Source organism: Salmo salar, chromosome 12 (genome assembly GCF_965601325.2).
Source record: "Salmo salar chromosome 12, fSalSal1, whole genome shotgun sequence".
NCBI lineage: Eukaryota > Metazoa > Chordata > Actinopteri > Salmoniformes > Salmonidae > Salmo > Salmo salar.
In genome coordinates, this window is record NC_138302.1 from 77,793,578 (window position 1) to 77,924,145 (window position 130,568).

The 130,568-nt window shown below is 43.1% G+C and overlaps 3 protein-coding genes across 14 annotated transcripts; 2 read left to right on the forward strand and 1 right to left on the reverse strand.

Moving 5' to 3' along the window:
* The first annotated feature begins 5,280 nt into the window (after nt 1-5,280).
* Nucleotides 5,281-55,124, forward strand: LOC106565865 (polyhomeotic-like protein 2). 7 transcript variants are annotated; one of them, XM_082959309.1, is made up of 15 exons: nt 5,281-5,443; nt 34,955-35,195; nt 36,214-36,372; nt 36,585-36,671; nt 36,773-36,940; nt 40,236-40,322; nt 40,599-40,881; nt 46,019-46,371; nt 46,552-46,744; nt 50,008-50,213; nt 50,710-50,842; nt 50,974-51,094; nt 51,242-51,362; nt 51,465-51,771; nt 53,675-55,124. In XM_082959309.1, exons 2-15 carry the CDS (start codon nt 35,013-35,015, stop codon nt 53,827-53,829), a joined length of 2,556 nt encoding a protein of 851 aa, XP_082815435.1. In that variant the 5' UTR covers nt 5,281-5,443; nt 34,955-35,012; the 3' UTR covers nt 53,830-55,124. The 7 variants fall into 7 exon arrangements, with proteins under 7 accessions (XP_082815435.1, XP_082815436.1, XP_082815434.1 ...); XM_082959310.1 differs by having other exon boundaries at nt 34,955-35,183; XM_014133478.3 differs by lacking the exon at nt 5,281-5,443 and adding an exon at nt 31,291-31,513.
* A 6,054-nt stretch (nt 55,125-61,178) lies between these two features.
* On the forward strand, nt 61,179-69,563 carry LOC106565864 (T-complex protein 11-like protein 2). The gene is made up of 10 exons (XM_014133473.3): nt 61,179-61,341; nt 61,504-61,590; nt 61,752-61,884; nt 62,004-62,124; nt 62,240-62,460; nt 62,724-62,860; nt 63,202-63,386; nt 65,607-65,788; nt 66,099-66,271; nt 66,525-69,563. The coding sequence occupies exons 2-10, from the start codon at nt 61,506-61,508 to the stop codon at nt 66,755-66,757; spliced, it is 1,470 nt and encodes a 489-aa protein (XP_013988948.2). The 5' UTR covers nt 61,179-61,341; nt 61,504-61,505; the 3' UTR covers nt 66,758-69,563.
* Nucleotides 69,564-70,646: 1,083 nt separating this feature from the next.
* Nucleotides 70,647-120,169, reverse strand: anks1ab (ankyrin repeat and sterile alpha motif domain containing 1Ab). Of its 6 annotated transcripts, none has more exons than XM_014133472.3 (14): nt 119,726-120,159; nt 118,537-118,988; nt 112,591-112,657; nt 99,847-99,962; nt 91,356-91,454; nt 90,910-91,056; nt 90,369-90,485; nt 88,575-88,748; nt 88,120-88,257; nt 87,923-87,994; nt 87,738-87,824; nt 87,407-87,544; nt 86,421-86,603; nt 70,647-74,670 (listed from the first exon to the last, which is right to left on the reverse strand). In XM_014133472.3, the coding sequence occupies exons 2-14, from the start codon at nt 118,825-118,827 to the stop codon at nt 74,632-74,634; spliced, it is 1,668 nt and encodes a 555-aa protein (XP_013988947.2). In that variant the 5' UTR covers nt 118,828-118,988; nt 119,726-120,159; the 3' UTR covers nt 70,647-74,631. The 6 variants fall into 6 exon arrangements, with proteins under 6 accessions (XP_013988947.2, XP_045547717.2, XP_082815439.1 ...); XM_045691761.2 differs by having other exon boundaries at nt 70,647-78,510; nt 119,726-120,157; XM_082959311.1 differs by lacking the exon at nt 70,647-74,670 and adding an exon at nt 83,759-84,348 and having other exon boundaries at nt 119,726-120,169.
* Between the last annotated feature and the right edge of the window lie 10,399 nt (nt 120,170-130,568).

Genomic DNA, 130,568 nt, shown 5'->3' on the forward strand with positions numbered 1-130,568 from the left:
TATGATTTTTTGTGTGCAAATGAACTCAAGCTTATGGGCAATGTCAAATGTGATACAGCGAAGCACCTGAGTGAGTAGGGTGCGCAATTACACAAGTACTTTCCCGAAACGGATGACACAGACAACTGGATTCGTAATCCCTTTCATGCCCTGCCTCCAGTCCACTTACCGATATCTGAACAAGAGCCTCATCGAAATTGCAACAAGCGGTTCTGTGAAAATTGAATTTAATCAGAAGCCACTGACAGATTTCTGGATTGGGCTGCGCTCAGAGTATCCTGTCTTGGTAAATCGCGCTGTTAAGACACTGTTGCCCTTTGCAACCACGTACCTATGTGAGAGTGGATTCTCGGCCCTCACTAGCATAAAAACTAAATACAAGCACAGACTGTGTGTGGAAAATGATTTAAGACTGAGACTCTCCAATACAACCCAACATTGCAGAGTTATGTGCATCCTTTCAAGCATGCCCTTCTCATTCATCTGTGGTGAGTTATTCACAATTTTCAATGAACAAATAAGGTTTTATATTTAAGATGGTTAAATAAAGAGCAAAATGACACTGGTGTAGTGTAATAGTCTAGTGTAGTAGTATTTTTTTCCTCTCAGACTGTTACCCAAGCACTGCTGCTGGCATTTCACACACTTTGCCAAGCATCTCACAGACAGTACTGCCAGACGACCTCACACCCAGCTTTCACCAGCTTCCAGTCATTGTGCAGATGCTCGCAGATACAGTCATTGTGCAGATGTAGCAGATACCCATAGACTTCCAGTCATTGTGCAGATACCCATAGACTTCCAGTCATTGTCCTAACGCTAGTAAGCACTGGCTCGCAAATCTACCTCTACCTTTCATACTGGACACAGAGACATACAAATGTATTCCTTTAAGATTAATAAACTTACTCTAAGTCACTCTGGATAAGCACATCTGCTAAATTACAAAAATGTCAAATGTAGATGTTTTACATCTAGATCTGATATTAAATATTTTTTTAACAAATATTAAATTCACATTTTTTACATTTGACTGTTTAAAATGTAGTTATTTGTTACATTTGACTGTGTAAAACCTAGCAGTACTACTTATTTCTCTGAGAGACATTTTGCAAGAAAACATGATTATTTGTCACTCTGAAATTAAACCAAGTAAGAGAGAGATTTTAAACAAATATGTCCGGGGTGGCAGCGTAGCCTAGTGGTTAGAGTGTTGAACTAGTAACTGAAAGGTTGCAAGATCAAATCCCCGAGCTGACAAGGTAAAAATCTGTCGTTCTGCCCCTGAACAAGGCAGTTAACCCACTGTTCCTAGGCCATCATTGAAAATAACAATTTGTTCTTAACTGACTTGCCTAGTTATATAAAAATATATTTTTTAAAACAATATGATTATATAGTGAAAAAACACACTTTCTTCAAACAATAAAAGCTCATTTACCAACATTTCTGAAAATGGATATAGTGTTTTGGAATATATGTAATAGTAATTTAGTGATTGTGTTTTATAGCATAGTCATGGAGTTCAGCAGTTTTGATATATGAATGAAATAAGATATTAAGTTGATAGGTCTATTTCTATGAAGGTCAACTTACAAACTCTGTATATTTACAGGCTCTGTGACCTGACAATGCAGCTGGTCATTCAGTAGCAGCCTTCAATCTCCATGCCAGACAAGATTACTGTCTGCAACATATTGGCAGGAGAGAGCAGGAGTTTACTCTGGGGCAACCAGCAGAGACAAAACAAATCTGCTCTGAGGAAGATTCTGCCCTCTATGATATGAGACCCCCTTTAGTTTTATGGATGATGCACAGTGACCAGCAGATACAGTTCAAACTGACTGGTACGTCAGAGTGGAATTGTGACTGGCAGAGCTCTTACGCATGAGTCACAGTAAGTTTAGGCCAAATGTTTCCACGCCCATATCAGCTTTTGTTACAGTTGTATCCTATACTAACCAGTCAAATATGTCCGGTATGTACACTACATTCATTATTTCAGCTTTAATACCAAACAATTATCTTATTACACAGGAATGCAAGCCTTGTCCCTCATCATTGACTCTCTTCTATCAACACAGTGTAGGTGTTGTTTTCCGGATCCTGACAGTACCACAGAAATATTGTGTAATGAATTTCTTCAGCTTACCCTTTGTCACATTGATTTATTTGACACTCATTCAATAAAGCATACATTACTTATGCACCCTTTAGCTACTGCACTATAATGGAAGGGATTGCAAGATCTAAGTTGAAAGATATTCACTGTAAAGTAACCAGGTCCAATAATCGAACACGTTCATCAAAGTATATCCAGCCCACATTGTAATATGAGTACCCTACATTGACAAAAGTATAAATATAAATGGTAATGGCCTACCATTGCACAATGAAATCAACAGGTGCTTACCTCTGTATCGTAAGGTACCTTCACCAAGGCTGTTTTCTCTGTGGAGATGATCTGCACCTTTTTAACCCCATTGATAACAGTCATCCTCAAGTCTCTGTTATCACAACAATGGAGTTAATAGAAAGACCATCTGTTATAGGAGTGTACAGCGTCAGTCTTCTGAATCTATGATCCTGGAGAGAAAAAAGAGGTGAAGAGAGTAAAAATAAAGTTAGCGGATGTCAGTCAGTCCCAGCCTCCCACTGATGATTCACTTGTCTCTTTCTCCTCTCCTTTCATCACCTGATGCACTAATGCTATGAAACCATTAGCTTTTCAGGGAGACCATCAGCCCATCATGGGGTTTCAGACTGGTTTTTTTTCTCACTTTATACAAGGACATTCAGTGAACTTGTGGCAGTATCTCAGATTTCTTAATTGAATTCACAACTAGGCCACCTCTCAAAATAGTGTACCTCAGAGAGATGGTATCTTACAACTTCATAGCGCTGAGCAAATTGTAGGCCTTTTTTTGTATTATGTAGATTGTTATGTTCTCCTTTTGTTTGGTTATGGGTTTCATGTGGATTTAATTTAATCATTGTAAAGATAGGGTAGCACATCCTGAGTAATGCAGATTATTTTTCCACCAGCAGGTGGCTGTGTTATTTTGTGATCCTTGCTGCAGCTCATTTCAGGAGGTTGATAAGCTACACACGTTTCAATATTGTCCACTTGGTGACTGTGAATGTGCTCCGTGCTGAACTAACTGGGTGATTCATATGCAATGAGCCCATTCTCTAATAACTCCTCACATCTGGTCTACAACAGCACCACAACAGAGAATCTGGTCTTATTACTTTACATTTTTTACAAGAAAGCCAAACTGCACTGGATTTTAAAACAATTATTCTAACTCTTCTACTCACAACAGTTTAATGTAGACACATCCATGTCGGTTTCTGTTTAGTTTCAGATCTAGGACTATATGATACTAGGACTATATATTCTGTTTATATATTGATTTGTGAGTTTGCATGCTCAACTAATGATGATGCTGTTGAAAGCATTAGTGCATATGAGAAAAAGGGATTGGCTCATAGACGACAGGCTAATGTTTTTTGTCAACCAGGGGATCAACTAAGCTGAGGTAGCCATCAATATTTCATTATGATTCTCATGAATAATACACACATTTGCTTCATGATATGGCAGAATGGTGTATGGAACACACCTCGTCATAGTTGATTTGAGGTATTGCATACCATTGCATTATCCTGCTGTCTGCCTTTTCAGCTCATAATAACGGGTCTTTTGGGAATAACCAAGTTACTGAAACCTCCCCTCTATGAAGGTTCTGTGAGGTAGGTATCAAGGGGGCTGTGAAAGAGCAGATAATTAACTCATGGTCCAACCAAATATGTAGTATTCTGATAAATTATTCAGCATTTGCACTCCATTTTCATTTCCTGCTCATGTTACAGGAAACACACCCTGAAACAGTAGCAATTAATCTATTCTATCTTCATATTATTACCATTGGTCAAAATTCGAGCCTCAGCCTCATGATTCAAAGTTGATGTGTAAGGCTTTGAAGCATTACAAAAAAATGTAGAAAGTACATCACCTTTCAGAACATTTTTGATTTTTGAGAAAGAGCCTGTCCATCCCTTGTCATCATTTCAAACTACAGCGCTTGCTTTTCTGAATCTGCCTCTGTTCAGTCATACATGTTACTTTTAACAGTAGCTTACATGCGGTGTGAACAGAAAATGACATTTTTCTCTCATTGGTTTAATGAGAGAAAAATTATGGAAAACTCACTGAGGCTTCAAAGGGGTGACTGGCTGATGGTGCACAACCCCCTGAGGTCAAGGATAAGGTTCCGTGCCCCACACATGCCTCATAATGAGGTTTCCCAAATGACATGGAATTGTATGGCCACCAGAGGAGGCTGGTGTGATGAGCTATAGGAGGATGGGCTCATTGTAATGGCTGGAATGGAATAAATGGAATGGAGTCAAATGTGGTTTCCAAATATTTGCTGTGTTTGATACCGTTCCATAAATTCCATTCCAGCCATTACAATGAGCCCATCCTCCTATAGCTCATCCCACCAGCCTCCTCTGATGGCATAATATGCCCTATTACATCTTTGACCAATCAGCATTGCCACAGAGCCTATTGTGTTTTCATGCACTGCATTTGTGAAAGCACTTACACTCTGACATTTGAATACATTTGCCTGCATTGTAACCCCTACCCTCTGACATAATAAAACGGGTGTATCCCTTCCCCCAGCCCTGAATTGTACTCTGGACAATATTACCATAATTTAGTGGAAGATGATAGCAGCTGACATAGAATTGTAGTTCTATATGATCATTTTGAAAATGCCAATTTTTACAATTTTCTTATCCAGAATTGATGCTGACCTCATTATCGAATAAGATATTTCACAATGCAACATTCACTCTTTTCTATTTCGCTCGCTCTCTCTTTTTGCTCATACATTATTTTCAAACACTGCGCTGTCTACGTAACAATTTAAGGGCATGAGCCAATAAAATCCCGGCAAGGGTTAAATCCCTCTGTGTTGCTATGGAGACCATGACAGTTCCTGTAGTACGGTTACCACTAGATAGCACAGCCACAAAGTAAAAATTCGTACAAATTTGCTTTTCTGTATTAATTTAAGGTTAGGGAGAAGGTTATGCGTGTCGTTAAGGTTAGGGTTAATGATAGGGTTAAGTTTACAATCAGATTTTAAGAAGATAAATTGTAGAAATAGGCGGGGTTTATTACTTTGTGACTGTGGTAACTAGTGACGACCATGTAGTCTGAACGTTCTGCCCATTGGGTGAATACATGTCACATGTTATATTCTGGAACGCTAATTCATAGATTTTTTTCCTCCCACCCCTGCTCCTACACTTGTGCTGGTTTATTCCGACTGTATCAGAAAAAAACAAGATTCAGAAATGGTGTAGAATAACAGGAAAGGAACACGAGAGTATTTCCAAGCAGGGAAATACAAGGCATTTGGGGAAGGTATGGCAACAACATTTTATTTTGTTATGAAAGTTCGTTATCGGCCTCGGTCCTCTAGTTGTACTTCTGCGGTTAATGACCGTGTTTGTCTGAGCGTGTACATGCTAGCCGGGAGGGACCTTTATTGAGCAGACAACCTTCCGTGTCTGACTGGCAGAGCCCTGACAGAGCTGGCTGGCTGACGTTAGCAGTTAGCTAGCTAAACTATATGAACTTCATTGCATTTGTGCATTACACAGGAACACATTAATGAGCAGGCATAAACGGAACTATTTTGTGTATTTAAAAACAGAAGTGCTCGTATCAGCTAGTTGGTGTTCGCTGTCTGCATGTGCCTTTGCATGGGTTGTACATTCTCGAACACCCAGCACTACCTTCCCTGGACATTTTTGGAGGGGGTAGGTTGGTGCCTTTTGAGACTGTGTCCCTTGGGTAACGACCCCTAGGGCGTGGGGGAGGAGGGGGTTACTTATTTTGACAAGTGCAGTAACGTTAACGTTATGGCTGAACGCTCATTGTAGTAACGGGCTAGTTGTGGTGCCCTTGGCTCTCTGTGACCCAAATTACACAAATATATAAATATAGGCTACATTAGTACCCCACACCTCTGTTCAATTTGTGTCTGGTTATAGTATATGCATATTACATACCTACCAATCGTCACTATGTAAGCTGTCAAACTGGATAATTAAAAAATAGATATATTTGGTTATGATTATTACAGTGAAGCTCCTGTAATTTCCTCAAGGCTTTTGAGGTTAATTGTACTGGGACTCCCATTTAGTGCTCAGTATGACAGGAAAGTATTATGGGATAGACATATCTTCCCTTGGACGCCAGGTCACAGTGCTCTGGGAGTAGTGTGTAGGTTACTATTTGAACATGCAGAATTTACAGTCATCTCGTGTGTGTGTGTGTGTGTGTGTGTAAGTTCTTAACTCACTCATTTGACCCAAGCTAATCGGATATTTAGATTTCTGAATATATGACAACAACTTGCTGCTGGCCAAGGCACTCATTCCATTGTATTCAATACTTCTGAAGACTCAAGAAATATGCAAATCTCTGCTATTGGGATAAAGTGGCATTATTTTTATGGTTGATAGCCTACTCTGTAAATAAGCAAGATGGGGGAACTGCCCTTACTGCTAGTCTTGCCCCTGCCCCACCCATGATGCATCAAAGTTTTTATTCATTTACTTCCTCATGGAGAGCTAATCCTTTACCTCTGCAGAGATCATCCCCCACAGGGAGACCTCCTGGTCACAGGGGGATTGGTGTCTGCAGACTTCAGCTGCATGAGCCCACCAGCCCAGGCCTCTTCTCTTCTACCAGGGGGATATCAGTTAAGTCTGGGCCTCCACTGCATCCCAGGGAAAGAGGGCTAATTGAAGACCGTGTCACCCTTGTGGTAGTCTGGGCTTCTCTGAGGATGATTGGAGTGGATGGACGCTTGGCTTTAGTTTGCTCTAGGAGTGTCTGCTGGCTTGTAACTGCAAAGTCATATTTTCTCATCCACGACTAAACAGCATGAGTTCGCTGTTTTCATTTTATTGACTGAAACTAGACATAGTTCAGAGTAAGCAGTGAGACAGCTCATGTCTAAGGGTAGGCTAGCTTTATTCAAGCAATAATGCCAGAGTAGGTGTGGTGTATTTAATTGACATCTGTGCCATCATTTAATTGACATCTGTAAAAATCGGCCAAATCGGGGTCCAACAATACCGATTTCCGATTGTTATGAAAACTTGAAATCGGCCCTAATTAATCGGCCATTCCGATTAATCGGTCGACCTCTAGCCCATTCACTAAGGATGTGTGGCAGTAAGGCTGCACAATTAATCGAATTTAGGTAGAAAATTCAATATCCATATTGCAAGAGTCTGAATCTGCAATATTTTGAAACGCCACTCTGCCGCATGTAATGTCCATTTTAATAGTTTACTCCATCTGCTACTTGAGTCAACTCTCTCCCGCTTCCAACACACCCCAGGCCCCGCCCCTGTCAATCAAGGAGTGCAGTTGCTCGAAGACCACCACTTGCCGTACCAAGTTCACTGTGCATGGTCAATGCAACAGATGCAACAATCCATATGAGTTCTATATTTACACTATTTGTTTGTGTATCTTACTCTCTGCAAATAGCTAGTTAGTTTGTATTTTCTTACAAAGTTGTGGCATAAAACAATTTTGTGCTACCTGCTAATGTTAATAGCTAGTTCGCTACAGCCTGATACTAGTGCTGATGTAAGCTTAGATCCATAGGCCTTGATCTACAGGCCTAGATCAGCATGTTGTTTGTGCTACGGTATGTTCTAAATAAAAGAAGAATAGGTAAAGCATGAATATGTTACATGAATCAAGAGAAAAATGTAACATCTTAGGGTCCCCTGGAAAACACTGGCCAACACAGGTTCCTACAATGTCACAATAATTCCTCCCTGGCTTTTTCATTCGTTAACATGTCAAACGTATTCAAAGTGCCCATTGTAATTCCAATTATAGAACTAGAATAATAATTTTATTTCCAATTCCAACAGTTCACCCAAGTGTTTTGATCTAAATCACAAGTCAAATCGCAATCTTTTTAAAATGTATTTTTTAGTGATGCACCGATATGACATTTTTGGCCGATACCCAATATTTTCCTTGCAAAAAAACCAGATACCGATATTTACAATTTTAGTGCCCTTTTAAGCATTCTAGTATAGTTAAATAGTTAACACACACACACATGGACGCAGCGGTCTAAGGCACTGCATCTTCCTGGTTCGAATCCAGGCTGTCATTGTAAATAAGAATTTGTTCTTAACTCTTACATCTAGACGTTCCGCTAGCGGAACACCGCTCCAATATCCAATGATAGGGCGTGGCGCGAAATACAAACTCCTCGATAATCCGAAAACTTCAATTTTTCAAACATATGACTATTTTACACCATTTTAAAGACAAGACTCTCCTTTATCTAACCACACTGTCCGATTTTAAAAAGGCTTTACAACGAAAGCAAAACATTAGATTATGTCAGGAGAGTACCCAGCCAGAAATAATCAGACACCCATTTTTCAAGCTAGCATATAATGTCACAAAAAACAAAACCACAGCTAAATGCAGCACTAACCTTTGATGATCTTCATCAGATGACACTCCTAGGACATTATGTTATACAATAAATGTGTGTTTTGTTCAATCAAGTTCATATTTAAATCAAAAACCAGCTTTTTACATTAGCATGTGACGTTCAGAACTAGCATTCCTACCGAACACTTCCGGTGAATTTACTAAATTACTCACGATAAACGTTCACAAAAAACATAACAATTATTTTAAGAATTATAGATACAGAACTCCTTTATGCAATCGCGGTGTCCGATTTTAAAATAGCTTTTCGGTGAAAGCACATTTTGCAATATTCTGAGTAGATAGCCCGGCCATCACAGGCTAGCTATTTTGACACCCACCAAGTTTGGTACTCACCAAACTCAGATTTACTATAAGAAAAATTGGATTACCTTTGCTGTTCTTCGTGAGAATGCACTCCCAGGACTTCTACTTCAACAACAAATGTTGGTTTGGTTCCAAATAATCCATAGTTGTATCCAAATAGCGGCGTTTTGTTCGTGCGTTCAAGACACTATCCGAAGGGTGACGCGCCGGCGCGTTTCGTGACAAAATTTAAAATATTCCATTACCGTACTTCGAAGCATGTCAAACGCTGTTTAAAATCTATTTTTATGCAAAAAAAATTCTCGTAAAATAGCGATAATATTCCGACCGGGAGTCGTTGTTTTCGTTCAGACTGAAAATGTAAAATGGACTCTTCACGTGCACCCGTCTCATTGTTCTGAGATCGACCACTATCCAAATGCGCTACTGTTTTTCAGCCATGGACTGCAAAGTCATCATTCAACGTTCTGGCGCCTTCTGAGAGCCTATGGGAGCCTTAGAAAGTGTCACGTTACAGCAGAGATCCTCTGTTTTGGATAGAGATGACAAAGAAGGCCAAGAAATGGTCAGACAGGGTACTTCCTGTACAGAATCTTCTCAGGTTTTGGCCTGCCATTTGAGTTCTGTTATACTCACAGACACCATTCAAACAGTTTTAGAAACTTTGGAGTGTTTTCTATCCAACTTCCATCTACTAATTATATGCTTATTCTAGTTTCTGGGCAGGAGTAATAACCAGATTAAATCGGGTACGTTTTTTTATCCGGCCGTGAAAATACTGCCCCCTATCCATAACAAGTTAACTGACTTGCCTAGTTAAATAAAAGGTTACACACACACCAAAAAGTTATTTTGTTAGCATTTACGTATGCCCCCATTACCAGTAAAACCTAATCAAAACCTATTTCTTTCACTTACTTGCTGTGCTGTTTCTTGTTCATTTGTTCAGTCGTTTCATTCTCAACCCAGATTTCTATGGAACGCCGTTTATGTCTACGCGTGTCTAAAAAGATACACGTCAAATACTGTAAACACATAGTTCGTGGCAAGTGTTTACTTGTTTCCAGACTTTTTTGTACAGCTTTGACAGTGCTACTGTATCTTTTTTGACATGCAACGACCCAAACGGCGTTCTATATGTTGTGAAGCTAATAGCAGTAACGCTATTACTGTGTAACTCCGGTTGAGCAACATCTGGAAAATAGCGCACTTTATAGTGTGTACCGGTGCTCGACCAGTCGGCGAAAGCCAACATCACCCATGACAGAGAACGGCTAATTGTTAATTAAGGGCAATGAATACCATTATCTTGCCGTTAATATATTTTGCGTTTGAGTTGTCTCGCTGAAATGTTCTTATTCTTTCAAATGACTGCTCGACTTGTTGACTGCTCGATCCACACAGCAGACATTGTGGGCTAGGTTAGGAATGCTGTGTTGCGCAAAATGTTACGTAGCGTGATTACGCTCTGTAGATATGCACGGTAGCGTTGACATCGGTTTATAACATCGGCATTAAACTAGACATACCGATGTTGGCATTTTTAGCTAATATTGTCAGATTCTGATATGTTCATCTATCTATCTATCTATCTATCTATCTATCTATCTATCTATCTATCTATCTATCTATCTATCTATCTATCTATCTATCTATCTATCTATCTATCTATCTATCTATCTATCTATCTATCTATCTATCTATCTATCTATCTATCTATCTATCTATCTATCTATCTATCGTGCATCCCTAGTAATTTTATCGCTATTCGATTTTTGGGCCCATACTGTTCAGCCTTATGTGGCAGCATGCTACAAAAAAAATCACCCACACCAGATGTAGCCCAGAGGACCTGCCTGCTCTTTCTCTACATCTTCAATTAGAACGATAGCACACCCAGCTGTTAGGTGCTAAAACCCCACTGACTCCCCAGTAAACCTCAATAACAAAACCACATAACTAATCTCATACTGAACATTCCTCGCTTACTACAGTCTATAAATACCTCTATCAAACAGCACCCCCGAAGCCACAGATTATCAGCATGGTTCAAACCAGACACTATTCTATGACTCAATCTCAAAGGAATCGTTCCCCTACGTGGGACTAAACAACAAAGGGAAAAATAGGTCAGGCATGAGCAATGGTAGTGACTAGTGAGCACAGAGGATTGAAAGCACTGGGCTCATCAGAAGACATTTAGCAAGTCTCTGCCAGCTGTGGGCCAGCCTGTCCCTGGTTGGACATAACTGAGAGCATGACAAGGCTGACCAGACCACCCTGGGGATGGTGCTTGACTTGCTTTCTTAGCAGTCAACTACTGTACCTTCGCTGCAGCTGGGTGACTGGCCTGCTATGCCCTTGTTTTTTGTCATGATAGTCAGGGTCTCCCAAGGTCTCCCAAAACCCTTGGCTGGATGTTCTGCTCCCTCTGATATCATTATCAATGTTTTCTTGAGAAATGCTTCCTTTGGAACACAATGTGCTGTGTGATACCTCAGTGTCATAATGGGTAGTTTGGGTCCTGGATGCCAATTGGCAATCGCTGCGCCATTTCCTGGTTGCTAAAAATCTAAATAGTTAGCCTAATTTAAGTTTGTGACAAAACAAGCAATGCATAGTGTATAGAATCATTGTACCATCTAAACTGCTGTGAAATATACTGCTAAAAAAAATAAAGGGAACACTAAAATAACACATCCTAGATCTGAATGAATGAAATAATCTTATTAAATACTTTTTTCTTTACATAGTTGAATGTGCTGACAACAAAATCACACAAAAATAATCAATGGAAATCCAATTTATCAACCCATGGAGGTCTGGATTTGGAGTCACACTGAAAATTAAAGTGGAAAACCACACTACAGGCTGATCCAACTTTGATGTAATGTCCTTAAAACAAGTCAAAATGAGGCTCAGTAGTGTGTGTGGCCTCCACGTGCCTGTATGACCTCCCTACAATGCCTGGGCATGCTCCTGATGAGGTGGCGGATGGTCTCCTGAGGGATCTCCTCCCAGACCTGGACTAAAGCATCCGCCAACTCCTGGACAGTCTGTGGTGCAACGTGGCGTTGGTGGATGGAGCGAGACATGATGTCCCAGATGTGCTCAATTGGATTCAGGTCTGGGGAACGGGCGGGCCAGTCCATAGCATCAATGCCTTCCTCTTGCAGGAACTGCTGACACACTCCAGCCACATGAGGTCTAGCATTGTCTTGCATTAGGAGGAACCCAGGGCCAACTGCACCAGCATATGGTCTCACAAGGGGTCTGAGGATCTCATCTCGGTACCTAATGGCAGTCAGGCTACCTCTGGCGAGCACATGGAGGGCTGTGCGGCCCCCCAAAGAAATGCCACCCCACACCATGACTGACCCACCGCCAAACCGGTTATGCTGGAGGATGTTGCAGGCAGCAGAACGTTCTCCACGGCGTCTCCAGACTCTGTCACGTGCTCAGTGTGAACCTGCTTTCATCTGTGAAGAGCACAGGGCGCCAGTGGCGAATTTGCCAATCTTGGTGTTCTCTGGCAAATGCCAAACGTCCTGCACGGTGTTGGGCTGTAAGCACAACTCCCACCTGTGGACGTCGGGCCCTCATACCACCCTCATGGAGTGTGTTTCTGACCGTTTGAGCAGACACATGCACATTTGTGGCCTGCTGGAGGTCATTTTGCAGGGCTCTGGCAGTACTCCTCCTGCACCTTGCACAAAGACGGAGGTAGCGGTCCTGCTGCTAGGTTGTTACCCTCCTACGGCCTCCTCCACGTCTCCTGATGTACAGGCCTGTCTCCTGGTAGCACCTCCGGTGCTCTGGATACTACGCTGACAGACACAGCAAACCTTCTTGCCACAGCTCGCATTGATGTGCCATCCTGGATGAGCTGCACTACCTGAGCCACTTGTGTGGGTTGTAGTCTCCGTCTCATGCTACCACTAGAGTGAAAGCACCGCCAGCATTCAAAAGTGACCAAAACATCAGCCAGGAAGCATAGGAACTGAGAAGTGGTCTGTGGTCCCCACCTGCAGAACCACTCCTTTATTGGGGGTGTCTTGCTAATTGCCTATCATTTCCACCTGTTGTCTATTCCATTTGCACAACAGCATGTGAAATTTATTGTCAATCAGTGTTGCTTCCTAAGTGGACAGTTTGATTTCACAGAAGTGTGATTGACTTGGAGTTACATTGTGTTGTTTTAAGTGTTCCCTTTATTTTTTTGAGCAGTGTATATTTTCAATAACCCCAAATATTGTGTTTCCAGGTGGTGTACAAAACTGAAGGTTAAAAGACAAAAATAATGTCAGAACGGGAAGCATAGAAAGTATATACAGAATATATCTACCGTTTCTTAGACTAGCTGTCAATGAGAATTACAGATCTATAACTAACATTTCTATGTGAATTTGGTTGGGTTGCCCCAAAAAGTTACATATTGCAGCTTTAAAGCATTTTTAGATTTGTAATGAAAAGCGCCATAGAAAAGTATAAATTATTATTAAATATACCACACCCATGAGGTTTGATTTGAGGTTTTTGTTTTAATGTTACTTCCCAACTTTTGAAGGCAATTCAGAGGGCATTTAAAATTAAGTCACAGTACACACTAGTGTCATTTTAAAGGTAGAGGGATAGTCTGTACTTGTACTGGGCATTTTTTGTGTCACTTCTCTTGCAACAGAGTCAGGGTATATGAAGCAGTTTGGGCCGCCTGGCTCATTGCGAACTGTGAAGACTATTTCTTCCTAACAAAGACAGCCGACTTCGCCAAACGGGGGATGATTTAGACATCCAGCGAAAAATCATATCGCCATTAGCATAACAAAATTTAATCAAATTTTTTTTTTCAATTTTTTTTTTCAAATTATATCGTTTTATAGATACACCTCTCCTGAATCGAACCACGTTGTCCGATTTTCAAAAAGGCTTTACAGCAAAAGCAAAACATTAGATTATGTTAGAGGAGTATATCGTAAAAGTAGCCACATAGCCATTTTCCGACCAACCACATGCATCACAAATAACCAAAAAACAGCTAAATGCAGCACTAACCTTTGACAATCTTCATCAGATGACACACCTAGGACATCATGTTACACAATACATGCATTCTTTTGTTCGATAAAGTTCATATTTATATATAAAAACAGCATTTTACATCGGTGCGTAACGTTGACTAACTATTTTCCCTCAAATGCATCCGATGAAACAGAGCTACAATTTACTAAATTACTATTCGAAAACATTTTTAAAATGTAATATTGTCATTCTAAGATTTATAGATGAATATCTCTTGAAAGCACCTGTAATGCCAGATTTAAAATTAACTTTACTGGGTAATCATACTTTGCGATGAAAGGGGATGCGATACTCTGAAAAATAGGCTAACGTAACAGGTCAGCGCCATCTTGGAACAATCGCATATCACATCTAGTCTTGTATACTATTGTCAATAATCCCTTACCTTTGGTTGTCTTCATCAGAAAACACTTCCAGGAATCCCAGGTCCACAACAAATGTATTTTCGTTCGAAAAAATTACTCCTTTATGTTCCAAGAGCTTGTTCTTGTTAGCGCGTCTGAAGGCTGCTCCAAAACTTCCGTCAGCCACGGGACAGCCATTTTGAGAAAATGCATTTTTTTTCCCATTTCGGTTCGTTCAAACATGTCAAACGTTGTATAACACAAATCTTCAGGGCGTTTTTCAACAAGAGAGCCAATAAGATTCGAGGGGGACGATTGCATTGTGTTTCAAAACGTTTCGAAAGGGGAGGGTAACCAGGGGCGTCGGCGTCATAATGGTGATGGCCCTCTCCGTGTGACCACGTTCCACAGCGTCTCATTCATTCAGTTTTAACAGTAGGAGACTCAAACCACTTTGTAAAGACTGGGGACATCTAGTGGAAGCAATAGGAAGTGCTCAATGAACCATAGCTCACGGTGTGGTTAATAGGCAATGTGATGAAGTTGAGTTCGCAATTCAGAATTCCACTTCCTGTTTCGATCTGTCTCGGGGTTTTGACTGCCATATGAGTTCTGTTAAACTCAGACACCATTCAAACAGTTTTAGAAACGTTAGGGTGTTTTCTATCCACAAGTATTAATTATATGCATATCCTAGCTTCTGAGTTTGAGTAGTAGGCCATTTAAAATGGGCACAAATTTTTTTTTAAATGCGCTGTGGCGCCCCCTATCCTAGGCGACCGTCAAGAGGTTAACAAAAGCGCATTTGCGAAAAAAGCACTATCGTTGCACGACTGTACCTAACCATGAACATCAATGCCTTTCTTAAAGTCAATACATAGAAGTATATATTTTTAAACCTGCATATTTAGCTAAAAGAAATCCAGGTTAGCAGGCAATATTAACCAGGTGAAATTGTGTCACTTCTCTTGCGTTCATTGCACGCAGAGTCAGGGTATATGCAACAGTTTGGGCTGCCTGGCTCGTTGCGAACTAATTTGCCAGAATTTTACGTAATTATGACATAACATTAAAGGTTGTGCAATGTAACAGGAATATTTAGACTTAGGGATGCCACCCGTTAGATAAAATACGGAACGGTTCCGTATTTCACTGAAAGGAAAAACGTTTTGTTTTCGAGATGATAGTTTCCGGATGCGACCATATTAATGACCTAAGGCTCGTATTTGTGTGTTTATTATATTATAATTAAGTCTATGATTTGATAGAGCAGTCTGACTGAGCGGTGGTAGGCAGCAGCAGGCTCGTAAGCATTCATTCAAACAGCACTTTCGTGCGTTTTGCCAGCAGCTCTTCGCTGTGCTTCAAGCATTGCGCTAGTTATGACTTCAAGCCTATCAACTCTCAAGATTAGGCTGGTGTAACCGATGTGAAATGGCTAGCTAGTTAGCCAGGTGCGCGCTAATAGCATTTCAAACGTCACTCGCTCTGAGACTTGGAGTAGTTGTTCCCCTTGCTCTACATCGGTAACGCTGCTTCGAGGGTGGCAGTTGTCGATGTGTTCCTGGTTCGAGCCCAGGTAGGAGCGAGGAGAGGGACGGAAGCTATACTGTTACACTGGCAATACTAAAGTGCCTATAAGAACATCCAATAGTCAAAGGTATATGAAATACAAATCGTATGGAGAGAAATAGTCCTATAATTCCTATAATAACTACAACCTAAAACTTCTTACCTGGAAATATTGAAGACTCATGTTAAAAGGAACCACCAGCTTTCATATGTTCTCATGTTCTGAGCAAGGAACTTAAACGTTAGCTTTCTTACATGGCACATATTGCACTTTTACTTTCTTCTCCAACACTTTGTTTTTGCATTATTTAAACCAAATTGAACATGTTTCATTATTTATTTGAGGCTAAAATCGGCCGATTAATCGATATCGGCTTTTTTGGGCCTCCAATAATCGGTATCGGCGTTGAAAAAGCACAATCGGTCGACCTCTATTTGAGATATCAGCTGATGTAAGAAGGGCTATATAAATACATTTGATTTGATTTGGCATCTAGCCACTTAGCTAGCATGTTAGCAAACCAAATGCATTGCTGGAGCCCTGAGCTGGATATAATTTATTTGACACATCTTAGATTTCTACTATATAAGCAGTGGCGAGAAAAATAGCATAAAAATTGATTTTAACCTCTCTAGGCTAGGCGGGACGAATTCGTCCCACCTACGTAACAGCCACTTGCAGCCTGTGGCACGATTTTCAAAATCTTAAAAATCCTATTACTTCAATTTCTCAAACATATGACTATTTTACAGCCATTTAAAGATAAGACTCTCGTTAATCTAACCACACTGTCCGATTTCAAAAAGGCTTTACAACGAAAGCAAAACATTAGATTATGTCAGCAGAGTACCAAGCCATAAATAATCAGACACCCATTTTTCAAGCCAGCATATAATGTCACCAAAACCCAGAAGACAGCTAAATGCAGCACTCACCTTTGATGATCTTCATCAGATGACAACCCTAGGACATTATGTTATACAATACATGCATGTTTTGTTCAATCAAGTTCATATTTATATCAAAAACCAGCTTTTTACATTAGCATGTGACGTTCAGAACTAGCATACCCCCCGCAAACTTCCGGGGAATTCGCTAACATTTTACTAAATTACTCACGATAAACGTTCACAAAAAGCATAACAATTATTTTAAGAATTATAGATACAGACCTCCTCTATGCACTCGATATGTCCGATTTTAAAATAGCTTTTTGGTGAAAGCACATTTTGCAATATTCTAAGTACATAGCCCAGGCATCACGGGCTCGCTATTTAGACACCCGGCAAGTTTAGCACTCACCATAATCATATTTACTATTATAAAAATGTCATTACCTTTTGTTGTCTTCGTCAGAATGCACACCCAGGACAGCTACTTCAATAACAAATGTTGGTTTGGTCCAAAATAATCCATCGTTATATCCGAATAGCGGCGTTTTGTTCGTGCGTTCCAGACACTATCCGAAATAGTAAAGAAGTGTCACGCGCTTGGCGCAATTCCTGACAATAAAATTCAAAGTATTCCATTGCCGTACGTCGAAGCATGTCAACCGCTGTTTAAAATCAATTTTTACATCATTTTTCTCGTAGAAAAGCGATAATATTCCGACAGGGAATCTCCTTTTCGGCAAACAGAGGAAAAAATCCCAAAGGCGGGGGCGGTCGGGGTCACGCGCATAAGCTAGTGTCTCTTGATGGGCCACTTGAGAAAGGCGATAATGTGTTTCAGCCTGGGGCTGGAATGACGACATTCTGTTTTTTCCCGGGCTCTGAGAGCCTATGGAAGACGTGGGAAGTGTCACGTTAGAGCAGAGATCCTTAGTAAATGATAGAGATGGCAAAGAAGTTCCAGAAATGGTCAGACAGGCCACTTCCTGTAAAGGAATCTCTCAGGTTTTGACCTGCCATTTGAGTTCTGTTATACTCACAGACACCATTCAAACAGTTTTAGAAAATTTAGGGTGTTTTCTATCCATATGTAATAAGTATATGCATATTCTAGTTACTGAGTAGGAGTGGTAACCAGATTAAATCGGGTATGTTTTTTATCCAGCCGTGTCAATGCTGCCCCCTAGCCCTAACAGGTTAAACAGCATTTGACATGCTTCTAAGTAGGGTAATGGAATATTTTGAATTTGTCACGAAATGCGCTCGCACGTTACCCTTCGGATAGTGACCTGAACGCACAAACAAAACGGAGCTATTTGGACATAACTATGGATTATTTGGAACCAAAACAACATTTGTTGTTGAAGTCGAAGTCCTGGGAGTGCATTCTGACGAAGAACAGCAAAGGTAATCCAATTTTTCTAAGAATGTGTTCTTAACTAACTTGCCTAGTTAAATAAAGGTGTAAAAAAATTCATTTAAAAAAAAAATCGGCCAAATCGGCGTCCAAAATAGCGATTTCTGATTGTTATGAAAACTTGAAATCGGCCCTAATTAATCGGCCATTTCGATTAATCGGTCGACCTCTAATCTCAAAGTGCTGTACAGAAACCCAGCGTAAAACCCCAAACAGCAAGCAATGCAGGTGTAGAAGTCGGTGGCTAGGAAAAATTCCCTAGAAAGGCAAAAACCTAGGAAGAAACCTAGAGGAACCAGGCTATGAGGGGTGGCCAGTCCTCTTCTGAGTAAATGTCAGTTGGCTTTTCATAGCCGATCATTGAGAGTATCTCTACCGCTCCTGCTGTCTCTAGAGAGTTGAAAACAGCAGGTCTGGGACAGGTAGCACGTCCGGTGAACAGGTCAGGGTTCCATAGCCGCAGGCAGAACAGTTGAAACTGGAGCAGCAGCACGGCCAGGTGGACTGGGGACAGCAAGGAGTCATCATGCCAGGTAGTCCTGAGGGGGGGGAGGGAGGGGGAGAGGGAGAGAGACTTAAATTCACACAGGACACTGGAGAAATACTCCAGATATAAGACTGACCCTAGCCCCCCTACACACAAACTACTGCAGCATAAATACTGGAGGCTTAGTCAGGAGACACTGTGGCCCCATCCGTAGATACCCCCGGACAGAGCCAAACAGGCAGGATATAACCCCACCCACTTTGCCAAAGCACAGCCCCCACACCACTAGAGGGATATCTTCATATGTGGAGAGGGGGGAACCGGCTAGGCAGAGACAGCAAGGGCGGTTCGTTGCTCCAGTGCCTTTCCGTTCACCTTCACACTCCTGGGCCAGACTACACTCAATCATAGGACCTACTGAAGAGATGAGTCTTCAATAAAGACTTAAAGGTTGAGACCGAGTCTGCGTCTCTCACATGGGTAGGCAGACCATTCCATAAAAATGGAGCTCTATAGGAGAAAGCCCTGCCTCGAGCTGTTTGCTTAGAAATTCTAGGGACAATTAGGAGGTCTTGTAACCGTAGCGTATGTACGGCAGGACCAAATCAGAAAGATAGGTAGGAGCAAGCCCATGTAATGCTTTGTAGGTTAGCAGTAAAACCTTGAAATCAGCCCTTGCCTTAACAGGAAGCCAGTGTAGGGAGGCTAGCACTGGAGTAATATGATCACATTTTTTGGTTCTAGTCAGGATTCTAGCAGCCGTATTTAGCACTAACTGAAGTTTATTTAGTGCTTTATCCGGGTAGCCGGAAAGTAGAGCATTGCAGTAGTCTAACCTAGAGGTAACAAAAGCATGGATACATTTTTCTGTATCAATTTTGGACAGAGAATTTCTGATCTTTGCAATGTTACGCAGATGGAAAAAAGCTGTCCTTGAAACAATCTTGATATGTTTGTCAAAAGAGAGATCAGGGTCCAGAGTAATGCCGAGGTCCTTCACAGTTTTATTTGAGATGACTGTACAACCATCAAGATTGTCAGATTCAACAGAAGATCTCTTTGTTTCTTGGGACCTAGAACAAGCATCTCTGTTTTGTCCGAGTTTAAAAGTAGAACGTTTGCAGCCATCCACTTCCTTATGTCTGAAACACAGGCTTCCAGCGAGGGCAATTTTGGGGCTTCACCATGTTTCATTGAAATGTACAGCTGTGTGTCATCCACATAACAGTGAACGTTAACATTGTTTTCGAATGACATCCCCAAGAGGTAAAATATATAGTGAAAACAATAGTGGTCCTAAAACGGAACCTTGAGGAACACCGAAACTTACAGTTGATTTGTCAGAGGACAAACCATTCACAGAGACAAACTGATATCTTCCCGACAGATAAGATCTAAACCAGGCCAGAACTTGTCCGTGTAGACCAATTTGGGTTTCCAATCTCTCCAAAAGAATGTCGTGATCGATGGTATCAAAAGCAGCACTAAGGTCTAGGAGCACGAGCCTCGGTCTGACGCCATTAAAAGGTAATTTACCACCTTCACAAGTGCAGTCTCAGTGCTATGATGGGGTCTAAAACCAGACTTAAGCATTTCGTATACAATGTTTTTCTTCAGGAAGGCAGTGAGTTGCTGTGCAACAGCTTTTTCAAAAATGTTTGAGATCAATGGGAGATTCGATATAGGCCGATAGTTTTTTATATTTTCTGGGTCAAGGTTTGGCTTTTTCAAGAGAGGCTTTATTACTGCCACTTTTAGTGAGTTTGGTACACATCCGGTGGATAGAGAGCCGTTTATTGTGTTCAACATAGGAGGGCCAAGCACAGGAAGCAGCTCTTTCGGTAGTTTAGTTGGAATAGGATCCAGTATGCAGCTTGAGGGTTTAGAGGCCATGATTATTTTCATCATTGTGTCAATAGATATAGTACTAAAAAACTTTAGTGTCTCCCTTGATCCTAGGTCCTGGCAGAGTTGTGCAGACTGAGGACAATTGAGCTTTGGAGGAATACGCAGATTTAAATAGGAGTCCGTAATTTGCTTTCTAATGATCATGATCTTTTCCTCAAAGAAGTTAATGAATTTATTACTGCTGAAGTGAAAGCCATCCTCTCTTGGTGAATGCTGCTTTTTAGATAGCTTTGCGACAGTATCAAAAATACATTTTCTGGAAGCTTGTTTCAGAGCTCGGGTGTTTTCTGTATACCAGGGAGCTAGTTAATTATGACAAATGTTTTACATTTTTAGGGGTGCAACTGCATCGAGGGTATTGCGCAAGGTTAAATTGAGTTCCTCAGTTAGGTGGTTAACTGATTTTTGTCCTCTGATGTCCTTGGGTAGGCAGAGGGAGTCTGGAAGGGCATCAAGGAATCTTTGGGTTGTCTGAGAATTTATAGCATGACTTTTGATGCTCCTTGGTTGGGATCTGAGCAGATTATTTGTTGCGATTGCAAACGTAATAAAATGGTGGTCCAATAGTCTAGGATTATGAGGAAAAATATTAAGATCCACAACATTTATTCCATGGGACAAAACTCGGTCCAGAGTATGACTGTGGCAGTGAGTAGGTCCGGAGACATGTTGGACAAAACCCAATGAGTCGATGATGGCCTTTTGGAGTGGGTCTGTGGACCTTTCCATGTGAATATTAAAGTCACCAAAAATTTGAATATTATCTGCTATGACTACAAGGTCCGATAGGATTTCAGGGAACACGGTGAGGAACGCTGTATATGGAACACGGTGAGGAACGCTGTAAAACAGTCACTATAAAAAGTGATTGAGTAGGCTGCATAGATTTCATGACTAGAAGCTCAAAAGACGAAAACGTCAGGGTTTTTTGTAAATTGAAATTTGCTATCGTAAATGTTAGCAACGCCTTTGCGGGATGCGCGATATGTCAAGCTCAAGCTTCAATACATCGTTTGACATGTTTCTATGAACTGTAATATAACTTTTTTGACTTATCGTCTGAATTTACTGCGCGAGCACAGTGGATTTGGATTACTCGACTGAACGCGCAAACAAAAGGGAGGTATTTGGACATAAAGGATGGACTTTATCGAAACAAATGAACATTTATTGTGGAACTGGGAGTGCATTCCGATGAAGATCATCAAAGGTAGTGGGGGAAAAAAGTATTTGATCCCCTGCTGATTTTGTACGTTTGCCCACTTACAAAGAAATGATCAGTCTATAATTTTAATGGTAGGTTTATTTGAACAGTGCGAGACAGAATAACAAAACAAAAAAATCCAGAAAAACGCATGTCAAAAATGTTATAAAATGATTTGCATTTTCATGAGGGAAATAAGTATTTGACCCCTCTGCAAAACATGACTTAGTACTTGGTGGCAAAACCCTTGTTGGCAATCACAGAGGTCAGACGTTTCTTGTAGTTGGCCACCAGGTTTGCACACATCTCAGGAGGGATTTTGTCCCACTCCTCTTTGCAGATCTTCTCCAAGTCGCTAAGGTTTCGAGGCTGACGTTTGACATCTCGAACCTTCAGCTCCCTCCACAGATTTTCTATGGGATTAAGGTCTGGAGACTGGCTAGGCCACTCCAGGACCTTAATGTGCTTCTTCTTGAGCCACTCCTTTGTTGCCTTGGCCGTGTGTTTTGGGTCATTGTCATGCTGGAATACTCATCCACGACCCATTTTCAATGCCCTGGCTGAGGGAAGGAGGTTCTCACCCAAGATTTGACAGTACATGGCCCCGTCAAATGATGCGGTGAAGTTGTCCTGTCCCATTAGCAGAAAAACACCCCCAAAGCATAATGTTTCCACCTCCATGTTTGACGGTGGAGATGGTGTTCTTGGGGTCATAGGCAGCATTCCTCCTCCTCCAAACACGGCGAGTTGAGTTGATGCCAAAGAGCTCTCATCTCATCTGACCACAACACTTTCACCAGTTGTCCTCTGAATCATTCAGATGTTCATTGGCAAACTTCAGACGGGCATGTATATGTATTCTTGAGCAGGGGGACCTTGCAGGCACTGCAGGATTTCAGTCCTTCACGGCGTAGTGTGTTACCAATTGTTTTCTTGGTGACAATGGTCCCAGCTGCCTTGAGATCATTGACAAGATCGTCCTGTGTAGTTCTGGGCTGATTCCTCACCGTTCTCATGATCATTGCAACCCCACGAGGTGAGGTCTTGCATGGAGCCCCAGGCCGAGGGATATTGACAGTTCTTTTGTGTTTCTTCCATTTGCGAATAATCGCACCGAATGTTGGCACCTTCTCACCAAGCTGCTTGGCGACTGAGCGCCGTACTCAGATTATTGCAAAGTGTGCTTTCGCAGTAAAACTTTTTTGAAATCTGACACAGCGGTTGCATTAAGGAGAAGTGTATCTATAATTCTTTGAATAACAGTTGAATATTTTATCTACGTTTATGATGAGTATTTCTGTAAATTGATGTGCTCATTCACCGGAAGTTTTGGGAGGCAAAACATTTCTGAACATTACATGCCAACGTAAAATGGGGTTTTTGGATATAAATATGAACTTTATCGAGCAAAACATGCATGTATTGTGTAACATGAAGTCCTATGAGTGCCATCTGATGAAGATCAAAGGTTAGTGATTAATGGTACCTGTATTTCTGGTTTTTGTAACACCTCTCCTTGCTTGGAAAATGGCTGTGTGGGTTATCTTGTCTAGGCGCTGTCCTAACATAATCTAATGTTGTGCTTTCGCCAAAAAGCCTTTTTGAAATCGGACAATGTGGTTGGATTAACGAGAAGTGTATCTTTAAAATGGGATATAATAGTTGTATGTTTGAGAAATTTGAATTATGAGATTTTTGTTGTTTTGAATTTGGCGCCCTGCTATTTCACTGGCGGTTGAATAGTGTGTCCCGCGGGTGGGACGCTAGCGTAGTGATGTACCGATATGACATTTTTGGCCAATACCGATATCTGATATTTTCCTTGCTGAAAAAACCCAATACCGATGATTTAAAATAAAATGTGAACCTCTCTTGGAAATGTGGGATGCTAACGCCACCCCGTCAACAGCCAGTGAAATAGCAGAGCGCCAAATTCAAAACAACAAAAATCTCACAATTCAAATTTCTCACACATACAAGTATTATACACCATTTTAAAGATAGACTTCTCGTTAACCCAACCACAGTGTCCGATTTCAAAAAGACTTTACGGCGAAAGCATAGCATTAGACTATGTTAATTAGAGACAAAGTCAAAAAGTTCCATTACCGTTCATAGAAACATGTCAAACGATGTTTACAATCAATCCTTAGGGTCTTTTTATCATAAATATTCGATAATATTCCAACCCAGACAATAGCGTATTCATTCCAGAGGGAAAAAAAGGAACGGCGTACATGGGTGACCGCGCAGTAAACAACTCATTGGCCTCAGGCAGCCAACTTGTTGAGTCAGCTCTTATTCTCTCCCCAGTCACAGTGGAAGCATGAAACAACTTTCTAAAGACTGTTGACATCTAGTGGAAGCCTTAGGAAGTGCAAAATGAACCCTAAGTCACTGTATACTGTATAGGCAATCACTTGAAAAACTACAAACCTCAGATTTCCACACTTCCTGGTTGGATTTGTTTCAGGTTTTTGCCTTCCATATGAGTTCTGTTATACTCACAGACATCATTCAAACAGTTTTAGGAACTTGAGTGTTTTCTATCCAAATCTACTAATATATGCATATCCTAACTTCTGAGCCTGAGTAGCAGGCAGTTTACTACGGGCACGCCTTTCATCCGTACGTCAAAATACTGCCCCCTACCCTAGAGAAGTTAAGCATTCTAGTACAGTTAAATAGTTAAAACACACACAGACGCAGCGGTCTAAGGCACTGCATCTCAGTGCAAGAGGCGTCACTATGGTCCCTGGTAAGAATCCAGGCTGTATCACATCTGGCCGTGATTGTGAGTTCCATAGGGCGGGGCACAATTGGCCCAGCGTCGTCCCTGTGGGGCCGGGGTAGGCCATCATTGTAAATAAGAATTTGTTCTTAACTGACTTCCCTAGTTAACCTGTTAGGGCTAGGGGGCAGTATTTACACGGCCGGATAAAAAAACGTACCCGATTTAATCTGGTTATTACTACTGCCCAGAAACTAGAATATGCATATAATTATTGGCTTTGGATAGAAAACACCCTAAAGTTTCTAAAACTGTTTGAATGGTGTCTGTGAGTATAACATAACTCATATGGTAGGCAAAAACCTGAGAAGATTCCTTACAGGAAGTGGCCTGTCTGACAAGTTCTTGTTCTTCTTGACTCTCTTTATTGAAAACTGAGGATCTTTGCTGTAATGTGACACTTCCTACGGCTCCCATAGGCTCTCAGAACCCGGGAAAAAGCTGAATCATGTAATTCCAGCCCCTGGCTGAAAAACATTAGCGCCTTTGGTAAGTGGTCTATCAGAGGACAATGAGACTGAGGCGCGTGCACGTGTCTATTTTCTCTCTCTTTGTACTAAAACACAGATTCCCGGTCGGAATATTATCGCTTTTTTACGAGAAAAATGGCATAAAAATTGATTTTAAACAGCGGTTGACATGCTTCGAAGTACGGTAATGGAATATTTACTATTTTTTTTGTCACGAAACGCGTCGGGCGCGTCACCCTTCTTTACCCTTTCGGATAGTGTCTTGAACGCACGAACAAAACGCCGCTATTTGGATATAACTATGGATTATTTTGAACCAAACCAACATTTGTTATTGAAGTAGAAGTCCTGGGAGTGCATTCTGACGAAGAACAGCAAAGGTAATAACATTTTTATTATAGTAAATCTGACTTTGGTGAGGGCTAAACTTGGTGGGTGTCTAAATAGCTAGCCCTGTGATGCCGGGCTAGCCCTGTGATGCCGGGCTATCTACTTAGAATATTGCAAAATGTGCTTTCACCGAAAAGCTATTTTAAAATCGGACATAGCGAGTGCATAGAGAAGTTCTGTATCTATAATTCTTAAAATAATTGTTGTTTTTTGTGAACGTTTATCGTGAGTAATTTAGTAAATTCACCGGAAGTTTGCGGGGGGTATGCTAGTTCTGAACGTCACATGCTAATGTAAAAAGCTGGTTTTTGATATAAATATGAACTTGATTGAACAAAACATGCATGTATTGTATAACATAATTTCCTAGGGGTGTCATCTGATGAAGATCATCAAAGGTTAGTGCTGCATTTAGCTGTGGTTTGGGTTTATGTGACATTATATGCTAGCTTGAAAAATGGGTGTCTGATTATTTCTGGCTGGGTACTCTGCTGACATAATCTAATGTTTTGCTTTCGTTGTAAAGCCTTTTTGAAATCGGACACTGTGGTTAGATTAACGAGAGTCTTTAAAATGGTGTAAAATAGTCATATGTTTGAGAAATTGAAGTAATAGCATTTCTAAGGTATTTGAATAACGCGCCACGGGATTCCACTGGCTGTTACGTAGGTGGGACGAAATCGTCCCACTGGCCCTAGAGAAGTTAAATCAAGGTTACACACACACACACACACACACACACACTGACCAAAAAGTAATTTTGTTGGCATTTACATATCTCCCCATTACCAGTAAAACATAATCAAAACCTATTTATTTCACTTACTTGCTGTGCTGTTTTGTTGTTTATTTGTTCAGTTGTTTCATTCTCAACCAGGATTTCATCATACATGTCAAGCAGTGAAGTTTCAGCTCTGTCTGTCCGTGGCCTCTCTTCCTCGGTGTGCACTGTCACTGTGTCCGTTTCCATCTTGTCCAGCTGTGTATGTAACATTTCACGTAAACCCTGTTTTTTGTCTGCATCGAAGTAGCGGTCCTTGTACATAGCATTGAGCATGGTGACGACACAGTACAGAGAGAATGCCACCGAATCGCATGTTCACAGCCTGTGTCTGCAGTTTTGTTGAGCAGGCGTTTCAATGCCGTGACGGAGGGTATCACGTCTGCTGCAGGCGCAGTTGATGAGCTTATTTCTCGAGTCAGTTGTTCGAATGGAGCTAGCTAGTGTGTTCATGTTTCCAAGTTTCAAACATGTTCTCAAATGCCATTAAAATGGCAGCAGCGGTATGACAACCAGCATATTTTTGAGCATGCAATACAACTTTCTTCAGTACGAAATCTTCAACGACCCACTGTGCTGTTAGACTCAGCATGCTCATGGGGCTGATATCGCTGGTCCAAATGTCAGTCGTGAAGCTAATAGCAGTGACGCCATTACTGTGTAACTCTGGTAGGGCAACATCTGAAAAATTGCGCGCTTGGTAGTGTGTACCGGTGCTCAACCAGTCGGTGAAAGCTAATATCACCCACGACAGAGAACAGTTGATTGTCAAGGGCAATGAATTCCATTATCTTGGCGTTAATGTATTTCGCCTTGGAGTTGTCTCGCAGAAATTTTCTTACTATTTCAAATGACTGCTCAACTTGTTGCAGACATTGTGGGCTAGGTTAGGAATGCTTTGTTGCACGTGTAGCGCTAAATGTTATGCGGCGTCATTACTAGGGTTGCACATTTTGGGGAATATTCAGAGGTGGAAACTTTCTGTGGGAATTAATGAGAATATATGGGAATTAACGGGAATGTATGCAAATTAATATTAATACCATTTAAATGTAATGTTTTTTTGCATTGGATATATTTTTACATATTATATGGAGACAAACAAACATTTTACCTTATCATAAGTAGACATAATTACAAATGATAAATCCTTCCAATAGAGAAAAAAAATGATTTAGTTACGAATTTTACTTTAATTAAATGAGTTGACTCGTCACATGGGATGATTTCACTGAACATCAAAAGAAAGGGAATATTGAATGATATCCCAATGATCCATCGCATCTCCCAAAAACGGTTTCAATATACAGTTGAAATCGGAAGTTTACATACACTTAGGTTGGAGTCATTAAAACTTGTTTTTCAACCACACCACAAATTTCTTGTTAACAAACTATAGTTTTGTCAAGTCGGTTAGGACAACTACTTTGTGCATTACACAAGTAATTTTTCCAACAATTGTTTACAGACAGATTATTTCACTCATAATTCACTGTATCACAATTCCAGTGGTTCAGACGTTTACACACACTAAGCTGACTGTGCCTTTAAACAGCTTGGAAAATTCCAGAAAATTATGTCATGGCTTTAGAAGCTTCTGATAGGCTAATTGACATCATTTGAGTCAATTGGAGGTGTACCTGTGGATGTATTTCAAGGCCTACCTTCAAACTCAGTGCCTCTTTGCTTGACATCAGGTGAAAATCAAAAGAAATCAAACAAAATTGTAGACCTCCACAAGTCTGGTTCATCCTTGGAAGCAATTTCCAAACCCCTGAAGGTACCATGTTCATCTGTACAAACAATAGTACACAAGTATTAACACCATGGGACCACGCAGCCGTCATACCACTCAGGAAGGAGACGCGTTCTGTCTCCTAGAGATGAACGTACTTTGGTGTGAAAAGTGCAAGTCAATCCCAGAACGACAGCAAAGGACCTTGTGAAGATGCTGGAGGAAACGGGTACAAAAGTATCTATATCCACAGTAAAACGAGTCCTATATCGACATAACCTGAAAGACCGCTCAGCAAGGAGGAAACCACTGTTCCAAGACCGCCATAAAAAAGCCAGACTACGGTTTGCAGCTGCACATGGGGACAAAGATCGTGCTTTTTGGAGAAATGTCCTCTGGTCAAAAATATAGAACTGTTTGGCCAAAATGACCATTGTTATGTTTGGAGGAAAAAGGGGGAGGCTTGCAAGCCGAAGAACACCATCCCAACCGTAAAGCACGGGGGTGGCGGCATGTTTTGGGGGTGCTTTGCTGCAGGAGGGACTGGTGCACTTCACAAAATAGATGCCATCATGAGGATGGAAAATGATGTGGATACATTGAAGCAACATCTCAAGACATCAGTCAGGAAGTTAAAGCTTGGTCGCAAATGGGTCTTCCAAATGGACAATGACCCCAAGAATACTTCCAAAGTTGTGGCAAAATGGCTTAAGGACAACTAAGTCAAGGTATTGGAGTGGCCATCACAAAGCCCTGACCTCAATCCTACAGAAAATGTGTGGGCAGAACTGAAAAGGCGTTTGCGAGCAAGGAGGCCTTGCAAACCTGAGGAATGGGCCAAAATTCACCCAACTTATTGTGGGAAGCTTGTGGAAGACTACCCAATACGTTTGACCCAAGTTAATCAATTTAAAGGCAATACTACCAAATACTAATTGAGTGTATGTAAACTTCTGACCCACTGGGAATGTGATGAAAGAAAATCTGAAATAAATCATTCTCTCTATTATTATTCTGACATTTCACATTCTTAAAATAAAGTGGTGATCCTAACTGACCTAAGACAGGGAATTTTTACTTGGATCAGGAATTGTCAGGAATTGTGAAAAACAGTTTAAATGTATTTGGCTAAGGTGTATGTAAACTTCCGACATCAACTGTACCCTTTACGCAGCACTTTGTTGAAGCTTCTTTGGCAGCGATTACAGCCTCGAGACTTCTTGGGTATGACGCTACAAGCTTGGCACACCTGTATTTGGGGAGTTTCTCCCAATTCCTCTCAGCAGATCCTCGCAAGCTCTGTCAGGTTGGATTGGGAGCGTTGCTGCACAGCTAGTTTCAGGTCTCTCCAGAGATGTTCGATCCAGTCTCTGGCTAGGCCACTCAAGGACATTCAGAGACTTGTCCTGAAGCCACTCCTGCGTTGTCTTAGCTGTGTGCTTAGGGTCGTTGTACTGTGTGAAGGTGAACCTTCACCCCAGTCTGAGGTCCTGAGCACTCTGGAGCAGGTTTTCATCAAGGATCTCTCTGTGCTTTGCTCTGTTCATCTTTGCCTGACTAGTCTCTCAGTCCCTGCCTCTGGAAAAACATCCACACATCATGATGCTGCCACCACGCTTCACCATAGGGATGGTACCAGGTTTCCTCCAGACGTGACACTTGGCATTCAGGCCAAATAGTTCAATCTTGGTTTCATTAGACCAGAGAATCTTGTTTCTCATGGTCTGAGTCTTTAGGTGCCTTTTGGCAAACTCCAAGCAGCCTTTTTTTGAGGAGTGGCTTCCATCTGGGCACTCTACCATAAAGGCCTGATTTGGTGGAGTGCTGCAGAGATGGTTGTCCTTCTGAAAGATTCTCCTCCACAGAGGAACTCTAGAGCTCTGTCAGTGACCATCGGGTTCTTGGTCACCTCCCTGACCAAGGCCCTTTTCCCCGATTGCTCAGTTTGACCGGGCAGCCAGTTCTAGGAAGAGTCTTGGTGGTTCCAAACTTCAATTTAATAATAATAATTTTACCAGGTAAGTTGACTGAGAACACGATCTCATTTACAGCAACAACCTGGGGAATAGTTACATGGAAGAGGAGGGCGATGAATGAGCCAATTGTAAACTGGGGATTATTAGGTAACCATGATGGTTTGAGGGCCAGATTGGGAATTTAGCCAGGACACCGGGGTTAACACCCCTACTCTTACAATAAGTGCCATGGGATCTTTAATGACCTCAGAGAGTCAGGACACCCGTTTAATGTCCCATCCGAGAGACAGCACCCTACACAGGGCAGTGTAGGGCAATCACTGCTCTGGGGCATTGGGATATTTTATAGACCAGAGAAAAGAGTGCCTCCTACTGGCCCTCCAACACCACTTCCAGCAGCATCTGGTCTCCCATCCAGGGACTGACCAGGACCAACCCTGCTTAGTTTCAGAAGCAAGCCAGCAGTGGTATGTAGGGTGGTAATGCAGCTAGCTTAAATGCTGCTGGCTTAAGAATGATGGAGGCCACTGTGTTCTTGGGACCTGCAGAAATGTTTTTGGTACCCTTCCCCAGATCTGTGCCTCGACACAATCCTGTCTCAGCGCTCTACGGACAATTCCTTAGACCTCATGGCTTGGTTTTTGCTCTGACATGCACTGTCAACTGTGACCTTATATAGACAGGTGTGTACCTTTCCAAATCCAGTCCAATCAATTGAATTTACCACAGGTGGCGTCCAATCAAGTTGTAGAAACATCTCAAGGATGATCAATGGAAACAGGATGCACCTGAGCTCAATTTCGAGTCTCATAGCAAAGGGTCTGAATACTTATGTAAAGGTATTTATGTTTTAAAACCTGTTTTCGCTTTGTCATTATGGGGTGTTATGTGTAAATTATGAAGAAAAAATATATTTAATCAATTTTATAATAAGGCTGAAACGTAACAAAATATGGAAAAAGTCAAGTAGTCTGAATACTTTCCGAAGGCATTGTATATGACCCTATCCTGAATGTTCATGTGTAGACTACAATGTATGCTTATAGACTGATAGGCTATAACATAACTAATGTCCTAATGAAATAACAGATTGAATAACATTTTCTGTAAAATAAATAGATAACTCATTTACAGATTTGAGTTTTGTGCTTATCCAATATGATTTTTGTGATGGGTTGGCTATTATATGGCCGAGGCTTCATGCTACCATATTCAGTATTCTGGCAGGGGGAGGGTAGAGGGTGAAATCATTATCATCGTCTTCATTAGAGAGGGTCCTTTTGACCAATCAGCATGCTGCACTGCACTGGGATTCCATAGGCACCCAGTTGGCTGTCGCTAGGATACCTCATAATCAGGAGGAAGGCAGAGGCCTGGTTGGCAGGCTGTCTGTGTTGATGTTGGGATGGGGAGCAGAGTATTAGTAGGGGATAGAGAGAGAGAGAGAGAGAGAGAGAGGCTAATGTTTGAATCCACCACACAGACATAGTCAGACAAAGAGGAGCAGCATCCTACAGGACCAGGGTCCCGGGGGATGGGGCATCACACTCCCGCAGCACGCTGGGGGGCCCAGAGGAGGTAGGAGCATTGGGGGCGTTGTCTTTGCAGCACCCCTTGTTCTATTATACCCATAAAGCCTTTCTAAAAGCCATTGATGTACATTAGCTGTGCTCTTTTACTATATTGATCCTGATAATTTGACAAATGCATTTTGTGGTATGTATAATATATATGTATGTGTGTCAACACAAACCGTCTGCTCCTCGTTAAGTGACGGGGGCTACTGCCCTTACTGCACACTTAGCTCTGTAGAGACAAATGCAAATTGACACCAGACTGTCTCTTATTTTGGTCTGGAATGACAAGAGCAAGCTCATGAATCCAATAGCATATTTGTTACATCTCTGTGTCTAGAGACTTGGTTACAGCCCACTCCTAGTGTAGCCCTGTGCTCTCACCAACAGCGACCCAGTACAGGATTCCTGCTGCCTGCCAGTTGTGGGGGAGTAGGGTTCCATGACTGATGGATGAGTGATTCCTCTTGGAGAGACAGGGGCAACAGGATTGCCAGAAAAGGCAATAAGACCGAGGCTGTTCCCTACACCATGATGAAGAGAACAATGCTTTGTTCGATCCAAAATCCCTGAGTAACCAGACTAGATGTCAGGCATAACTCTCTCTCTGGAGCAGGCTTAATTATAGGGGGTACATCCAGATGTGAAATAATGCTCTCAATGATTGGAATTTTTGGCAGCATAATGCTTTTGTATTGTATAGCCATGGATAACCAGTAACTAACTGTATGATGGGGTGTGTTGGAGTTAGTCTGGTTGTTCATGAGGTTGTAATACACAGTACCAGACTATGGTGGAACAAGGTGAGGTTTGTCATCACTCAATGTTTCTTAACCAACAGTGCACTGTATGCTATGGCTATGCCTGAATCCACTGAAAGTAGAATTAAAAGGAGGGGAGAGAAAATAGCTTAGGAATTGCAGCATAGCTGTTAAAGATCTAATTTAATTATTTCCATCACAACCCTCCCCCAACCACTCACGCAGTCAAAATCCACAATGCATTCCAAAAACTCAATCTCAGCCCTAGGTTCTCTTTCCCAGTCCACCTTCCTCCCAGCTTTCTTAACCCCGTCAGCTGTTCTGCTCTCTCAGCCCATCCATCTCATCTGCCCAGTCTACTGAACCTCACTTCCTCTGCTAATGGGGCAGCAGACCACTAGGGTGACAGTCAGTCACTGGGATGCTCTAGAGTCAACTACTAATCTGTTCATTCTCACATGTTGAAGACAGAAAGGGTTCAGCAGCCAAAAGACTGATTGGAGTAGATACAGTATCGGTATAGGTGTACTTTAACTGTCATTTAAGTCCTTATGTTGTCAGTCCAGTTGTGATTAGATACACTCTTCTTTCACTTAAATATGTCACTGGAATTCATTATCTTTCAGAACATGCATTTTTCTGCCCCTACCAAATTGGATTTAATGCTTACCATTAGACGTGTTGAATTAAGTGGGTTATTGTTGTGGTAATCTGAGAATGGCGTGGGGTTAGTTTTAAAATAAAGGCCCCTGAAACTCAGTTCCTCTTCTCTGTTATGAATTTCAATACGAAAACAAAACGGCCTTCATTCACCAGAGCTCACGCATGGTGTGATAGTTACGGACATTTGTATTGATGAAAACCTTCACGTCCCCTGTCTGTCACGAATGTTGGAATAAAATTAAGTTGCCTATTGTCCATGGGGTTGGTTCTTATATAGGTCGGAATTTGAGATAAAATATCCAAAGGAACATAATAATAAACTTTCCAAACGTGGGTCTGCTGCACTCTCTTCCTCTGTCAAAATAAAAGTCCCCCACAAGTTATCGCTTGCTTGCGCACATAAGGAGCACGTGCATTACTTTTATTTTGACATGTGCTGAAGCAGAGAGGAGGTGGTATGCCATGAACCTGCTGCAAACCCATGTTTATTTATGTTCCTTTGGATATTTTGTCAAATTCCACCCTATATAAGAACCAACCGCATGGACAATCGGTGGAGTAAGTTTAAATGGAATTGTATTCAACATTCGTGACACAGTGGACGTGAAGCTAGCTTTCCTGTTTTGACAATGGCTTTTTGCGTGCTGATGATGTCCAAGAGACGGCATCGGTGCATCACGCCTGGTTGTGATGGGGCCTGTGACGTTGTGGACTGCAGCCAGCTAGTTATCTAGTTTCCTAACTCACCCATTCTCCTCTATTCCCCATTCATGGCCCAAAACATAAGTGCCTGAATATGACCTGCTCATTTTTTATTTAGCTAGCTAGTGTTCTTGATACTGTGTAACATTGTTATGTTAATATGTAAAATCGCTATGAAGGCCAAGTATGCATATCATCACACTTGCTAGATGCTTTTAGCAACGCTGGTATATTGACACTAGCGTTGTTGGGAATTGGATTGCAAAAAAAACCTTAACAGACGGCAGGAAGCCAGAAGTTATATCAAATTCAATTTCAACTTACTCTGCCGGTGGTCTGGATGGTTGGTCCTTATAACCGGGGAATTGGAGACAAAATATCTAAAGGAACGTATTAATAAAAAATACTTTCCAAACGTGGGTCTGTTGGATTAATGTGTGTCTGTTTTATTTTGACATGAGGTAAACAGAGAAGAAGTGGGTCAACAACAGATCCACTTTTGGAAAGTCTTTAGTAATACGTTCCCTTTAGACATTTTGTATCAAATTCTGCTTGGCCTTCATAGCGATGTTCGACAGTGACATAATGATGTTACACAGTATAAAGAACATTAGCTAGCTAAATAAAAATATGGGCAGGTCATATTCAGGCACTTATGTTTATTGAATGTGTATTGGTAAATATGAATACTGAACGCCTAAATATTAGCTGTACATTGAGATTTCCTGTTTACAATTTAATGTTTATAATTAAAATTGAGGTACTTCAAGCTTACCTGTTTTGAAGTCTGAGTTTAATTTACCCCATTTTTTGGACCAAGAGGCATTGTTCAGGGAAGGGATAGGCAATTGAATTGTTTTCAGTCTGCTGAGGTTGTGAAACAAAGAGGGGCTATATTCCTAATGAACAATGTCATTGTAAGCTGTGCCATGTCGCTTATGCATTTGTATTTAGCTGTCTAGGGATTTTAAAGTTTATTCAGCGAAAAACTTATTTGTAACTCAATTTCCTTTTTGTTTTGTGTACATAGTTTGGTATTTTCGTCATTCATTAATGTTATATGGACATCCTGCATTCCTGCACCTGTAAATAACTAATTCTGTCTCATTTTAGCACATACTGAAATAAGACAAGTATGTATACACAATGATACATTATATATCGCCTTAGGAGCGTCATGTCATGCTTATACAGGATTATAGGCTTTAGGGATGCATTAAGTTATACTGAGTGGGCTTACACAGTGACTGTCATGAACATGGCCCAATATATCTGAGCCCTATGGCTTCTTTGTAATGTCCCTGTTTCCTGTCTTGTAGGTTCAGGAGAGCTTGTCCTAAGGGCAGCAGGGGAAGGGCCAAACGAGGACAGGGCACCATGGACAGTGAGCAGGGGTCTCCAGCCTCTAGTGCCAGCTACACTGGAGCCACTGCCGCCAGCACCAGTACGACCAGTAGCAGCACTACCACCAGCAGCAACAGCACAGGAAGGCAGGCTGTGCCTCAGATCTCTGTGTACAGCGGGATTCCTGACAGGCAGACGGTTCAGGTAAACTTCAGGGTAAAAAAAAAAACATGCCAGTCCAGTGTGACACACACCCACATACAGTGTTTTGCATAAACCGTTTTCTCCATTTGCGTTCCCTGCAATAATGAAATTGTCATTGCCCTACTGCCATCTGCTGGTTAAACCATGCATGCACCGTAAATCAGCCAGTATTGCACTTAGCTCACTATGGAATTTACTACAATACTTATAATAAACAAGACTATTATTACATTTAGACAAAGGTGCAATTTGATCATTTTTTCGCATTGTTATTTGATGTAGTACACTGGCATCATGTAATCTATCAATACTGACGACAGCAGATCAGGGTTGCTATGGTTCCAAGTTCCAGGCTCTGCCCTCTGTTATTTGACCATTGACCAATGTGAAACCCAGCTAGGATTAGGCTCTGATTACCCTCCTCTTAAAGGGTGACAGACAGATATTAGGTCTCTTCTATCCTTTCTTTGAAATGCATGCACTCATCTTCCCATAGGGAACTAGCAGCATTGTCACCAGCCTACTTGACAAGCCTTGCACTATGTTATTTGGGCTCAATAAGAGAGAAGTGAATGGATGTTCCATCACAATCTCCGCCCTCTTTTCCCCCTTGGAAGCTTAGGTCAGAGAAGCTCTATTAGGGTATGTGCTCTGGGTCAATCCATCTCTCATGTTGCTTTGGCAACTATGCTGAGGTTGTCAGTTGTCAAACAAATGTATCTTGAAGATTGAAGAAAATATGTGCTCAAGGCCATAGGGGTGAGCATAGGATGCGATTAAGTCCATTACAATGTGCAGGGGGTGCAGGAGTGAGCCTGTTCTCACTACATGAGAAGCACATTTTGCAACGGGGACCAATCTACCTTAGGAATCTCCCATACCTGCTTTTCAATGGCTCAGTAAAAACAGTGCAATTGGGACTTATTTTTTTCAGAGCATTACTCCAACCCAGTAAAAGTCCTTTTTAGAGCCTGTTGTTGCGAATGTTACCCCAACCGCTAAACTGTCTCTTTCTCCCTGTGTACTTAAGGTGATCCAGCAGGCATTGCACCGGCAGCCCAACACGGCTGCGCAGTACCTGCAGCAGATGTACGCAGCGCAGCAGCAGCACCTCATGCTGCAGACAGCAGCCCTCCAGCAGCAGCACCTGAGCAATGCACAGCTCCAGAGCCTAGCCGCCGTACAGCAGGTGAGCACTGGAGACACAAGAGACTGTTAAACTGGCAAATTAAACAGGCCGCCAACAAGCTGTGTTAGGATTTTAACAAAGTCGTGAGATAAGGTCAGTGCTGGGGTTAGGGTTCTGAAAGTTTAGTTAGTAAATCTAACAGTTATCTTCAGATGAAGAGAAATATTCTATAAGTGTTGATCCCCTAACTGTTCTCACCTGTCATGCCATAGGCCAGTATTGCGGCAGGAAGGCAGAGCTCCACCCAAAATGGCACTTCATCCCAGCAAACAGGATCATCCCAGGCCACAGTGAGTGCAGTGAGTCATGTCTAGTAACTTAGGGGTTGGATTCATAGATGTGTAATGTTTTTGTTGTTGATGTTCTGTAATCCTTTCTGTCTTCTCTGTCCTGTCCCCAGATTAACCTGACTACGTCCCCGGCTGCAGCCCAGCTGATCAGCCGAACCCAGAGTGTCAGCTCCGCCCCAGCCGGCAACATCTCCCAGCAGGCCGTGCTCCTGGGCAGCACGTCCAGCCCCACCACCCTCACTGCCAGTCAGGCTCATATGTACCTGCGTGCCCAGATGGTAAATCCCCAGGAGCATGTCCACTGGCACACACTAGCTGGCTTAGCCACATCTCTGGAGGCTTAGTGTGATGGAAGTGTTTGTGTGTGCTGTTTGTGTCACCACTGTTGGAAGGAGTGTAGTAGGAAGGTTGTCTTGCATCTCAAACTGAATCAATTCAGCCTGATTACATCAGATTTTTTTAAGATTTTTGGACACATGATGCATGGGGAGAGTGAGTGTGAAAGGAAGCGACAGAGAAAAATCAGCTGCTTACAGTATTCTTTTTCTGTGCCCAAACCCATGGAGGAATTGTCTACATATACAGTACCAGTCAAAAGTTTGGACACCTCATTCAAAGGTTTTTCTTTATTTTTACTTTTTTCTACATTGTAGAAACTAGGAAATGACACATATGGAATCGTGTAATAACCCCAAAAATATTAAACAAATCAAAATAGATTTGAGATTCTTCAAAGTAGCCACCCTTTGCCTTGATGACAGCTTTGCGCACTCTTGGCATTCTCTCAACCAGCTTCATGAGGAATGCTTTTTCAACAGTCTTGTAGGAGTTCCCAAATATGCTGTGCAGTTGTTGGCTGCTTTTCCTTCACTCTGCTGTCCAACTCATCCCAAACCATCTCAATTGGGTTGAGGTCGGGTGATTGTGGAGGCCAGGTTATCTGTTGCAGCACTCCATCGCTCTCCTTCTTGGTCAAATAGCCATTACACAGACTGGAAGTGTTTTATGGGTCATTGTCCTGTGAAAAACAAATGATAGTCCCACTAAGCGCAAATCAGATGGGATGGTGTATTGCTGCATAATGCTGTGGTAGCCATGCTGGTTATGTGTGTCTTAAATTCTAAATAAATCACAGACAGTGTCACCAGCAAAGCACCCCCACCATACCACCACCTCCATGCTTCATGGTGGGAACCATCATCCGTTCACCTCGTCTGCTTCTCACAAAGACACGGTGGTTGGGACCAAAAATCTCAAATTTGGACTCCTCATACTAAAGGCCAGAGTTCACCTGGTCTAATGTCCATTGCTTGTGTTTCTTGGCCCAAGCAAGTCTCTTCTTATTATTGGTGTCCTTTAGTAGTGGTTTCTTTGCAGCAATTCGACCATGAATGCCTGATTCACACAGTCTCCTCTGAACAGTTGATGTTGAATGTGTCTGTTACTTGAACTCTGTGATGCAGTTATTTGGGCTGCAATCTGAGGTGCAGTTAACTCGAATGAACTTATCCTCTGCAGCAGAGGTAACTCTGTGTCTTCCTGTCATGAGAGCCAATTTCATCATAGCGCTTGATGGTTTTTGCGACTGCACTTGAAGAAACTTTCAAAGTTCTTGAAATGTTCCGCATTGACTGATCTTCATGTCTTAAAGTAATGATAGACTGTTTTTTCCCTTCGCTTATTTGATCTGTTCTTGCCATTATATGGACTTGGTCTTTTACCAAATAGGGCTATCGTCTGTATATCACCCCTACCTTGTCACAACACAACTGATTGTCTCAAATGCATTAAGAAGGATAGAAATTCAACAATTAACTTTTAACAAGGCACACATGTTAACCTGTTATGGATAGGGGGCAGTATTTTCACGGCCGGATAAAAAAACGTACCCGATTTAATCTGATTATTACTCCTGCCCAGAAACTAGAATATGCATATAATTATTAGCTTTGGATAGAAAACACTCAAGTTTCTAAAACTGTTTGAATGGTGTCTGTGAGTATAACAGAACTCATTTGGCAGGCCAAAACCTGAGAAGATTCCAAACAGGAAGCGCCCTCTCTGACCATTTCTTGGCCTTCTTGATCATCTCTATCCAAAACAGGGGATCTCTGCTGTAACGTGACACTTCCTACGGCTCCCATGGGCTCTCAGAAGGCGGCAAAAAGATGAATGGTGGCTTTGCAGGCCCTGGCTGAAAAACATTAGCGCATTTAGATAGTGGTCGATCAGAGACTTGAGGCGCATGCACGAGGCGACACCATGTTTTTTATTCTTTCCTCTTTGAACGAAAACAACGACTCCCGGTCGGAATATTATCGCTTTTTTACGAGAAAAATAGCATAAAAATTGATTTTAAACAGCGGTTGACATGCTTCGAAGTACTGTCATGGAATATTTAGAATTTTTTTGTCACGAAACGCGCCGGGCGCGTAACCCTTCGTCACCCTTGGATAGTGTCTTGAACGCACGAACAAAACGCCGCTATTTGGATATAACTATGGATTATTTTGAACCAAACCAACATTTGTTATTGAAGTAGAAGTCCTGGGAGTGCATTCTGACGAAGAACAGGAAAGGTAATCAAACTTTTCTAATAGTAAATCGGAGTTTGGTGAGGGTCAAACTTGGTGGGTGTCAAAACAGCTAGCCGTGATGGCTGGGCTATCTACTCAGAATATTGCAAAATGTGCTTTCACCGAAAAGCTATTTTAAAATCGGACACCTCGATTGCATAAAGGAGTTCTGTATCTATAATTCTTAAAATAATTATGTTTTTTGTGAACGTTTATCGTGAGTAATTTAGTAAATTCACCGGAAGTGTTCGGTGGGAATGCTAGTTCTGAACGTCACATGCTAATGTAAAAAGCTGGTTTTTGATATAAATATGAACTTGATTTGAACAAAACATGCATGTATTGTATAACATAATGTCCTAGGCGTGTCATCTGATGAAGATCATCAAAGGTTAGTGCTGCATTTAGCTGTGGTTTTGTTTTTTGTGACATTATATGCTAGCTTGAAAAATGGGTGTCTGATTATTTCTGGCTGGGTACTCTGCTGACATAATCTGTTTTGCTTTCGCTTTAAAGCCTTTTTGAAATCGGAGAGTGTGGTTAGATAAAGGAGAGTCTTGTCTTTTAAAAGGAGGAATTTGTAATTTTGAGGAATTTGTAATTCGCGCCACGCCTATCATTGGATATTGGAGCAGGTGTTCCGCTAGCGGAACGTCTAGATGTAAGAGGTTAATTGAAAGGCATTCCAGGTGACTACCTCATGAAGCTGGTTGAGAGAATGCCAAGAGTGTGCAAAGCTGTCATCAAGGCAAAGGATGGTTACTTTGAAGAATCTCACATTTGTTTAACACTTTTTTGGTTACTCGATGATTCCATAGTTTATGTCTTCACTATTATTCTACAGTGTAGAAAATAGTACAAGTTAAGAAAATCCCTTGAATGAGTAGGTGTGTCCATACTTTTGACTGGTACTGTATGTTGGTGTGTGATTTTCAGGCAAAGCAACCTTGTGCAAGTAGCTAGGAGCCTAGGCCGTGCTGTTCCTTTGTCCCCCCAGCTCATCTTCACACCTACGGCGACAGTGACTGCAGTCCAGTCTGAGAGCTCCACGCAGTCCTCGGGACAACAGTCTGCCCCCTCACAGGTACGCTATTATTATCTCAACTCTATAGGCTAATACCATACACACAGAGTTGCTGTAGTAACTGCACTAGATGGCATATAATATCAGCACAATGAACCATAATTCATACAGGTGGATAGCAGATGCATTATGTTTACAGTTATGTTGTGGTAACTAATTTAGTCTAAAAAAGTGCATTTCTCACTAATTCTGGAGACCCTTGACTGTGGGGCACCCCACCTCTCTTGCCCCAGGCCATGTGTCATTGCCTCCAGCACCTGACCTCTGTCTTTTCAGGTCCAGAACCTGGCTATCCGTAACCAGCAGGGGGCGACCATGTCCTCCTTTCAAACACCCAACCTCCAGGCCCTCAGCCTAAAGCAGACCCCTGTCGCCATCCAGCCCTCTCCCCTGATCAAAAATCCCAGCCAGGGGAGCCGGGGCTCTGGGGGGAAGGGCAGCTCATCCGACGTCCTCTTAGATGGGAGCAAGAAGGGGGAGAGCATTGTGACGGAGGTGTGCGCTATAAACATGAGTCGCAGCGTCACGGCTTTGAGTGGCCAGCCTCTCAGCGCTCCAGGTATGTATCAACCCCAACGTTCGCTAGCTTCTACAGACACTGGCTTTCATATTATTTCATGAAGTTGACCCATTCCCCGCTTGGAGATTTAGGCAGGTTTGCTGAAATTATGTATTGTTTTTTTGTCCAGCATCAGTAAATCCACTGGCTGTTGTGAGAAGGCATAATTTTGCTGAGCTCCATGATGACACTGAATACACTGCCCCTGTGACTGTTTGTAGTAAGCTAGCTAAGTGGCTAGATGTCAAGATTAAGCTTATTGGTTACAGCAGAGACATTCAATCCCCTCCTGGATCAAGCTCCCTGTTGCCTAAATTGTTTTGTGCGTAAAAAAAAGAAATAACGCCCCTTGTGTGCACTCCCAGTAATACCGTATGGTACAGAAATGGTATGAAAATCTGGATACCGCCCAACACCTACTCTGTGCCACAGATGCATCTTTTTAGACCACTTATTGTGTGGCTGAAAGTCAGCAGCTGGGTTGTTTTGTCACAGAGAATGGCTGTGTATATGCCAGCAGTTGAACAGATTAACTCTGACTGTGTGTATGTGTGTGAGAGAGTGCGTGTGCTAAGCACTGCATGGGTTAACTTTGTGTGTTGTGCCATACGCCAGACTGGATGGATTAGCTGAGCGTGCGACTGCACAACTGTGTCTTTGTCTCGCTTTGTTTAAGTAATGGATTCTGATGAAACTAAAGGAAGGATGAATCTAAAAACCTGGCTACATACATACATACTCATAAAATTAACATGGGTTGCCATGGCAGTGGCCATGGGGAACAGACAGGTGTGCCCTGGAGATGTGATAAGTATTCTGTCAGTTCACAGTGGATGAGACAAGGGGGAGATGGGGTAGCAGCCGTGGTGCCTGCCCGGCGGACTGGGGTTTAGGGTTGGATAAGAGGCTTCAATTTATAGAGCTGGGTGACATGGACAAAAATCCATAGCCTGAATTGATGTGATAAATAGAACGTTAAGTTTATAACATTAATGTGCACCACATTTGTTTTAAATTATCATTTAAACTGCTACTACAAGTTTGATGGTTGTAGCCATCAATTGTCCCATTAAATATCACCCATATTAGCAAACTTCACATTTTTCTAGTATGGGCTACTTATTGGAATGAAGGATATCCCTGCAATAAGTCCATGCTCTACCATGTTATTTTATATGCACTGGCATTAACTGGGTCATTCATTATATATGTTGGTTCTTCAATGGACTCTAAGGTATCAGCATGCCTCAGTTCGGCTAGCCGAAGTTGGCTAGGCGAACCGAAAGAGTGTGATCACATACCCCCTTAAAAAAAACCTTCGCTTGAAAAATGAGGAAAAAAGTGGTAATAGTACTTTTTGTCCCTTTTGAGACGCCATAGCCAGCCAGTATACACTTCCTAAAAAATAGTCTGAATTAATCTACGATAACGCAAGAAATCTGTCATGAATTTACGTTTTTGCCCAGGAGATCTTAGTCACACAATTTTACATCTAACTAAGATGTTTGGTGCAGTATTTCTCAATGAAAAAATGTGCATGAAAACAAGTCATCTCTTTGTTGAATGACAACAAAGACTATTGAAGAATCCCTACTGTTGACCAATCACCGACGACGGGGCTTAGACTTCGGCTCCGAATTTCGGCTTGCCTCCAGAAAGATGTGTGTGCCTGAACAGCCGAAGGAAAAGTCCAAAACGAACAAAAACGTCACAAAATGTTGTCGTAACATGCACAAACTTTTCCAAACTATTTCAGTTCTGAAGCATGCGGACGCCTTTATTCTGTTAGGCAACAGAATGTTGTAATTTTGAAGAAGGAAATACTTCAATGAAACAAGTCCAATCTACCCCTCAATAATAATAATAATAATAATAATAATAATAGACTACATAAAATGTCTAAAGCAGTTTCACTTTCAACATGCTGTGAGAGAACACAGCACAGGAATTGGCCTAGTTTGTGTTGTCGTCTATTTTAGGACCGAGTAGTAATTGAGCCATCGGAGAGAAGAAGAGAGCAGATCTTGTGGGAGCAGCAGTGTGTCTGCTATTCCTACCACAGACAGGAGCTCGTTTTCCCTTGAATAGGGATTGGCTGGAAGCAGCTGTTCTGTTCATTGTGTACTTTAGTCTTTTCTTCACCTCCTCCTTGGCAGACAAGTCTTCCCAGCACCCTACTACACCCACAGAACAGCACCGCATCAAACCCCACAAAGACTACCTTCCAGACTAACAGTCTAGTTCTATGCCCCTGCTAACTGCACTGTGGTTTTCAGTTTTTTCAACAAACAAATCCGGCCCTGGTGTCAAGTCTTCTGTTCAGTTGTCTTTGTGATTTGAAGCATAGCTTTGTTGTTTTTTTAGCAAAGCATCCATTTATGTGTTTGGACTGAGTGTAGTACACCTGAAATTATCTTCCCATTCTCTGTTAATTCACCAAGCCCTTGAGTGCTTCCATGTTCCCATACATAGTATCTCCATTACTTACTCCTTTTAACAAGCATTTAAAACACAATTAGTATAGATATGTTTGACATGTACACAGTTTATTAGGTACCTCACCCTGTTCATAAAAATGGTTCGGTCCTACAGACAGTGAGTCATGTGGCCGTGGCTTGCTATATAAAGCAGGCAGACAAGCATCGATGCATTCAGTTACTGTTCGATTGAACGTTAGAATGGCGACTGAGCGTGGTATGATCTTCGGTGTCAGGCGCGTCGGTTACAGTATCTCAGAAAGGTCCGGCCTCCTGGGATTTTTCAGCATGATAGTGTCTAGGGTTTACCGAGAATGGTGCGACAAATAAAAAAAACATCCAATCAGCTGCAGTCCTGTGGGCGAAACAGCTCGTTGATGCGAGAGGTCAAAGGAGAATGGCAAGAATTGTGCAAACAGGCAGGCCACAAACAGGCAAAGTACAACAGTGGTGTGCAGAACGGCATCTCGGAGCGCACAACTCGTCGGTCCTTGTCACGGACGGGCTATTGCAGTAGACGACCACACCGGTTTCCACTTCTATCAGCTAAAAACAAGAAGAAGCAAGAGATCACTAACACTGGACAATTGAGGAGTGGAAAAACATTGCCTGGGCCGACGAATCCCGGTTCCTGTTGCGTCATGCTGATGGCAGTCAGGATTTGGCATAAGCAAAATGAGTCCATGGCCCATTCCAGCCTGGTGTCAACGGTGGTGGTGTAATGGTGTGGGTGGTGTAATGGTGTGGGTGGTGTAATGGTGTGGGGAATGTTTTCCTGGCACACGTTAGGTCTCTTGATACCAATTGAGCAACGTTTGAACGCCACAGCATATCTGAACATTGTTGCTAACCAGGTGCATCCCTTCATGGCAATAGGTTGGTCCGACACGGTACTAGACATTTGTACCTAATAAGCTGGCCAATGAGTAGTTTTTCTCAAGCTGTGTTAAGACGTTTGTAAAGTGATTTACACTATGTGGGTGAGGTTTCTCAACTTAAGCAGCAGCAGTCGATTGCAGAAACTCAGGGATTTTCCGAGATCTGCTGTTGAAACATTTCCTCTAGACATCCTGAAACAACACACAGGCATGGGGGAGTGGTAGCGTAGTGGGGCCATAGAGGGGGGTCCGGCCTGAGTCATTCCACTCCTTAATCCCAAGGCCTTGAGGGAGAAAGGCATTTCAATGAATCCCCCTTTCTCTCCTTCCAAGACATTTCTCTGTTACTCATTAAAATGCTTGAAAAAGCTGTCAAGCGGGACTCTGAGTGCTGTTTCTTGTATCCGGTGAGCACCGGTTGGGAAATACACTCATCTGTTCACACAGGGGCTAGGTCTATTTGCTGACTTGAAAGTCATTATTATACAACCTCTGTTTTCTATTTATCCTTAATGAGGGCTGGGTGGTAGGTGTTATCATGTAATGTAACATTTTACTGTGTTATCATGTAATTGAGAGTATCCGTCCAGGGCTTTTATCATAATACTTTCTGAAAGATGTGTCGGTCTTCACCCTGTACTTAGCGAAACCATAGCTAACCACATGCTGTGGTTTACATAGTTTTGCTGTGTGAAAATCAAACACTTTCCAGCAGATCCTGTGGTATAAATAACTAATGACATGCAATTCTGCCGGATGGAAACGTCTCCATTTTCACAGCAGGGTAGAGACTGTGGTTACAGAGAAACATTCAGACCAGATGGAGCCTATCCCACACAAAATATACAGATAAGGGGTGGGACCCTTATATATTTGGCATCAATCCATAATCAAAAGAGATCCACAAAGGTTGTTAGACACCTTTAGTTTACTAAAATCATGAAGCTACTGTAAGACCATAGGGCTTACTCCTGAGACTAACAGCTCCTAGGAGAGATGATGCATTACAATCCTTTCTCTATATTTCAGCAATGATGAGGGCCAGATCCAACCTCATTGTTTCCTAGGGAAAATTGCTTGGGCAACTGAAGGTTTGGGGGATTGATTCACAGATGACTACATACAGCATGTCATAGAACATTGGCTTCTTATTGCCCTCTTGCTTTCTTCTTGCATCTGTCTGGCCCAGGGTGGCAGGTAGCCTAGCGGTTAAGAGCGTTGAGCCTGTAACCGAAAGGTCGCTGGTTTGAATCCCCGAGCCAACTAGGTGAAAAATATGTCTATTTGCCCTTGGCAAGGCACTTAACCCTAATTGCTCCTTTAAATCGCTCTGGATAAGAGCGTCTGCTAAACATTTTTTATTTTATTATATTGCCCTCTTGCTTTCCTCCTGCACATGTCTGGCCCGGGGCTACTCTGACTGTTGGTGTGTAGAGCACTTTTCACTAAATGACAGTACAATACATGATTGGTTCTGGGAAGATATGGGTCCTGGTTGTAATTTTGTCAGCAAAAACCCTGTCAGGTGATGATAGACCCTTTGGAGACATTAGTGAGCAATGTCTGGCCAAAACCTTGACAACGGTTTAGGGCAAGTCTGTCTTGTGCTTTTTGATGTTACATTTTGTCAACAATAGGTGTACTACTGGCAAAGGAGAGTAAAGAAACAAAACATTATTCCACTCTTCCATTGTTTTTTGAGTTAGGGTAGAGTCCATTTTCCTTTTGTGTACAGACTTAACTGTCAGATTTATGTATCCTATTTCTTGATTTCTGTTCCAGCATACACCCAGATCCCTTCCCACTCCTTGGTCCAGCAGCATAAGCAACAGCAGTTTGTGATCCAGCAGACCCATGCTTCCCAGAGGACCCAGGGACAGCTACTGCAGACTGCCTCCATCCAACCCCACCTGCAGACTCCCTCCCTGGTCCCCCAGTCCCCCAGCCAGGCAGGCCCTATCACTGTGCTGCCCAAGCCTGCCTCTCACCACCAGCCCTCTACACCCAGCCAGCAGGCAACCATCTTCCACTCCACCATCAGCCCACACGCTCTCCACTCCAGCCTGAGCCAGACCAAAGCCCAGCCAGTGCAACTCACAGCCATCAACCTCCAGATACAACCAGCGCTCTCACAGGTGAGTACACAGCAGTAACAACAACAAGTATGGAAATGGAAGAGGATCACTCTCTCACAATATACAATGTATCAGTAAACAAAATACTATATATCAGTAACTTCTAATCATTAGTCAAATATTATGTTTCACTAAACTCTCTCTCCCTTCTTCTCTCTCTTTTCTATTACGGACTCCCAGGCTTCTCGATTGGTCCAGGACAGTAAAGGACAGGAGAAGCCAAAGTCATTGGTGGTCAGGGAGCTCTGCCTGACTCCCAGTGTAGAGCAGCAGCCCACCCCGTTTACCCCCTCTGCCCCGTCTCCACCACAAGCCACCAAGCCAGCAGAGCAGCCCAAGACTGACCCAGTTATGCCCATCAGCCAACCACAAGGTAACAGGACTTTTGGTTTTAATAAGTTAACACGTTTTTCTAACCCACTTTCTTAGTTATGTTGCCTAGAGGCAGGACTGTAACTAGGGGTCTATTGTTGTCATATATTTGCAACCAATTACAACCTTGGAGAACCAGACCAAAGATCAGTCGCTCTGCAATGTTCTGCTCTCCAGGTGTGGAGGCAGATCTTACTATTTGTCGTCAGCTGTGTGCTCGTCGTTTTGAGTCAGGGTGAAGAATTTTGTCTGATTATCCCCAATGGGACCATTGAGGAGCAGTGATCACAGTGTTCCAGTCAAGGAAAGTTAAATGATAGATGTGTCAAATTATCATGGACAGGAAAATGTGTGTATCTATCCATCTATCTTTCATTCAAATGGAAAATAATCTGTGTTTTATGATGGTAGTCTTACACTCGCACACCAAGGCCCATTCAAAATGCTGAACATGCAGATTATATTAAGAGTTTATTTTTATTGCAACTTTTCTTGTAAAAATGTAAAGCCACAAGGCTCCTTTTTATGCTTGGGTGTGAATGCATAGTTGCTCCACTTGTTCAGAATATACATACAGTTATCTTTGATGTCTAGAAATAGAGCAGTAGGCCTGCAAGACCACTGGCTGTCTGCTTGGACCAGATTGCAACACAGAGCCTGCTGAGTGGTTGAACATAACCCAAAGTTACAGAATAGCCAACTGCTCCTGGTTTTAATGGAGTCCATGGTATTTATTGTGCATCTTTCGACAGACATACCAAGAAATGTGCAGTATAGTATGTTGCCATATAAAGAGAATTAGTTTGCAAGAATTGTCTGCTACATTGGGCCACAGGACCTACATTTGTATAAAGTGGTTCCTGTATGCCAATAGTTACTCAGATTTGAGACCTGTGAATTTTCAGGGCTAAGATTATAGATGTGAGAAGAACCAGAAATGTATATGTCAACATGAGTGAAGTGTTTCTATTTTAATGTGTGGAAATTGAATAGTAAACTCAGCAAAAAAAGAAACGTCCTCTCACTGTCAACTGCGTTTTTTTCAGCAAACTTAACGTGTAAATATTTGTATGAACATAACAAGATTCAACAACTGAGACATAAACTGAACAAGTTCCACAGACATGTGACTAACAGAAATGGAATAATGTGTCCCTGAACAAAGAGGGGGTCAAAATCAAAAGTAACAGTCAGTATCTGGTGTGGCCACCAGCTGCATTAAGTACTGCAGTGAATCTCCTCCTCATGGACTGCACCAGATTTGCCAGTTCTTGCTGTGAGATGTTACCCTACTCTTCCATCGAGGCACCTGCAAGTTCCCGGACATTTCTGGGGGGAATGACCCTAGCCCTCACCCTCCGATCCAACAGGTCCCAGACGTGCTCAATGGGATTGAGATCCGGGCTCGTCGCTGGCCATGGCAGAACACTGACATTCCTGTCTTGCAGGAAATTACACACAGAACGAGCAGTATGGCTGGTGGCATTGTCATGCTGGAGGATCATGTCAGGATGAGCCTGCAGGAAGGGTGCCACATGAGGGAGGAGGAAGTCTTCCCTGTAACGTACTGCGTTGAGATTGCCTGCAATGACAACAAGCTCAGTCAGATGATGCTGTGACACACCGCCCCAGACCATGACGGACCCTCCACCTCCAAATCGATCCCGCTCCAGAGTACAGGCCTTGGTGTAACGCTCATTCCTTCCACGATAAATGCGAATCTGACCATCACGCCTGGTGAGACAAAACTGTGACTCGTCAGTGAAGAGCACTTTTTGCCAGTCCTGTCTGGTCCAGCGACGCTGGGTTTGTACCCATAGGCGTTGTTGCCGGTGATGTCTAGTGAGGACCTGCCTTACAACAGGCCTACAAGCCCTCAGTCCAGCCTCTCTCGACCTATTGCAGACAGTCTGAGCAGTGATGGAGGGATTGTGCGTTCCTGGTTTAACTCGGGCAGTTGTTGTTGCCATCCTGTACCTGTCCCGCAGGTGTGATGTTCGGATGTACCGATCCTGTGTAGGTGTTGTTACACGTGGTCTGCTACTGCGAGGACGATCAGCTGTCCGTCCTGTCTCCCTGTAGCGCTGTCTTAGGCGTCTCACAGTACAGACATTGAAATGTATTGCCCTGGCCACATCTGCAGTCCTCATGCCTCCTTGCAGCACGCCTAAGGCACGTTCACACAGATGAGCAGGGGCCCTGGGCATCTTTCTTTTGGTGTGTTTTTTTAGAGTCAGTAGAAAGACCTCTTTAGTGTACTACGTTTTCAGAACTGAACCTTAATTGCCTACCATCTGTAAGCTGTTAGTGTCTTAACGACCATTCCACAGGTGCATGTTCATTAATTGTTTATGGTTCATTGAACAAGCATGGGAAACCGTGTTTAAACCCTTTACAATTAAGATCTGTGAAGTTACTTGGATTTTTACAAATTATCTCTGAAAGACAGGGTCCTGAAAAAGGGACGTTTCTTTTTTATTTTTATTTTAGTGTATATATGAGCAGAGTACCTGTCTATGGAGAGAGAGAAAAGGGCGGTACCTTATTCAATTATTTCATTCTTCAGCTCTGCCTGCCTCTCGCAATTGGAGCAGGGCTGGGTCGAGCGAGCGTCTCCGCGCTCTGTCTTGCCTGCTTTGTACAGTTGACTGAATTCTCGCTTTCAAGGAGAGAGGCAGGCGACAGCGTCTTTTTGTATTGAATCGGATAAAAGCGCAAGTGAAGCGGGCAGGAATAAGTTTGGTGAGCGATTTTTTTTTTGTTATTTAACTTTTGAAATGGGACAGTTGTCTTACTTTTTCAGTACTTTGAAAATGGTTATCATTGTTGCAAGTAGCCACCGAATCGTCTGCTGTGTTCATGCATAGCTAGCTACTAACGTTACTCGTTTACGGTAGCCATACGTGTTTTTGCTTTGGAAATTACAAACTAGTGGTCGACCCGTCAAAGCTGAGCGATGTTTTGGACTCGAATTACTTTTGACAGCCGTTTTGTTTTCTCTTCATATTTTGATATCGTGATCAATTTACATTAGTAACTATAATACGTGTCTAGTGAGTGACATTACAAACGCTTGATAATCGAAGTAGACCCCTTTGCACATGATTTGGCAGGTGGATGATATAGTATATGATGAACATTTGCTTGAATACTTAAACGACTGTACAGCAGAGAAGGTTAACTACATACTCTGAAAAAATATTTTAGCCACATAATTGAAAGTGATGCAGTGTGTTAACTACTGCTTTGTTTTGTCATTGGCAGGAGTCCCTACTACCAAGAGGTTGAATGCTGCACCTGAGACACCACCCCCAGCCATGACGTCAGGAAATGAGAACGAGGCACCCACTGTGACCGGCAGCACCCCCCAGAATGGAGAGAACAAGCCACCCCAGGCCATCGTCAAGCCCCAGGTCCTCACCCACGTCATTGAGGGCTTTGTCATCCAGGAGGGTGCTGAACCCTTCCCTGTAAGTGCCCTCTCCCATGGTACTCCTTAGCAGCTACCAGTAAGCAACATGTCACCATTTCAAGTGCATTCCCACAGGGGCATGTCCCTATTAGCAATAAACACAAACAATCATACAACTGCACTTACTGTGCTAAGCAATGATAAAGGGCAATGCCTTTCTATTGTTTAACTTAGTCATGAATTCTAGTAGCTTACTGTAGTTCCAAAGCAGTGTATACAGAGATGTCTGTGAAAGAAGGTGCACAAATGTTAAGACCACCTTCCCAGTGTTATAATTCTGAGCAAAATGTTGATACACACCCTTAAGTGACTCTGTTGGTGCCTGTTTTACTTATCGGTTAAAGAGAGCATCCTAGTGGATGTTTGCTGCACATTTCTAAGTCTTTTCTCAGGCTTTATTATAGCTTATGGACACTGCATGGTAAGTTTGCCGTTGTATTGCTGTCATAGCTTGGAAAGAGTAGCATTCATGTCTCACCCTCTGTCTTAACCAGATTGAGCGGTTGCCTGTAATGATGGACAGCCCAAAGAAGCTGCATGAGCAGCTCTCCTCTGACCCAGACAAGACCCCTGTTAGTAACCCCACCAACACCACAGACTCTGAGACAGAGGAGTTGACCCCTCAAGGTAAGGGAGGTCATGGCTGGAGGGATTTTAAAGCCATGCTATTTGACTATAAACCCCATAATGGACTTTCTAAATACTAACAATTCAGATGTAAGAGATATTGTTGATTGACTATTTTGATTTGCACACAGAATTAAAAGACCAAGAGGATTCAGATGCCCCCAAACTAAGATGTGAATTCTGTGGCTGGGTGGACTTTGCCTACAAATTCAAGGGGTCAAAACGGTTCTGTTCCATGGCGTGTGCGAAAAGGTAAGTCACATTTGATGGGCCATTTCTAATGAATATGTACAAAGATGCTTTGACTGGGTTATATCCCTCAGGGTCTAAGCTTCTCAGTAGTGTTTTGTTGGGATGGTAGTGGCCATAACAGCTATTATCGTTGTTGTTGTGGAATAGGTATAATGTTGGGTGCACTAAGCGCATAGGCCTCTTCCGTCCAGAGAGGAGCAAAGCATCCAACCGCTGGCGCAGAAGGTCACACAACAGCTGCCGCCAGAGTGTCGAACCTAAGAAGCAGGTAGGATCCTCTCCTACTTCTCTGCTGACAGGACAGCTCTCCTGTGAATTAACATGCTCCCCTCAGTGACACCAGGGCTGACTCATGGGTTTTATGTTTCAGAAGCTTTCCCCTACACCTCAGCAGACTCAGGGAGGTTCGGTGTCCTCCCCGCTCCCCTCCCAACCCAGCCAGGAGGAGTCCAGCCCCTGCTCAGACATGTCCAGCTATGAGGAGCCTCCGTCACCCCTGTCAGGAGCCAGCTCAGGTCCCCCAGCACCCCAGGCGTTGTCACACCAGGCAGGGAGAGGCTCAGACCAAGAGGCCCCCCAAGGCAGAGAGCTGCCACTCCTCACTCAGCACTTCCTGCCCAACGACCCCACCAAGTGGAATGTAGAAGAAGTCTACGAGTTTATCCACTCCCTTCCAGGTCAGTCTCATAACAAACACTACATGACCAAAAGTATTTGAACACCTGCTCGTTGAACATCTCATTCTAAAATCATGGGCATTAATATGGAGCTGGACCCCCCCCCCCCGCTATAATAGCCTCCACTCTTCTGGGAAGGCTTTCCAGTAGATACTGGAACATTGCTGCGAGGACTAGTGAGCCACGAGCATTAATGAGGTTGGGCACTGATGTTGGGCAATTAGGCTTGGCTTGCAGTCAGCTTTCCAATTCATCCCAAAGGTGTTCAATGGGGTTGAGGTCAGGGCTCTGTGCAGGCCAGTCAAGTTCTTCCACACCTGTCTCGACCAACCATTTCTGTATGGTCCTTTCTTTGTGCACGGAGGCATGCTGAAACAGGAAAGGGCATTCCCCGAACTGTTGCCACAAAGTTGAAGCACAGAATCATCTAGAATGTCATTGTATGCTGTAGTGTTATTTCACTTGACTGGAACTAAGGGGCCTAGCCCGAACCATGAAAAACAGCCCTAAACCATTACTCCTCCTCCACCAAACTTTACAGTTGGCACTATGCATTGGGGCAGGTAGCGTTCTCCTGGCATCTGCCTAACCTAACTTCGTCCGTCGGACTGCCAGATGGTGAAGCATGATTCATCACTCCATGGAACGGGTTTCCACTGCTCCAGTCCAGTGGTGGCGAGTGTTACGCTACTCCAGCTGACGCTTGGCATTGCGCATGGTGATCTTAGGCTTGTGTGCTGGTAATTTTCGGCTTGTGTGCGGCTGCTCGGCCATGGAAACCCATTTCATGAAGCTCCTGATGATCAGTTCTTGTGCTGACGTTGCTTTGAGGCAGTTTGAAACTCTAGTGAGTGTTGCTACGTGCTTCATCACTCGGCGGTCCCGTTCTGTGAGCTTATGTGGCCTACCACTTTGTGGCTGAGCCGTTGTCGCTTCAAGATGTTTCTACTTTACAATATCAACACTTACAGTTCACCGGCGCGGCTCTAGCAGGGCAGAAATTTGATAAACTGACCTGTTGGAAAGGTGGCATCCTATAACTGTGCCACGTTGCAAGTCATTGATCTCTTCAGTAAGGCCAATTGTCTATGGCAGTGGTTCTCAATCCTGGTCCTGGGGATCCAAAGGGGTGCACATTTTTGTTTTTGCCCTAGCACTACACACCTGACTCAAGTCAATAAAGCCTTTTGATGAGTCAATCATTTGAATCAGCTGTGTAGTGCTAAAAAACAAAAATGCCTGAAGCAAAAACAAAAATGTGCAGCCATTTGGGTCCCCAGGCCCAGGTTTGAGAACCAGTGGTCTATGGAGATTGGCTGTGTACTCGATTTTATACACCTGTCAGCAATGGGTGTGGCTGAAATAGCACTAAAATAGCACTAATTTCAAGGGGTGTCTACACACACACACACAAATATGTATGTATATGTGTGCATTTAGTTAGGCCTACACCATAACTACATTCTTCTGAAGGTATCTTGTAGTAGTCATAGTATGCTTATTTCCCCTCTGGGGATGAATAAAGTTTATTAATTCATCAGTGGATTGTCTAATGTAGACAGTGTTCATGAATTGTCTTTGAAATTAGATCATTATCAAATTGTATTAGTCACATGCGCCGAATACAACAGGTGTAGACCTCACAGTGAAAAGCTTATTTCCAAGCCCCTAACCAACAATGCAGTTAAAAAATATATATAAATAAAAGTAACAAGCAATTAAAGAGCAGCAGTAAAATAACGAGACTATATACCGGGGGGTACCGGTACAGAGTCAATGTGCGGGGGCACCGGTTCGTTGAGGTAATATGTGCATGTAGGTAGAGTTATTAAAGTGACTATGCATAGATAACAACAGAGTAGCAGCATTATTTACCTGGTTCACTGTGGCTTGTTGTTCCTAGGCTGCCAGGAGATAGCAGATGAGTTCCGCTCGCAGGAGATAGATGGGCAGGCCATGCTCCTACTGAAAGAGGACCACCTTATGAGTGCCATGAATATTAAACTGGGACCTGCACTTAAAATCTACGCACACATCAACATGCTCAAAGACTCTTAGCCATGATGGGTCGATATAGTGCTGGTTTGTTGTATGTCTGTGTATGGTGTGCGAATGAGTGCATATGTCTGTGTTTGGTGGGAAGGAGTCACACTCTGGGACAAGACAAAACATGTCGCCATCGCACTGATGACTACCTGACCTCTGCACTACCATCTTTCATCCCACCTTTGGATTGGCTACTTTACGGTACGTTTAGCCATGGCCTGCAAACAGACAACTGATCATCCCTTTGGCTGTCAAAAAGAACAGTTTACAGTAAATTTATTGGACTGACTGCCTTAGAATAATGGCACTAATAGTGCTAAAAGCACTGCAAGGATACATTTGAGTCTGTTTGAAAAGAGAGATGTGGGTATATCTGAAATACTTTCTCCTGAGATATAATTGTGAATTGAATTATCATTGACTGCATATGTAGTGTGTTTCTTTTGGTGCTGATCTGATGTTATTGACAGCCATACATGTACTTTGTGTGTCCTGGGACAAATGAAAGCCGTCGCCAGTCTGAGTCTTATCCAACAGATGCTAAGCTCTTTCGTAATGATCACCAACTATACACATACATGCACTGCATGGCCTTTGACTTTTCTCAGAGCAGTTTATGCTATGCTTTGAGATATTGATTTTAGTTTCATGTACAAAATCGTTATTTCCCTGTACATTGTACTGGTTTAGAAGACACACAACCTTTTTTCAAAATGTGATTTACCAAGACGACATGCCATACCTTATTTATTTCTGGGTCAGATTTCACATCCTGTGAGATCTTCTATGACAGTGTGTCAACCCTACAATCTATGGGTTGACCCTAGGGGTGAAAAGACCCAACTCAAGAAACTCTGTTGACATTCACCATCATACCTCTTACTCCACTAGCACTTACAATTATTGATTCTATTCTTTAGTTTTAACCAAAATGATTTGATTGGGTCTGAAGTTCATAAGTTAGGTTTGTTTTGAGTTGTTGAGCTATTTGGGTCCTGAGAAAGACTTAGCTCTGTATGAGTCTAAAGCTACCTGTAAGGAATTACATGCCTGTATTTTGCTTTTAAGTTATCCATAATTGTTATGAAAATAAAGTATTTAGAAATATGCAAACATGTAAATATCATGGCTCGAGGGAAGTGTATTTTTAGTGTTTTTATAAAGATCTTGTTTACTTGTGCTTGTCATGTAATGAATGGTCAATTGTGTTTTTAATGTTTTGTTTGCGAATACTTTGTCAAATGCCTGTTTATCAAATAACTGATTTTGTTACGCAACATTTTTCAATGATAAATAATCTGAAACAAGTTTTTTGTCTTTTTGTGTGAAAATCCATGTTCTTGAGTTTGATATTATGGCAAGTACAGAAGCAAGATCCTTTTTTTGAATTGCAGTTCTTTATGGAACTCTGAAAGATACTCATGTTATGATACAGGAAGGAAGAAGTATGTATTACATTAGTTAAGTGTACATTGTAACACATACTGAAGAAAAATATAAACGCAACAATTTAAAAGATTTTACTGAGTTACAGTTCATATAAGGAAATCAGTTAATTGAAAAATTCATTAGGCCCTAATCTATGGATTTCACATGACTAGTAATACAGATATGCATCTGTCTGTCACATAACTTAAAAAAAGATAGGGGAGTGGATCAGAAAACCAGTCAGTATCTGTTGTGACCGCCATTTGCCTCATGCAGCGCGACATCTCCTTTGCATAGAGTTGATTAAGCTGTTTATTGTGGCCTGTGGAATTTTGTCCCCACTTCTCTTCAATGGCTGTACGAAGTTCCTGAATATTGACGGGAACTGGAACATGCTGTTGTACACGTTGATCCAGAGCATCCCAAACATGCTCAATTCCTGACATGTCTGGTGAGTATGGAAGAACTGGGGCATTTTCAATTTCCAGGAATTGCGACATGGCGCAGTGCATTGTCATGCTCAAACGTGATGGAGGCGGATGAATGGCACAACAATGGGCCTCAGGATCTCATCACAGTATTGCTGTGCATTCAAATTGCCGTTGATAAAATGCAATTGTGTTCGTTGTCTAGTTCATGGCTCCTGCCCATACCATAACCCCACCACCACCACCATTGGGCACTGTTGAGAGCGCACCGCTTGCCCACACAACGCCATACACCTGGTCTGCAGTTGTGAGGCCGGTTGGGCGTACTGACAAATTCTCTAAAACGAGTTTGCTTATGTTAAAGAAATGACCGTTCAATTCTCTGGCAACAGCTCTGGTGGACATTCCTGCAGTCATCATGGCAATTGCACGCTCCCTCAACTTGAGGCATTGTGTTTTGTGACAAAATTGAACATTTTAGAGTGGCCTTTTATTGTCCCTAGCACAAGGTGCACCTGTTTAATGATCATGCTGTTTAATCAGCTTCTTGATATGCCATACCTGTTTTGGTTAGTGATTGTCTTGTTTCACTGTAGAGCCTCCAGCCCTGCTCAATATGCCTCAGCTAACCCTCTTGTCCCACCTCCCACACATGCGGTGACCTCACCTGGTTTAATTGATGTCTCTAGAGACAATACCTCTCTCATCGTCACTAAATGCCTAGGTTTACCTCAACTGTATTCACATCCTACCATACCTTTGTCTGTACATTATGCATTGAATCTATTCTACTGCTCCCAGAAACCTGCTCCCTTTACTCTCTGTTCCGAACGTACTAGACGACCAGTTCTTATAGCCCTCAGCAGTAACCTTATCCAACTTCTCTGCTCCTCTGGTGATGTAGAGGTCAATCCAGGCCCTGCAGTGCCTTGCTCCACTCCCATTCCCCCAGGCCATCTCATTTGTTGACTTCTGTAACCGTAAAAGCCTTGGTTTCATGCATGTTAACACTAGAAGCCTCCTCCCTATGTTTGTTTTATTCACTGCTTTAGCACACTCTTCCAACCCGGATGTCCTAACTGTGTCTGAATCCTGGCTTAGGAAGGCCACCAAAAACCCTGAAATGTCCATCCCTAACTATAACATTTTCCGACAAGATAGAACTGCCAAAGGGGGCGGAGTTGCAATCTACTGCAGAGATACTGCAGAGTTGCAATCTACAGCTTGCTGTTTGGGGTTTTAGGCTGGGTTTCTGTACAGCACTTTGAGATATCAGCTGATGTAAGAAGGGCTATATAAATACATTTGATTTTGATTTGAGATAGCCTGCAGAGTTCTGTCATACTATCCAGGTCTCTGCCCAAACAATTTGAGCTTCTACTTTTAAAAATCCACCTTTCCAGAAACAAGTCTCTCACCATTGCCGCTTGCTATAGACCACCTGCCCCCAGCTGTGGCCTGGACACCATATGTGAATTGATCACCCCCTATCTATCTTCAGAGCTCGTGCTGTTAGGTGACCTAAACTGGGACATGCTTAACACCCCGGCCATCCTACAATCTAAGCTTGATGCCCTAATCTCACACAAATTATCAATGAACCTACCAGGTACAACCCCAAATCCGTAAACACAGGCACCCTCTTAGATATCAACCTAACCAACCTGCCCTCCAAATATACCTCTGCTGTCATCAACCAGAATCTCAGGGATCACTGCCTCATTGCTTGCGTCCATAATGGGACTGCGGTCAAACGACCACCCCTCATCACTGTCAAACGCTCCCTAAAACACTTCAGCGAGCAGGCCTTTCTAATCGACCTGGCCCGGGTATCCTGGAAGGACATTGACCTCATTCCGTCAGTAGAAGATGCCTGGTTATTCTTTAAAAGTGCTTTTCTCATAATCTTAAATAAGCATGCCCCATTCAGAAAATGTAGAACCAGGAACAGATATAGCCCGTGGTTCACTCCAGACCTGACTGCCCTTGACCAGCACAAAAACATCCTGTGATGTATGGCATTACTGCGATATGTACTGCGATATGCAACTTTTAAGGGAAGTTAGGAACCAATATACACAGACAGTTAGGAAAGCAACGGCTAGCTTTTTCAAACAGAAATTTGCATCCTGCAGCACAAACTCCAAAAAGTTCTGGGACACTAAAGTCCATGGAGAATAAGAGCACCTCCTCCCAGCTGCCCACTGCACTGAGGCTAGGAAACACTGTCACCACCGATAAATCCAAAATAATTGAGAATTTCAATAAGCATTTTTCTACGGCTGTCCATGCTTTCCACCTGGCCATCCCTACCCTGGTCAACAGCCCTGCACCCCCCACAGCAACTTGCCCAAGCCTCCCCCATTTCTCCTTCACCCAAATCCAGATAGCTGATGTTCTGAAAGAGCTTGCGAAATCTGGACCCCTACAAATCAGCTGGGCTAGACAATCTGGACCCTCTCTTTCTAAAATTGTCAGCCGAAATTGTTGCAAACCCTATTACTAGCCTGTTCAACTTCACTTTCGCATCGTCTAAGATCCCCAAAGATTGGAAAGCTGCCGCGGTCATCCCCTTCTTCAAAGGGGGAGACACTCTAAAGCCAAACTGCTACAGACCTATATCTATCCTACCCTGCCTTTCTAAGGTCTTCGAAAGCCAAGTTATCAAACAGATCACCGACCATTTCGAATCCCACCATACCTTCTCCGCTATGCAATCTGGTTTCCGCGATGGTCATGGTTGCCCGTCAGCCATGCTCAAGGTCCTAAACGATATCATAACCGCCATCGATAAGAGACATTACTGTGCAGCCGTATTCATCGACCTGGCCAAGGCTTTCGACTCTGTCAATCATCACATTCTTATCGGCAGACTCAATAGCCTTGGTTTCTCAAATGACTGCCTTGCCTGGCTCACCAACTACTTCTCAGAGTTCAGTGTGTCAAATCGGAGAGCCTGTTGTCCGGACATCTGGCAGTCTCTATGGGGATGCCACAGGGTTCAATTCTCAGGCCGACTCTCTTCTCTGTATACATCAATGATGTCGCTCTTGCTGCTGGTGATTCTCTGATCCACCTCTACGCAGAAGACACCATTCTGTATACCTCTGGCCCTTCTTTGGACACTGTGTTAACTAACCTCCAGACGAGCTTCAATGCCATACAACTCTCCTTCCGTGGCCTCTAACTGCTCTTAAATGCAAGTAAAGCTAAATGCATGCTCTTCAACCGATCGGTGCCTGCACCTGCCCGCCCGTCCAGCATCACTACTCTGGACGGTTCTGAATATGTGGACTACTACAAATACCTAGGTGTCTGGTTAGACTGTAAACTCTCCTTCCAGACTCACATTAAGCATCTCCAATTCAAAATTAAATCTAGAATTTCGCAACAAAGCATCCTTCATTCATGCTGCCAAACATACCCTCGGAAAACTGACTATCCTGCCGATCCTTGACTTCGGCGATGTCATTTACAAAATAGCCTCCAACCCTCTACTTGGCAAATTGGATGCAGTCTATCACAGTGCCAGCTCTCGTTGGCTGACCTCGCTTCATATTCGTCGCCAAACCCACTGGCTCCAGGTCATATATAAGTCTTTGCTAGGTAAAGCCCCGCCTTATCTCAACTCACTGGTCACCATAGCAGCACCCACCCGTAGCATGCTCTCCAGCAGGTATATTTCAATGGTCAATTTCAAAGCCAATTCCTCTTTTGGCCGCCTTTCCTTCCAGTTCTCTGCTGCCGATGACTGGAACAAAAATCACTGAAGCTGGAGACCCATATCTCCCTCACTAACTTTAAGCACCAGCTGTCAGAGCAGCTCACAGCCCATCTGTAAATAGCCCATCCAACTCCCTCATCCCCATACTGTTATTTATTTTTTTGCGCCTTTGCAAACTAGTATCTCTACTTGCACATTCATCTTCTGCACATCTATCACTCCAGTGTTTAATTGCAAAATTGTAATTATTTCGCCACTATGGCCTATTCATTGCCTTACCTCCCTTATCTTACCTCATTTGCACACACTGTATAAATACTTTTTTCTCTATTGTGTTATTGACTGTATATTTGTTATTTGTTTATTCCATGTGTAACTCTGTGTTGTTGTTTGTGTCGCACTGCTTTGCTTTATCTTGGCCAGATCGCAGTTGTAAATGAGAACTTGTTCTCAACTAGCCTACCTGGTTAAATAAAGGTGAAATAAAAAAATAAAAAATACCTGTCAAGTGGATGGATTATCTTGGCAAAGGTGAAATGCTCACTAACAGGGATGGCCTTCCCTGTGGCTCAGCTGGTAGGGCATGGTGTTTGCAACGCCAGCATGGTGTGTGCAACGCCAGGGTTGTGGGTTCGATTCCCATGGGGGGCCAGTACAAAAAAAAATAAAGCATGAAATGAAATGTATGCATTCGCTACTGTAAGTCGCTCTGGATAAGAGTGTCTGCTAAATGACTAAAATGTAATGTAGAATATAAATTTGTACAAAGATTTTGAGAAATAAGCTTTTTATGCATATGGAACTTTTCTGGGATATTTTATTTCCGCTCATGAAACATTGAACCAACACTGCGTGTTGCGTTTATATTTTTGTTAAGTGTTATAACTGCATTATTTTGTCACACGTATCCTGTCCTCTAGTGGTGCTTAGAGGGTGGTGATTATACAACAGTTGAAGAGTAGTTCAGTCAATGTAAAGTGGGTTTGAATCGAATAGGTTGGGGAATTGAATAGTTGGTCGAGTGGGTGCTCAATCACGTCAAGTGCGTGTTTAAGTGCAAAGTCTCTCTTTCAATAATGTATCAAATTGAATAGGATGTGTGACAGACAAATTATTTGGCACGATTTTTTTGTTGTTGTTTAGAAATGCAATATATGAACCTCAACTTTATAAAAATTAATTTGGGGGGGGGGGGTAATAGTTATAGAGATGACTTGATTCCTTTCTAACCACTAAAGAATGTATGACCTCTGTGGCTTTGTTTTAGAGTAGGACTACCCATATGCCAATCACATCAAGTTGCCATGGTACGTTCACACCTCTGGTATGCTTTCGTAACAAATTTAAAAAAACTGGCTAATATGGACATTTCCGGTTGTTTTACGGTTTCCATCTATTTCACTTTAGAGATAACTTTACAACTGCACGTGCTTACTTTATTGTTTATTAACTCGTAGCATTATACATAAAAGCGAACTTTGTACCACTCCTACTGGTCAAAACATTGCAGTTGCATTGCAAGGACAATCTCCGGGCTGAACTAGAAAAATACGGCAGGGCACGCCCCTCTGTTTTGATTCAACCATGGAGCAAACCATCTGTCTGTGTATTATATTGACTTTGAAACCAGAACATAAACCGAAAGCGCAATTTTTATGGGTATGTTAAATTCATAAACATATTTACATCTCAAATATCTAGAGCATATAATGTTGTAGTAGGCCTATGCCTACTACATATAGAAACTGCATGCATAAATAATATCCCACCCTTACGCAATGGTTTGGTCTGCTTTTAAACTTCAGAGCGCCGATCTTTAACTGTAGCAGACAGTTGCCTCTCTGCTATATTCATGTGCTACACAGTTGCATTTTATCGTGTGAATATAATTTAAAACGTCACACTGATTTACAAACGTTGTCTGAAGACTCAACACAATTGCTGGTGAGTTTGGTTCTCTCTTTGATAGTTTAACTTAATAAGCTAACCAAAATGCAGTCTGACTCTTTTTTCATACCCTGTTTTGTTGATGTTGAATATGTATTACCTGTATCGACAGACCAAATAATATTATGAGACCATGATTACTTTATTTTCATGGTCCAGGCATGCAGAATGCAAACCCAATAGAGGAGGTGGGAGGCGACACACCCTGTGATGTGCCCTGTTTCCAGAAACTTGACTCCCCAACAGGTAACAGGCACTCCTCATGATCGGCTATTGGTATGGATTCATATTTTGACTTATGTGATTTTGTGGTTTTGTTGGTATTCGGTGTGTAATAAAGGTATTTTACTTATCTCTCTCCTCTTTCTGCGTGTGTCTATATGTGTGTGTGTGTCTTCATCTTCCAGGGAGCCCTCCCAAACAAGCCTCTCTCGCAGATATGATGGAGTTTGAGAATTGTGTTTCTAATCTCAGCCTTGCACATGAGATAGTGATGAACAGAGACTTCAGCTTCAGACAAAACAGCCCACCCAAAGACAGGCAAGACTAGCTATGAAACACACACACCATTTCTGTGTAATGATAGTCAATAATCACTGTATGATCATAATTTCAGTCACTTTAAAGTCACAGATTTTTAATAATGATTTATTTTTTAGCTTGGAAGGGAGAATATCTGACATAGTTCACAGTGCGTTCTGGGACTGTCTTCGTGAGCAGCTTTCATGCAGCCCTCCAGACTATGTCCATGCTGTCATTCTGCTACAAGAGGTGAAAACTGTGAGTATGGTCATGTACCTTTACTAGCTCACTCCTTCCCCCAGTTTCTCAGCATAGTATAGCAAACAAAGAAAGGCTAAGTGACCCACTGTGTGGTTGTCCCCTGTGTGGTCAGACCGTGCTGTCCCTGCTCCTGCCTGGCCACGTGCGTCTGAAGGCCCAGGTGGAGGAGGTTCTGGACCTGGAGCTGATCCAGCAGCAGGCAGATCACGGGGCCCTGGATCTGCAAAGATTGTCACGCTACATCATCAATACCATGGCCTCCCTGTGTGCCCCTGTACGGGACCCAGAGATCAAGACACTACGGGATCTTTCGGACCCAGTGGATCTCCTCAGGTGAGGGACATGCTCAATTAACTCATTTTATGGTAAAACAAAAGTCATTGTGTAGCATAATATCAGATATGAAAATGTAATGAAATTACATTTGGAATGACAAAATCTCAAAAACTAAAAAAACTAAACTCTGGGAAGCTCCTTCGTAGACTATTCCACTACTCATTCATAGTTACTTTGGGTATGGTCCACACATGGCCAGTAATGAACCAGGGCCTACGTTTGGTTAATGCTAAGAAATATGTTCCTTTCCTGACTAACAGGGAGATCTTCAGAGTCCTTGGCCTGATGAAGACAGACATGGTCAACTTCACCGTACAGAGCCTCAGACCTAATCTTCTTCAGCAGGCGGTCCAATACGAGCGAGCCAAGTTCCAGGAGATCCTGGAGGAGCAGCCTGGTAAGTGAGACAATGTTCTAAGAGAAAATCTACACAAATCTACAGTTCTACCAAATCTGACATGCTCCTAACATCCAGAAGGAAAAACTTGTGCTTCTACATCTGCATTGTCTGCTCTTTGGGGTTTTAGGCTGGGTTTCTGTATAAGCACTTTGTGACATCTGCTGCTATAAAAAAGCTTTATAAATATATTTGATTGATTGCTTGAACTCGGTTGGATAATCCCTTTGTTCACATTCACACTTTCCATCAAATAAATGTCAGGAACTTCAAAACGGATATTGTTTGTCTAATGATGGCTTCCATATGTTTTTATTGCTTTTCTAACCATCCTTCTCAAGAGTTCTTGGAAAAGACCACCGTTTGGCTTCAGGTGGCAGCACAAGAGGAGGCATTGGTCAGTACCCAGTCTGACCTTGACACTGGGACTCCCAAGCCACGTGGTCCATTAAGTCCTACTGCCGTCCTGAACAGGGCTTACCTGCAACTGCTGAGCTGGGACCCCCATGACCAGAACTACCCTGAGGTAATCAAATGAGGACCCTGATTGGTTCTGTCTTCCCAGTGGCATAACAAGCATGTAGACAGTTCAAATCAAATTTTATTAGTCACATGTGCCGAATACAACAGGTGTAGACCTTACAGTGAAATGCTTTCTTACAAGCCCCTAACCAACAATGCGGTTTCAAAAAAATACGGATAAGAATAAGAGAAAAGTAACAAGTAATTAAAGAGCAGCAGTAAAAAAAATAACAATATATGCAGGTGGGTGCCGGTACAGAGTCAATGTCCGGGGGCACCGGTTAGTTGAGGTAGTATGTACATGTAGGTAGAGTTAATTAAAGTGACTGCATAGATGACAATGGAGAGAGGCAGTGGTGTGGAGAGGGGAGGGGGAGGGTAATGCGAATAGTTTGGGTAGCAATTTGACTAGATGTTCAAGAGTCTTATGGCTTGGGGGTAGAAGCTGTTTAGAAGCCTCTTGGACCTCGACTTGGCACTCCGGTACCGCTTGCCATGTGGGAGCAGGGAAAACAACCTATGACTAAGGTGGCTGGAGTCTTTGAAAATATTTTAGGGCCTTCCTCTGACACCGCCTGGTATAGAGGTCCTGGATGGCAGGCTGTACTGGGCCGTTCGCACTACCCTCTGTAGTGCCTTGCGGTCGGAAGCCGAGCAGTTGCCATACCAGGCAGTGATGCAACCAGTCAGGATGCTCTCGATGGTGCAGCTGTAGAACCTTTTGAGGATCCATGCCAAATCTTTTCAGTCTTCTGAGGGGAATAGGTTTTGTCGTGCCCGCTTCACGACTGTCATGGTGTGCTTGGACCATGTTAGTTTGTTGGTGATGTGGACACCAAGGAACTTGAAGCTCTCAACCTGCTCCACTGCAGCCCCGTCGATGAGAATGGGGGCATGCTCGTTCCTCTTTTTCCTGTAGTCCACAATCATCTCCTTTCTCTTGATCACGTTGAGGGAGAGGTTGTTGTCCTGGCACCACACAGCCAGGTCTCTGAACTCCTCCCAATAGCCTGTCTCATTGTTATCGGTGATCAGGCCTACCACTGTTGTGTCATCAGAAAATGTAATGACTGTGTTGGGGTCATGCCTGGCTGTGCAGTCCTGAGTGAACAGTGAGTACAGGAGGGGGCTGAGCACGCACCCCTGAGGGGCCCCTGTGTTGAGGATCAGCGTGGCGGATGTGTTGTTACCTACCCTTACCTCCAGGGGGCGGCCCGTCAGGAAGTCCAGGATCCAGTTGCAGAGGGAGGTGTTTAGTCCCAGGGTCCTTAGCTTATTGATGAGCTTTGAGGGCACTATGGTGTTGAATGCTGAGCTGTAGTCAATGAATAGCATTCTCACATAGGTGTTCCCTTTGTCCAGGTGGGAAATGGCAGTGTGGAGGGCAATAGAGATTGCATCATCTGTGGATCTGTTGGGGCGGTATGCAAATTGGACTGGGTCTAGGGTTTCTGGGATGATGGTGTTGATGTGAGCCATGACCAGCCTTTCAAAGCACTTCATGGCTACAGACGTGAGTGCTACGGGTCAGTAGTCATTTAGGCAGGTTACCTTAGTGTTCTTGGGCACAGGCTCTGTGGTGGTATGCTTAAAACATGTTGGTATTACAGACTCGGACAGGGAGAGGCTGAAAATGTCAGTGAAGACACGCTCGCAGTACACGTCCTGGTAATCTGTCTGGCCCTGCTGCCTTGTGAATGTTGACCTTTCTGAAGGTCTTACTCACATCGGCTGCGGAGAGCGTGATCACACAGTCTTCCGGTACACCTGGTGCACTCATGCATGTTTCAGTGTTATTTGCCTCGAAGCGAGCATGGAAGAAGTTTAGCTCGTCTGGTAGGCTCGTGTCACTGGGCAGCACTCGTCTGTACTTCCCTTTGTAGTCTGAAATGGTTTGCAAGCCCAGCCACGTCCGACGAGCGTCAGAGCCGGTGTAGTACGACTCGATCTTAGTCCTGGATTGATGCTTTGCCTGTTTGATAGTCGTTTAGTGGAGAATATAATTCAGGAAGTAGGTGGTTGAAGCCATTTTCAACAAGGAAATTACATCAGGGAATTATCAATGAATGGATGAATCACCTATTGCTCCAATAAATTAATAGATTGAGATTACATAATAATAATTCCCTGTGCTTTCACCCCCACATAATCTACTCACCCCCACTTATCTACTGGAAAACATTTTATAGTATCTCATGTCCAAATTTCTCCTCTCCCTCCACAGACAGTTCTGATGGACAGAGCCCGCATAGATACACTGGGGCAGAGGCTGAGTCTGCTGGTTCTTGAGGCATCAGTTCTGCTGTTGACCAGCACACAGTGTGGGGCCGCTGTTTTCTCTCTGCAGGGGTTTGTAGGTAAACTCAAGCAGACCATCACTGCCCTGCTGGAGGGCAGTCACAACAGGTAAGAGGGGGGGGGGGGTTACTGTCTGTCTCGGGGCACAGGTAATGTATAACAGAAAAAAAGTAAGTTGACAAAAGAGCCCAGCTGCCACACTTCAAATGTCTGCAACAAACCCTTCTTCAGGCTCAAAATATAGCTCAAATTAACAAGTTAATAAACATTTTAAATAAAAATGTTTATACATGATTTCATGAAGCTATTCATGCTCTACTCTAAAGTACAATCAAATGTATTATTGCGAGTTCAATAAATTCTTATCCTGTAGTTGTTCTGAATGGATGTTTGACACCAGTCTCTCTGGTGCGTTCAGGGACTTTGACCTGCAGGGGGCGTTGCTGGGGCTGAGGGAGCAGGTGCTGGTGCAGGTGAAGGAGGCTCTAATCACCCAGGAAGGACCAGCGCTGCCTCAGGACAGTGAAGACATGCTTAAGGGACAGATCTCAGACCTGGCCAAGAACAACAACCCCATCCACACTCTCATAGGTCAGTCACCACCAGTGAGGGGCAACCCAAACCTGACCTCCCAAGTTCAGCATTCCAGAGTAACTAGTTGCATGAGTTCCATGTTAATCCTGAGATATGTGCAGGTCAATTTAACCATTACTGATACAATTATGAGTCCGATACAATTGTACAGTTTAGCAAGATATGTTCTTTGTCTGCAAAGTTTCTTGTAAGTCAGATGGGCAGTGCAGCAGGCTGATTTCTCTCTTTTTGCATACCACACATGTTGTAGAAGAAAGAGTGCAGGGCTACCTCCAGGCCATGCTAGAGGGAGACCCCACTAAAAAGAGTCCGTCCATGCCCCCTGCCCTGAGGCTGCTGAGTGCTGAGGTGGCAGAGCTGGGAATGGCCTTTGGGCGAATGGTCCATTTCAACCGCTCAGTTTTCGGCCCCTTCTACGCCCCCATCCTAAGGAAGATGCTGTTTCCATCGGGAGAGGCCGAGATGGGGGAGGACTCCCGCTAGTCCCCCCAACACCTCAGGTCGCCTGCATAAGCTGCCATTCAACATTTACACAATGTAGAGCAGGGTTCCCAAACTGGCGACCCGCGGGCCAAATCTGGCACGTCAACAATATTATTTGGCTCCCCCAAAGACCCCCAACTTAAATTTAAATATTTTTTAATTACAAAAATGTATAAAAATCTCGCACCTGAGATGCAAAAACTCCCAAATGCAATGTCCCAAGAAGGAAGTTAACTTAACTTTTGCATTATTTAGGTAGGGTAACTTCATTCACGAGGAGAGAGAATGCAGGAGACAGTCAACTAATAAATCAGGCAATGGACCATTTTGTGGTGCTGAATCTTAAAGCTGCAACCACAGCACAATCAATAGGAGGTGAACAGTGCTGGTGCTGGAAATATAGCTAACTTGCTATGCAAGTGTTGCACAGCGACAGATGGAGAAAACCTACACCAGTCGAGTAATTCATTTCAACAATAATCTTCATTTTAATTTGACTTTACAAACAAGAAGAGGGCTTAATTGTCTTCTGAGCCTAGGCCTACCTAAAGCCTAGGCCTACATAAAATAACAACTGTCTGAGGTATGCTATAAGGCTTAACAGCATCTTTCACAAGAAAAAGATTATATGGCCTAATAGAAGTGGGATTTGTTTTTTTACAAGGTCTCCTTACAATTGCAACTGGTCAAAAAAGGAGCATCCTAGATAAAACAATAATTCCAAGAAAAAAAGGTGAATGTCTATCAGGATAGCCTGCTCCTGTAACGACAGAAAAAACAGATAATACTGTCAGCTTGAGACCTAAATATCCCTGGATAAGCACTCACAATAATGTTAGTATTTACTAAATACAGTCATATAGGCCACAAAGTTACTCACTCAATGGGAAAAGTTGCATTTCCCCTCGATCTTGTGGATGTCACGTGAGATGGATGTGATTTTGATGCGCAGGCAGTCAACGATTGACTTATGTGAAAGCCAGTTCCTGTCCTGAGTCTATATTGCATACATAGAGTAAAATTAGAACTCGCAGGATTAAGTCGATCCAAACATTGTTAGCACATGAAATGCACGTTTCTTTATTGGCTGTATTCCTCTGAGCATGCCACCCAAAACGCACACAAGGACTCGGTACTCCTGAGCGCATCCCTGATTTGGCTCGATGTCTGTAATTCTATCAGCTCAGTTTGAATTGTTTTATTTTAATAGCATTTAATTTAAACTTTATTTAACTAGGCAAGTCAGTTGAGAACAAATTCTTATTTACAATGACGGCCTACCCAGGCCAAACCCGGACGACGCTGGGCCAATTCTGCGCCACCCTATGGGACTCCCAATCACGGCCGGATGTGATTCAACCTGGATTCGAACCAGGGACTGTAGTGACGCCTCTTGCACTGAGATGCAGTGCCTTAGACCGCTGCTCCACTTGGGAGCCCAATCCAGCGAGGGTATCGTTTTCTTAGCAAGGGAGGAGCGTTCTCCATCTGGGCGGACTGTGAGAGGAGCACGTACAAACGCAATGATATCCATGGGCATTCTGTAGTCTTCAAATCTGGTGGAGAAGTTGTCCCTCAGCTGCTTGATGAAATCTTCCATGCTGCGGTCTGGTCCCTCTGCCTGTCGTTTCTTCAGTGTGCTGAAGTCCAAATCGAACAACTCAAGCTTCCACAAGTTTTTCCACCATGTCCACGACTGTTTTCCATCTTTCTTGTTACTGGAGAATTAACCAATTTATGTGACAGAATATGTCAGCCAAAAAAGCAGTTTATGTAGCTTGCAGTTAACGCTTAAATGTTTCTGCGTCGGGCCTCTGTCTCAGGCGGAAGACCACTTTGAAAATTCCATGCCTAGATTCATAATAACGTATGAGATTAAATAATTTGCACATAGCGACGTTTTCATTTCAAATAAGACACACTGGCTTGGCATTGGGAAAATATGGTCAAATGAACGCATATCTCTTTGTACATTTTCCCTGATACTTTTTGAGAGCGACATTTTCTCTTGTATCAAGCCAATTGTTCGGAACGAATGTTGACGTTAACAAAATCAACACACAGAGAAAGACAAAAATAATAACTGAATAGAGACATGGTGATTTTATGAGCGTAATCAGATCAAAATGATTGTTATTGTCACAGAATGTATTATGTACTAATCAGATGTGTTAAAAATATTGTTCAATTTGTAGTGTAGGCCAATTAATTGTGCTAATATTATATACTAATTATGTTCTGGCCGCTGACTATTAGCTCAGAGAAAAATTGGGCCAAAGGCCAAACCTAGTTGACGAACCCTGATGTAGAGTGTTTATACTGTATATTTAGATTTTAGAATATAAATACATTAGTAACGTTTGTTAAACCAAAAACAGGCCATCAGATAAGTAGAATATTCATATAATCATACTGGAATACATTTTCCCCAGGACACATATAATATTTGTTGTGGCAACCCTTGTGATAATCATTTTACTAATATCTAGAGTTTGCATGCATGTCAGCTGGAATGTATTATATGTGCATTAGCTAGAGATTGTTGTGTACAGTAGGTTTATTGAATGGTATGTACTGTATAATTTAAAGCACTTACCAAAAATATGTCTGCACTTTAACTATTTAAAATACATCTATATTTTAATATTTTGGAACTGTACATTACATAATGTGTGAAATTTGTTGGGGGATTATTGAGTGACATTTTATGCATTCTGACCAACTGAACAAAAATATAAACGCAACATGTAAAGTGTTGGTCCCATGTTTCATAGGATGAAATAAAAGATCCCAGATGTTTTCCATATGCACAAGAAGCTTATTTCTCTCAAATTGTGGGCACAAATTTGTCTACATCCCTGTTAGTGAGCATTTCTCCTTTGCCAAGATAATCTATCCACCTGATAGGTGTGGCATATCAAGAAGTTGATTAAACAGCACGATCATTACACAGGTTTATCTTATGCTGGGGACAACTCAATGCCACAGATGTCTCAAATGTTGAGGGAGTGTGTAATTGCCATGCTGGTTGCAGGAATGTCCACCAGAGCTGTTGCCAGAGAGTTTCACGTTCATTTCTCTACCATAAGCCGCTTCTAACGTCGTTTTAGAGAATTTGGCAGTACGTCCTTCTGGCCTCAAAACTGCAGACCACGTATGTGTATGGCGTTATATGGGCGAGCAGTTTGCTGATGTCAACGCTGTGAACAGAGTGCCCCGAGGTGGCAGTAGTATGGACAGGCATAAGCTACGGACATCGAACACGATTGCATTTTATCAATGGCAATTTGAGTGCACAGAAATACCGTGACGAGATCCATAGGCCCATTGTCGTGCCATTCATCCACCGCCATCACCTCATGTTTCAGCATGATAATGCACTGCCCCATGTCGCAAGGATCTGACCACAATTCCTGGAAGCTGAAAATGTCACAGTTCTTCTATGGCCTGCATACTCAGACATGACACCCATTGAGCATGTTTGGGATGCTCTGGATCAACGTGTATGGCAGCGTGTTACAGTTTCCGCCAATATCCAGCAACTTCGCACAGCCATTGAAGAGGAGTGGGACAACATTCCATAGGCCACAATCAACAGCCTAATCAACTCTATGTGAAGGAGATGTGCTGTGCTGCATGAGACAAATGGTGGTTACACTAGATACTGACTTTTTTGTTGTTGTTATCCATGCCCTTTCATTTTTTTAAAGGTGTCTGTAACCAACGGATGCATATCTGTATTCCCAGTCATGTGAAATCCATAGATTAGGGCCTAATGAGTTGGTTTGAATTGACTGATTTCTTTATATGATCTGTAAAATCTTATAAATTGTTGCATTAATATATTTGTTCAGTATATGAAAAAAAAAATGTATGACTTGTGACGACATTTTTTCCCCTCCATTGTTTCAATATGATTTTTATTTCAAACAAGTTCATGAAGAGGAGACAATTCAGTTATCATTTAATTGTTTGGTTTTAGAGTAATGAGAAAAACATGTTCAAAAGGAAAGACTAAGGATTGTGGAGTTTGTTTTTCTTAGTAAGTGAAAGGGAAAGGGTTACCTAAAGTGGTAAGTAACCCTAAGCACAATATACTACTCACAACATAAATGACAAATCAATATACCTACAGTACCAGTCAAAGGTTAGGACACGCCTACTCATTCCAGAGTTATTTGTACTATTTTCTACATTGTAGAATAGTGAAGATATCAAAACTATGAAATAACACACATGGAATCATGTAGTAACCAAAAAAGTGTTAAACAAATCAAAATATATTTTATATTTGAGATTCTTCATAGTAGCCACCCTTTCCCTTTGTGGTATACAGAAGATAGCCCTATTTGGTAAAAGGCGAAGTCCATATTATGGCAAGAACAGCTCAAATAAGCAAAAAAACGATAGTCCATTATTACTTTAAGACATGAAGGTCAGTCAATGCGGGAAATTTCAAAATCTTTGAAATTTCAAGTGCAGTCGCAAAAACCATCAAGCGATATGATGAAACTGGCTGTCATGAAAGGAAGACCCAGATTTACCTCTGCTGCAGAGGATAAGTTCATTAGAGTTACCAACCTCAGAAATTGCAGCCCAAATAAATGCTTCACAGAGTTCAATAAACAGACACATCTCAACATCAACTGTTCAGAGGAGACTGGGTGAATCAGGCCTTCATGGTCGAATTGCTGCAAAGAAACCACTACTAAAGGACACCAATAAGAATAAGTGACTTGCTTGGGCCAAGAAACACAAGCAATGGACATTAGACCAGTGGAAATCTGTCCTTTGATCTGATGAGTCCAAATTTGAGATTTTTGGTTCCAACCGCCATGTCTTTGTGAGACACAGAGTAGGTGAACGGATGATCTCCACTTGTGTGGTTCCCACCGTGAAGCATGGAGGAGGAGGTGTGGGGGTGGTTTGCTGGTGACACTGCCAGTGATTTATTTAGAATTCAAGGCACACTTAACCAGCATGGCTACCACAGCATTCTGCAGTGATATGCCATCCCATCTGGTTTGCGCTTAGTGGGACTATCATTTGTTTTTCAACAGGACAATGACCCAACACACCTCCAGGCTGTGTAAAGGCAATTTGACCAAGAGGGAGAGTGATGGAGTGCTGCATCAGATGACCCTGGCCTCCATAATCACCCGACCTCAACCCAATTGAGATGGTTTGGGATGAGTTGGACCGCAAAGTGAAGGAAAAGCAGCCAACAAGTGCTCAGCATATTTGGGAACTCCTTCAAGACTGTTAGAAAAGCATTCCAGGTGAAGCTGGTTGGGAGAATGCCAAGAGTGTGAAACGCTGTCATCAAGGAAACTTTGTTTGGTTTCTACATGATTCCTTTTCTATTATTTCATAGTTTTGATGTCTTCACTATTATTCTACAATGTGGAAAATAGTAAAAATAAAGAAAAACCTTTGAATGAGTAGGTGTGTCCAAACTTTTGACGGGTACTGTGTACATAAACCATTATACACTGTACATACACTTACATGTCTTATAAAGAACTTCTGAAGTATAAAAGTGTGAGTATAAGGCCATATGATCTTGGTCAATAATATTCTGTAGTAATTTCTAGGGTAAATTATTAGGCTATCACTGCCCTTAACAAATAATTGAGGTGCCACCCAGCCTGATGGAATTCAGCATGCCATCTCATTACAGAGTTAAACATTATTATATTATAATCACACTTTATCAATGGAGGTCTTAGCCTAATGCAGGGATGGGCAACTTGTAGCCCAGGGGAGTCATGCACTCCCAAAATCTGAGGGGGCACAAAGTATGTCGGGGTCGCTGGGAGGTGGAGAATAAGTTGAAGAATTTTGCATTTTTCAAACACCTGAAACAGCTTTTTCCTGCAATCTAGAACCATAAACATGATGCTTAATTCTATGTAAAGCTAAACTAGCTAAGCATACCTCTTGAGCTGTCTGTATCCTCCGGTTCTTACATTAAAAAAATTAAAATATTCTTCTCTGCATCTCTGCTCAAATCTGGGTAAAGGATTGAAAATAAGTCTTATTCAGTACATTTAGGCCTAGATTCAATCAGATCAAGCATTAACCGGCAATAGCAGACGCCCTCATAGCGGACGCTTTGGAGTTGTAATTGCGTTGGAGACATTAAATCGGTGACAGCTGTGCTTGTGATCATTGTCACGAAGGCACACCCGCCCCCACTCGCATTAGAAGTAACTCAAATTGAAAATTAGGATTTATATCATCCTAATCAAGGTGTAGATAACATCTCACATTCCAGTTTTCGAACTTGGAAACATGGCTGCATGGGATTGTTGGCTGCTGGATTTCTCTTAATGTGACTCTGTGTAGCCAATGGCAATGTCCGCTTTAGGTATAATGACAGCTCCACCGCAGTTCCACCTCCGACACCGCCAAAACAACCGCAATGCGGATGTTGGCTAAAGCGGATCTGATTGAATAGAGCTCATAGTTATTGCTTGCTTTTCTAAAATCTCCCAACTTTTCCAGCAGACATTCCAGCTAAGATAGACAAGCCAGCTGCTCTACCTTGATTAATAGCCTCAAATGGCTTCTTGGTAAATAGTTATGAGGTTGGGAGATTAGGCTAGCCAAAGCCAACTTCATGAAGTTGCTAAGTGGCTAGTAGTATTACAGAAAAAAATGACTTAAAAAAAATAAAAAAATTAACAGGACACATCTGAAAGGGCACATGCTCCTGTGCTCCCTATGGGCATGATACCTCTGTTGTGACCCCACCCCCATCAAAGTTGCCCATCCCTGGCCTAGTGCATCAACTGTTCTGAAATTCACTACATACTGTGGTATGTCAGTCTTTGAGGATCATAGCATCTACTGGTGTTCATCCCTTTTTATACTATTTACTTACTGGTAAGTGATTTAAACCTACAATACCATGCTAAGATCTCCCACTAAATACAGATACTGCAGCCTGTAGAAGCTTCCAGTTTTTACAAGTGTAAAGACTTTGTAAGTTACATTTTCTTCCTAATTTAAAATAGTTGTCCCTCCATTGAATAATATATTTCATCCTCTTACTACATCAGTTAGCCATATAAAAATAGTGTTTTTAAAAAATGCATCAGTTTATTTCCATCACATGTTTTGTTCCAAATGTCTTTGCTAGTGAGGGAGTATGACTTTTGCATGCATACATCTATCTCCTCTGCCAGTCCCTGGGCTTGTCTTAGTGACAAAGAGATGCAATTAGCTCTCATAGAATATATTGTCTGGCAGCTACTTCAAACTCCCATGCAAGTAAGATGCCCTAAGACACAATCAAATACCTTAAGAATGAGATGTTCCATTGTACTATTTAATTTCAGGTATATATTGCTTTACATTTTTAAACATTATCACATTATCATTGACAAACTATACTTTGCCCACAAATACATGGGCATAGCATTATTATGCTGGTACAGTAGGTCTAAATTTGATTCACGTACTCTTGTTCTCTCTTCTTGATCCTGGTAGTAACAACATGATAATCTCAAATATACCTGAATCAATAAAAATTGTCATTAATGGCCCATCATTAATTGTCTATATTCTGTATATTACTGTACCTACATGAAGTCAGATGTGGAGGTAAAGACAGTCAGTGTGAGGCCAGGGAGGATATTTGACCTTTCAGACTGACCTTCTCAAGATAGGAGACAGGCCCTGCTTACCCAGTGGACAGACAGCTAGTGTAAGGTTATCATTTCTCTGTTACTTGGTATTCAGGAGAGGTGGTAGAAGGCAGCAGACCTTATCAAACAGTCCCTCATAGACCCGCTGAATGTATCCCTGTTGGTCTCTCTGGCTCTAGTCTACACACACGCAGACGCTCACATTGGCTGCTCCACTTCAACTCATAGCTTGGTGTCCGGAAACTTGAACGCTGGAGTGAGCTACACAAGGAAAACACTGACGTTAAAAAACAGAAGCATGCACAGCCAAATCATGCCACCACAATTGTGTCTGCTTGATATAGCCTCTGCTCTTTAAAAAAGTAAGGCTTTTATATGCACCCAAACCAAAACAGGATAAATGTGTTTTCATGATTTCAACACATAACAGCGAGGAACATAGTGCAAGAGAAATGACAATGCTGGACAATGTAAATGAGATGAGGTGCTATATTTGTGAAACGAAGAAAAAAGTAAAACAAAACAGCAAATTATAAGATAAAACAAAACAGACACTGCTACGTACGTACACCTCAATGGGCCATCAGAGGACCAAACGCAAATACTGCCACATGCATCAGTACAGTAACAGTCGGAACAGGACAGAGTGACGATGAGACACAGCCACAGTACTGCACAGAGACTAGCATGTCTTAACAGTCATTCTCCAGTCAGCCATCCTGTATTAACCAGGTGTTGTTTGGAGAGAGGCTAAACATAACATCTCCTGCAGCAGGGGACACAAAATGCGGACAGCAGCTAGAGACAGAACAAGCCATCTTCCCATGAGGACACAAACACAAGGATTACACAGCACACAGAATAGGTTGAGCAAAACACAAACAGAGAGCCAACAGACACACTACATGACCAAAAGTATATGGACACCTTGTTAAACATCTCTTTCCAAAATCATGGGCATTAATATGGATTTGGTCCCCTCTTTGCTGCTATAACAGCCTCCACTCTTCTGGGAAAGATTTCCACTAGATGTTAGAACATTGCTGTGGGGACAATTCAGCCACAAGAGCATTGGTGAGGTTGGGCACTGATTTTGTCTGATTAGGCCTGGCTCGCAGTCGCTGTTCCAATTCATCCCAAAGGTGTTCGATGGGGTTGAGGTCAGGACTCTGTGCAGTCCAGTCAGGTTCTTCCACACCGACAAACCATTTCTGTATGGACCTCGCTTTGTGAACAGGGGCATTGTCATGCTGAAACAGGAAGGGGCCGTCTATAAAAAACAGCCCCAGACCATTATTCCTCCTCCACCTAACTTGACAATTGGCACTATGCATTTGGGCAGGTAGCGTTCTCCTGGCATCCGCCAAACCCAGATTAGTTTGTCGGACTGCTAGATGGTGAAGCGTGATTCATCACTCCAGAGAACGTGTTTCCACTGCTCCAGAGTCCAATGGCGACAAACTTTACACCACTCCAGCCAACGCTTGGCATTGCGCATGGTGATCTTAGGCTTGTGCGTGGCTGCTCGGCCATGGAAACCCATTTCATGAAGCTCCTGACGAACAGTTATTGTGCTGACGTTGCTTCAATAGGCAGTTTGGAAGTCAGTAGTGAGTGTTGCAACCGAGGACAGACGATTTTTACGTGCTACGCGTTTCAGCACTCGGTGGTCCCGTTCTGTGAGCTTGTGTGGCCTACCACCTCATGGCTGAGCCGTTGTTGCTCCTAGACGTCTCCACTTCACAATAACAACACTTACAGTTGACCGGGGAAGCTCTAGCAGGGCAGAAATTTGACGAACTGACTTGTTGTTGATGGTGCCACATTGAAAGTCACTGACCTCTTTAGTAAGGCCATTCTACTGCCAATGTTTGTCTATGGAGAGTGTGTGGCTGTATGCTAAATTTTATACACCTGTTAGCAACGGGTGTGGCTGAAATAGCTGAATCCACTAATTATAAGGGGTGTCCACATATTTTGTATATATAGTGTAGATAACTAGACCTGCGGTATAAACCCCTGTGAAAGGAAAAACAAGAATGCAGTTTCACAGATATTTTCAACCAAAAACTATTTGCACAATGAAAGCATATCTAATTACATTTTGATCCCTCAAATGTAAAGTTCCATGAGTAAGCCTGAATCTTTGGCACTGTCACTAACTTTTTTGTGACTAATTTGTTTAAACATACTGTACCTCATGCTGAACCTATGTGCCTTGGCATGGATTACAACCCACGTAATCTTGATATGATGCAACATAAGGAGTCCAGCAACACCAATGTGCCTTGCCTCATAAATTGTCTAAAATTAAAACAATGGGAATATTTTGTATCCTTCACCATGAATTGGCAAATTCCTTGGACATACCCAAAACGTGGCCTTCATGACCATGGTGTTTTGGTAATTTCTCATACATTTGCACTTAAATGATTTACTACGCCGATAGATTGTGGTCTTGCTTCCCTTGGTTTCTTTCACTAAATATATTTCAGGATGCCCTGGTCTTTTTAAAAGCATATCTTATTAAAGAAACCAACCATATCCATTTTAAAACAATATTTGTTTTTAAGGGATAGTGCCATGTTTTAACACAGTGTTCTCTGATGAGCCAAACAGTCTCTGATGATTGTCTCTCTTGGTAATAAAATGACTGGTGAGGCACCATGCACACTGTGAAGCTACAGAGCATTATAGACATTATTATCTGGACAAACCTGTACCATTACAACAACTTCATTGCAGCTCAGTCAAAGTGTTCATGTGTTGTCAACTCAAAAGTGCTGTTAGTCTTTTTAACCATGGAAGACGCATGGAGCAGTCAGCAGGTGTGGAGAGTGTGTGATGGTGGCAAGGGATGCTCAGTTGATTACATTTAGATAAACTGATACATGGCCAGATTGAAGTAATTAAGGCTACTGATCTTGGCAGATTGATGACGAAGTTGTCCTCCCATTTGTGTACAAGAAGAGCACACAGGAAATTGAGGTTCAGTTCTTGATCCATTTTAAATGGAAAGAAAATTCCTTGATGATCCATCAATGTATGATAAAAAAAATGCGTAGAAAAAAGTTTTTTTTTTTCTTATAGATTTTTTGTCCTTCATGCATCCCAGGTGATGTGTCTCCTCACAGCGCCTCACAGTGGTAGATGCCTGGCAAGACAGGACAAGCTACAGATAGGGAAAGAAAAATATTGAACTTGCCTTTAGCGAAAAACAAGTGAAATACAAAAATAAACATGGCATTAAAAAGACAAAATTGTTAATCCTTTTGGGAAGGGGATAAACTATTGTTTATGACTGAGGAGGTTGTTTGGGACATGATAATGTTCTTTGTTCCACTCTATATGGGACCAAAACGGTAAGTTGATAATATCACAAGAGTAGTACTCCTTTGGCGTTAGATAAAAATAGGTACTTATGAAGGTTTGTTCTTTTCTTGTTCACATTGGCAGTACAGCCAATGCTTATCATGTTACTATCAGGTAAAAATGCAACAGGTAGCTCAACAGAAAAAAAAGTCATGCTTGTTTTGACTGAAGGGAGTCACTTGGAAAATAATGGCATGACAGGAAGAGAACAAAAATCCACAATGTCTTCAATGATGATAAACCTAATAGGGGGTGGATGCAAATGCAAGTAGTTGGGAGGAGGAGGAGGCAGATCGGTTGAGAGAGCAGGGCCGTTGTAGGTTCAGTTCAGGTCCATCCACAAGTCAAGGGGCTCCATCAGTGGCTGCAGCAGTGTCAGGAGGAGCAGGGGCTGCCAAGGGGTGAGGAAGAGGAGAGAGCTGCAGGGATGTGTGATGTCAGAGCAGGGTGAGGTTTGTGTAGGGCAGGGCAAAGGAGAGGGGGCAGCCCTGAGGAATGCTACCATCACAGTGAGAAGGCACAGGGCTCGTGAGAGAGAGAGAGGGCGGTAGAGGTTAGGGGTCAAACTGGGTGCTAGTGCGAGGTGGGGATGGGGCAGGGGATCCAGTCTCAGAATATGGTGGTCTCGTACTTGGTGCTGACAGGGCGCTTGTTGGAGTCTCTCTGGTTGAAGAGCCAGGTGGTGCTGCCCAGGGACTGCATGTCTGCATCCATCTCCAGAGGGTCAATCTGCCGGGGGAGGGGAGGGGGGATGAGAGTTGCACACTCAAGTCCTCAGCACATGTGCAAGTGGATTAAAGGCACAGTCCAGTGATGCTAGAATCACAGACACCAGGGCTCAATCCACAACATATAGATGTCTGATAACAAAACAGGCTGCTGGAGACCTAACAGACCACACACATTCCCATCTGTCTCTTAGTCTGGGCTTCAAATTAAGTGAAAATGTGAAAACACCGTAAGGATTCAAACATGCGCTCTTAAACAATAGGTTCACCAAGAAAAAAAAGTGTCTCTGTTAACACATGAACAGCCAGAAATCAACACTGATCACTACCAGGATAAACATCATATGTTATAGCTTTTCCTTATAAAAAATGTACTTCAATTAGTAGTCCTGTATGTCTGATTACACTAAATACCACTGATAAACCCCAAATAAAGTACATTGTGGCAATGCAAAACTGAAATATACTACTGTCTTCATATTCAGTTCCAGTCAAAAGTTTGGACAAACCTACTCATTCAAGGGTTTTTCTTTATTTGTACTATTTTCTACATTGTAGAACAATAGTGAATACATCAAAACTATGAAATAGCACATATGGAATCATGTAGTAACCAAAAAAGTGTTAAATCAAAATATATTTTATATTTGAGATTCTTCAAAGTAGCCACCCTTTGCCTTTGCGCACTCTTGGCATTTTCTCAACCAGCTTCATGAGGTAGTCACCTGGAATGCATTTCAATTAACAGGTGTCCCTTGTTAAAAGTTAATTTGTGGAATTTATTTCCTTCTTAATGTGTTTGAGACAATTAGTTGTGTTGTGACAAGGTAGGGGTGGTATACAGAAGAGAGCCCTATTTGGTATAAGACGAAGTCCATATTATGGCAAGAACAGCTCAAGTAAGCGAAGAGAAATGACAGTCCATCATGAATTTAAGACATGAAGGTCAGTCAATCCGGGAAATTTCAAGAACTTTGAAATATTATTCAAGTGCAGTCGCAAAAACCATCAAGCGCTATGATGAAACTGGCTCCCATGAGGACCTTCACAGGAAAGGAAAGGAAGACTCAAGAGTTACCTCTGCTGCAGATGATAAGTTCATTAGAGTTAACTGCACCTCAGATTGCAGCCCAAATAAATGCTTCACAGAGTTCAAGTTTACATTACATTTTATTACATTTAAGTCATTTAGCAGACGCTCTTATCCAGAGCGACTTACAAATTGGTGCATTCACCTTATGATATCCAGTGGAACAACCACTTTACAATAGTGCATCTAAATCTTTTAAGGGGGGGGGGGGGGTTAGAAGGATTACTTTATCCTATCCTAGGTATTCCTTAAAGAGGTGGGGTTTCAGGTGTCTCCGGAAGGTGGTGATTGACTCCGCTGTCCTGGCGTCGTGAGGGAGCTTGTTCCACCATTGGGGTGCCAGAGCAGCGAACAGTTTTGACTGGGCTGAGCGGGAACTGTGCTTCCTCAGAGGTAGGGAGGCCAGCAGGCCAGAGGTGGATGAACGCAGTGCCCTTGTTTGGGTGTAGGGCCTGATCAGAGCCTGAAGGTATGGAGGTGCCGTTCCCTTCACAGCTCCGTAGGCAATCACCATGGTCTTGTAGCGGATGCGAGCTTCAACTGGAAGCCAGTGGAGAGAGCGGAGGAGTGGGGTGACGTGAGAGAACTTGGGAAGGTTGAACACCAGACGGGCTGCGGCGTTCTGGATGAGTTGTAGGGGTTTAATGGCACAGGCAGGGAGCCCAGCCAACAGCGAGTTGCAGTAATCCAGACGGGAGATGACAAGTGCCTGGATTAGGACCTGTGTGAGGCAGGGTCGTACTCTGCGAATGTTGTAGAGCATGAACCTACAGGATCGGGTCACCGCCTTGATGTTAGTGGAGAACGACAGGGTGTTGTCCAGGATCACGCCAAGGTTCTTAGCACTCTGGGAGGAGGACACAAGGGAGTTGTCAACCGTGATGGCGAGATCATGGAACGGGCAGTCCTTCCCCGGGAGGAAAAGCAGCTCCGTCTTGCCGAGGTTCAGCTTGAGGTGGTGATCCGTCATCCACACTGATATGTCTGACAGACATGCAGAGATGCGATTCGCCGCCTGGTTATCAGAAGTGGGAAAGGAGAAGATTAATTGTGTGTCGTCTGCATAGCAATGATAGGAGAGACCATGTGAGGACATGACAGAGCCAAGTGACTTGGTGTATAGCGAGAATAGGAGAGGGCCTAGAACAGAGCCCTGGGGGACACCAGTGGTGAGAGCGCATGGTGCGGAGACAGATTCTCGCCACGCCACCTGGTAGGAGCGACCTGTCAGGTAGGACGCAATCCAAGCGTGGGCCGCGCCGGAGATGCCCAACTCGGAGAGGGTGGAGAGGAGGATCTGATGGTTCACAGTATCAAAGGCAGCAGATAGGTCTAGAAGGATGAGAGCAGAGGAGAGAGAGTTAGCTTTAGCAGTGCGGAGAGCCTCCGTGACACAGAGAAGAGCAGTCTCAGTTGAATGCCCAGTCTTGAAACCTGACTGATTAGGATCAAGAAGGTCATTCTGAGAGAGATAGCAGGAGAGCTGGCCAAGGACGGCACGTTCAAGAGTTTTGGAGAGAAAAGAAAGAAGGGATACTGGTCTGTAGTTGTTGACATCGGAGGGATCGAGTGTAGGTTTTTTCAGAAGGTGGTGCAACTCTCGCTCTCTTGAAGACGGAAGGGACGTAGCCAGCGGTCAAGGATGAGTTGATGAGCGAGGTGAGGTAGGGGAGAAGGTCTCCGGAAATGGTCTGGAGAAGAGAGGAGGGGATAGGGTCAAGTGGGCAGGTTGTTGGGCGGCCGGCCGTCACAAGACGCGAGATTTCATCTGGAGAGAGAGGGGAGAAAGAGGTCAAAGCACAGGGTAGGGCAGTGTGAGCAGGACCAGCGGTGTCGTTTGACTTAGCAAACTAGGATCGGATATCGTCAACCTTCTTTTCAAAATGGTTGACGAAGTCATCCGCAGAGAGGATTAGAGGCAGGGGTTAGAGGGTTAGAGGCAGATGCTTGGAATTTAGAGTGGTAGAAAGTGGCTTTAGCAGCAGAGACAGAAGAGGAGAATGTAGAGAGGAGGGAGTGAAAGGATGCCAGGTCCGCAGGGAGGCGAGTTTTCCTCCATTTCCGCTCGGCTGCCCGGAGCCCTGTTCTGTGAGCTCGTAGTGAGTTGTCGAGCCACGGAGCAGGAGGGGAGGACCGAGCCGGCCTGGAGGATAGGGGACAGAGAAAACAAAGGATGCAGAAAGGGAGGAGAGGAGGGTTGAGGAGGCAGAATCAGGAGATAGGTTGGAGAAGGTTTGAGCAGAGGGAAGAGATGATAGGATGGAAGAGGAGAGAGTAGCGGGAGAGAGAGAGCGAAGGTTGGGACGGCGCAATACCATCCGAGTAGGGGCAGAGTGAGAAGTGTTGGATGAGAGCAAGAGGGAAAAGGATACAAGGTAGTGGTCGGAGATTTGGAGGGGAGTTGCAATGAGATTAGTGGAAGAACAGCATCTAGTAAAGATGAGGTCAAGCGTATTGCCTGCCTTGTGAGTAGGGGGGGAAGGTGAGAGGGTGAGGTCAAAAGAGGAGAGGAGTGGAAAGAAGGAGGCAGAGAGGAATGAGTCAAAGGTAGACGTGGGGAGGTTAAAGTCACCCAGAACTGTGAGAGATGAGCCATCTTCAGGAAAGGAACTTATCAAGGCGTCAAGCTCATTGATGAACTCTCCAAGGGAACCTGGAGGGCGATAAATGATAAGGATGTTAAGCTTGAAAGGGCTGGTAACTGTGACAGCATGGAATTCAAATGAGGAGATAGACAGATGGGTCAGGGGAGAAAGAGAGAATGTCCACTTGGGAGAGATGAGGATTCCAGTGCCACCACCCCGCTGGCTCGATGCTCTAGGGGTATGCGAGAACACGTGGGCAGACGAAGAGAGAGCAGTAGGAGTAGCAGTGTTATCTGTGGTAATCCATGTTTCCGTCAGCGCCAGGAAGTCTAGGGACTGGAGGGTAGCATAGGCTGAGATGAACTCAGCCTTGTTGGCTGCAGACCGGCAGTTCCAGAGGCTGCCGGAGACCTGGAACTCCACGTGGGTCGTGCGCGCTGGGACCACCAGGTTAGAGTGGCAGCGGCCACGCGGTGTGAAGCGTTTGTATGGCCTGTGCAGAGGGGAGAGAACAGGGATAGACAGACACATAGTTGACAAGCTACAGAAGTGTTGCTTCTTGTATTATTGTCTCTTGTGTCTTTAGAGAACTGTTTGACTTTGATATCCTTTTTCTTCTGTCCTGATTTTCTCTTTCTTTTCTTCTGTTAACTAGATATTCTTTGTTGTTCTTCGTTAGCTAGCTAGCTTCTTCCAAAAGAGTCCCTAGCAACTGCTTAGCAACTGGTAAACAATTCAGCTAGATAAGATAACTACAATTTTATGAAAAATACTTATTTTTCAAAAGCCTATCTTCTTTGTTTGTTGCTTGTTTTTTCTCCTCTTCAGTCTTGCAGTTTTCTTTTGCTTTTTTCCGATGTACTTCACTCTAAAAACCATGTAAATTTCAATATTTGTAGGAGCTCATTTTTCAGCTGCTGCTGCTCAAATTGGAGTTCAAGTAACAGACACATCTCAACATCAATTGTTTAGAGGAGACTGTGTGAATCAGGCATTCATGGTTGAATTGATGCAAAGAAACCATTACTAAAGGACACCAATAAGAAGAAGATACTTTCTTCGGCCAAGAAACACTAGCAATGGACATTAGACCGGTGGAAATCTGTCCTCTGGTCTGATAAGTCCAAATTTGAGATTTTTGGATCCAACCGTCGTGCCTTTGTGAGACGCGGAGTAGGTGAACGGATGATCTCTGCATGTGTGGTTTGCACCTTGAAGCATGGAGGAGGAGGTGTGATGGTATGGGGGTGCTTTGCTGATGACACACTTAACCAGCATGGCTACCACAGCATTCTGCAGCGATACGCCATCCCATCTGGTTTGCGCTGTTGGAAAAGCATTCCAGGTGAATCTGGTTGAGAGAATGCCAAGAGTGTGCAAAGCTGTCATCAAGGCAAAGGGTGGCTACCTTGAAGAATTAAAAAAATATATATATTTTGATTTGTTTAACACTTTTTGGGTTACTACATGATTCCATATGTGTTATTTGATTGTTCTGATGTCTTCACTATTATTTTCCAATGTAGAAAACAGTAAAAATTATGAAAAAACCCTTTAATGAGTGGGCTTGTCAAAACTTTTGACTGGTACTGTATATAAATTATAGCTGTCCAATATCAGATTCATCTGAATCCAAAAGCTGAGTAATATTGCAGGATTAAGACTAAATAGGCCACCTCAAGCATCTTGCTATTTGTACTTATCATACAGCTATGCAATTAAAACACTAGATCATTAGCAGCACAACTGTTAAGCCATAAATCATTTGTAGCTGGTTAAGTCAAAGCTAAGCTATAGCCTAATTATCCTCAGGAAACAATTCATGAGAAAGGACTGCTTATCTTAAAAAAGCTCAAATGGAATGACTATGAGAAAATAGAGAATGTGACAGAAATTCAGTGTAGGCTAAGTCAAATGAAAAGGGCAAATATTCTGTAGCTACATGAAGTGCCTGGAAAAAAACAAAAGATGGACATGGAATGACAAGAGAGAGAGAGTTAGAGGTATGTCAGGTAGGTTAGCAGATGGATGATGAAGGACAGCGGAAAGGAGGAGAGAGCAGGACCTGGACTCCAGGGCTAACAGAGTGCAACGGGAGGAAGGAGGGGCGGTGGGTAGTACACGTGTGACAGTAACAGCAGCGGCATTCTAGCGGAGGGGCACCCTGGGAAACAAGAGGATCAAGAAGAGAAGAGCAAAGAAATGTTAAACAGGGAAATAGAAGGATAGAGCATGTATAGTGGCACTGAACTGACCATAGCGGTGCAAGATATCCTGTAAAGATTGAATCATCTAGGTTGTTTATCACATCCTATTTGGTGTAGACAAATAATGTTAAGATTGAACTCTGAAACATTGTTTTATACTGGACAGCAGCTGGCATAGCAGGGCTTTATCTCATCTGCCAACTAGACTGGACTGTACTAGCCAGGTTCCCTTCAGTATCTAGGCATAGCCAGTACAGTACAGGGTACACAGTGCAGTGTTTAGGAGTAGTGAACTACATATAGTTCAACTAGTAATTTAACCCCATTTTGCAGTAGATTGGTGGTAGTTAAACTAAATTGAAATATTGGTAGTGTTTCAGTAGTTAATTACATTTTTGTCATGTAGCGGTGTAGCTAACTACTGGAACTACTCACTACTTTTCTTGCTAAAATAAAATGTTCTCACTTAAAATAAAATATTCTTACTTGAAACATAGTTTGAGTTTAATAGGCTAAATTACACATTCTGTTAACATCTGAGCTGTTCTTTTAATTTGTAGTCTATGACATTTCAGATGTAGATATGATAATGTATCACAAAGCAGTTTGGATGTAGTCAACTACTGTTTCAAAGTTACTTTAGTTAAGTAAATTAATTAGCTTTAGTGCAGCTCAACTTTTTCCAATGTGAAGTAATTGGTACCAAGGTCAATTATATTTTCAGAGTAGCTTCCCCAACACTGACAGTATTCAGCTGCACAGTGATTTATGCCATAATGTACATGGGACAAAAACAGTGCACCTGGCAAGAATGAAATCACGTCGGAAAAAAGGAAAGGTCATCTCACAATTGTGAAATCATTGTCTACGTTAACAGCTGCAAATTTTGTTCTCGTGTTTAAGATGTTCCTAAAATTCCACTGCCTAAAACTCGATCATAAATACCACTAACTTGTGCATTATGCTGCTTACTGATTACCTCATATATTATACCTAATGTATTATACCTCAAATGTTATACCTCATATATTATACCTAATATTTTATACCTCATATATTATACCCAGGGGTGCAACTTTGGTTTTAGAAGTGGGGGGGGACATAATGTAGTTGCTTTTTTGTTCGTTTTTTTATCCAGTCGGATAAACACTCTAAACACCCTACCCAACCACTCGGAAGAGTCCGTATTGTCCTAAAACACACCATTGCCTTGTTTTGTATCACATTCCAATGATAAAACTGGGTGGGACAAAAATGCAATTTCAGAATGTGGGGGGGACATTTCTCCCCCGTCCCCAGTGAAAGTTGCGCCCCTGATTATACCTTATATATACCTATATCTTATACCTCATATATTATACCTCATATATTGAACCTCATAATATATTCTGTTTGTAGTAGATAATAAAGCACAGTGATTTGTGTGGATGCATAAACATGTTGAGCAGTGTGCATACATGGTCCAGACAATGCAGCTTTATCAGGTGACAGTGATCACTGAGTGTTCATTATTCTGGGGCCTGAAAGGTTAATACATCCATACATGGCCTGAGGCATACGTAAACATTTACGTAACACTCTCAATCAATATACATGGAAACAGAGGAGGGGCCTGGCGACCAGCAGAGAGACACAGCTCCCCCTCTCTCTCTTTACTCCCATAGGAAATTAAATCCTGCCTGTAAGCAACAAAAAAAATAAGACTATTCATTCATCATGGTTCTTATATTGTATGGCTGCAGGAAAATCTACTCCGATCTGAGTGACTCAGAGTTGGGGAGATGAGATTGGTAGCAAAATAATGACTCATCCCTTTCATCGCTCTACAGGTCTTCCTTTGTGTGTAACAGGGTGATCAGTGGTTTAAACTCCGAAGGAACACTCTGTGAGTCATCTGATCATGCATATTTCTGCATACACATCTACACATACATACTGAATATACAGATGTATGTATATACACATAATGCACGTACAGAAACACATGTTGTGCTACGAGTGAGATTTGTGTTCAGTGTGTGGTACTCACAGTTGATCTCCTCATGCTGCTCCATTGCTGTGATGTGGGCCGGCTGGATTTGGTCTCAATGACCTCTGACCCCAGAGATGGTGGGGGGACTGGGACATACTGCCTGGCTTTGGTCTGGAGAGCCAGCTGATAGGCCACCTCAAAGGCCTGACCCAGCGTCAGGATGATCTCATAGGTCTGGGTCTGTACCGAGGGAGGGAGTAAAGAATGAACAGACGGTTGCAGTAGTGACTGACAGCTACTTTGAATGAGGCACTCTGAATGAGGTAGTAATTACAATAAATCTGCATTTTTGTCATTGAGATGCCATTCATAGCAGGAGCACTATGTTAATCAAGGATGCAATTAGACAATCGAGATGTAGCTTTGTATCGTGTGCCAGGCCTTTTTGAAACATGGTTTTAAAAGAGACTAATCAAGATATGAAGTTATTTGCATGACAGCAGGTGCATTACTTTAATCAAGACATTAAGGCAATTTAATTAATCAAGATATGAAGTTGCATGCAGTTTTGTCAGCAGGTTGCCAAATTCCAATAAACCTTTTCCTATCAAACTTTTTATGATATTATATGGCATTTATAGTTCAATTAATAATAGTCAGAGTACTTTAGAAAGATTTTAAGGTGGGAAATGGGTGATTGTATTTTGGCATACATATGTAGAATCTTAATTTGAGCCAGTTTGTTACAGCAGGAAAATAATCCTGCAGCAACAGAAAATGTGAATTATTATGTGGATTATTATAATTAATGGAAAGTTTTTTGTAGGGGTTGATACATTTTACATTAGAGCAACTCAAGTCTGACATTTTAAAGTGGAAATTACAAAAGTTATAAGCATTTTAAAACCTTCCTGCTGTGCAGGACAATTCTCAACAACAAAAAAGTGATCAAATTAAGATCCTACATCTGTAGTCTTATGGAGTGATAATAATGTATGGAGTAATTGAAGGGTTTGGGGTGATGTCATCATCCTGTTCCTCACCACTTCCACAGTGCTGAAGACATGGCAGAAGTGGTGGCCACTTTTATTGTCCTTGGTGATGTAGGCGAAGGTGCAGAGTTCCTCAGGGTCCTGGGCCGCACAGGAGATGTTCCTGATCTCATGCTCGGCTACAATGTTCTGGTGAGAGGACAGAAGAACAGGATGGAACTGAGCAGCAACAGGAACAACAACATCGACTAGAAACAACAGACTTCATCGGCACCAACAGTGCAAATCTTTATTTTAGGGGTATCAGTATGAGAGAGCGAAGTAGGGAAATGATGCTGCTGACATCATCATGCATCTCTCATTGCCTGCAGGCTCCCAGTACCTTAGTGGCTGCGTCGATAAACTTGACCCCTTTATAGGTGATGGAAAGGATGACAACAGGACCCTTTCTTGAATGGTCCTTCGACTTCTAGAAGTAGAAAGAAAATGGCAAGATGTTCCATATCAATATGGAGTGCTAGAAAAGAGTGATTGAATATTGATCTGCAGTACGATGACATCACGTACCCTAATTTTGGCACAAGCTTCTTGAGTTGACTCAATACCCCGTAGATCCCTGATAATCATTGATCCTAAATACTGGAAAAGAAGTAACAAAAAAGGTTATCATCTCTGAACTATCAATTTCTGATACATCAAGCAATAATCAATATTGGATAGCTGAAAGTGTCGGTGACTTCTCTTCAGCGGGCATAATGACTTACACTGGCCTCATACCCACAGGACTCTAAGATGAGTTTCTCAGGCTGGTGATGCCAAGCGGACACTGTAGCGTATGTGGCAGACTGGCTAGGCGGCCGAAGGGTCAAACGGGGTTCCCTATGTCTGTCACTCTGTCTGTCCTAGAAAGACACATACAGTAGAGATAGATTGATTCTGTAGTGTACAGGGATGCTTATGGCATAACATTTTGTCACAAAAGTTTACTGGATAATAAAACTACAAAGATGCTGTAACACTTTGACTGATAAATATATATTTAATAGAAGCATAGAATGACCCAATAATCTGTTAAACACATAACAGCTTCTGTTTCAGATCACCCGAGCAGCAGCTTCCTCTCTTTATGACATGATTATCCCAAGCATACCACAGAGACACATATTTCAGTCACTTTATGAGCTACAGGTAAAGACAGCATTTTGGCAGGAGAACTAACGTGAGAGCGTGGTCTCTCGCTGTAGGAGCGCAGGGACACACTGCAGTCCTGGTCCATGGCTCTCCTCCTCCTGCCTGCCTCTCCCAGGGGCAGGAGCATGTCCATGGAGCGACTGGTGGACGGGTCCATCTGACTCAGAGCAGAGGTCCCTGTCTGGGACAACAAGTCCTGAAACTGACACATACAGATTGATTGATCAGATTGATGACGTGGGCGTGAAAGATTTAACCTGTTTGGGCTAGGGGGCAGTATTGAGAATTTTGGAAAAAATATGTGCCCATTTTTAACTGCCTCCTACACCAACTCAGAAGCTAGAATATGCATATTATTGTTCAGGTTTGGATAGAAAACACCCTAAAGTTTCTAAAACTGTTTGAATGGTGTCTGTGAGTATAACAGAACTCCTATGGCAGGCAAAAACCTGACAAGGTTTCATGCAGGAAGTGGCCTGTCTGACAAGGAGTCGTGTGTCTTGCATCTGTTTATTGAAGAGTAAGGATCTTAGCTGTAACGTGACAATTCCCAGGGCTCCAATAGGCTCTCAGAACCCGGGAAAAACCTGAACGATGACGAGGCAGCCTCTGGCTGAAACAGATTATCGCCTTATCCAAGTGGCCGATCAGAGGACCATTGAATGAGGCGCGTGCACGATTCGCCCCCGTGGAGAAATTTCATTCGGCTGTTTAGCTTATTGCAGATTCCCGGTCGGAATATTATCGCTTTTCTACGAGATAAATGGCATAAAAATTGGTTTTAAACAGCGGTTGACATGCTTCGAAGTACGGTAATGGAATATTTAGACATTTTTTGTCACGCCATGCGCCATGCGCGCAACCGTTATTTACCATTCGTATAGTGTCTAGAACGCACAAACAAAACAGAGGATATTTGGATATAACGATGGATTATTTGGGACCAAACCTACATTTGTTATTGAAGTAGAAGTCCTGGGAGTGCATTCTGACGAAGAACAGGAAAGGTAAGAACATTTTTCTTATAGGAAATAGGATTTTGGTGAAGGCTAATCTTGCCGGGTGTCTAAATAGCTAGCCGTGATGGCTGGGCTATGTACTTAGAATATTGCAAAATGTGCTTAATCCGAAAAGCTATTTTAAAATCGGACATATCAAGTGCATAGAGGAGTAATGTATCTATAATTCTTAAAATAATTGTTATGCTTTTTGTGAACGTTTATCGTGAGTAATTTAGCAAACTGTTAGTAAATTCCCCGGAAGTTTGCGGGGGGTATGCTTTTTCTGAACGTCACATGCTAATGTAAAAAGCTGTTTTTTGATATAAATATGAACTTGATTGAACAGACATGCATGTATTGTATAACATAATGTCCTAGGTGTGTCATCTGATGAAGATCATAAAAGGTTAGTGCTGCATTTAGCTGTGGTTTGGGTTTTTGTGACATTATATGCTAGCTTGAAAAATGGGTGTCTGATTATTTCTGGCTGGGCACTCTCCTGACATAATCTAATGTTTTGTTTTCGTTGTAAAGCCTTTTTGAAATCGGACAGTGTGGTTAGATTAAGGAGAGTCTTGTCTTTAAATAGCTGTAAAATAGTCATATGTTTGAGAAATTGAAGTAATAGTATTTCAAACGATTCAAAAATCGCGCCACTGAATTCAGGTGGCTGTTACGTAGGTGGGACGAATTCGTCCCGCCTTGCCCATAGAGGTTAAAACAAAATAGTGACTCAATACATATTTCAATTAGGTATTAGAATGTTATGTAGTGTCATACAGGTGGAATTATTGTTAAAATGTGACAAGGCTCTAACTAACCCTGATCTGTGAGAGACGGTGAGAGATCTGTGATTTGGTCGGGGCCTCCTCATAGGGCCGCTCTGCCAGAGACGCTATGATCCTCTTCCTGTGGCCCAGAACGCCGATTTTCAACACCTACAGAGACCGGCACAGATGGGACACAATGGTGACTAGACTGTACTAAGGGCTGTGTGCATATGAACACTAATACTGACAAAAACAAATATGAATGGAAATACACCACATAAGGTTGGTGGCGCCATAATTGGGGAGGACGGGCTCGTGGTAATGGCTGGAGTGGAATTAGTGGAATGGTATCAAATACATGGTGTCCATGTGTTTAATGCCATTCCATTTACGTTCCAGCCATTATTATGAGCCGTCCTCCCCTCAGCAGCCTCCAATGAAATACATAGTTGGACACCCATGCCGGCACACAACAGGCAGACAGAATGGACTCCTCAATTATTCAGCTCAAATCTGTTTTGCCTTAAGCTCAGTACAGCACTGTCTCCTCCCTGAGGCACTCTATAATTCACTAACAAAACAGTGGCCTCACGTTGACAATCTCCAACTCCCATAGGTTCTTCACACAATCCAAGGTACGGTAGCCGCTAGACAGGAAGTTAGGCAGGTACTCCTGCAGACCTAGCACATCCAACCAGGTGGAGAGAGAGGTGCTGCCATCACACCCCAGGGCCTTCACCTACAGACAGGGGCAGAAAATAGATCAAAATACATAAAAATAAAAGCAGGATTTCACAATTCCCTTCAGGATATTCCAACCATAACCAATGTCAAAGGGCTTTTTCATAGGATCTCTTTTGCCATAGCTACAAGCAAGATCCAAGCTACTTTACAATACCGGTCATCCTATCATGATTGATAATACTATGCACAAACGTAGATAAATCCAATGCACACTCCTTGACACCTTGATGTTCTTAGATGAATGCTCAACCAGGTAAAAGGTTGCAGGTGGTGCCCTTGACTGATGATAACTACCTTGGGCAAGCTGCGTGCTGCGTGGAGGATCTTCTTTCTGTGTCCAGGGTCAGTGATTCCCATATCTCTAAGGTCCAAGTCCTCCATCACGTTACTGCCCTACACATGCACCAACGCACGCAGTATACACACGCACAAGTTAATCACACAAACTGCAGAGACTTATGCATAAACACATATAATCACTTAAGCTAACTATTAACATAGACATTACAACATCTCCTACACTCTAGGTCTATATGCGTGGCCAAGCACGACTCCAACACCATCATTAAGTTTGCTGATGACACAACAGTGGTAGGCCTGATCACCGACAACGATGAGACAGCCTATAGGGAGGAGGTCAGAGACTTAGCAGGGTGGTGCCAGGACAACAACCTCTCCCTTAACGTGAGCAAGACAAAGGTGCTGATCATGGACTACAGGAAAAGGGGGGCCGAACGTGCCCCCATTCACACCGACGGGCTGTAGTGGAGCGGGTTGAGAGTTTAAATTCCTTGGTGTCCACATCACCAACAAACTATCATGGTCCAAACACCCCAAGCCAGACGTGAAGAGGGCACGACAACGGCTATTCCCATTCAGGAGACTGAAAAGATTTAGCATGGGTCTCCAGATCCTCAAAAAGTTCTACACCATCGGGAGTATCCTACTGGTTGCATCAACGCCTGCTATGGCAACTGCTCGGCATCTGATCATAAGGTGCTACAGAGGGTAGTGCGTATGGCCCAGTTCATCACTGTATAATAGGCGGTGTCAGAGGAAGGCCCAAAAAATCTTCAAAGACTCCAGTCACCCAAGTCATAGACTGTTCTCTCTGCTACCTACCGCAAGGCAAGCGGTATCGGAGCACCAAGTCTATGTCCAAAAGGCTCCTTAACAGCTTCTAACCCCAAACCATAAGACTGCTGAACAATTAATCAAATGGCCACCCGCACTATTTACATTGACCCCCCCCCCCCCCCTTTTGTTATTACACTGCGGCTGCGATCTGTTTTTTAGTAACTTTTTTATTTAATAAAATGTGTTATTTAACCTTTATTTAACTAGGCAAGTCAGTTATTGTCACGGGTGTCGTAGGGATTAGACCAAAATGCAGCGGGAATGTGTATACTCATCTTCTTTAATTCGTCAGAAAGAAGGGAAAAACAAAAACAAAAACACACGTATACAAAAATAACAACGATAACAGCCTTGTCAGGCACACAGCTAAACAAGAAACAACTACCCACAAAATCCCACAGAAAAACACCCTCTCTTAAATAGGACCTTCAATTAGAAGCAACTAGGAGCAGCTGCTTCCAATTGAAGGTCAACCCCATTAACTAAACATAGAACTAGACATACTAGATAAACATAGAAATACTAACATAGAACATAGCCCAACAAACCCCGAAACACTCTAAACAAACACACCCCTGCCACGTCCTGACCAAACTACAATAACAAATAACCCCTTATACTGGTCAGGACGTGACAGTAACCCCCCCCCCCCCCCAAACAAAAACACAAAAATAAACCCAAAACAAAAATAATCCCAAACTAAAGGGAAGGAAGGGAGGGTGGCCACCGTCACCGACGGTTCTTGTGCTACACCCCCCCCCTCCCCAACCTCCTCCTACGGAGGTGGCTCAGGCTCTGGCCTTACTCCCCAACCTAACCTGTCCACCCCCGCTAAATACTTATTACATTTTACCCCTCCCGAAGTCTCTGGGCTATGGCGCATCGCTGAAGACCTCGGGCTGATGTGTATCGCTGGAGACCTCAGGCTGATGCGTGGCGCTGGAGACCTCGGGCTGAAGGGCGACTCTGGGAGTGGGCGACTCTGGCTGTGCCGATTCATGACTGTGGGCCGTCTCTCTCGGCTCCGGACTGTGGGCCGTCTCTGCTGGCTCCGGACTGTGGGCCGTCTCTCTACTGGGCACTGTCGCCAGAAGCTCTGGACGGGGCACTGTCGCCGGACACTCTGGACGGGGCACTGTCACCGGACACTCTGGACGGGGCACTGTCGCCGGATACTCTGGACGGGGCACTGTCGCCGGACACTCTGGACGGGGCACTGTCGCCGGACACTCTGGACGGGGCACTGTCGCCGGACACTCTGAACAGGGCACTGTCACCGGACACCCTGGACGGGGACTGCGCACTGAAGGCCTGATGCGTGGGGCTGGCTTAGGAAGCGCCAGACTAGGGACACGCACCACATGGCTAGTGCGAGGAGCAGGAGCAGGACGAGCTGGACTGGGCTGACGCACTGGAGGCCTGGTGCATGGGGCTGGTAGTGGAGGTACCAGACTGGAGACACGCACCCCAAGGCTAGTGCGAGGAGCGGGAACAGGACGTACTAGACTGGGCTGACGCACTGGAGGCCTGGTGCGTGGTGCTGGCTTTAGAGGCGCCAGACTAGAGACACGCACCTCAGGGCTAGTGCGAGGAGCAGGAACTGGATACGCTGGGCCATGAGTGGCACTGGAGGTCTGGAGCGCACCTCCTGCACAACCCGTCCTGGCTGGATGGTAATAGTAGCCCTGTACGAGCGGAGTGCTGGCACAGGGCGAACTGGGCTGTGCAGAGGCCTGGTGGCTGCCGTGTGTATAGCAGGCGTAGGGTAGCCTGGGCCTAGGAGGCGCACTGGTGGCCAGATGTGCTGCGCAGGCATCCTCCTCCCAGGCTGGATGCCCACTCTAGCACGGCACTTGCGAGGGGCTGGGATCACTCGCACCGGACTGAGCGTGCGCATGGGCGAGATCGTGCGCACTTCCGCATAGACTGGCGCTCTCCACTCCAAACGCTCCCCATAATAAGCACGGGGAGTTGGCTTAGGGCCCACTTTTGGTCCAGCCAAACTACCCGTGTGCCCCCCCCTCCAAAAAAAAATTGGGGGCTGCCTCTCGCACTTGCCTCTCGGTGCGTATAATGCCTCATAATAGCGCCGCTCCACCTTGGCTGCCTCCAGCTCCTCCTTAGGGCGCCAATACTCCCCAGCCTGGTGCCAAGGTCCTACCCCATCCAGAATCTCTTCCCATGTCCATGACTCCACAGAGCTCTGCTGCTGCTCCTTCCTCCTCTGTTTGGTCCGTTTGTGGTGGGTAATTCCGTCACGGGTGTCGTAGGGATTAGACCAAAATGCAGCGGGAATGTGTATACTCATCTTCTTTTATTCGGCAGAAATAAGGAAAACCCAAACAAAACACACGTATACAAAAATAACGACGATAACAGTCTTGTCAGGCATACAGCTAAACAAGAAACAACTACCCACAAAATCCCACAGAAAAACACCCCTCTTAAAACCTGTTGGGGATAGGGGGCAGTATTTGCACAACTGGATAAAAAACGTACCCGATTTAATCTGGTTACTACTCCTGCCCAGTAACTAGAATATGCATATAATTAGGATATTGGATAGAACACACTCTAACGTTTCTAAAACTGTTTGAATGGTGTCTGTGAGTATAACAGAACTCATATGGCAGGCCAAAACCTGAGAAGATTCCATGCAGGAAGTGGAAATCTGATTTGTGGAATCACCTTCAACACTTTGCCTATGAAACACACCGTGAGTTAGGATTCATTTAGCACTTCCTAAGGCTTCCACTAGATGTCAACAGTTTTTACAAAGTGGTTTGAGTCTTCTATGGTAGAAACTGACCAAAAGAGAGGCTTGGAAAGTTGGTCATAGAGGGAGGGCCATTACTACTATGACGCGGATGCCCATGGGTACCCTCTCATTCCGAAACGTTTAGTAAGACAATGCAATTGTCCGCCTTGAATATTATTGAAGCTCTGGTTGAAAAAGGCCCTAAAGATTTATGTTATACAACGTTTGACATGTTTGAACGAACGTAAATATATTTTTTTTGCACATTCGTGACGACAAGTCCAGCGCGCCTCGTACATTATGAGTAGCCTTCGGAACGCGCTAACAAGAAGGAGCTATTGGGACATAAATTATTAACTTTTTCGAACAAAACTACATTTGTTGTGGACCTGGGATTCCTCGAAGTGCCTTCTGATGAAGATAATCAAAGGTAAGGGAATATTTACAATAGTATATTTGATTTTAGATGGTTCCAAGATGGCGCTAACCTGTATCGTTTATAGCAAAGTGTGATTTCCCAGTAAAGTTATTTTTAAATCTGGCAATGCGGTTGCATTCACGAGATGTTAATCTATAATTCTTTGAATGACAATATTAAATTTTAACAATGTTTCGAATAGTAATTTTGTAAATTATAGCGCTGTTTCACCGGAAGCATTTGAGGGAAAATATTTTCTGAACGTCACGCGCCGATGTAAAATGCTGTTTTTATATATAAATATGAACTTTATCGAACAAAAAATGCATGTATTGTGTAACATGATGTCCTAGGAGTGTCATCTGATGAATATTGTCAAAGGTTAGTGCTGCATTTAGCTGTGTTTTGGGTATTTGTGATGCATGCTAGTTGCTTTGAAAATGGCAGTGTGATTTTTTTGGCAGGGTACTCTCCTAACATAATCTAATGTTTTGCTTTTGCTGTAAAGCCTTTTTGAAATCGGACAACGTGGTTCGATTCAGGAGAGGTGTATCTATAAAATGGTGTAAAATGGTCATATGTTTGAGAAATTGAAGTTATAGCATTTATGAGGTATTTGTATTTCGCGCAACGCGATTCCACTGGCTGTTGACTAGGGTGGGACGCAAGCATCCCAGGTTCCCAGACAGGTTAAATAGGACCTTCAATTAGAAGCAACTAAGAGCAGCTGCTTCCAATTGAAGGTCAACCCCATTAACTAAACATAGAACTAGACATACTAGATAAACATAGAAATATACTAACATAGAACATAGCCCAACAAACCCCGAAACACTCTAAACAAACACCCCTCTTTAAAAAGAACATAGCCCAACAAACCCCGAAACACTCTAAACAAACACACCCCTGCCACGTCCTGACCAAACTACAATAACAAATAACCCCTTATACTGGTCAGGACATGACAGTTATTTACAATGACGGCCTATCAAAAGGCAAAAGGCCTCCTGCGAGGACGTGGGCTGGGTTTAAAAATAAAAATTAATTAAATATAAATATAGGACAAAACGCACATCACGACAAGAGAGACAACACAACACTACATAAAAAGAAACCTAAGACAACAACATAGCATGGCAGCAACACATAACACATCATGGTAGCAGCACAACATGGCAGCAGCACAACATGGTAGAAGAACAAAACAGGGTACAAACATTATTGGGCACAGACAACAGCGCAAAGGGCAAGAAGGTAGAGACAACAATACATTGCGCACTTTACCCCCACCTACATATACAAATTACCTCGACTAACCTATACCCCTGCACATTGACTCAGTACCAGTAACCGGTACCTCCTGTATATAGCCTCGTTATAGTTATTTTATATTTTTATAATTCTATTTCTTTAAACTTACTATTCTTTTTTTTCTATTGTGTTATTGACTGTACGTTTGTTTATTCCATGTGTAACTCTGTGTTGTTGTTTGTGTCGCACTGCTTTGCTTTACCTTGGCCAGGTCGCAGTTGTAAATGAGAACTTGTTCTCAACTGGCCTACCTGGTTAAATAAAGGTGAAATAAAAAATAAAAATAAAGTAAAAGCTACATTGTTGGTTAAGGGCTTGTAAGTAAGCATTTCACGGTAAGGTCTACACCTGTTGTAGTCGGCGCATGTGTCAAATACAATTTGATTTGATTTGATTTAGATTTATATGCACTCAATAATACACACAGACACACACGCAGACACAGACCGGCACACACACACACAGAGACACAGTCATAAACACACACACGCGCATGCGCTTATTTATGTCCTCAGACAAACAGGAATGGCGTGGGTGAGAGGACATTGGAGTCAAATAAATTGTGCATGCCAAAGGTAATCAATCTATTCTAATGCAACACCACCAAGGGAAAAGCAATCAAAACTGCAGGAGCTTTTACTTCTGAGCTACAGTGTTGCATTGAGACAAATTACATTGGGCATGAGAAAAACATTTAGGATTATGTATCTGTGTGTATGCAATGATTAAAGTCATCTAAAAATGTCCTATTTTCCTTTACACTAATGATTGACAACAATAGATGTTCACCATTTGTTTTACATAACTTTCCATAAGTGGCACTTGCTTCGTCATCTAAATCAGCTGTATAGGGAGAAATAAAGATACAAGGAGATCCTTAAAAATGTGGAGCTCAGCATTTTCCCAGTGGACTGCTGCGGATAGATTTTTCCTGGCCAAGAATGTTAAAATGTAGCTAGTCTTTTCTGCCTCACTGCTTGTTTCTGGAGCACAATGCAGCAGTTACAGTAACACACTGATGATCACAAGTACAAGGATCCAAATAACGCAGTGTCTGACGTCAGGAATCGCCCAAAATAGATATTTCCAATAAAATGATTGTTGGACGTTCCAGAAGGTCCCACTGGAGCTTGTCATTTATACTTAATCAGTAATATATGATTAAGTAATCAATAGCTATTTTTGTTGTTATTTATAAGTACCTATTACATAACTCTGACACATACAATCCCTCATCACAAAGGGGGAAGGTTCCATGAAATGAGGAGGCACCAGAAAACCCATAAGGGCAGACCGAAGGTCTGAAGGGTAGACTAACTCTAACTCTCTCTGTTTTGAAGAATTTGATCTATGACGCTCTTGCCTTTGGGATCAGCAGGGAAATCGGGCACTCAGATTTCTCAACTGGGCTATACTCTAAAAGAGACAGTGTATTTTATTTAATGAAGATGACAGCTTTGTCATCGCAGCTTTCAGGCCAGATGTTCACCGACTAATGTGCATCTCCGGCACAGTCACCATTACCTTTGCTCCTCTGGGCTTCATGACAATGTATTTATATATGATTTGATTTAATCTACATTAATTTGATGATGGGGTTGAACAGTGTCTCACAGAGCCATCTCAACCACTCAATAAAAGTTATACCTGGCAAAACCCAGTATACCACTTCCCCTGATCTAGAGTCAGCCCACGAAGCAAATCAACAAATAAACAGAGCAGCACTGCAGTGATAGCTTGATGAATTTGGCAGAAAGTTCAATGGGACACCATTCAACCTTTACAACATCTCTCTGACTGCTCTGACCTATTCAGACAGCAACCTCCAAGTCCTTGTAAGTATCTGAGGGGAATTTGTCCAGCAGAGATCTAATCAATTAACTGGTTGGTACTTGTACTCCTCAGACATTAATGAAGAGATGAACATTAGCATCACAATGCTAATGACCCATGATCCTCATCCTATTATAACCTTATTAACACGAACACCATTGGTACAATACTGGTTGGTACAATACCCTCTACATCACTAAGCTGACTGACTAGCTATTCCCAGTCTATACACAGTATATCAGACTTCTTCCATTGGTTATGTAACCTCTCCAACAGGTGCAGTCCGTTGCCCCTGGCCAAGCTCTCATCTGTGGCAAACTCATGTAAACAACAGTACTGAAGCAGCTGTGTCATCAGATGAGTTCGTGTTTGCTTTAAAGACCATGTTATTCACCATTTACAACATATTTTTCAAAGTTACCTAATCAGTGGAAATACCAGTGTTGGTTTGAACATTCATTGGCAAATGTTGTAACACACATCCGTGTGTTGTAACTTAAAAGGAACATGATTGTCTCTCTTAGTTTGACACAAAACATAGTCATTTTAGCTGCAGCTAAACCATTTTATTAAGGCACAGCCAATTGAATCTACCTATGCTTTCCAGAAACAAGAGACATACAAGACTCAAGGGATGTCATAATGATGTTATTTTCTGGCTGAAGTGGCATAAGATAACCAGAAAAAAACAGCAGTATACAACTTGACCATGACATCACAAAATATGTATGAAGTCTCTACAGCAAAAAAAAAACATTCATGCCCTTAAAACAAAAACTTTACTTTGCCACAAAATATCTTATAGAATTGCCAGGAAGTAAAATCCATACTGTGACCTCAACAGAGTGGTTTGTTGTATCTGCTGATGATTGGGTGAGCTATACTGTGTATGCTTTCTGGCCGAGCCAGCATGGAGGTTAAGGCTGTAGAACATAAATCAGCCTGACAAGATAGGGGGGATGGTGGTGACTATGGGAATTTATTGTAAATGAGATGGAATGATTGGGGATGAAAGAAAAAAGTTAATAGGTTTTGTTGTGATTCGTCTTATCATTGGTGACCTCTTCTACACTTCAAAGGGATTTACAGTAAGCACATACAATAAATCTGTATAGGGTCATCTACTGTATAGCAAGGAGAGGTGAAGAGCAGCTATGGAAGAAAGAGAGAAACTGGGGGAGACAGAATAAGGAACAGAAACTGAAAGAGATGGTAAAGGAGGGAGAAAGGGAGATGGAAAATGAGAGAGAAAAGGAGATAGACAAGGAGGGAGAAAAGGAGATGGAAAGAGATGAATAGTGTAAAAGATCTTAGAAACGTTGACTCACCATGTAGCGTAGGTCGTCAAAGCCATTAAGCAGCAGCTTGCTCTCGTATTGCGGCAGCCCCACATGCTCCAGCCACTCTCCCACAGGCTGGTCCAGGGCTTTGCTGCAGGCCCCATCTGCCGAGAGAGGGAAGCGCTTCAGCAGGGAGAAGCCGTTCAGCCGGTAGCAGCGGCACTCCGAGGACGAGACATGACATTGCCACATCATCCTCGGCCAGCACAGCCGAGTGCAGGAGCACCAGCAGGGCAGAGGAGACAGGGTCCAGGTTGGGGGAGGGCGGCTCCCACAGGGCAGGAGGGGGCCCGGCTATTCTTACACTAGAGATATAGTGGTGGAGCCTGCCCACCGTGGTATACTGTACACCCACTGTTGTTACTGTGAGTGTCAATGTCAGGCAAGGGTGGAGGTAGAGGTGGATATGTAGATCCTTTGAATACTGATCACCACTTTCAATTGATTGAGCCAATCTGGCATCTTCTATCAAAATGTTTTGTTAATTACTGACATGGAAATTGCCAATGCCTCAAAATGTTTCATTTCCAGCACACTGTAATACGGAGCACTAAACAAAATAATTTTCCAGACCACACAAAGATGATACAGTATTACTGGATATCATATTACACATTCTGTCTTTAAACCTGGTTAAACCATCACCAGCATCATCCTTTTTGAGATAGTATTCCACAAGGGTATGGTAAACCACAGTAAGTTACAGCTCCACAGAGTACACTTTGTAGCATTTGGTCACCTCTGTCTCTGTCCCATGGCTTTATTGGACAACCTGTCTGAGAGCTCTGACGGTAGAACCGTGATAAGGTAAGGCTATTCGTGTAATCTGGATCATGGGATTCTCTCTAGGATTTTGGTCTTACTCCACAAACAGAATGAGAGTCCAATCTCATACACCAAAATTCAGGTTTCTCCTTTGGCTTCCAACTGTTGATGAAAAACTCCTGAAATATAATCAGAATCCAATCACTAGCCGCTTGATAAAGCTCCAGCCGCCGGCATGCCTGCTAGCCTGAGGCTCTATGTCCTTGGTGTCCCCAGTGATCCTGGTGGTAAACCTGATGCTTCCCAACATATAGACTCCCCTCTGGAGGCTGGCTCATTCAGAGAAAGTTCTTATCATATCTCACACCAGTAAATCCAAGCTCAGCTCTAACAGAGCACAGGTGAGCCTCTTGACTCTTGGCTGAGATCTCCACAGGACCACCTTGGTTCAGCCTGCCTCCTCCCTGTGCGATAAGCCCCCTCCACCCCACCTGGCTCTCCCCCACTGTGGGTACAGCTAGCTCCTGTGCTCAGGGCAGAGGTTTGCTGCATCCCCTGTCTGATGCATGCACTGTCACAAAGCAGCTGCTCTCGGCTCACACGCTCCCCTCACCGCTTCCCTCACAGGACATAACGTCCTGATGCTGGATACTCACGAGTCCAGAAAGCAGCCTCAACCGCGTCCTTCCCGCATCCACAACAGGCAGTCTTGATGCTCATCCCCCTTCCCATTCAGACAAATCCCTCAAGCTTGCTCTCTCTTCTGCTCTCTTTCTGGCTCTTTACCTCGTTCCCTCATTCATATAGTCTCTCAGTCCACTGCAGGGCTGCCGTATGCTGCCTGATGGAGAAGGGTACTGCTCCACGTATCAGCTCTTCGTTCCTCCCCCTATCTCTCTCTGCCACACTCTTACTATATAAATCCCCCTCCCTCTCCCTCTACCTCATAGCCTCACTCTCACTCCCTCTACCTCACAGTCTCTCTCTCTCTCTCCCTCTACCCCAGTCTCTCTCTCTCCCTCTACCCCAGTCTCTCTCTCCCTTTACCTCACAGTCTCTCTCTCACCCTCTACCCCGGTCTCTCTCTCTCTTCCCACCATCTGCACTGATTAGAATTGCACAGAGGCACTCTGATCTTGCTAGCGCTGAAAAGACACCACCGTCACCTCTTCCCTCACAGGACATAACGTCCTGATGCTGGATACTCACGAGTCCAGAAAGCAGCCTCAACCGCGTCCTTCCCGCATTCACAACAGGCAGTCTTGATGCTTACAAGCACTAGGAGCCTCAAAATCACAGACCTCTCTGTATGGAATGACTAGAATATAAAAAGGATGTATGTTTCTCCCCTTCTACATGGGCAATGATTTCAAAGCTCGGCTTCCCATTGCTTTACAAGGGACATTAAAATAAAGAAAATGTTCAAGCTTATTCACAGCTGTCCTTAATTCATTTACATCTCGCTGTGATGACTGGGCGAGTGGTGCAGCACTGATTCAAGTCAGTGCAAAGCTCTCTCACTCACACGCCCGCACGCACGCACACACACACACGCACGCACGCAGTGTTTAATGGACTGTCTCTCATAACGACTCTCAAGTCCCTTTCCTTGGATACCCCGCATGCTACAAGATGACAGGAGAGACATTACACTTAGTACCTTTTTTTCTATCTAGAACCATAAAGGGTTCATCTGCTGGTTCCAGGTAGAACCCTTTTGGTTCCAGGTAGAACCCTTTTCGGTTCCATGTAGAACACTTTCCTATGGGGACAGCTGAAGAACCCTTTGGGAACCCTTTTTTCTAAGAATGTAACTCCTTTTGTTACATCAGCACATATCACAAACTATTTTAGAATACAACAGTTGATGCGTGAAGCTTACAGATAACTGCAGGAATCATACGCGTGAAATGCAACAGGATAATACAAATGGGCACACAGACTTCTATTGAAATAAAACCAAATAGGCATTTGCACCCACCTATGCAGGGCTGCTTACTGCGTCCATCACTGGTGTTATCTGGATACAGCTACAGGCACAGAGTAATTATGCAGGCTTTCAGTCTGCCTGTGAACGCCTCAGACATCCCATCCCCAGCCAGCTGGCCAGAGGAGGAGAAGTAATGGTTACAGAGGCAAAGTGAGGAGCGATCGATTTGAGCTCCTGCCGTAATTGGCTGGCTGTAACCAAGTTGCTCTACCTTAATGAAGGTAAAGGTCAGGTCTTTGTGACCATGCATCCAAGATAAGCTCAAGAGCTAACACTCATAATTCATAATCAAGAACAGACAGCCCTTCTATTAGACATGCTTTGGGATAGAGAGAGAAAGGATGAATGTACTCACTACTGTAAATCGCTCTGGATTAGAACGTCTGCTAAATGACAAAAAATAATAATAATGTGAAGGAAAAGGAAGACAAATGAAGCAGACAGATAAGAGATGGACATAAAAGATGAATAGTGAAGATGATGAAATGTGCATGTGGGGGAGATAAGATGGTAATAAAGAAATAGGAAAGATTGGAGCAGACTCATTACGTTTCAGTCAGACCCCTCCCTCTTCCCCCAGAGCTTTACCGATGGCAGCTTCTTTATTATATCACTCAAACAAAGCCTGTTAAAAATACCAGCCCTCCCCACCCAATTACAGCCATTCATTTGGGACGACAACAGCTCCCAGGGACCAGCAGGGCCTAATTACTGAGTTATTGTTACTGTTAGGGGGAACTGGGTTATTACCTCAGCCCACTAAACGAGTCTTCACGTCCAGTTTGGGCTAGTGGGCTTCCGAAGGGACCGAAAGAGCTACCTAGGTCTAAACTTGGCTCAGAGGGAAACCAGAAAGACTATATTTACGGAGAGTTAATGGCTCTGCTATCTAGATAAAGCACTGCCTCTTTATCAATGTGAGAGTAGCGCTAGCTCTGTCAACACATCCACAATGGCAACACTACCGAAAGGAGCCGCAAAGCTAAATTAATTCACAGGAACGGAAGACGGATACTATTTCTTTGAACGTCAGAGGAGTGGCAAACAAACTGAGCTGCAGGATGCCTCCTGTGTGTTGTTAGGAGAGCTCCCTCCCTGCTCCCTCCCTGCTCCCTCCCTGTTTAAGTTAATTTACTCAATGCACCTGTAACAGTCAATTGAAGCACTTACAAACCACAAATGCAAACAGCACATCGTTTAAGCATTCAATAGGCAGGCAAAATGGCACAGCAGTCACAAATAAATATATTATAGTTTAGGATTAATTAGCACAAGTCATCCATAGGAAATAGTATCTATGGAGAAAGAGGGATGAGAGGAATAGGAGGGAGAGAGAGGGATGGAAGGAGTGGGGGACAATATAGCTCCTTTACAATGGTGGAATAATGGAGGGGAGAAGAGTGACAATTTGGCTTCCCTCTCCCTCCCTCACTCACTCTCTTCCCCTCATTTGATATCTTAATCCGGAAGGGCATTTTCATTTTGTATCATTTCATTTTGTAGGAGAATACAATACCCTCATTATGCCTTTACCAAGAGGGCAAGTCAGTCAACACATTTTGGCTAAACGTAGGGTGGCAGGTAGCCTAGCGGTTAGAGCATTGGGTAAATAACCGAAAGGTCGCTGGTTCAAATACCTTAGCTGACAAGGTAAAAGATGTGTCGATGTGCCCTTGAGCAGGGCACTTAACCCTACTTTGCTCCAGCGGTGCCGTACTACTACAGCTGACCCTGTAAACAACACATTTCACTGCACTTATTTGGTTTATGTGACAATAAAACATATTTTGTTGAAAAACATTTTTACATCTCCATGGCAAATGACAGAGTAACAAGCAATCAGGTACAAGCAATCAGGTACAATCAGGTGAAAAAAATCAGCACAGCTATGAATCAGCTGAATCTGGGACATGCTCCTGCTGAGTCCTCTTTCTGAAAAACTCAAAATACTGAAATAGTATAGAAGCACCGTCTACATCAACAAACATATCAATTACCATACTTTCCAGACACATTACGTAGAGTACAATAACATCAGGTATAAAAAGAATAGTAAATGAGTGGTATATGAAATTGGAATAAGTAAAATATATACTTTCAGCTGAAGGAGAGGAAACCACAGTGAGTTTCATTAGTGAGTTTCATGACAGTGGTTATGACTAATGATAATATTCAATTATGCATCAAGGACCATATATATATATAATATATATATATATATATATATATATATTTATTTTTATTTTATTTCACCTTTATTTAACCAGGTAGGCTAGTTGAGAACAAGTTCTCATTTGCAACTGCGACCTGGCCAAGATAAAGCATAGCAATTCGACACATACAACAACACAGAGTTACTCATGGAATAAACAAAACATACAGTCAATAATACAGTAGAACAAAAGAAAACAAAAAGTCTATATACAGTGAGTGCAAATGAGGTAAGTTAAGGCAATAAATAGGCCATGGTGGCGAAATAATTACAATATAGCAATTAAACACTGGAATGGTAGATGTGCAGAAGATGAATGTGCAAGTAGAGATACTGGGGTGCAAATGAGCAAGATAAATAAATAAATACAGCATGGGGATGAGGTAGGTAGATAGATGGGCTGTTTACAGATGGGCTATGTACATGTGCAGTGATCTGTGAGCTTCTCTGACAGCTGGTGCTTAAAGCTAGTGAGGGAGATATGAGTCTCCAGCTTCAGAGATTTTTGCAGTTCATTCCAGTCATTGGCGGCAGCAGAGAATTGGAAGGAAAGACGACCAAAGGAGGAATTGGCTTTGGGGGTGACCAGTGAGATTTACCTGCTGGAGCGCGTGCTACGAGTGGGTGCTGCTATGGTGACCAGTGAGCTGTGATAAGGCGGGGCTTTACCTAGCAGAGACTTGTAGATAACCTGTAGCCAGTGGGTTTGGCAACGAGTATGAAGCGAGGGCCAACCAACGAGAGCATACAGGTCGCAATGGTGGGTAGTTTATCCTCTATGGACAGCCAGTTGAATCCTGTGGCGCGTTATTCAAATCCTTAGATATGCTATTACTTCAATTTTTTTTAAATATGACTATTTTACACCATTTTAAAGATAAGACTCTCGTTAATCTAACCACACTGTCCGATTTCAAAAAGGCTTTACAACGAAAGCAAAACATTAGATTATGTCAGCAGAGTACCCAGCCAGAAATAATCAGACACCCATTTTTCAAGCTAGCATATAGTGTCACATAAACCCAAACCACAGCTAAATGTAGCACTAACCTTTGATGATCTTCATCAGATGACAACCCTAGGACATTACGTTATACAATACATGCATGTTTTGTTCAATCAAGTTCATATTTATATCAAAAAACAGCTTTTTACATTAGCATGTGACTAGCATTCCCACCGAACACTGCCGGTGAATTTACTAAATTACTCACGATAAACGTTCACAAAAAGCATAACAATTATTTTAAGAATTATAGATACAGAACTCCTCTATGCACTCGATATGTCCGATTTTAAAATAGCTTTTCGGTGAAAGCACATTTTGCAATATTCTCAGTAGATAGCCCGGCATCACAGGGCTAGCTATTTAGACACCCAGCAGGTTTAGCACTCATCAAAGTCAGATTTACTATAAGAAAAATGTTCTTACCTTTGTTGTCTTCGTCAGAATGCACTCCCAGGACTTCTACTTCAATAACAAATGTTGGTTTGGTCCAAAATAATCCATCGTTATATCCAAACAGCGGCGTTTTGTTCGTGCGTTCTAGACACTATCCTAAAGGCTAAATAAGGGTGACGAGCATGGCGCAATTCGTGACAAAAGAATTCTAAATATTCCGTTACCGTACTTCGAAGCATGTCAACCGCTGTTTAAAATCAATTTTTATGCCATTTTTCTCATAAAAAAGCGATAATATTCTGACCGGGAATCTGCGTTTAGATAAACAGACAAAGGAAAAGAAACCATTCGGTCGAAGCGGGCACGCGCCTAAGCCCATAGTACTCTGAGTGGCCACTTGCCAAAAGCGATAAAGTGTTTCAGCCAGAGCCTGCCTCGATATCGTTCAACGTTTTCCCGGGCTCCGAGACCCTATGGACGACGTAGGAAGTGTCACGTTATTGCACAGATCCTGAGTCTTCAATAAAAAGAGCCAAGATGAAACACTACTTCTCAGACAGGCCACTTCCTGCTTGAAATCTTCTCAGGTTTTGGCCTGCCATAGGAGTTCTGTTATACTCACAGACACCATTCAAACAGTTTTAGAAACTTTAGGGTGTTTTCTATCCAAAGCCAATAATTATATGCATATTCTTGTTACTGGGCAGGTGTAGTAACCAGATTAAATCGGGTACGTTTTTTATCCAGCCGTGCAAACACTGCCCCCTATCCCCAACAGGTTATGGGGCTTTGGTGACAAAACAGATGGCACTGTCATAGACTGCATCCAGTTTGTTGAGTAGAGTGTTGGAGGCAATTTTATAGATGACATCACCGAAGTCGAGGATCGGTAGGATGGTCAGTTTTACGAGGGTATGTTTGGCAGCATGAGTGAAGGATGCTTTGTTGCGATATAGGAAGCTGATTCTAGATTTAATTTTGGATTGGAGATGCTTAATGTGAGTCTGGAAGGAGAGATTACAGTCTAACCAGACACCCAGGTATTTGTAGTTGTCCACGGATTCTAAGTCAGAGCTGTCCAGAGTAGTGATGCTGGACCGGCGAGCAGGTGCGGGCAGTGATCGATTGAATAGCATGCATTTAGTTTTACTTGCATTTAAGAGCAGTTGGAGGCCACGGAAGGAGAGTTGTATGGCATTGAAGCTCGTCTGGAGGTTAGTTAACACAGTGTCCAAAGAGGGGCCAGAAGTATACAGAATAGTGTCGTCTGCATAGAGGTGGATCAGAGAATCCCCAGCAGGAAGAGCAACATCATTAATGTATACAGAGAAGAGAGTCGGCCCGAGAATTGAACCCTGTGGCACACCCATAGAGACTGCCAGAGGTCGGGAGAACAGGCCCTCTGATTTGACACACTGAACTCTATCAGAGAAGTAGTTGGTGAACCAGGCGAGGCAATCATTTCAGAAACCAAGGCTGTCGAGTCTGCCAATAAGAATGTGGTGATTGACAGAGTCGAAAGCCTTGGCCAGGTCAATGAATACGGCTGCACAGTAATGTCTCTTATCGATGGCGGTTACGATGTTGTTTAGGACCTTGAGCGTGGCTGAGGTGCACCCATGACCAGCTCTGAAACCAGATTGCATAGCAGAGAAGGTACGGTGGGATTCGAAACGGTCGGTGATCTGTTTGTTAACTTGGCTTTCGAAGACCTTAAAAAGACATGGTAGGATAGATATAGGTCTGTAGCAGTTTGGGTCTAGAGTGTCACCCCCTTTGAAGAGGGGGATGACTGCGGCAACTTTCCAATCTTTGGGAATCTCAGACGATACGAAAGAGAGGTTGAACAGGCTAGTAATAGGGGTTGCAACAATTTCGGCAGATCATTTTAGAAAGAGAGGGTCCAGATTGTCTAGCCCGGCTGATTTGTATGGGTTCAGATTTTGCAGCTCTTTCAGAACATCAGCTATCTGGATTTGGGTGAAGGAGAAATGGTGGGGGCTTTGGCGGGTTGCTGTGGAAGGTGCAGGGCAGTTGACCGGGGTAGGGGTAGCCAGGTGGAAAGCATGGCCAGCCGTAGAGAAATGGTTATTGAAATTCTGAATTATAGTGGATTTATCGGTGGTAACAGTGTTTCCTAGCCTCAGAGCAGTGGGCAGCTGGGAGGAGGTGCTCTTATTCTCCATGGACTTTACAGTGTCCCAGAACTTTTTTGAGTTAGTAGGATGCAAATATCTGTTTGAAAAAGCTAGCCTTAGCTTTTCTAACTGACTGTGTATATTTGTTCCTAACTTCCCTGAAAAGTTGCATATCACGGGGGCTATTCGATGCTAAAGCAGAATGCCACAGGATGTTTTTGTGCTGGTCAAGGGCAGACAGGTCTGGAGTGAACCAAGGACTATATCTATTCTAGTTCTACATTTTTTGAGTGGGGCATGCTTATTTAAGATGGTGAGGAAGGCACTTTTAAAGAATAGCCAGGCATCATCTACTGATGGGATGAGTTCAATGTCATTCCAGGATACCCCGGCCAGGTCAATTAGAAAGGCCTGCTCGCAGAAGTGTTTTAGGGAGCGTTTGACAGTGATGAGGGGTGGTCATTTGGTCGCAGAACCATTACGCAGGCAGGCAATGAGGCAGTGATCTCTGAGATCTTGATTGAAGACAGCAGAGGTGTATTTAGAGGGTAAGTTGGTCAGGATGATGAGGTGTATTTGGAGGGCGAGTTAGTTAGGATGACATCTATGAGGGTGCCCGTGTTTATGGATTTGGGGTTGTACCTGGTAGGTTCATTGATAATTTGTGTGAGATTGAGGGCATCAAGCTTAGATTGTAGGATGGCCAGGTTGTTAAGCATGTCCCAGTTTAGGTCACCTAGTAGCACGAGCTCTGAAGATAGATGGGGGGCAATCATTTCACATATCGAGGGCACAGCTGGGGGCAGAGGGAGGTCTATAACAAGCGGCAACAGTGAGAGACTTGTTTCTGGAAAGGTGAATTTTTAGAAGTAGAAGCTCGAATTGTTTGGGTACAGACTTGGATAGTAATACAGAACTCTGCAGGCTATCTTTGCAGTAGATTGCAACACCGCCCCCTTTGTCAGTTCTGTCTTGGCAGAAAATGTTATAGTTAGCGATGGAGATTTCAGGGTTTTTGGTGGTTTTCCTAAGCCAGGATTCAGACACGGCTAAGACATTTGGGTTGGCAGAGAGTGCTAAAACAGTGAGTAAAACAAACTTAGGGAGTAGGCTTCTAATGTTAACATGCATGAAACCAAGGCTTTTACGGTTACAGAAGTCAACAAATGAGAGCACCTGGGGAGTGGGAGTGGAGCTAAGCACTGCAGGACCTGGATTAGCCTCCTCCTCTGTTCCTCTGGTGATGTGAAGTAGGATAAGGGTACGGCTAAAGGCTATATGAACTGGCCGTCTAGCACGTTCGGAACAGAGAGTAAAAGGAGCAGGTTTCTGGGCACGATAGCATAGATTCAAGGCATAGTGTAAAGACAAAGGTAAGGTAGGATGCGAGTACATTGGAGGTAAACCTAGGCATTGAGTAATGATGAGAGAGATATAGTCTTTAGAGACATTTAAACCAGGTGATGTCATCGTATATGTAGGAGGTGGAACAACATGGTTGGTTAAGGCATATTGAGCAGGGCTAGAGGCTCTATAGTGAAATAAAACAGTAATTTTTGCATTTACATTTGAGTCATTTAGCAGACGCTCTTATCCAGAGCGACTTACAGTAGTGAATGCATACATTTCATACAATTTCATACATTTTTTTTTCTGTGCTGCCCCCCCGTGGGAATCGAACCCACAACCCTCGTGTTGCAAACACCATGCTCTACCAACTGAGCTACAGGGAAGGGATCACTAACCAGGACAGTAATGGACGAGGCATATTGATATTAGAGAGAGGCATGCGTAGCCAAGTGAACATATGGTTCCAGTGAGTGGTTGGGCTGACTGGGGACACGGTGATTCAGACAGTTAGCAGGCCGATGCTAACAAGCTAACAGTTAGTAGGCCAGGGCTAAACAAGCTAGCAGTTAGCAGACCGGGACTGGCAAGCTAGCAGTTAGCAGACCGGGTTAGCAAGCAAGCAGTTGGCAGACCGGGGCTATTAGTTAGCAGACCGGGGGCAGGCAAGCTAGCAGTTAGCAGACCGGGGCAAGCAAGCTAGCAGTTAGCAGACCGGGGCTAGCTAGCTAGCCTTTGGGGGACGTCGCGATGGGGGTAAGTCTGTTTTTGCCTCTTTGTGCGGTGACGTCGATAGACCAGTCGTGGAATTAGTAGGTTTCCAAGTAGCTCTAGGTAGCTAGTAGGCCGCGGTTAGCAGAATGGGCCTTCAGCGAACGTCATGCCTGAGGGGCCTGTTGGAATCCTCGGGCAGATTATGTCAGTATTCCAGTCGTAGAGGATTGGCGGGGTTCCGTGCCCCGTACCGGCCGTATAGAAGGGGTCCGCATATTGTAGCCCAGGAGTGGGCTTCGGTGGTAGCACAGGAGCCCTGGCCAGGCTAGCTTTAGGCTAATTGGTGCATGCTCCGGGATGGAAACGCTAGCCAGGAGTAGTCACCCGGGATTGCAGTTAGCTAGTTGCGAAGATCCAGATTAAAATGTTCAGAGTTTGCGGTAGGAATCCGGGGATATGGGGAAAAAAAAAAAATAATAATAGGTACTTTATACTCTGGTTTGAGTCACGTTGTTTGAACTGGCGAGAACTTTCCGAGCTAAAGGTTAGCTGATAACCGCTAGCAATGGTTTGCTGACTGATAGCTGGTAGGTAGTTAGCTGGCTAGCTTCAGTTGAGGGATTCCAGATCCGAAGTAAATAGAAATACTTTAGAAAAGAAAAACAGATCCACACCACATTGGGTCAGGCGGGTTGCAGGAGAGTATTTAGAAGTTGAGGTTTAGGAAAATATTTTTAAAAGATATGCGAAGAAAAATATGTAAAAAGATATATACAAAGACAAAGATGTCTGACTGCTACGCCATCTTGGATTCATTGGACGTTACTGACGTTATGACGGTGGCCTGTTCAGTGTAATGGACACAAATCGTCAGAGGAAGGCATATGTGCTGTATGATGTCATGATGAAAAAGACCCTAGCACAGTCAGCCTGCAGTGTGGAGCTATTACTGTAAATTAATAATACATATTAATAATACACATTACAACATTAAGCCAAAAGAGTGTCATTATCAATATGAGTTTGACATAAAATCCTCATAGCACAATGACCATAATCCACTGAGGTAAATAGCTTTGTGGAATCACATTATAGAAAAGTGTCTAAGTGAGATTTAGAGATCCAGTATACCAAGTTGAGAATGTAATCTAAATAAACTGAGCATTTGTTAGTCGGCTTCTCACTGAGAGCCGCCTGAAGGATAGACTCGATGAAGCAGAGAATAGATTCAGCCTCTATTGAAACAGCGCAGGAAAAATGACGGTCAAGTGAAGTTTGAATTTGATTTCTCTTAAAGTGGAAATACACTTCACACCACAAAACCCCATACAGATGACACAAGTTTCACACAAAACAAATGACACCTTGAATTGTTATGATTTATGGGAAAAACAAATCTTCATATGTTTTTTTGTCTTATATAATATGGTTGTTGGCTTCTAATGAGCCTGTACAGCATAGAAACAGGCTGCCTCTAACAAATCTGGTTAACCCTTTACCAGTGGTGTAAAGTACTTAAGTAAAAATACTTTAAAGTACTACTTAAGTAGTTTCTTGGGATATCTGTACTTTACTTTGCTATATATACTTTTGACAACTTTTACTTTACTACATTCCTAAAGAAAATAATGTACTTTTTACTCCATACATTTTCCCTGAACACCAAAACTATAGGTTACATTTTGAATGCTTGGGAGGTCAGGAAAATGGTCCAATTCACACACTTATCAAGAGAACATCACTGGTCATCCCTGCTGCCTCTGATCTGGTGGAATCACTAAACACATGCCTAATTTATAAATGATGTATGCGTGTTGCAGTGTGCCCCTGGTTATAAATAAAAATTAAAGAAAATTGTGCCGTCTGGTTTGATTAATATAAGCAATTTTCAAATATTTTTTTGATACTTAAGTATATTTTTGCGACTACATTTAATTTTGATACACGTGGTATATTTAAAATCAAATAGTATTTTACTGGGTGACTTTCACTTTTACTTGGGTCATTTTCTATTAAGGTATCTTTACTTTTACTCAAGTATGACAATTGGGTACTTTTTCTACCACTGCTCTTTACTTTAACGCTCTGTCATAAGGACTACATAGAGCTGTCATAAGATGGCTTACTGTTTGTATGCAACCTTTACCTACATGTCGGTATTTACCTGTGGTGCACTGCTGGTCATTGGATGACTCGATGCCTGCTCCAATCAGGTTCATGAGCTTCTCAATCTGTGGAAGAGGAGTGAAACATTAGGACAAACCAGATATGGTTACCCCCAGGTAATGATCATCAATATGTGCTCCTAAAGCTTGTTTCTGTGTGTTTACAAACAGTGTACATAGATGCTGACTAAGGAGGAGGGCAGCAATGATGGATGAAGAGTAAAACAACAACGTGGTGGGTAGTGTTTTATTGGTCCTTCACACAGGGTGTCAGGGTGAATTGCAATTTAAAGCGATTGAACCTTCGGTGCACGAAGCGCAGGGAAAACCTGTAGGCCAAATTGCTTTAGATCTCTGCAAAATGACCTTTATAAGATTCAATAAGGCTCTCTGCCCCATCTCTGAATAGAAAGTGAAAACCTGCAGTATACAGAGTAAAACAACAAGCCTGCGTGGAGGTTAACACAAAACAATCCAAGCACATCATGGGCCTAAAACATATTGCCTTAGAAAATAACTAATAATCATTTATCTTATGAAAGCAAAGTCAAGAAAATATTGCAGTAATATTGCACAGTTCAGCTCTGTCTGTTTGTGTAAGAACTGGTGTTGTGACATTCTCCAGCACCCTCTCCTCTTGGCAGACTGAGATTCTGGGACGAGAACTTCTCAGAGCAATGGAGGGAGCTTACTGTACTCTAACTGTTCAAGAGGTAGCTAATGCCATAATACAGTGCTATCCAGTGATTTAGCCAGCATATTCTACTACTATAAAAGCCTGCAAAGCTGAATCCGCTTTCACAAGTGACACTGGAGACACAGAAAGGGTTATTTGACATACTATTTAGTATTTGAGAAGCCCTATGCACTTTGCTAGTGGCATCAACACTCAGAAAAAGCCTTGATTCATTTAGAAGTCAGACACGTGGGAAGCATGGCAGCTCCCTCCAGCAATACAGACCTCACATATTCCATATCGAATTAACCCAGTTACATTCTATATCACACACGTACCATCAACACATTGCCCATACGCTATAGTGCACCTTATCTCGGCCCAAAAGCAGTTGTTTGAGGAATTCCATCTCATTACAATTAAAGAGCTAGAACATGCTGGGACTCTTTCAGCCTGAGAGTAATACAATTAAGGCTACACAACTGTTCCACATCATCACTCTTGCCAGATGTACAGGACATCAGGTAGAACAAATCTGTGGAAAATCCGTACAAAAATCTAGTCAGTGTAGCTATCATAACGCATCACATAATATATGATTTTTCAAAGTGAATTTGTGACCCCTTAAGGGGTCTGACATAGACTTTCCAGTAAGCTCTTGAGTGGCAAGCCTTTGATTAGTGCAAAAGTGGATTGGAATAATCAGATATAGAGACCACAAAGAAATAAATGATAACACAGTTATGAAGTGAAGGACCTGTTGGTGGACTCTGTTAAATCAACTGTGTTCCTCTTAAAGTGATCACACTGCAATCAGTTGGGATCTATATGCTAATCCTCTTAGTGGGCCATTCAATATCTCCTGCTGATGCCATGCTGCTGTCACACTGCTCTGTTACCCACACCAAGGAGCCAGGGAGAAGACCTGTTGAAAGCTGCTTACCCCAACTGGCTCATCAACCCATAAAACCTCCTCTCCAAACCAGGCCCTCTCATGGGTCTGTGCCTCTTAAGGGTCTGTGGTTACATTTGTATAGTAATGTATGACCACATTTTTTTAATGGCAATTCAACTCATTTGGGACAGTCAAGCTATCACTTAGCCAAGTCCCCATATAAACAAATGTAAATTTGTTAGTTATACACCCATCTATGTAGATCATGATGAATCACTGATAGCTATAAGCTTTGTGTAGGATCAACGTGGTCTCAGGGAAATTCGTATTATCCTGTTACGTTTATAGATTGCATTATGAATGGAATAGCATATGTGCATTATCATACGGATTATAGGACGTATTGTATCATACTTATTACACTGTATGTCCACCAGATGTGCATACAGTTTGCCGTATGTTGTTTTTGCCGGATGTCTAGTCCGCATTTACTTGACACACATGTACTTCACAAAGCTGCAGAAAGGCTTGCAGCATGGAGAAGGTTGTTTTCGCTGTCTCTGGGTTCCCTACCTTGTTTGACCAAAGCGCCAGTTGCTACCGTGACCTCCATGTTAAACATGTTGCATGGAGACACATTGCCAATGCGATTGGATTACCTGGTCAGTTGAATGTGAAATAGTTTGCTGGAAAGTGGAAGCTAGGTGCTGGCAATTTCTTAGCTAAGCTATCTAGAAAAGTAGTTAGCTTTGTAGTGTGGAAGGACCACCAGAGGGCAGGCTGGACTCACGGATAGTAGCCCAACTAGGCATGTGAGTCAAGGGGACCTGAGGCAATTAAGCACAGCTGATGGTACTAATGACCTATTATCTTTTCCCTACAAGAGAGGGGAGAGAACTAGCCAGAGAGAGGAAAAACCTATCTCTGGAAGATGGCTACCGAGAGAGAAGCTAACCACAAAGAACCATTAAGACGTGACAAACCCGTGACTTTTGTTGTAGTTTAAAGATAATCGTGTTGTGTTCCTGTTTCATCTGGAGAAGATGTATGTTTTTTCTTGGGAGATTTTCATTGATTATGTTGGAGTGTTTGTATTGACCAAAATCCCTCAATAGAGAACTGTGTTCAATCAAGAAACCAACTCCTGACTCGTTTATTCCACCTTTCTGCTTTAGAGTGACACCAAATTACTTGGTAGTTAGTTAGATAACTTCTGTTCATACCACCGCAAGGTAAAGCCACGCTTAAGTTGAAAATATTGAACGCATGCGGTACACAGAATGCACCGCAGTCTAGTGCGGAATTCCCAATGCAGTGTTGCAGACTGCCCTGCGCACTTCCGCTGGAACACAATGAGTTTGACGCATCTGGTGGACATGAGGCTTTACCCGGTCGTACAATAGCATACTAATTGGATGCCATACCTTATCATACTTCTTAGAGGACATATAATATGTCTTTCTCTTGAGAACAGGTTGCTTGTTGCTTGTTGTGTCCTAACAACAAAGGAGAATTACCTGGAGAATTCATGTTGGCGGTTAGGGGAACTAACGACAGATGTTAAGAGAATTTCCGTAGCAGGTTATGTTAAATGGGTTAAATTTAGAATAAGTGTTAGGGAAATGTAACAGGATCACTATTTTTTTAGGACAGGCCACAGTACAGACTAATGGACAAGTGTACAAAGACCCATGACTGAAGACATGTCAGAGGTGGGCTGATTTTTATGGAGGCTTGTTTCACCTGATTCAATGCTGAACTACCAGTTGGCTCTATCGGCTAGATGAGAACAGAATTTAAATCAATCGATTTAAAAAAAAAAGTTTGACCAAGCAGGTTTGCTCACATCCCCGCGCTATAATGACAGCCTGCTCTGTGTCAATCTGATACAGTGGGCGGGATGGGGACATAAGGCGGGTAAGCGACATGGCCTGGTGTTTCGCTGGGTGAGATATATTTTGTCAAAATAGATCTTATAAATAGATGTTCTCTCTGCCCTAGCTAGCCACATAAATTATGAACTGCGTTAAACCAGCATATGAGCTGAACATGTTAGTCCTCTTTCCCTGCTAAAATTATTTTCAGCCAGGGCCCCAATAGACTGCAGCAATGTTAACACGATGAGAGAAATGGACGAGAGCATGCCACAACAGACTCAGACACACACATACACACACACCACCCACTACAACCACAATCATCTCTCTGATACAAAAGGGTCATTTGAAGTGCGCTCACTAAAGAAAGGAGATATTCAAAGCGTCTCTAATGGCTAGAGGTATCGAGGTATGCATCTGTAACATGTCTGGTTTAGACAGATGTGTCGTTAGAGAATTTAACAGATGTACTCAAGATGTAAAGCTGTTGATCACAGTTGTCATCATACATGTCATTAGCATACTGTGTGATGATCCCTTGTTTGCTAGAGTGCTCCCCTGCATGGAGGACTGCTCTTATGCCAAAATTTCCTCACTATAACCCTTATATCAAATAAATGGGACAAGCATAATCAGGGTGAGATAATAACAAGGAATTACAACTATAAATTACTTCAGACAATTGTGGACAGAAATAAATGCCCAGCTGAGAATTCCAGGCTCTAACTGCTGGACATGCTGTAGTCTAAATCTGAGTGTGTCTGAGAGCAAACCAATCTCAACAGGAATATGGCCTCCTCTGCAGTTACTCCAACATATTGCAGTATGCAGTGTGTGTGTGTGTCACACCTGGCTTCCTCTCTTCCTAAGTGTGTGTAATGTAGACACTAGCTCTGGACTGTCCGAGGGGGACGGGACGTTGTTGATCTCCTTATGAGTAAGTCTGAGTAAGTCTTTGCCCTTGCATCCTCTCCCCCCAACCTGCCCAAAATGACACTAGAAAAGAAACAGACACACGGGGGTAGCTGCAAAACAGGATGCCCTTAAGAACAGAACAGGACACCCCTCCCAGCGTGGCCTGAGTAAACAGTCCTGCCGGAGAGCAGAGAGAAGAGGGAAGAGCAGAGAGGGGGCCAGGGAACCAGACAGTCCTGTCAAAGAGGGGAGAGCAGAGAGGGGGCCAGGGCACCAGACAGTCCTGTCAAAGAGGGGAGAGCAGAGAGGGGGCCAGGGCACCAGACAGTTCTGTCAAAGAGGGGAGAGCAGAGAGGGGGCCAGGGAACCAGACAGTCCTGTCAAAGAGGGGAGAGCAGAGAGGGGGCCAGGGCACCAGACAGTCCTGTCAAAGAGGGGAGAGCAGAGAGGGGGCCAGGGAACCAGACAGTCCTGTCAAAGAGGGGAGAGCAGAGAGGGGGCCAGGGAACCAGACAGTCCTGTCAAAGAGGGGAGAGCAGAGAGGGAGCCAGGGAACCAGACAGTCCTGTCAAAGAGGGGAGAGCAGAGAGGGGGCCAGGGAACCAGACAGTCCTGTCAAAGAGGGGAGAGCAGAGAGGGGGCCAGGGCACCAGACAGTCCTGTCAAAGAGGGGAGAGCAGAGAGGGGGCCAGGGCACCAAACAGTCCTGTCAAAGAGGGGAGAGCAGAGAGGGGGCCAGGGTCCCAGACAGTCCTGTCAAAGAGGGGAGAGCAGAGAGGGGGCCAGGGAACCAGACAGTCCTGTCAAAGAGGGGAGAGCAGAGAGGGGGCCAGGGTCCCAGACAGTCCTGTCAAAGAGGGGAGAGCAGAGAGGGGGCCAGGGTCCCAGACAGTCCTGTCAAAGAGGGGAGAGCAGAGAGGGGGCCAGGGAACCACACAGTCTTGTCAGAGAGCAGAGGGGAGAGCAGAGAGGGGGCCAGGGAATCAAATAGTCCTGTCAGAGAGCAGAGAGGGGGCCAGGGAATCAAATAGTCCTGTCAGAGAGCAGGATGGGATGAACCAGAAAATACAATCATTTCTATCTAGACTAGAGTTCAAAACAATACAGCGTCAGACCAGGATTGAAGTAAGTGTTGAGGCTGGGGTTGTGGCCTGCATTAGCCTACTGGAAAGCAGGGGAAACAGTGGGGAACAGAAGAGACGTCAAGCCATGCGCGGGTTGACCCACAGTAAGCAGTCTGACTGTATCAGGAGTGACAGCCCAAGCCCAATTAGCCTTGTGTGCCAGGGCTGCTATGGGGTATCGGTGGGAGTGATCAGGCCACTCATGCATTCAGCACTTGCCTGCAGGCATTCTGCAGCGACTGTATGGGTAAAGTCAGCGCCACTGCTGCCCCTTCCCTCCTGTCTATCACTGTTCTTCCTTCCTCTCTTTATCACTCTTGATCACTCATTACAACTCCCCCTCCTCTCCCCTCTGCCCCTAAAGGAATTAAAAGCTATATTTGAAGCCTGACTATGTTATTAACTCTCCTAGTGCCAATCCCTGCCTATCACCCCACCCAGAGAAGCCAGAGAATTACCTCATCCCACTCGGAGGCGAAGGAGGGCGATCTCTCCATCTGTTTGTTCCCAGAACTGCAGTTAGCCACAGACTCACAGCAGCTGTTCAGACCCCCATCCTCCTCACCCAGGGGAGACACCAACAGGTCTGAGTCCGACTTGGAGAGGCTCCGGGTCAACTTCAGGTCCCCCGGAGGCTTCAGCCTGACCGGAGGAACAGCCACAGCCCCTGTTGACTCCCTGGCCTCAGCCTTGGAAGTGTGGACCACCGTGGCATAGATGGGATCAGCATCCAGGAGGGAGGCTGACATTACTGTGGAGCTGCTTGTGTGGCAGTGTTAGGATCCTAGCCTCCCTGTACCCAGGCCTCAGGCAGCAGTCTCTCTTCTTATACCAATGGTCAGTGCAGAGAGGGCTGTAAAACACTGCAGGATCCAGCAGTCTCAGTCTGTACAGAGCTTCCTGTTGAATTCTGAGGAAAAGCCAGACAGAACGGGTGATGTAAGAAACAGTGAGGCAGGAAATACCTCTGTCGTGACACTAATAAGAATCCGCCTACTAAATCATTTATGTTTAAAACATATTAAATCTATTCCATTTGGTGAAACGGAGCGTGTAAGAGAGAGGATTGCTGCGTGTGTCCATAGCTCAGATACAATCATCAGGGTCCACCCACTAGTTGTATCCGGCAGCTCTCCCCTTAGTGACTGCTGCCTCAGAGTTTTTTATGCTTTCCTTCCCCTCTCTTCACGTCTCTCTCTTGCTTTTTCTCACTCTCGCTCTATTCCTCCTCTTTCTCTTTCAGCCTTCGCTCTTATTCTTGAGCAACATACTATCTTTCAAATGGTTGAGTTTCAAACAAGACTGCCTAGATAGAAAGACTATTCCCAACTACATGAATGAATAAAACAGACACCAGTGTAGTCTAAAGGAAAATTAAGAAATGAATGTGATACACAACACACACAAACATACACACGCAAACATAACACACTCAGAAAATTATCTCAGTAAGACACAACAATAGAATCAGATTCTGAATATTTCAAAGGAGTCTAGCTGCTTTATACAGTTTTAAAAATAATGCCCTGTGCTTGCTTTTCAAAAATTAATCTAACACAGCAACAGATAGTTGCAACAGCTGCTTTCAGGAACTGTAATAGCCTTAACAACGTCATGTGAAATCCCCATTGATCAGTTTTACCATACCTGCACACCTTGTCTTTGTCTGTCTGTGATCTCAGAAGAGCTGCCGTCCTGTTCCTCATCTGTCCTCTGACTCCCTATCGGAGGACCAAGTTTGTCCCGTCCCGTGGTGGGGATCTGAGGCCTGGCCTTATTAAGACTGACAGCTGGGGTAATCAGGTTACTGACGCAGTGGGTGCCTGCCTATTCAGAGGGAGGGCTGCCTGCGAGGATTCCTCCACCACGCTCTGTGTGCTGTACCACTGGGTCTTGGATAAGCCCCTGAATGAATTCAAGTATATTTTCTGTTCAAGATATTTGCTCCATTAGGCATTTGAAGTTGACTGCCAGGCATTTCAATGGTTAAAATGGGTGAAGAGACTTGATGGCTTGACGAGAATGCAGAACGGATCCCACACACTCTCATATACTGAGCAGTCTATTCATCAGGGGTTGATTCTGACAAAAGGCTCTCTTGTAAGGCGTCCTTAGCCTTCAGCAGCACCCGCTGTCATGCACTGTGTACCTTCCCTGTAGTGCCCTCAGTCAGCCAAGTCCCTGGCCCGCCCACCTCTTCCCTTTGGGTAGTACTGGTATGTACAAGACACAAGGGATAACATCATAGATAGATAGATAGATAGATAGAGAGAGAGAGAGAGAGAGAGAGAGCACTGCTCAGCAATGACGACAAAAAACTGAGGTGAAATAACCAAATTATTCATAACCATTTAGTCCATTTTGAAAGGTTCTGGGCGTTGAATAAATGTTTACAGAGATGTAATGATGCCTTAATGGTATATTAGAGAAACTAAAAGAAGAAGGAAATACGTATGCTCCTTCATCTGGCTGCAGAGCTCCAGGGCAGAGAGAATGACTCATGAACATGGTCCTCCAACCAAGCGAAGCACAGCCAGCAAACACAGCAGCACAGTGTTGTAAACACACGCAACACAAGCACCTCTCTGTGTTTCAGTGTGTTGTTTGCTCTCTGACTCACAACTACATTTTAGATTTTAGGGTTCTTAGGCATTTGGTCTCTGAGGTACTTTGCACCTATGTATCCCAAGGCCCTCAATTTACATTTTCATAACGCTGCAGGATTCCAGAAACACTCTGTTGTCCATTACTTCTCTCCTGTTTGAAATCATTACTTCTCTTTGCAAACCTGGTGCTTTACATCATCTCGACAAGCCCCAGATGACCTGCATTCATTTTATGAAGTGTAAGGGGGCCCATTGTGTTATAAAGATAATCAGCCATAAATGTTATTGCCTTCTGTGAAGCAAGCTGTTTGGCTCGAATACAAATCTTAGAACCAAGCTAACTCATACTAGTGAAAACGGGGAAAACAGGAAAAACACTGCCTAGTGCCTACCTCTCAGAGACACCTTGTATAAAATGAAACCACACTTTCTCTGTGTCTTATGAATGTTTTAACCCCATTTCATTGCAGTATATTAGAGGGTTATTATGCGTGGATACTAAGGATGAGAAGTCCATCCTTTAGAATCACGAGAGAACTCCATTAGCTTACACCAAGTCTTACTAGGGATTTGGAGAATTTGCCTGGGCCATGACACTGACTCTCAGCCTCTTAGAACTTAGAAGCTCTTACAAAGTCAACCTGTCACATGTACTGTATCTCAGCACTCTCGTTTATAGCCCGGAATGTGGTGCAATTGAAAAGACATGTTGGACTGTGAACAGTAATTAAATTACGATCTGTGAGAGTTATGTAGGCTTACAGTTACTGTTTGAACTGAAACACACATTTTCAATAATGTTAAATTATGTATACCAGTTAAATGTAAGTAAATGTAATCAAAAATGTAGTCTACGTAATCCCCAAAAGTATGTATTTATCATGAGAGGGCCATGAACAATAACTAGTAATTCTGTATACTCCAAGAAAAGATAAAATCTCAACTTTATGGTAAAAATAGTTATAAATTGCTGAGGTGTAGTCACTTTTTTAGTCACAAGTACACTGTACAAATATGATACAAATATGAAAATATGAAATATTTTATATGATGTATTTCCTATTCAACAAAACTGTATGGATGAGGCTTTAAATGATGTACATGCATTCTAAATATAGTATAATCAAATGATAAAATGACTAACTATAAGATTTCACCTTCCTTATAACTGTAAAATGCATATGGTGTCCACAGATGGATTTATTAGTGAAAATGTCAGTTGGAACCGGTACCAGAACCATGCAGGGACTTTACATCTAAGAGGGTTAACAGTGTAAGGAAAGGAGTAAGCCTATTGTCCATCTGTAAAAAAATATCAAATTACCCTAATCTACAACAACTCAGACATCCACAAAACATAAAAGATCATGGTAGTCTGTGGTCAGCACAGACACAAAACAAAGGACATCAGCCAGCTCAGAGAGCTCATTCAAGATGGACAGGCAGTCCTGTAAGAGGCTTATAACTGTCACAGTGGAGCTGACCTCCCAGCAGAGGAATATGAAGGAGAGCACGCATGGCTGAGTGAAAACCCAGCACTGAATATCTATTAGTGTACTTTCATCCCAGAGGAGAGACGAGAGACGACAACCTAACAGACCGAGACTGTAGTGTACACCATGCCACCAACGTCTTTCCTCAACCAACAGGGGCTTGGTTACCTCTGGAAAACATGTGAATATGTTCAAAAACAAACTAGATGAACTGTGGAAGAGACATACAGTACTAGAGGAAATTACATCCAACGCAAAGGTAGATACACATCTTGACTATTCATAAGGGTTGTAAACCTTTGGTTTATTTCCCCTTCCAGTCTTAAGAACTTGATAGAGATCATTTTTAAGTGGCTTAGCTGGACAGGTATTGGAAGCAATCTCTTTAATTCAAATGGTACAGTAACGCAAGATGGCCCATCACACTGGCATGTCTGGAAACTACACTAAATACTGTATTATCCCAGTAGGCAATAATAGTCATAGCAATTACAGTATTTAGTCACACTAGCTACTTAGATTTTATACAACTTGGGATCATATACTGCAGTTATTGCTTCTGGCCAAATGCCGATGTAGAGTTAGCATGCAGCTCCTAAAGTGACTATCAAAGCACACCATGTCACCATACCATAATTTGTTTGCAAAAAGGGAATGAGAACAGGAAATATGCTTTGTGAATACATGACTGTGACTGTGTGTGTATGCATGTATGTATGTATGTATGTATGTATGTATGTATGTATGTATGTATGTATGTATGTATGTATGTATGTATGTATGTATGTATGTATGTATGTATGTATGTATGTATGTATGTATGTGTGATGTGTATGTGTGTGTGTGTGTGTGTGTGTGTGTGTGTGTGTGTGTGTGTGTGTGTGTGTGTGTGTGTGTGTGTGTGTGTGTGTGTGTTAAAGAGCCAGCGAAAAAGAGGGTTTCCTGTGCAAGTTAATGCTTGATTTTGGGCCCGATGAAAACAATACTAGGCACAGTTCCATGTTTGTGGATTTCCCATTAGGAGCCAGTGATGACAATGACTAGTAAGACATTAAACATATTCCCGTTTTTATTGCCCTTGGCACAGATTTTGAAGAACAACACCAAAAAAAGTAATCATGCAAACAGTAAAAAGTATTCTCTTTGTTGTTCTGTCAAATGCTCATGCTCTGATCTTTTTCCGAACAATGCCAGGTCCATCCTCAACACATACTGTTGAAAAATACAGTATCAGTCAAAAGTTTGGACACACCTATTCATTCAAGGCTTTTTCTTTATATGTACTATTTTTACATTGTAGAATAATAGTGAAGAAATCAAAACTATGAAATAACACATATGGAATCATGTAGTAACCAAAAAGTGGTAAACAAATAAAAATATATTTTAGATTTGAGATTCTTCAAAGTAGCCACCCTTTACCCTTACCTACAGTTGAAGTCGGAAGTTTACATACACTTAGGTTGGAGTCATTAAAACTTGTTTTTCAACCACTCCACAAATTTCTTGTGCATGACACAAGTAATTTTTCCAACGATAGCTTTCAGCAATTTCCAAATGCCTGAAGGTACCACGTTCATCTGTACAAACAATAGTATGCAAGTATAAACACCATGGGACCACGCAGCCGTCAAACCGCTCAGGAAGGAGACACGTTATATCTCCTAGAGATGAACATACTTTGGTGCGAAAAGCGCAAATCAATCCCAGAACAACAGCAAAGGACCTTGTGAAGATGCTGGAGGAAACAGGTACAAATCCACAGTAAAATGAGTCCTATATCGACATAACCTGAAAGGCCGCTCAGCAAGGAAGAAGCCACTGCTCCAAAACCACCATAACAAATCCAGACTACGGTTTGCAACTAACTGCACATGGGAACAAATATTGTACATTTTGGAGAAATGTCCTCTGATCTGATGAAACAAAAATAGAACTGTTTGGCCATAATGACCATCGTTATGTTTGGAGGAAAAAGGGGGAGGCTTGCAAACCGAAGAACACCATCCCAACCGTGAAGCACGGGGGTGTCACGATTGTCGTATGAAGGAGCGGACTAAAACGCAGCGTGTGTATCGTTCCACATCTTTATTTAACTGTGAAACTATGCAAGACATACAATAAACTAATAAACTAATAAACAAGAACAACAAACTGTGACGAAGAGGTGCAACATACACAAACTCAAAATAATCTCCCACAAACCCAGGTGGGAAAAACATCTACTTAAATATGATCCCCAATTAGAGACAACGATGACCAGCTGCCTCGAATTGGAGATCATCCCAAATAAAACAACAAAGAAAAACAGAAACTAGAACATAACAACATAGAAAATTTAAACTAGACAAAACCCCGTCACGCCCTGACCTACTATACCATAGAAAATAAAAGCTTCTATGGTCAGGACGTGACAGGGGGTGGCAGCATCATGTTGTGGGGGTGCTTTGCTGCAGGAGGGACTGGTGCACTTCACAAAATAGATGTCATCTTGAGGCAGGAAAATGATGTGTATCTATTGAAGGAACATCTCAAGACATCAGTCAGGAAGTTAAAGCTTGGTCACAAATGGGTCTTCCAAATGGGCAATGACCCTAAGCATACTTCCAAAGTTGTGGCAAAATGGCTTAAGGACAGCAAAGTCAATGTATTGGAGTGGCCATCACAAACCCTGACCTCAATCCTATAGAAAAGTTGTGGGCAGAACTGAAAAAGCGTGTGCGAGCAAGGAGGCCTACAAACCTGACTCATTTACACCAGATCTGTCAGGAGGAATGGGCCAAAATTCACCCAACTTATTGTGGGAAGCTTGTGGACGGCTACCCGAAACGTTTGACCCAAGTTTAACAATTTAAAGGCAATGCTACCAAATACTAATTGAGTGTATGTAAACTTCTGACCCACTGGGAATGTGATGAAAGAAATAAAAGCTGAAATAAATCATTCTCCCTACTATTATTCTGACATTTCACATTCTTAAAATAAAGTGGTGATCCTAACTGACCTAAGACAGGGAATTTTTACTAGGATTAAATGTCAGGAATTGTGAAAAACAGTTTAAATGTATTTGTCTAAGGTGTATGTAAACGTCCGACTTCATCTGTACATGTACAAATTACGTCGACTAACCTGTACCCCTGCACATTGACTTGGTATCAGTACCCTCTGCATATAGCCTTGTTATTGTTATTTCATTGTGTTACTTTTGTTATTTTTCACTTTAGTTTATTTGGGAAATATTTGAACTGCATTGTTGGACAAGGGCTTGTAAGTAAGCATTTCACGGTTATTTTATTTTTATTTCACCTTTATTTAACCAGGTAGGCCAGTTGAGAACAAGTTCTCATTTACAACTGCAACCTGGCCAAGATAAAGCAAAGCAGTTCGACAAAAACAACAACACAGAGTTACACATAAACAAACGTACAGTCATAGAAAAAAATTAAAAATCTATGTACAGTGTATGCAACTGTAGAAGAGTAGGGAGGTAGACAATAAGTAGGCAATAGAGGTAAAACAATTACAATTTAGCATTAACACTGGAGTGACAGATGTGCAGATGATGATGTGCAAGTAGAGATTCTGGGGTGCAAAAGAGCAAGAGGGTAAGTAATAATATTGGGATGAGGTAGTTGGGTGCACTATTTACAGATTGGCTGTGTACAGGTACAGTGATGGGTAAACTGCTCTGACAGATGATGCTTAAATGTAGAGGGAAATATAAGACTCCAGCTTCAGTGATTTTTGCAATTCGTTCCAGTCATTGGCAGCAGAGAACTGGAAGGAAAGACGACCAAAGGAGGAATTGGTTTTCGGGGTGACCAGTGAAATATACCTGCTGGAGCGCATGCTACGGGTGGGTGGGTGACCAGTGAGCTGAGATAAGGCGGGGCTTTACCTAGCAAAGACTTATAGATGACCTGGAGCCAGTGGGTTTGGTGACGAATATGAAGCAAGGGCCAGCCAACAAGAGCATACAGGTCGCCGTGTGGCTCAGTTGGTAGAGCATGGTGTTTGCAACGCCAGGGTTGTGGGTTTGATTCACACGGCTGACCAGTCCAGAGAAAAAAAAATGTATGAAATGTATGCATTCACTACTGTAAATTGCTCTGGATTAGAGTGTCTGCTAAAATGATTAAAAATGTAAAATTGTAAAAATGTAAAATGTAAAAATATGGGGCAAGGTGGTGCTGAGATGTTGGCTGGGGTAGGGGTAGCCAGGTGGAAAGCATGGCCAGCCATAGAAAAATGCTTACTGAAATGATCATTTATTGGTGGTGACAGTGTTTCCTATCCTCAGTGCAGCTGGGAGGATGAGCCCTTATTCTCCATGGACTTTACAGTGTCCCAAAAGTTTTGGAATTAGTGCGACAGGAAGCAAATTTCTGTTTGAAAAAGCTAGCCTTAGCTTTCCTAACCGACTGGGTATATTGGTTCCTGACTTCCCTGAAAAGTTGCATATCGCGGGGGCTATTCGATGCTGATGCCGAATGCCACAGGATGTTTTTGTGCTGGTCAAGAGCAGTCAAGTCTAGGGTGAAACAAGGGCTGTATCTGTTCTTAGATCTACATTTTTTGAATGGGGCATGCTTATTTAAGATGGTGAGGAAAGCACTTTTGAAGAGCACCCAGGCATCCTCTATTGACGGGATGAGGTCAATATCCTTTCAGGATACCCGGGCCAGGTCGATTAGAAAGGTATGCTTGCTGAAGTGTTTAAGGGAGCGTTTGACAGTGATGAGGGGTGGTCATTTGACCGCGGACCCATTACGCAGGCAGTCAATGAGGCAGTGATCGCTGAGATCCTGATTGAAGACAGCAGAGGTGTATTTAGAGGGTAAGTTGGTCAGGATGATATCTAAGAGGGTGCCCATGGTTACGGATTTAGGGTTGTACCTGGTAGGTTCCTTGATAATTTGTGTGAGATTGAGGGCATTTAGCTTAGATTCTAGGACGGCCGGGGTGTTAAGCATGTCCCAGTTTAGATCACCTAACAGTACGAACTCTGAAGATCGATTGGGGGCGATCAATTCACATCTGGTGTCCAGGGCACAGCTGGGGGCTGAAGGGGGTCTATAACAAGCGGCAACAGTGAGAGACTTGTTTCTGGAAAGGTGGATTTTTAAAGGTATAAATTCGAATTGTTTGGGCACAGACCTGGATAGTAGGACAGAACTCTGCAGGCTATCTCTGCAGTAGATTGCAACTCCGCCCACTTTGGCAGTTCTATCTTGTCTGTAAATGTTGTAGTTGGGGATGGAAATTTCAGGATTTTTGGTGGCCTTCCTAAGCCAGGATTCAGACACGGCTAGGACATCCGGGTTGGCGCAGTGTGCTAAAGCAGTGAATAATACAAACTTAGAGAGGAGGCTTCTAATGTTAACATGCATGAAACCAAGGCCTTTACGGTTACAGAAGTCAACAAATGATAGCACCTGGGGAATGGGAGTGATGCTGAGGGCTGCAGGGCCTGGGTTAACCTCTACATCACCAGAGGAACAGAGGAGGAATAGGTTAAGGGTACGGCTAAAGGCTATAAGAACTGGTTGTCTAGTGCGTTCGGAACAGAGAGTAATAGGAGCAGATTTCTGGGCACGGAAGAATAGATTCAAGGCATAATGTACAGACAAGGGTATGGTAGGATGTGAGTACAGTGGAGGTAAACCTAGGCATTGAGTGACGATGAGAGAGGTTTTGTCTCTAGAGGCACCATTTAAGCCAGGTGAGGTCACCACATGTGTGTGGGGTGGAACAAAAGGGCTAGCTAAGGCATATTGAGCAGGGCTGGAGGCTATACAGTGAAATAAGACAAAAATCAGTAACCAAAACAGCAGCAGACAAGGCATATTGACATTATGGAGAGGCATGTGTAGCCAAGTGATCATAGGGTCCAGTGAGTAGCTAGGCGAGCTGGAGACACAGCGATTCAGACAGCTAGCAGGCCGGGGCTAGCAGGCTAACAGATGGGCCTCAGAGGGACGTCGCAATGGAAGAGCCTGTTGAAACCCCCTCGGACAGTTACATCGGCAGACCAGTCGTGATTAATCAGCGAGGCTCTGTGTCGGCAGCAAAGGGTCCAGGCCAATTGGCAAAAGAGGTATTTAAGCCCTGGAATTGTCTGATGGATCTCTTCGGCTAGCCGGGAGATGGGCCTAGCTCGAGTCTAGCTCCAGGATAACTGGTGCTTGCTTCGGGACAGAGACGTTAGCCAGGAGTAGCCACTCGGATAGCAGCTAGCTAGCTGCGATGATCTGGTGTAAAAGGTTCAGAGCTTGTGGTAGGAATATGGAGATGTGGTAGAGAAAAAGCAGTCCGATATGCTCTGGGTTGATATCACACTGTGCAGACTGGCAGGAATTGACTGGGCCGAGGCTGGCTGATGTCCGAGTTAACGGTGATGACCGCTAGCAGTGGCTAGCTGACTACTAGCTAGTAGCTAGTTAGCTGGCTAGCTTCTGATGGGGGTTCTGATTCTAAAGTATAAAAAATATCAGATCCATACCACATTGAGTGAGGCAGGTTGCAGGAGAGTTATTTTTTTAAACATTGTACATTTCTTTAACTAGGCAAGTCAGTTAAGAACAAATTCTTATTTTCAATGACGTCCTTGGAACAGAGGGTTAACTGCCTTGTTCAGGGGCAGAACGACAGATTTTTACCTTGTCAGTTTGGGCATTCGATCTTGCAACCTTTTGGTTACTAGTCCAACACTCTAGCCACTAGGCTACCACTAGGCTACCTGCCGCCCCAATATGTAGATGGAAATTGAGATTAAAAATATAAAAATATATACAAAATATATACAAAGAAAACGATATATACCCGGGATGGGACAAGACAAACAAAACAGACATCCGACTGCTACGCCATCTTGGAACAAAAAATTATTTGATGGCAGCTTTGCACACTCTTGGCATTCTCTCAACCAGCTTCACCTGGAATGCTTTACCAAAAGTCTTGAAGAAGTTCCCACATATGCTGAGCACTTGTTGGTTGCTTTTCCTTTACTTTGCAGTCCAACTCATCCCAATCCATCGCAATTGGGTTGAGGTCGGGTGATTGTGTAGGCCAGGTCATCTGATGCAGCACTCCATCACTCTCCTTCTTGGTCATATAGCCCTTACACAGCCTGGAGGTGTGTTGAGTCATTGTCCTGTTGAAAAACAAATGATAGTCCCACTAAGCGCAAACCAGATGGGATGGCTTATTGCTGCAGAATGCTGTGGTAGTCATGCTGGTTAAGTGTACTTTGAATTCTAAATAAATCACAGACAGTGTCACCAGCAAAGCACCCCCACACCATCACACCTCTTCCTCCATGCTTCACGATGGGAACCAGACATGCTGTCACGTCTGCTCCCACTCCCCCTCTCTAGAGTTCGTGGTCGCCAGGCTGCTCATCATTACGCACACCTGTCACCATCTTGATGCGCACCAGCGCTTCATCGGACTCACCTATATCTGTCACTTCCTCAGTTTCATTCCCGTGTCTGCATTGATGTTGTTAAGTTACTCCTGTCCAAACGCTGTTCTTGTTTTGTTTCATGTCTGTTTATCATTCAATCCACACAATGGACTTGCTTCTTGTCTCCCAACGTCAGTCGTTACAGAACCGTTACAGAATGCTGACTCCACAATTGGAAGCATCAGGGAGTTTATTTAATTAATTGAGAAAAAAAAAATGTTGGTGATGGCATTGCTTCTCTGTCCAGTGTCAATGTTCTTTAGCCCATCTTAATATTTCATTTTTATTGGCCAGTCTGAGATGTGGCTTTTTCTTTGCAACTCTGCCTAGAAGGCCAGCATCCCGGAGTCACCTCTTCACTGTTGACGTTGAGACTGGTGTTTTGTGGGTACTATTTAATGAAGCTGCCAGTTGAGGACCTGTGAGGCATCTGTTTCTCAAACTAGACACTCTAATGTACATGTCCTCTTCCTCAGTTGTGCACCAGGGCCTCCCACTCCTCTTTCTATTCTGGTTAGAGCCAGTTTGCACTGTTCTTTGAAAGGAATAGTACACAGCGGTGTGCGAGATCTTCAGTTTCTTGGCAATTTCTCGCATGGAATAGCCTTCATATCTCAGAACAAGAATAGACTGATGAGTTTCAGAAGAAAGGATTTTGTTTCTGGCCATTTTGAGCCTGTAATCAAACCAACAAAAGCTGACACTCCAGATACGCAACTAGTCTAAAGAAGGCCAGTTATAATGCTTCTTTAATCAGGACAACAGTTTCAGCTGTGCTAACATAATTGCAAACTGGTTATCTAATGATCAATTAGCCTTTTAAAATGATAAACTTGGATTAGCTAACACCTTGTGCCATTGGAACACAGGAGTGATGGTTGCTAATAATGGGCCTCTGTTCGCCTATGTAGGTATTCCATCAAAAA

Coding starts and splice junctions, on each gene's coding strand:
- anks1ab (XM_082959311.1), bottom strand. CDS start 118,827: ATGTCAGCCTCCCTCCTGGATGCTGATCCCATCTATGCCACGGTGGTC. Junction 112,658..118,536: donor TCGCCTCCGAGTGGGATGAG/GTAATTCTCTGG, acceptor CCTCTTCCACAG/ATTGAGAAGCTCATGAACCT. Junction 88,258..88,574: donor GCGAGAGACCACGCTCTCAC/GTTAGTTCTCCT, acceptor GTGTCTTTCTAG/GACAGACAGAGTGACAGACA.
- LOC106565864 (XM_014133473.3), top strand. CDS start 61,506: ATGCAGAATGCAAACCCAATAGAGGAGGTGGGAGGCGACACACCCTGT. Junction 62,125..62,239: donor TGCTACAAGAGGTGAAAACT/GTGAGTATGGTC, acceptor CTGTGTGGTCAG/ACCGTGCTGTCCCTGCTCCT. Junction 62,461..62,723: donor GACCCAGTGGATCTCCTCAG/GTGAGGGACATG, acceptor CCTGACTAACAG/GGAGATCTTCAGAGTCCTTG.
- LOC106565865 (XM_014133478.3), top strand. CDS start 31,470: ATGGGGCATCACACTCCCGCAGCACGCTGGGGGGCCCAGAGGAG. Junction 46,745..50,007: donor GCCCATCAGCCAACCACAAG/GTAACAGGACTT, acceptor TGTCATTGGCAG/GAGTCCCTACTACCAAGAGG. Junction 51,363..51,464: donor GTGTCGAACCTAAGAAGCAG/GTAGGATCCTCT, acceptor TTTATGTTTCAG/AAGCTTTCCCCTACACCTCA.